The 129,523-nt window shown below is 50.8% G+C and overlaps 41 protein-coding genes across 41 annotated transcripts; 21 read left to right on the top strand and 20 right to left on the bottom strand.

Moving 5' to 3' along the window:
* Window positions 1–3,793: 3,793 nt before the first annotated feature.
* Window positions 3,794–6,440, top strand: NECHADRAFT_54501 (uncharacterized protein; the record flags this gene model as incomplete). Its single annotated transcript, XM_003040939.1, has 9 exons — window positions 3,794–3,830; window positions 3,894–4,014; window positions 4,071–4,207; window positions 4,290–4,580; window positions 4,806–5,159; window positions 5,214–5,328; window positions 5,390–6,104; window positions 6,155–6,198; window positions 6,248–6,440. 9 exons carry the CDS (start codon window positions 3,794–3,796, stop codon window positions 6,438–6,440), a joined length of 2,007 nt encoding a protein of 668 aa, XP_003040985.1.
* A 4,165-nt stretch (window positions 6,441–10,605) lies between these two features.
* On the top strand, window positions 10,606–11,743 carry NECHADRAFT_54518 (uncharacterized protein; the record flags this gene model as incomplete). Its single annotated transcript, XM_003040938.1, has 5 exons — window positions 10,606–10,779; window positions 10,835–10,911; window positions 10,959–11,134; window positions 11,193–11,517; window positions 11,566–11,743. The coding sequence occupies 5 exons, from the start codon at window positions 10,606–10,608 to the stop codon at window positions 11,741–11,743; spliced, it is 930 nt and encodes a 309-aa protein (XP_003040984.1).
* Window positions 11,744–11,893: 150 nt separating this feature from the next.
* Window positions 11,894–14,677, bottom strand: NECHADRAFT_54513 (uncharacterized protein; the record flags this gene model as incomplete). The annotated part of the gene is made up of 4 exons (XM_003040913.1): window positions 11,894–11,972; window positions 12,024–13,164; window positions 13,217–13,563; window positions 13,959–14,677. The coding sequence occupies 4 exons, from the start codon at window positions 14,675–14,677 to the stop codon at window positions 11,894–11,896; spliced, it is 2,286 nt and encodes a 761-aa protein (XP_003040959.1).
* A 2,871-nt stretch (window positions 14,678–17,548) lies between these two features.
* On the bottom strand, window positions 17,549–19,214 carry NECHADRAFT_88095 (uncharacterized protein; the record flags this gene model as incomplete). The annotated part of the gene is made up of 4 exons (XM_003040912.1): window positions 17,549–18,350; window positions 18,426–18,738; window positions 18,827–19,019; window positions 19,101–19,214. 4 exons carry the CDS (start codon window positions 19,212–19,214, stop codon window positions 17,549–17,551), a joined length of 1,422 nt encoding a protein of 473 aa, XP_003040958.1.
* A 1,403-nt stretch (window positions 19,215–20,617) lies between these two features.
* NECHADRAFT_88094 (uncharacterized protein) lies at window positions 20,618–22,042 on the top strand (the record flags this gene model as incomplete). Its single annotated transcript, XM_003040937.1, has 2 exons — window positions 20,618–20,782; window positions 20,846–22,042. The coding sequence occupies 2 exons, from the start codon at window positions 20,618–20,620 to the stop codon at window positions 22,040–22,042; spliced, it is 1,362 nt and encodes a 453-aa protein (XP_003040983.1).
* A 743-nt stretch (window positions 22,043–22,785) lies between these two features.
* Window positions 22,786–23,142, top strand: NECHADRAFT_88093 (uncharacterized protein; the record flags this gene model as incomplete). The annotated part of the gene is made up of 1 exon (XM_003040936.1): window positions 22,786–23,142. The coding sequence occupies one exon, from the start codon at window positions 22,786–22,788 to the stop codon at window positions 23,140–23,142; it is 357 nt and encodes a 118-aa protein (XP_003040982.1).
* A 616-nt stretch (window positions 23,143–23,758) lies between these two features.
* NECHADRAFT_102196 (uncharacterized protein) lies at window positions 23,759–24,603 on the top strand (the record flags this gene model as incomplete). Its single annotated transcript, XM_003040935.1, has 2 exons — window positions 23,759–24,141; window positions 24,201–24,603. 2 exons carry the CDS (start codon window positions 23,759–23,761, stop codon window positions 24,562–24,564), a joined length of 747 nt encoding a protein of 248 aa, XP_003040981.1. The 3' UTR covers window positions 24,565–24,603.
* Window positions 24,604–25,851: 1,248 nt separating this feature from the next.
* NECHADRAFT_73949 (uncharacterized protein) lies at window positions 25,852–26,677 on the bottom strand. Its single transcript, XM_003040911.1, has one exon. The coding sequence runs from the start codon at window positions 26,611–26,613 to the stop codon at window positions 26,359–26,361; it is 255 nt and encodes an 84-aa protein (XP_003040957.1). The 5' UTR covers window positions 26,614–26,677; the 3' UTR covers window positions 25,852–26,358.
* Window positions 26,678–27,346: 669 nt separating this feature from the next.
* Window positions 27,347–29,167, bottom strand: NECHADRAFT_54587 (uncharacterized protein; the record flags this gene model as incomplete). Its single annotated transcript, XM_003040910.1, has 1 exon — window positions 27,347–29,167. The coding sequence occupies one exon, from the start codon at window positions 29,165–29,167 to the stop codon at window positions 27,347–27,349; it is 1,821 nt and encodes a 606-aa protein (XP_003040956.1).
* Window positions 29,168–29,938: 771 nt separating this feature from the next.
* Window positions 29,939–32,177, top strand: NECHADRAFT_88090 (uncharacterized protein; the record flags this gene model as incomplete). Its single annotated transcript, XM_003040934.1, has 3 exons — window positions 29,939–29,986; window positions 30,025–30,045; window positions 30,090–32,177. 3 exons carry the CDS (start codon window positions 29,939–29,941, stop codon window positions 32,175–32,177), a joined length of 2,157 nt encoding a protein of 718 aa, XP_003040980.1.
* A 148-nt stretch (window positions 32,178–32,325) lies between these two features.
* NECHADRAFT_88089 (uncharacterized protein) lies at window positions 32,326–33,648 on the bottom strand (the record flags this gene model as incomplete). The annotated part of the gene is made up of 1 exon (XM_003040909.1): window positions 32,326–33,648. The coding sequence occupies one exon, from the start codon at window positions 33,646–33,648 to the stop codon at window positions 32,326–32,328; it is 1,323 nt and encodes a 440-aa protein (XP_003040955.1).
* Window positions 33,649–34,585: 937 nt separating this feature from the next.
* NECHADRAFT_54589 (uncharacterized protein) lies at window positions 34,586–36,889 on the top strand (the record flags this gene model as incomplete). The annotated part of the gene is made up of 2 exons (XM_003040933.1): window positions 34,586–35,173; window positions 35,225–36,889. 2 exons carry the CDS (start codon window positions 34,586–34,588, stop codon window positions 36,887–36,889), a joined length of 2,253 nt encoding a protein of 750 aa, XP_003040979.1.
* Window positions 36,890–37,755: 866 nt separating this feature from the next.
* On the bottom strand, window positions 37,756–39,242 carry NECHADRAFT_88087 (uncharacterized protein; the record flags this gene model as incomplete). The annotated part of the gene is made up of 2 exons (XM_003040908.1): window positions 37,756–37,809; window positions 37,869–39,242. The coding sequence occupies 2 exons, from the start codon at window positions 39,240–39,242 to the stop codon at window positions 37,756–37,758; spliced, it is 1,428 nt and encodes a 475-aa protein (XP_003040954.1).
* Window positions 39,243–42,234: 2,992 nt separating this feature from the next.
* Window positions 42,235–43,161, bottom strand: NECHADRAFT_88086 (uncharacterized protein; the record flags this gene model as incomplete). The annotated part of the gene is made up of 2 exons (XM_003040907.1): window positions 42,235–42,531; window positions 42,619–43,161. The coding sequence occupies 2 exons, from the start codon at window positions 43,159–43,161 to the stop codon at window positions 42,235–42,237; spliced, it is 840 nt and encodes a 279-aa protein (XP_003040953.1).
* A 608-nt stretch (window positions 43,162–43,769) lies between these two features.
* NECHADRAFT_16360 (uncharacterized protein) lies at window positions 43,770–44,711 on the bottom strand (the record flags this gene model as incomplete). The annotated part of the gene is made up of 1 exon (XM_003040906.1): window positions 43,770–44,711. A coding segment is annotated over one exon (942 nt), but the record flags the coding sequence as incomplete, so codon positions are not given.
* Window positions 44,712–46,815: 2,104 nt separating this feature from the next.
* Window positions 46,816–50,151, top strand: NECHADRAFT_88084 (uncharacterized protein; the record flags this gene model as incomplete). Its single annotated transcript, XM_003040932.1, has 4 exons — window positions 46,816–47,716; window positions 47,820–48,979; window positions 49,042–49,767; window positions 49,885–50,151. 4 exons carry the CDS (start codon window positions 46,816–46,818, stop codon window positions 50,149–50,151), a joined length of 3,054 nt encoding a protein of 1,017 aa, XP_003040978.1.
* A 332-nt stretch (window positions 50,152–50,483) lies between these two features.
* On the bottom strand, window positions 50,484–52,972 carry NECHADRAFT_54511 (uncharacterized protein; the record flags this gene model as incomplete). Its single annotated transcript, XM_003040905.1, has 3 exons — window positions 50,484–51,663; window positions 51,714–52,429; window positions 52,484–52,972. 3 exons carry the CDS (start codon window positions 52,970–52,972, stop codon window positions 50,484–50,486), a joined length of 2,385 nt encoding a protein of 794 aa, XP_003040951.1.
* A 638-nt stretch (window positions 52,973–53,610) lies between these two features.
* On the bottom strand, window positions 53,611–55,363 carry NECHADRAFT_122999 (uncharacterized protein; the record flags this gene model as incomplete). The annotated part of the gene is made up of 7 exons (XM_003040904.1): window positions 53,611–54,053; window positions 54,105–54,138; window positions 54,202–54,293; window positions 54,357–54,737; window positions 54,770–55,017; window positions 55,071–55,196; window positions 55,242–55,363. 7 exons carry the CDS (start codon window positions 55,361–55,363, stop codon window positions 53,611–53,613), a joined length of 1,446 nt encoding a protein of 481 aa, XP_003040950.1.
* A 950-nt stretch (window positions 55,364–56,313) lies between these two features.
* Window positions 56,314–58,372, top strand: NECHADRAFT_54550 (uncharacterized protein; the record flags this gene model as incomplete). The annotated part of the gene is made up of 10 exons (XM_003040931.1): window positions 56,314–56,422; window positions 56,477–56,616; window positions 56,670–56,741; window positions 56,801–56,961; window positions 57,012–57,303; window positions 57,358–57,535; window positions 57,591–57,802; window positions 57,854–58,065; window positions 58,117–58,206; window positions 58,273–58,372. The coding sequence occupies 10 exons, from the start codon at window positions 56,314–56,316 to the stop codon at window positions 58,370–58,372; spliced, it is 1,566 nt and encodes a 521-aa protein (XP_003040977.1).
* A 734-nt stretch (window positions 58,373–59,106) lies between these two features.
* Window positions 59,107–61,095, bottom strand: NECHADRAFT_54509 (uncharacterized protein; the record flags this gene model as incomplete). The annotated part of the gene is made up of 3 exons (XM_003040903.1): window positions 59,107–59,253; window positions 59,323–60,795; window positions 60,856–61,095. 3 exons carry the CDS (start codon window positions 61,093–61,095, stop codon window positions 59,107–59,109), a joined length of 1,860 nt encoding a protein of 619 aa, XP_003040949.1.
* A 1,220-nt stretch (window positions 61,096–62,315) lies between these two features.
* NECHADRAFT_19025 (uncharacterized protein) lies at window positions 62,316–63,020 on the top strand (the record flags this gene model as incomplete). The annotated part of the gene is made up of 1 exon (XM_003040930.1): window positions 62,316–63,020. A coding segment is annotated over one exon (705 nt), but the record flags the coding sequence as incomplete, so codon positions are not given.
* A 115-nt stretch (window positions 63,021–63,135) lies between these two features.
* Window positions 63,136–64,939, bottom strand: NECHADRAFT_88078 (uncharacterized protein; the record flags this gene model as incomplete). The annotated part of the gene is made up of 4 exons (XM_003040902.1): window positions 63,136–63,559; window positions 63,613–64,182; window positions 64,234–64,867; window positions 64,918–64,939. 4 exons carry the CDS (start codon window positions 64,937–64,939, stop codon window positions 63,136–63,138), a joined length of 1,650 nt encoding a protein of 549 aa, XP_003040948.1.
* Window positions 64,940–66,172: 1,233 nt separating this feature from the next.
* On the top strand, window positions 66,173–67,452 carry NECHADRAFT_88077 (uncharacterized protein; the record flags this gene model as incomplete). The annotated part of the gene is made up of 3 exons (XM_003040929.1): window positions 66,173–66,193; window positions 66,241–66,471; window positions 66,526–67,452. 3 exons carry the CDS (start codon window positions 66,173–66,175, stop codon window positions 67,450–67,452), a joined length of 1,179 nt encoding a protein of 392 aa, XP_003040975.1.
* A 206-nt stretch (window positions 67,453–67,658) lies between these two features.
* Window positions 67,659–69,340, bottom strand: NECHADRAFT_54522 (uncharacterized protein; the record flags this gene model as incomplete). The annotated part of the gene is made up of 5 exons (XM_003040901.1): window positions 67,659–67,915; window positions 67,973–68,429; window positions 68,488–68,649; window positions 68,724–69,146; window positions 69,197–69,340. The coding sequence occupies 5 exons, from the start codon at window positions 69,338–69,340 to the stop codon at window positions 67,659–67,661; spliced, it is 1,443 nt and encodes a 480-aa protein (XP_003040947.1).
* Window positions 69,341–70,193: 853 nt separating this feature from the next.
* NECHADRAFT_97945 (uncharacterized protein) lies at window positions 70,194–71,331 on the top strand (the record flags this gene model as incomplete). Its single annotated transcript, XM_003040928.1, has 3 exons — window positions 70,194–70,274; window positions 70,327–70,431; window positions 70,483–71,331. 3 exons carry the CDS (start codon window positions 70,194–70,196, stop codon window positions 71,329–71,331), a joined length of 1,035 nt encoding a protein of 344 aa, XP_003040974.1.
* A 1,131-nt stretch (window positions 71,332–72,462) lies between these two features.
* On the top strand, window positions 72,463–74,089 carry NECHADRAFT_54505 (uncharacterized protein; the record flags this gene model as incomplete). Its single annotated transcript, XM_003040927.1, has 4 exons — window positions 72,463–72,762; window positions 72,807–73,498; window positions 73,559–73,770; window positions 73,818–74,089. The coding sequence occupies 4 exons, from the start codon at window positions 72,463–72,465 to the stop codon at window positions 74,087–74,089; spliced, it is 1,476 nt and encodes a 491-aa protein (XP_003040973.1).
* Window positions 74,090–74,356: 267 nt separating this feature from the next.
* Window positions 74,357–75,415, bottom strand: NECHADRAFT_97943 (uncharacterized protein; the record flags this gene model as incomplete). Its single annotated transcript, XM_003040900.1, has 1 exon — window positions 74,357–75,415. One exon carries the CDS (start codon window positions 75,413–75,415, stop codon window positions 74,357–74,359), a length of 1,059 nt encoding a protein of 352 aa, XP_003040946.1.
* A 1,868-nt stretch (window positions 75,416–77,283) lies between these two features.
* NECHADRAFT_54574 (uncharacterized protein) lies at window positions 77,284–77,739 on the bottom strand (the record flags this gene model as incomplete). The annotated part of the gene is made up of 1 exon (XM_003040899.1): window positions 77,284–77,739. A coding segment is annotated over one exon (456 nt), but the record flags the coding sequence as incomplete, so codon positions are not given.
* Window positions 77,740–78,889: 1,150 nt separating this feature from the next.
* Window positions 78,890–81,256, top strand: NECHADRAFT_102195 (uncharacterized protein; the record flags this gene model as incomplete). Its single annotated transcript, XM_003040926.1, has 3 exons — window positions 78,890–78,961; window positions 79,050–79,497; window positions 79,593–81,256. 3 exons carry the CDS (start codon window positions 78,890–78,892, stop codon window positions 81,110–81,112), a joined length of 2,040 nt encoding a protein of 679 aa, XP_003040972.1. The 3' UTR covers window positions 81,113–81,256.
* A 2,382-nt stretch (window positions 81,257–83,638) lies between these two features.
* NECHADRAFT_19162 (uncharacterized protein) lies at window positions 83,639–84,250 on the bottom strand (the record flags this gene model as incomplete). Its single annotated transcript, XM_003040898.1, has 2 exons — window positions 83,639–83,761; window positions 83,813–84,250. Coding segments are annotated over 2 exons (561 nt in total), but the record flags the coding sequence as incomplete, so codon positions are not given.
* A 4,085-nt stretch (window positions 84,251–88,335) lies between these two features.
* Window positions 88,336–92,536, top strand: NECHADRAFT_88069 (uncharacterized protein; the record flags this gene model as incomplete). The annotated part of the gene is made up of 9 exons (XM_003040925.1): window positions 88,336–89,127; window positions 89,184–89,984; window positions 90,033–90,239; window positions 90,293–90,295; window positions 90,452–90,472; window positions 90,522–90,870; window positions 90,930–91,707; window positions 91,757–92,416; window positions 92,518–92,536. 9 exons carry the CDS (start codon window positions 88,336–88,338, stop codon window positions 92,534–92,536), a joined length of 3,630 nt encoding a protein of 1,209 aa, XP_003040971.1.
* A 657-nt stretch (window positions 92,537–93,193) lies between these two features.
* NECHADRAFT_88068 (uncharacterized protein) lies at window positions 93,194–94,592 on the top strand (the record flags this gene model as incomplete). Its single annotated transcript, XM_003040924.1, has 3 exons — window positions 93,194–93,642; window positions 93,690–94,197; window positions 94,248–94,592. 3 exons carry the CDS (start codon window positions 93,194–93,196, stop codon window positions 94,590–94,592), a joined length of 1,302 nt encoding a protein of 433 aa, XP_003040970.1.
* Window positions 94,593–95,521: 929 nt separating this feature from the next.
* Window positions 95,522–97,475, top strand: NECHADRAFT_97942 (uncharacterized protein; the record flags this gene model as incomplete). Its single annotated transcript, XM_003040923.1, has 5 exons — window positions 95,522–96,368; window positions 96,409–96,577; window positions 96,616–97,045; window positions 97,115–97,374; window positions 97,424–97,475. 5 exons carry the CDS (start codon window positions 95,522–95,524, stop codon window positions 97,473–97,475), a joined length of 1,758 nt encoding a protein of 585 aa, XP_003040969.1.
* Window positions 97,476–100,646: 3,171 nt separating this feature from the next.
* NECHADRAFT_88066 (uncharacterized protein) lies at window positions 100,647–102,728 on the bottom strand (the record flags this gene model as incomplete). Its single annotated transcript, XM_003040897.1, has 2 exons — window positions 100,647–102,249; window positions 102,301–102,728. The coding sequence occupies 2 exons, from the start codon at window positions 102,726–102,728 to the stop codon at window positions 100,647–100,649; spliced, it is 2,031 nt and encodes a 676-aa protein (XP_003040943.1).
* Window positions 102,729–103,613: 885 nt separating this feature from the next.
* NECHADRAFT_54538 (uncharacterized protein) lies at window positions 103,614–106,510 on the top strand (the record flags this gene model as incomplete). Its single annotated transcript, XM_003040922.1, has 11 exons — window positions 103,614–104,110; window positions 104,282–104,493; window positions 104,562–104,655; window positions 104,708–104,768; window positions 104,814–105,035; window positions 105,091–105,122; window positions 105,210–105,382; window positions 105,438–105,461; window positions 105,512–105,605; window positions 105,653–105,743; window positions 106,049–106,510. 11 exons carry the CDS (start codon window positions 103,614–103,616, stop codon window positions 106,508–106,510), a joined length of 1,962 nt encoding a protein of 653 aa, XP_003040968.1.
* Window positions 106,511–107,208: 698 nt separating this feature from the next.
* NECHADRAFT_88064 (uncharacterized protein) lies at window positions 107,209–107,924 on the top strand (the record flags this gene model as incomplete). Its single annotated transcript, XM_003040921.1, has 3 exons — window positions 107,209–107,505; window positions 107,556–107,782; window positions 107,831–107,924. 3 exons carry the CDS (start codon window positions 107,209–107,211, stop codon window positions 107,922–107,924), a joined length of 618 nt encoding a protein of 205 aa, XP_003040967.1.
* Window positions 107,925–108,157: 233 nt separating this feature from the next.
* On the bottom strand, window positions 108,158–110,427 carry NECHADRAFT_97941 (uncharacterized protein; the record flags this gene model as incomplete). Its single annotated transcript, XM_003040896.1, has 2 exons — window positions 108,158–109,175; window positions 109,229–110,427. The coding sequence occupies 2 exons, from the start codon at window positions 110,425–110,427 to the stop codon at window positions 108,158–108,160; spliced, it is 2,217 nt and encodes a 738-aa protein (XP_003040942.1).
* A 2,180-nt stretch (window positions 110,428–112,607) lies between these two features.
* NECHADRAFT_105709 (uncharacterized protein) lies at window positions 112,608–113,868 on the top strand. The gene is made up of 3 exons (XM_003040920.1): window positions 112,608–112,750; window positions 112,849–113,119; window positions 113,195–113,868. Exons 1-3 carry the CDS (start codon window positions 112,645–112,647, stop codon window positions 113,619–113,621), a joined length of 804 nt encoding a protein of 267 aa, XP_003040966.1. The 5' UTR covers window positions 112,608–112,644; the 3' UTR covers window positions 113,622–113,868.
* A 3,721-nt stretch (window positions 113,869–117,589) lies between these two features.
* On the top strand, window positions 117,590–120,765 carry NECHADRAFT_73084 (glycosyltransferase family 20; the record flags this gene model as incomplete). The annotated part of the gene is made up of 3 exons (XM_003040919.1): window positions 117,590–117,751; window positions 117,957–119,904; window positions 119,954–120,765. 3 exons carry the CDS (start codon window positions 117,590–117,592, stop codon window positions 120,502–120,504), a joined length of 2,661 nt encoding a protein of 886 aa, XP_003040965.1. The 3' UTR covers window positions 120,505–120,765.
* Window positions 120,766–121,083: 318 nt separating this feature from the next.
* NECHADRAFT_54515 (uncharacterized protein) lies at window positions 121,084–121,740 on the bottom strand (the record flags this gene model as incomplete). Its single annotated transcript, XM_003040895.1, has 1 exon — window positions 121,084–121,740. One exon carries the CDS (start codon window positions 121,738–121,740, stop codon window positions 121,084–121,086), a length of 657 nt encoding a protein of 218 aa, XP_003040941.1.
* Window positions 121,741–122,851: 1,111 nt separating this feature from the next.
* NECHADRAFT_97937 (uncharacterized protein) lies at window positions 122,852–124,477 on the bottom strand (the record flags this gene model as incomplete). Its single annotated transcript, XM_003040894.1, has 3 exons — window positions 122,852–123,710; window positions 123,765–124,321; window positions 124,397–124,477. The coding sequence occupies 3 exons, from the start codon at window positions 124,475–124,477 to the stop codon at window positions 122,852–122,854; spliced, it is 1,497 nt and encodes a 498-aa protein (XP_003040940.1).
* Window positions 124,478–129,523: the final 5,046 nt, after the last annotated feature.

Here is a 129,523-nt window from a genome sequence, read left to right as displayed (position 1 = left end):
TACCTTATAGAGAATTAATAATAATTAAAGAATTTACTTATTTTTTTGGTTTTTATATTATTAAGATATATAATATATTACTTAAGATTATTATTAATTAAGGATTATTATTTATATCTAAGTTTTAATAAAGCTTTATAAGATACCTAGGGATTAATTATAAATTCTTTATTATATATTATAAAGAAAGAAATAAATAAATAAAATATATAAATTAAATATTAAAATAATACCTTTAATATTATATTAATTATAAATAAATTAATTAAATTAAGAAATTATTAATTACCTAACTAGCCTATAATATAGCTATAAATAAAAGTATAAAAACTATATTAGCTTATATTAATTTCGGATTTATTTTAAATATTTATTAATAATTATAAGATATTATTATTAACCCTAAGATAATCTTTATTAATAATTAATTATATAATCTATATAAAGAAATATATATAGAACTTAAATTTATTAGAAATAAAATAATAAATTATATTAATAAAAAAAAAATTAAGAGATTAATTTTCTTAGAGAGAGATATAATTTATCTTATAATAAAAAATATTAAAATAAAATAATAAAATAAAAAACTTAATTATAAATATATTAAACCCTATAAAATTAAATAAAAAATCTTAAAAAATAACTATAAACTAAATTTATTATCTAAAATTAAGCTTTATTTAATCTTTTATATTTTATTATTTAAATTAATATAAGATATTATCTAAGTAAAAATAAATAATAAACCTAATATAGAAATTAATAAACTAAAAGAATATATTATAAAAGCTATCCTTAATATAAATAAAATTAATAATAAAATAATATATTTTATTAAATAAAAAGATTATTTTAATTTAGAAAATATATAAGAACCCTTAGAATACCTTATTAATATATAATACCTTTTAAAGAATTTTTATTAATAATACTAAGTATAAAATTATTAAGACTAATAATATTCTAATTAATTAAATTAATAGCCCTAAAGAAATATACCTTTATAATAATAAATAATTCTTTATAGAGCTTATTAAACTCTTTTAAAGTATATAGGCTATACTTAAAAGCCTTATTATTATATACTTTAAGTAATCTCTTTTATTTCTAAATATAAATAAATTTAATTATTATTTCTTTTAAAGTAGCCTTTATTATAGCCTTTTTATCTTCTAAGTACTTATATTTTTAAATATTTTTTATAATTATAAAAAATTAGCTAATAGCTATAAAGGAATATTAATATATATTTATAAAAAAAAGCTATATTAGCCCTATTATATATTACTTTTATATTAATATAATTAAAATAATAATTAAAATAATTAAAAATTACCTTATAAAATAAGCCTTAATAAAAATAATAAATATAAAATATAATTTTAAAATTAAAAGCCTTAATATAAATAAAAAGACCTTATACTTTAGAAAGTTTTTATAAAGAAATATACTTAAAAACTTAATTTAATATTATATTAATAAAAAAAAAAATTTATAAATTAAAGTTACTTATTAATAATATTTAATCGCTAAAATTAATCTTAAGGGTAAAACTAATAAAGAGAGAGCCTTATATTATAGCTATAATATAAGCTAGGCGGGGAATTATAATAGAAATACTTTAATTAAGTAAGGGACTAAAGGGACTAAATATTACTTATATTAATCTAAGGACTAAATATTAAGAATATTAATCTTACCTTAGACTAAACCTAGAGAATATTAATCTAGAAGGTTAATTATAAATATATAAAATATATTTTTTATACTTTCTTATATATTAATTACCTTAGCTATTAATATAACTTAGTTATATTTAATACCCTTAAGTATATTACTAAATATAATTTATATTACCCTTTAAGGCTATATAATATTCTCTTTTATTAATATAAATTAATATAACTAGTTTATCCCTTAGGAATCCCATAATTATTATAACTTCCTAGGCGGCCTTAAGATTTATATTACTTAGTATAATAAAGATAGATATAAGAGAGGTATTTTTTATTCATTAATATTATAAAATATAGCTAAAATAGGTAGTAATTATATATAAATAAGGATATTACTAAGTGCGGGGTCTATATTATAATTTTATAGCTAACTTAGCTTACTAGGTTAGCTCGCCTGGGTCGCTAGACCCATATGAGCCAACGGGTAGGGTTTCTGGCAAAGTGGCTCCTTTTCCTTCAGACGTGCTGATGAGGCATAGGGCTGGTTTCGCGTTGGGGTACTTTGCAGATAATTACGGAACGTGCTACCTGGATTGGTCCTCAGAAGTCAGAACCGTTCAGCAACCGGGGAGGATGAGGTTGCTGCTGGTCTTGAGCTGCTGCGCTGCCACAAGCCCTTGGGATCCGTTGATATGGTACGCGAACCCGAAAGAGAACCACAAGGAGTTGCACAGCGCTTTTGTTGAGCGCAACCCCCTGTGTCGCACTATTTGGAAAGACTACGTCGACAGCGAAGACTGGAAGTGTTGCAAGGATGAAAGCCTGCCGAGGAATGCATGGGGGATTGTCATCCATCCTGCGGAGGAGCCTGACTCTTTCTATCGAGTTGGAGTTTTCACATTGCTTGCCTACAGTGGAGGAATGTATCACTTTAAGAATGTTGCCAACCAAACAATTAAGCTTGTTTGAGGACGGGAGATGGAGAACGTGTTCATGTCAGATCTGGACCTAGCAGCGTGTTTCGGTGGCCATTCGACAGACCGGATGACGACGCTGTGGGTTCACTGATAAACTCTGTTTTCTTTGTTCTTGTAATTAGTGTACACGAGGGAAGCGGAGGGGAAAGAAGCTTATTATTTGAGTTAGCGCAGTATGCGAGGTGGTGGGTGTCTTGCTTTCGAATAGCGTCTTTGCTCTAGCGGAAACCGTTTCAACACTTTGCCACAATCATGGAGGCAAGGAAATCGCTGGTTGATTAAACGAGCGAGATTGCTGATACGGGAAATGATGAGCGGGCTGAGACGTTATATCACAGCCACACCCAGGGTAATACGCCCGCTGAAACCAGCCGGTGACAGAATACTATTGTCGAATTCTCTGTCCTCATCTGTTTTCTCTAGTGTATTCCACGCCAAACGGGATACCGAGTAAGGCTACCGTCTCTCCCGGGTACCTTGTTTATCATGTCTCAGCGCCATCATGTCGCTGATGCCACAACAGGTCTGATCGTCCTGCTCCTCCCACCACCGTGGCCATTCACTCAGGGCGAACCTAGATGTGGATCATGCCGTGTAACGCAGGAGATTCGTTAGAGGTCGCGCTATCAAGCCCGTGAGGGGTTCCAGGTTGGTACCGACGCGTGGAGGCTCACAGCCCTGCTCGACGTCATCTCCGGACCGGAGGATTTCCTTGAGAGACCGGCATCGAACCGGGATGTGTGATGCCAATGACGAGCTTAATCAACACCTGATCTCACCCCTCGCGTCGTGGTTGGTAGACAGAGGCCTCCAGCTGGAGGGCTGTGCCCCCCCTGAACGTCCATCGCTAGCCAAGAAGTGGCTAGCCTTGTTTCCCCCGTTGGTGAATCGAGCAAGGGTCAAATCAAGCTTTGCTTGGCATTTTTTAGCATGCATCTGACAAGCCCTCTCCTCATTAACCACATCAGGATCGACACCGAGGAGCCCGAAGGTCTGGGAAATAAATTGCTCACCCAAAATTGAAGAGCATCACGTAAAAAGTTCCTCTCCCTTGTTTTATTTCTCTCAGTACCTTTGGAACCTCTGTATTGCTTCTCCAACTGAAGTCTCTGTACCAGCTGCCTCCTCTCGCCCAACATGTGGTTGCCGCCTATTAACTTTTTGACGCTGCATTGTGATGCTACCCACTTCTCACACGAGGTATCTTGCATTCATGGCTGATGACGGATTTGCCTAGATGCGTACATCATCTTGATGTGTTTGCTTGCCATTCCCATTCTGTACCCCTACGGGAATCTCAAAGCCATTGATTGCTTCTTTTTCGGGGCCAGCTCGTCGACAGAATCTGGCCTGAATACGTGCGTCGCTTATCCGCCTCTGTTTCTTTGGCTGACCGCTTCTCTGCTCTTTGCAGGGTCGATGTGAAGGAGCTCAAGACTTACCAGCAACTCTACATCTACTTTGTTCCTATGCTTACGAATCTCGGCTTCGTCAACATTATTGTCGTCGTCGTACGCCTACACTGGTTCAGGAGCCACCTTAAGCGTCTTGGTGAGCGATCTTTCAAGCATGGCTGCGGCGCTTCGTATCAAGTTGCATGTGCACGAGGGGGCTAACGTGGTGATGTGACTAGCGCCCCAACTGCACCCTCGCCGACAGCCGGGTAGTTCTGAAGCGGACCCCGAAGACATTCCCGATACGTCGACGATAAAAGCCCCTGACACAGCTGGAAAGCTTCCCGTCGCGGTAGCAAGTGGTAACGATGCCGGGACAACCGGCGAAAGCCCTAGTCAAGCTCCGGTGATGAGCCCGGATAGTGAAAGACCACTCGCGCGCACCACCACCATCACCTTTGACACTTCTACCGAGAAGCATAAAGACGATACCACTCTCTACATTCCGTCGCCGCAGGACCGCGAGCGCGGTAAGACTTTCAGGCCTCATGCGCAGCATAACTATTAACGCTTCCAGGACACCCCATTGTTGAAGAAACTAGAAGAGCCAGAATTGATGTTGATAGCGATGATGGTAAGGCTCTGTAGCTTGCTTGTTCCGCATTATGGCTAATGTTCTCATTTGTAGAAGGTATCAATGGCAATAATGGTATGGTCCTTGCCCAAGAGCAACAGCACAAGCTAACAGACCCAAGATGACCGCATCAAGCCAGTGTCCAGCGCAACCTCTAATAACGAGGGCCCAGCTCTACGCCTTCGCCGCCGATTCAGTGACCGTGACGGCATCCAGATGACTGCAGCTCGTTCCATGGATCGTGTCGCTGATGTCGCTGCATCCATCTTGCTTCTTGGATCCGAGACCAAGCCTAGACCCCGTCCTCCGACTCCTACCCCTCAGAAGCCTCCAGCCTTGAACGACACACCGTTCCTCTCGCGTCAGGCTACTATTGGCCGTAATTCACAGTTCCGTAACCTGACGTCTGATGACTTGGAGGTACTAGGTGGTATTGAGTATCGCAGCTTGAAGCTCTTGCTCAAGATCGTGATTGGTGAGCAAAAGATGAACCTCCAGCCGGGTTGCACTGTAAACTTACCAATTGTAGCTTATTTCTTCGGTATGCACCTGTTTGGCGTCATCTGCCTCATCGGCTGGATTCAGACGGCAAACCCCAAGTACACGGACTATCTTGAGTCAATTGGACAGGACAAGAACTGGTGGTAAGCCCTTCTATCTGGGTCTAACGTTGGGAGCAAAGGCTAAGATCGACGCATTGTGCAGGGCCATTTATTCCGCCCAGACAATGGTGGATAACCTTGGCTTCTCACTCACGCCCGACTCGATGATATCATTCCGCGATGCCAAATTCCCCATGATCCTGATGAGCTTCCTCGCCTTTGCTGGCAATACGCTGTACCCAGTCTTCCTCCGTCTGGTCATTTGGATCATGGCCAAGGTCACGCCTAAGCATTCTTCTACACAGGAGCCCCTTGCATTCCTGCTTGACCACCCTCGTAGGTGCTACACTCTGCTCTTCCCCAGCCAACCAACTTGGATCCTCTTCGCTATAATCTTTGCCCTCAACTTTGTCGACGTCCTCCTCATCATCCTTCTTGACCTCCACAACCCCGAAGTCGCGTCCTTATCCCTTGACGCGCGTATCCCGGCGGCCATCTTCCAGGCTGCTTCAGCGCGTCATACCGGCACTGCCACCTTCAACTTGGCCAACGTCGACCCAGCTGTGCAGCTCAGTCTGCTAGTTATGATGTATATCGCCGTCTTTCCCATCGCTCTCAGCATTCGCTCTTCCAACACTTATGAGGAGAAGTCACTTGGACTGTGGAAAGATGAAGAATCACCGGATGAGGAAAATAGCAAGACGTATTTGGTAACACATATGAAGAACCAGCTTGGCTTCGATTTGTGGTACATCTTCTTGGGCACCTTTTGCATAATCATTGCCGAATCAGACAGGGTTGCCAATGTTGATGAGCCGGTAAGAAGGCAGAGTGCTCTTGACAAATGGACGCGTCTAATGGTGGCTAGGCCTTCTCTGTCTTTTCGATTCTCTTCGAGGTGACCTCGGCATAGTAAGTGACCCCATTACCAACTCGGCGGACTCTGACTCATAAATCTCAGTGGCAACGTTGGCCTGAGTCTTGGCTACCCAACTGTTAGCACTTCTTTGAGTGGCATGTTTAATACCTTTAGCAAGGTCGTAATGTGCCTGATGATGATCCGAGGTCGCCACCGAGGTCTTCCATATGCTCTTGACCGAGCCATCATGTTACCCGATGGGCAAATTTTGGAGGACCCTCCCAAGTCATCTTGATTCCACCATCTATTAGTCTTTCAGCTAGATTGGTTAGAGAGGTTTCTACACAAGGTCTTTTCGACGGGCGCGAACATTTGCTACACAGGGACCTCGAATTGGGGCTCTATTCACTTTTAGCTGACATGAGCTCGGGTTATACACTGGGCCGCTAGGTACGCAGATAGTAAAAGCATTGCTCACGTTGTCAACTGCAATGCATTTGTTGGTTTCCACAAATGACTTCACTTCAATATTTCTATGTAATTGGGAATATGGCCAAAATCAGTGGGCGGTCTCGAAGTATTGGCATCAATCTGGAATTACCTGTGTTGTCGCGGCCACCCATAACTCCGGAGGCTCCTGGCATCGAAGGTTCTAAATTCGTCAAAGAGAAAGCAGAAACGAAAAGAAGGCGAAAAAGAAAAAAGAAAACCAATCAGTGAGTCACACAACAATCAAACAGTCAGTAATACGGGAGCTATGACTCGGTGGCGATGGGGAAATGACTGCGGTATACCTGATCCGGCCTTTGAGGGATTTCTTGGCGTGTCCCGCCTCGTGTAACCAACAGCCATTGTAAATCAGGCAAGGCTAGCTTCAACGGTCAGGGATCCTGTCTCAAACTGTGGGAATGCCAAGGCCAGCCGGGAAGCCAGATGCGCAATAGTGCCAAGCAAAGGACATGACAAGCATGCACATTGCCATTCATCGATCAGATTTCACATGCAACACTTTCCGGGGGAGCCTGTGTAGCGACAGGCCCGGGATTGTCCCTCGTCGGATCATCCAATTAGACATTGGAACGAAAATCTCTCATACTGGGTGTCATCTGACTTGGTTGTGTTGGACACACCACACCGCATGTTCCCGGTGCTTTTAAGATCGGGGTTCTAACTTTACCATTTTCTCTCTCTCCATGTCACTCCCTGCTCGCTGGTTCCTTTCCGGGCATGATACTAGTCCCAAATTTGGTTGCAAGAGCCGTTGATGATCAGCGCCGCAAGCCGCCCAAGGTCGCCATCGTACTGGCTATCCTTGTGTCTGTCCTGATATTGTTAGCCCCCATCATCATTGGCGCCAGATGCGCCCGGCATATCTTTTCACATCGAGCTATGCACGACTCCCCTGAACGGAATCTGTGTCTCACACCGGAGGCACTGAATTTGATGCCAGTGAAGAAGTATAGTGGCACCAAGACCGATGCTCCGAGGACTGGTGGGAACCTCTCCCCAGGGCGGACGGATAGTCTGCAGAGCTGCTCTATCTGCACCGAGGACTTTGGGAGGGGCGTAGAGTTCCGCCCACTGCCTTGTGGCCATAGATTCCATCCTGACTGTATCGATCCGTGGCTATTACAGCGCTCCTTGACTTGCCCTCTCTGGTGCATTCCCTAGCCATCCATCATCGGGCAATAACTTAACTCTTTATAGTCGCCTCAACGTCGCAACCGGCCTCATCGCCGCCACCCGTCCCGAACAACCCGCTGAGCCTCGCCGAGTTCTCTTCCTCACTGACCTCTGGGCGCATCGACGCCCGAGACTAAGAGTTAAGTTCCCACTTCCAACCGCGTCAATATGCAGCCTAATGGATCGATAGGTTACCCAAGAGCTGCCTCCTCTGCAGACTATCCCGAGTACCCAATCCATGGGGCCAGGCACCGCGATCCAACCACGACCCTTCCGCCCGGGGTTACCGTCGATTTCCGAGGTTTTGAATCAGATGGGGCCTGCAAGATAGTACTCGATAGAACAAAACACTTGGTGGACTGGAATATTATGAGAGGGTTGTCCATGGGGAATTTAAGGGCAAAAATGGCAGATGGTATAGTGCTTCATGAGCCGGGCAAGATGAAGGGACTGCCAATGCTAGCACCCACAGGGTGGGAAGAAAGTCATGTCACGTTCTCTGAAGACAGCAGTATCTCCAGAGCTAATGGAAAAGTCATTTTGAGCCACCTCCTGAACCCTGGCCTCATATGCTCACGTCAGTGCTGTTAAGGTGGTGTCATCAGCTCAGATGAGCCAGATGCCAGTGCTTAGGGGGGTATCACTCGATTCACGCAGATAACTGCCTTCTCGCAAGGTTACGATGTTGGTGGAATCTCAAATTTTGTGGGAGTCAACTTGACGATCTTCTGGCTCAGTTCCCATCAAGGGCCGGGCTATAACTATAATAAAGAACAGATTGTCAATACATCATAACATCATGACCCGATGTTAACCCAGTGGCCTTCGGGAGTCAACTTGACGTATGCAGTGTTTGTCAATCTCAAACTTTCAACCTTGGGTCGTCATGGTGACCGGCTAGCCATCCCACGACAAAACAGAACAATGGCTGTGAGTGGCCCCTCGTGACAAGGTAGCGGGCGAAGGGGACTGAGCTTCAATAAGATTGGCATCGAGGTAGAGGTACTTGTATAACTTTGGCGGCCATGCATCATCTAGCACTGGGTGTTTACCGCGCCATGCTCTCTTCGACGGCAGTGGGGGATTTTCCTGAGGTGCTTACCTACAGAAGGGAGACCACTCCCAAGTTGAATGCTAAGTTGTCCATAGTTTGTTACATTTTGCCTCATATACCTTTGATCTAGACAAGCTTTTGTCGAAGCCAAGGTCATGGTCTCTTGCACCGACCCATTCTTCTCTCAGGGGTTGCGTTCAACATTATGCCTGAAAATGTCGTCTTTATTTCTCTACACGCCGTCACGACAGACTTGACACTAGTCACTTCATTGGCCTCCTGGTGCTTTGCCGGTTTCCTGTTGGCCCTGCAATGGCTCACGACCACGGATCAACTCGAAGACGAGAAAACGCCTAGATGGTTAACCGTGACGAAATGGCCCCTTTAGATCTAGTTCGGTCTCGATGGCGCAGGTATCGGATAGTCTGCCAACTTTTGCGTCATTCTTTGCACTATACTCATGGCGGCCTTTGCCTTCCTTGGAAACACGCTCTTCTTGACAATCCTAGTTGCCATGTCAACAAACACCTTTGGTCGAATCGTGGCCAGCGAGAGCGCCAAGATCAGATTCCACAGAACTGTCCTGGTCTTCGAGAGCGTTAAAAGCAATTCCATATTTTCATGCCCTCCTCTGCTGAATATTCTAGCATTGATCTCGCTTCTGCCGCTCGAGTTCGTTGTTTCTAGGCGATGCTTTCACACCATCAACGTTTTCCTAATACGATAATCAATGCTCCGAAATCTCCTTGTAATTAGCACGCTTGAACGAAGAGTCCAGGCTTCGAGGTCGCGAAACAAAATTTGTTGTTTGGATGGCACTTAATGGGTTTTCGCCTCATGGAGATGTCCAAGCGCTGTTCAAGGCGAATCCGACTTCATACATGTCCGACAAAATAAATCAGCTAGATCCATTGGATATCATTCCTGTTTCGTAGGCCGATGTTGTTACCACATCCCAGGCCGAGGTATCAAAGGCGAGGTTGCGGAGGGCGACGATGAGAGATGGGTGATTATCAAATACGCCCGCCAGCGTATATCCATAAAGAAGCGCCCCATTGAGGAAACATAATAACGTCATCACTTATCACTAGGGGCACTGGGGACTACGTGTATCCAATGGTCAGCGAAGCAGTACGTATATATACGACGCGTATCTAGCATGCATCTCTTTAAACAAACTAACAAGTGGGTAAGCTGAGACTATGACTATTAATAGTTATTATGACACGTCTTAAGTAGGGCATAAGCTGAGATTATTACGTCTGTTATTTGCGGATTTACCCACGAAAGCTCCGATTCGCGCTTAGGTGTAAGCCGAACTCCGTGTTTCAACGTCGTCACACTCGGTGTTGACCCGCCGCTCGGTAGTCCGAGTTAACCAGTTCCACCGCTGATGCTGAGTGAGTCGATCAGCAAAGTAGGAATGCCTACGGATCATACAGCTTATCAACTAGACCAGAAAGAGAAAGTGATTCGAATTGTTTATGCGCTGCGGACTTGGCAGCTTACGCGGAGTTATCGGCACATATCCGATCCGACACGAGCACGGAACATCGCTTGTCAATTTGTTGTTGTGAGAGTTGAGATTTAAGTGTGACGCTCTTGTAAGACTAACACCTAATGAGAGAGTATAAATACCGTAAAGGCCCCGTTCCACATACTGACTATTTGGTAACCAGCTTGCTTACCGCGTCGACTTCATCCATCTCGCACTTCATCCAAAATGTCTAACCAAGCATATCTCGATCAGCCTGACCTTCACGCTCGAGCACCATGGCGTTCAGCACTCTTGACCTTCCCCGGAAACCTGAAGGCAGCTCTGAAGGAAGCTCACGAGGATCCCTCAAAGACTTTGTTCGGTGTCGGACAAGGCATCCCAAGCCCATTTGTCACAAAGGTGCCATTCCGTAACCCATCACAAGATATGTTCCAGTTGCTGACAACTTGACAAGGTTATGGCATCCGCCAGACCCGACTTTATCTGGCTTGATGTCGAGCATGGCATGTATGACCGACTTGCCCTTCACGAGTATGAAATCCTTGCTGTACACAAAAGCTTCCTCTCACCCATGTTAGTTGTATCCATGCCGCCCAACATCACTCCGAGGGAAAGACCATGGCCATTGTTCGAGTGCCCAAGCACGACGAGGTCAGTTTGACGACGGCTCTCGATGCAGGTGCATCGGGCATCGTGATACCTTGCTGTGAGAGTGCAGAAGAGGTTGAAAAGATTATCAAGACTATCTACTACCGTCAGTTAATATCTTTGGGAAGAACTGGAAGAATGTTCACGTGGCTTACATCTAACAGCACCCGTTGGCCGACGCTCTTTCAGCCCTTGGGTCTTTACCCCCGGCATCTCCGATACCTCGCTATACGAGGAAGATTCATTCAACATGAAGACTGCGAACAGCCATATTGCCGTAGTTGCACAGATCGAAAGCGTGAAAGGAGTCAAGAACGTCCGTGAGATCGCCGCTGTCGAGGGTGTATCAGCCATGTTGTTTGGTCCAGGTGATTTCTCAGCAGACGCAGGAATCCCATTGAAGCTAGGCGGCGAGCCTCATCCTACGCTAGGTGCTGCCATCGGGGAGTGGGTGGCTGCTGGACGGGAGAATGGCATACCTCTTCTTGGGTAAGTTTGGGTGTATGATGCTTGATATTGTTGTTAATCTGTTTCTAGTGCTGCTATGGGCCCTGGTATGATTCCGGGCATGATAGAGCAAGGGTATCGAGGTATTGTTGTATCAATGGATGTTTGGGGTCTCGCCGGTATGGTTCACGGCCAGGTTGAACAGGGGAGAAAGGAAGCTCAAGAGGTAGGTAAGTCGTCTGAGATGAAGGAAAGCAACGGTGTTTGATTGTTAGAGCACAACCCGTGGTCTGCCTTCAAGAACGGGACTCGCGTGCATCTTGGAGTATAGACTGATATCATCGCTCGATTCGAGTTTCAAGACGTATCAAACAAACAACAAAAACCATTCATCTACCAGTCTCAAGTAAATACTTATCTAGAGAATACCACAATCGCGTTTAAAATCATCCAGCCACTGCGGACTATCCGCCGCAGTTTGATTCCAAGGATCGTCACTAAACAACGTAAGCATTACTGGTTTGTGCAAGAAAGGAATTAGGACTCACTCATTAAACAACAAGCAACGAGATTGATGCCTCAGTTCCTCGTCAGACGGAACGTGACAGTTGGGGTTGTTGGGTGACATTGTTGCCGTCACCCATCTCGCGAGCTCGCGCTTCAGCCATCGGTGGTGATTCGAGTCGTTCAGGATAAAGATTCCCGTCTTTAACCAGGCAGGTCGGAGACTAGAGTCGCCCTCACTCGGGCCTGTACCTGGTGTACCTGGGCTTTCCCCAGACCCGGTAGAAACGGGCCACTCACTAGTTGGAGCTGCTGGAAGAGGTGATTTGGCACTTCTTAGCGATGTTTGCGGTGCAGTTGAATGACCTAGCCAGGGCCCAACAAGGTCTGTTGAGCTGGTATGGCCGGTTAGAAGTCCGCCATGGTCCATGCCAGTGTCCGCATTATTCAAGCCCAATAAGCCGGTATTTGTCCAGTTTCTCGACCCCAGGTCATTCGAAAGAAGATCAAGTACCTGACGATCATTCGTCATCCAGGAGGGTAAAGAACTTGATCCGCTCTGGGGAACGCTGCTCCACAAGTCATCTCTCAAAAGCAGGTTTGCCCTTCGACGAAAGTCATGAAGCCAGTCAGTTGACTTGCTGATCAGCGTAACCAGCCAGTTTGCCACAAAGTCTGGAGTTGATCCCATGTCATCCTCCATGAGTGTGATGATCCTGCAAGCTTCTTTCTGTAGTTCATGATCTTGTACAACCAGGACTCCAGCGGCGCGTTTTGCATGGACAAATGCATGCAAGTGGGATTCGAGCGGACATGTCTCGAACAGTGCATTTTTACCCTTGATCTTCATGACGGACAACCTACTCTCGGCTCGTGAGCGTATAGGTCCGAAACGGGCTTGTTGAGTGATATCAGGCGAGGACAGAATGAGATCTCTCAACCATGAAAATCCACCACTTGAATCAGGATTCTCCTCAGGAAACATGACCTCAGATGCAAAGATAATGCGACATGCCTCTAGTTGCATCCTTTTGTTATTGGGCATGTCTCCTGTCGAGTCATAATGGCTCTGTATAAAGTACGCCAGCTCAATAGTGAGTAGCTCGTATGCACTCCGGGGAGAGTCTGGTGGTTTGCCACTGGCTTCAAAAGGAAACGGTGTCCCCCTTTCAAAATCGATCAAGTCTAGCGTCATCTGTCAGTCCTGCTCTTTGATCACTCCCAAGGCGATACTCACAGGGTGGCATGGCGTTTTCCAGTGTTTCTAGGATCAGCTCATCGAAGCCCCAGTTCCCAGACCAGTCTGCCATGGTGCAACCCAGTTTGAAATGGTTGGAAAGATGATCAACTCGGTCTAGCCAAGTCTCCAGCTCTGCCTTGCAGAACCCGCATCGGGATTTAATCTCCGGCTTCTGGGCCTTCCACAGCTTCAGGGAGAGGTCGATCAGTCCAGCGTTGTGGACTAACCTTAGGTGCTGTTTTAGATGATCTTTTCTACTGAACGACCGTTCCTGACAGGCGGCGGGATTGTGAGTGGCCAGGTGAGTTTCGCTAGGATCAACTTCACCGCAGAACACGCAGTACCTCTCGTCGTTTTCTGGGTTTACCGCAGTTGGTCCATGAGGAGAGCAAACCCATCGTTCAAGTGGCAAGTGCAGTGAGTTTTCGTGCCGCTGCCAGTCATACTTTGTTCGAAACGTCTCAGTACAAAAGGTGCATTGGAAGGCGTGTCGAGGAATAGCCAGAGATGTCTTTTGTGTTCGTCTCTTGCGATATGAACGGCCTCTGCTGAGAGACGAGGATGCACTTATTGAGCCCTTAGAGGATCTCGAGTCGGTTGAGGCGCTGGAGGTGGCAAAGCTGCTCGCTGAGGATGCATGACGTCGTCTATGAGTCGACCCTTCATCACTGGAGCCTGTGTGCCTCCGTGTCACTGACAGCGAGAGTTAGCATGATCATAACGGCATGATACTTTATACTCACAAGATGGCAATGCGTCTCTGGAAGCCATCGCCCGGGCAATAGCAGAGGCGGCAGCTGGTTCATTCTCAGGGGGTGAATCAACCCATCGCTGTAGAGGATCCATATTCCGATAGGAATTATTGCTTCGAGGAATTGGAGTTCCAGCTCTCCTCGATGTTTGAGCCGACCCAGACCGACCCCTCGAGGATGCACGAGTACTTCCATCCACGGCTCGACGCCTCCGGGCGTTGGCCAACCAGTTGGTCACTTGGGTCCGACTCAAGCCGGTCTGGCACTGTAGCATAGTCTTTTCCTCCTCACTTGGGTAAGGGTGTTCGCTGTGCTCAGAGAACCATCGTTTCAGGACACGGGCTGACTCTCGTGTGAAGCGATGGCCAATCTTGGGTGGGAGGGAAGGGTTCCTTGGGGATGCAATTGCGTTGGCGACAGCAGCGCTGCTTCCGGAGTTTGCGGAGTCGACAGAGCGACTATGAAGATGTCCTGTTTTCGATGGACCAGAACTAGCTTGGCCTGGGTCGCCATTGGATACAGTATCATTGTGTAGGTGTTGGTCTAAGACATCATTGATGTTTTCTTCAGAGGCAGAGGCAAGAGACGCAGACCACAGCTCGTCTATCGAGGTGTTAAAGAAGTCCGGGTGCGCCGGCTGAAAAGACGAATCATGGCCATCAAAACCTCCTTCGTCAAGTGGAAAGGTCAAAGCATCAAGATCCATCAAAGCACCAGGATCAAGATGCAGGTCTGAGGCCAAGGATTCGTCGCCGGGATCGGCGGCAAGGGTTCGGTGATGCGCATTAGCCATGCCGAAGCCGGAGGAGGAGTCTAGGGTCGTGCAAAAGCTAGCAAGGGTAATTCAGAAGGGAGATAAAGTATTAAAGATGGTCTAGAAGCTGTATAGAAGGACTTGGAAGCCGTGAATGTCGTATCAGCTGGTGAGCTGTCGAGTTCAAGATGGCTCGCTCACCACGAGGCACCCCCCCACTTGAGATTGGATGCGCTCCATTTTTGTCAATGTCATTCACGCCTTGTGACGCTAACCGAGGACGGATTGGAGATGGCATCACCTGGACTAGCGCTGAGGCTAGGATGGATTGAGTCAGTCGCGATAAGAGCTTGGATGATTGTTCAAGAGAATGAAGCAATAGCATTGCGAGTACAGAAATGGGTCAATGACCGCAAGAGTTTCCCATGATGCCACTCTTTCTCGAGCTTTCTAGCTCAACCCAAACTGGCTAAGAGGTGAGCTGCAAAACCTCATCGCGATAACATCTTGAGCAACACCCTCAAGTTCTCTCATTACGGCATCAATGACCTGCACCGTTTTGGCGGTTTGTGAGGCGACCTAGCATTAGATATGTCAGTCAAAACCAAGTTGGAGTTTTAGCAAGAGGCTCCCTGTTCGCTTTAGATCACCCAAGTCATAGTTTCCAAGGCACTGCCGCTCTCCGCTCCTTGTGTCCGCCATCTCCAGGAAAGGGCTGATCATGTACGTAGTCATGGCGTCGATGGCGGCGACAGCTGCCTTGAAGAAGCGGCACAGCGTCATGACTTGACCCTTGATATGGGCAATCAACTCGGCAGACCGAACGAGAATAGTATTAATATCCTCCTATTTCAATCTCTGATTAGTTTCTGGGTCCCGTTAGACGAGATGTAAATGTGCCTACCAGACTCATCTTGTTATTATGGGCAAGCTTGCCTACTTTCGCAATGACCTTTGTGATTCTGGGTGGAGAATACGTTCGTGAATGCTCTTCATTTCCTGAGCTTGCTTGAAAAAGCCCAATAACCCTTGCCCACGAATATCGATCTTCGGGCTCAGTTAACCCATCGAGGGCCGGGCTGTAACTATAATAAAGAACAGATCTTCAACACATTATAACATCATGACCCGATGTTAACACAGTGGCCTATTTAAACTTCTACAACAGCAGAAGAGTCACACCTAGCCATATCATCATGAAAGGTCTGGCCTCTCACGGGTATTGCCCACGAACATCTTTATCCCTATATTCCTAGCTACTCTAGTCCAATATAGTAGGACGGGCTTCCATCGCAGACCACCACTCTTCACCGGTCCATGTCGAGAGTATTCCAAGATTAAAAACTAACATAAGCCCAACAGGCATGATGCGGGCAAAGGACAACGCCGACCTTGCGGATGACTAGTATCATACATCGGCAAGCGCAAGGGACCGGAGGATCTCGTTCGATGGCGCTTTAGCACCGGGGCCGAAGTCAACAGTTAAAAAACCCCGCCGTGGCACCAAAGGATCATGCATATGGGCCTCGAGGTTGCGAGATCCAAATACATACACGTCAGGATACAGATGCCACGCTGCAAACATTCGCAGTATTTCTCCATCATGTACCTCTTGAGGCTGTCCGGATGCGAGATTCTCCATGATGGTTAAGGCGGAGAGCCATGCAGTGATTAAGGAAGCAACCCTCTGTGTTGCAGTATAGCTGTCGCCGAAGATGGGGGATATCTTCCAGGGGCCGAATTCCGCGTGCTGGAGTAGGGATTCAAGCTGCCTTTTCTCCTTTGACATGCATATATTGCCCATTTCAATCCATGCTCGCGCGCCCGAATCCCATATGGCGAGCCGGGAAGGAGTAATGTCTCGCCGTAATTCGATCTGCTCCAACCTCCGGGTAGCTACGAGGGTCTCCCAAGTGATCGTGGCGTCTTCGGCATCCGAGCCGGATGCTATGATGCAAGCGAGGAGATGCAAATGAACAACAGCTCTGTTGTGACTCCGGTCGTATCTGACGTCCGTCGCATCGGTGAGAGCACTACGTATCGAGAGGTCATATCCGTAGGAGAGCCCAGACGTAGCCAATCCAGAGATTTCCTTAACACGTTGTTCATAGGCAGAGAGGAAATTCGGAGTTTCCGGGCATATGCCCTCAAACAGATCCGCGAGGTCCCTCGCAGTCGAGAAGATTTCCAACTCCAGATCCTCGTCCACCTGCATTGGAGTATCTTGTTTAGTGAGGGCGGTGTCAAAGCCGAGGTTTTCTTACAGTCGCCTTTTTCAAACCAGCCCCCTCCATGGCCGCCCTCAACCGATCCATGACTCCACCAGACTCCGCCACGAGGTCCGAAGGCGTTGCTGAGGTCAGCGACTGGGCGCAGAGTTTGGGGCAAGTTCGTGGAAAGGGAGATGTTGAAACGCACAAGGCATGAGACGAACGGGACTCTTGAGTTGAGTCATTCTTCACTCAACCCCGCATCAATCACGCTTCTGCGCGTGTGGCTGAGCGCTCTTGTCTTCTCGGCTCTCACACTCGCCCAAAGTGTAGAAGCTAGCCACTCAGCAGCGAGACAAAGATATTCAGCCATCAGAGGTACCATCCAACGCCACAAGTCATGCAAAGCTGTTTTCCAGCCAAGTCCAGGGCAGAAAACCCACACACTCGAGGGTAGCCACGCCTCTGGCGCCTCGGCACTGCTCATGGGCGGACCAACATCACAGTTTCACTACACGATGTACCCATGACTGATTTCTGGCCAATGTCCATCAAATAATCGTGTTAGGACTCACACAGCTATCCATGTCTTTTTCAGATTTCCACACTCCACTTAGGAGTCCTCCTCATCCCTCACTCCAGATACACCCAAAATCGGGTCATCCTGGCTGAAGAGATTCTCATCGTAGATGCCCTCGACTCTCTCGCCCAGGTAAAGGTGAGAATCGCCAATGTAGAGCCAATCAGCCGAAGGTCCGTTGCTGAAGGAAGTGTGGGAGGGAGTCGGTGGTATCAGATTGTCAGTGGTGCCCGATGTCGATGAGTATGCCATGGAGCCGGGGCCAGTCGAAGTCTCGAGCCATGAGACACTGCTCTCTGTTTCCGGGCACTGCTGCTGGCCAACCCGCAAGTCTGCGGAGAGGGGACTCACGAACCAGACCGGGTCATTGTTCCGTAGAAATGCCGGACCTGTTGGTGGTTTGGAAGGGACTCCAGTGTTAGTGACGGGAGTTTGTTGCACCTCCTCCCTCGATCGAGTGTCCACGCTCGTCTCCTTGGCCTTCGAAGTTGTCTGGTTAGTATCTCCCAGCTGCTCACCACCTAAACACGCAGCCGGAAAATCGGCTGTGTTTGGATAGAGGCTCTCGTAGATCTTCCTCCAGCTCCAATAGGCCTTCTTTTCTCGTTGCCCATTCCCAGGTTGGCGGCGTTCGTTAATGGTGGTCGTCCAGGCCTTCCATCGATCATGTTGCTCCTTGCTCATCAAAGTCCATTTGGCATATTCTCTCCTCTTCTCGGGCCAAGGCTCCTCCTCGCATGTCTCGTGCTTTTCCTGCAGGCTTTCCAGGTCACCCTTTTTGGCCAGAGGAAGCTTCTGCTTGCATCGCAGGCATACATATTTGAGCGAGTGTACCCTAGACAAATGCTCGCTAAGATTTTTTTGCATGTTAACAAATGCCGTAGGAAGGTTCGCGAAAGACAACACTTACTTGAGTTTGTCTATTGCTTTAAATGTCTGATCTTTCCTGCAGCAGGGTTCTCCAACCTCATGGCCATCCTCGATGCATTTATCAGCATGAGCACGAATTGGACAGCGAAGCTTGAGATTAGGTTGATTGTTCATTGTACTGGGTTGTTTTGGGCTGTTCGGGGAGTATTCCGGTGGGAATGAAGGCGCATCCGTCACTTCCTGGCGTCGAGGAGTCCCTTGGGATGACATGCGGTCGCTTGGAGGTGTGCCTCCAAACAGAACTGTGGATATATCCCAGGACAGACAGAGGCAACGGTTAACCGCCCAAACTCCTACCGAAACGTGCGTTGATATTCACGATGCGGTTATCAGATCGCTGCTGATGATAACCAACTGCCTCGGAGGCTAAAGAGGTATAACCCCCACTAGGTTGTGGGAAATGAACCAAGTTCTCTGAAGGAACACCAGGGTCTACCTCATTTGCCAGCGAACGCTGAAACACAAAACCCAAGACGGTCGTATCGTTCTCAGGGTCGTTGTTGAGCAGACGCTGGATTTGGTATGGTTGCCTCTTATTCCCTGAGCCTTCAGTCCGAGGGTTTTCTGTTTGGACCTAGTCACGTCAGAAATACCATCTATAGAGGCGACGATGAAAGCCCAGTGGAAAGTTGAGTGCGCATGGATAGGCACTTACCTCTCTAGTGGACATGGGATTCTCAAGCCTTGGCGGAGTGGGAGTGGATTGTTGACCTTTGCGCTGTAGGAAAGAAGATGACGGCAATGAGGGGGGATGAGAGCGCTGGGTCATGGAGGATTTTGAGGAGAAACTTTCGCGCTTAAATAAATCAAATGAAATCATCGCAGCGATGTAAACTGATTTCACCTATATACGCCGTTGCGATAACATCTCTGCGATCTTTTCGAAGTGACAGGGGGGGTGAGATGCAGCTGTGGCGCCCAACTGTGTGCTGTCGTGGACCAACAATTGTCCAATAAGAACAGGTCTTTCTTGGGTGATTTTATGGTGATCTTGACCGCTTCTAGACAACCTCCAGAGAATGGGAACGTATGTGAGCGAGGATACAAAGGTATTCAAGCGGTGCGGTCAATGAACCCATTGTCAGCGAAGACTATAAGAATGGCGTTTGGTTCATGACAGTGTTCTTTGAAAACTAGAAAAAAGTCCAAAAGAAAAACAAGGTCGAGTCCCTTTAGACTTTTTATCTCTTTGTCTCTCCTCCTAAGTCAGGTATGTGGATGAATACCCCCGGTCTCATCCCAGTTATCAGACTGTTTGAGTATTGAGCATGGACAAGTCTGGTTCTGATATGTGTATACATGCATACTTAGCGCTTCTTCTTCTTCTAGCTTCATAGGTAAATGACACTAGAATTGCCTTTCTTTCTTCGAGGTGGTCGTTGCTAGTGCTGGGGATGACTTCGCCAAACATCATCCTCAGTTCCACACCCAAATAGCCAGGCTTAGATATAAGATAATGGCAATTATTACTTTGACAGTCATTCGAGGATGGTTTCTATTGCGCTTCGTCGTAGAGCCTTGTGAACTTGGGAGTGCTCGAATTATTAGCAAGGCAAGCTGAGCTAAGTGCCTAGATGTTCTTCGTTGCCTTGATGCTTTTGATGGCCGCTGAGCAACATTTACTGAAAAGAATTATCCCATTCAAAGGCCCTTGTGCCCAATCATGGTCAAGCTTAAGCGTAATGGTAGGTAGAGCTTATCGATACCGTTTTGAGTCAGTTGGGAGGCTCTGCGGGACAAATCAACACCAGTGACAAGATATCCTCCTTCATGCACCCTTCAGTTCTACTCAACCGTCTCAGACCCATCCATTTTTCTCCATCTGGATCACAGCAGTGATCACCAATGAGAGTACAGTGATTGAAATTCTCTGCGAGTCACTTTCGGGAGCTCAGAAGCAGTGGCGCGTTCCCGCCGCGACGAGAGGCCAGTTGCCCAGCACCCCTCATCCTAAGCCTTAGGATACCTACACGAAATGCTCGCGCCTCGTGATCGTGACGCGTTTTTCTCCTCCTCTTCTCTCTCATCTCTCTTCATTGATTGCCTCCGTCTCTCGTTCAACTCTCCTCAGTTTCTCCTCTCTCGGAGTGCGGCCGCATCGTGGTATGATACTCAGCTCGTGTGCGACCCTTGATCTCTATTGTTGCACTTCGCACTTCACCTCTTGTCAAAATGCCACCTCCGGCCGTCAATAACGGCATGCTCTCTGAGCTTCTCCAGACGGGAAAGTTCAGCGACTGCACCATCATCTGCCAGGGAAAGGAGTTCAAGCTTCACAAAGTCGTCGTCTGTGCCCAGTCTCCCATCATCGCAGCGGCTTTAGAGAAGGCCTCAAAGGTATGTCACCACTGGCATTGTTTACTTCGAGGAAACAGCGCAGTTTGCTAACCTTTTGCTCAGGAGTCACGGAGCAGCTCGCTGCACATCACGGGCTTCGACCTTGCCACAGTCGAATGCATGGTTGATTTCCTCTACCACGAGGACTACATCATCAACGGAGATGTCCTCGGGATGACCAACACGTCCGAGTGGACGCCTCCTCCCAACAACCAAGGTAACAGCCTTTCTCCTATGTGTCTTCTGTCTAGTGAATTCCGATTCTCATTATTTACAGTCAACGGATCTGGAAATACCGTGCTCGAAACTATGCCCCCAGGCCCCTCTCCTCCGACGACTCCTCCCCCGGCTGTAGTGCGCGATAGCCTCCTCTGCCATGTCGAAGTCAACGCGATTGGCCATTGCTACAAGCTGCCTAAGCTCTGCGATCGCGCAACCAAGTACATCCAGGACATCATCTCAAGCGACGAGTTCCCCGCCGATATCTTTCCCTACCTGGCCATTGCCGCCCACAAATCGAGTGAGGACGCCAAGCTCCATGACCTGGTCTTTTCCTTCGCCGCGGAGCATGTCCAGATCCTGCTGAACACCACCGGTTTCGAAAAGCTCGCAACCCTACCTGACTTCGGTTTGAAGCTGCTCCAAAAGACTGTTACCAAGCTACAGGTGAATGAGAATCAGCTTGCGAACATCCAGGATCAAAGCGTGCTGGATCAAGAGAGCATCGACAGACTCCAGCAAGACCTCTCTGGCCTGAGAGAGCGTTTTTCGGCCGCATCTGCAGAGTGTGAACTTGCCATCAAGAAGAACTCGGACTTGGCTATGGAACGCGACAATGCTCAACGTGCTCTTGACGAGGAGAGCAAGCAGAAGCTCGCAGCTGTGTCTGGGCGCGACCGCATCAGGCAGGATTACGAGTCAGAGAGAACCAGGGCAGCCACTCTGCTGTCCTCGCGCGACAGCTTTCAAAAGGCCCTCGACACTGAAAAGCAGAATTACGCAAAGTTGTGGTCTGAACGTGCCGCACTGCAGCAGCAAATGGCGACTTTGACCACCCAGCACAACAGTGTCACTGAGCAGAGAAACACAGCCAGAAATGAAGTGGCGGCATTGCAAAAGAAGATTGGTGACCTCCTCGCCATTTTGGAAAAGCGCGACTATTGCCGCAACTGTGGAAATGATTTCGGCTGCTGGATTGAGGATGTCGTCACAAGCTTCATCCTCCGTTGTGACAACTGCAGGTGCCGGCATTACAATTGAGGTTTCTTGACTGGCAAGCCAATGAATCATTTATGAGAGGTCTAAGCCATCGAGGGGGTGCTGGGTCACAAGTGTTCTGGAATATGTGGTGATGTCGCCGTGTGGCACGGGAATCTGTGGGAAATCATATGGCGGTTTCACAAGAGGCATCAAGGACGATCGTCCAATTTGACTTGTCGATTAGAGGCTGTGCTAGAAAAGATCTAACTGACATTGGCAGATCGGCCGCGGCTGTGAATGCCTAACTTGATTTCGTGAGGTTATGATGCATGAGGCTTGCTCCAACTCGGCAGGGGTGTCGTTCAGCTGGAGAAGATCCCAGCAGACGGCGCAATGAGGCGCCGATCAGATGTTCGCTTAACGGGAGAACTGGTGCTCCACAAGGCTTTCCAGCCAAGCCGTCGCAAAAATGTTAGCGTGCTATCTGAGCCAAGTGTCAGCCACTATGTGCACTGCAACATGCCAAGAATCACGGCGTGCCCCTTGAATGAGGTCAATGAGCCTAATTGAAACGATGGATCCTGAATATCTATCAGCCCTGCGAGGATATGGGTGCGGTGAGATGCAGTCTATTTAAGCTCACTTTTCCCAGTCTCTTAGTCGGCCTTTCGATCTAATTTTGTCCTCATTTTGGTCTTTATTTGGTGGAATCATTAATGTGAGCTACCCCATCACCACCAACTCATCTTCATCACACTCTCCACCGCCCTTAACTCGAAACGCCATCGCGCCTCAATAGATTGATGGCTGAAAAGTTCTCGACCCCAGACGCCAACCCAACGCTTACGCAGCCTCCCGCGCCCGTCATGGCCCCTCCCGAGAAGTCATCCGGTTTCCTCAAGGTCATCGCCTTCTTCGATCTGCTCGTCAAGCTCGCCGCGACGGGCGCCCTGTTCGGCATTCTCGTCATCCTCCTACGAATCAACTCTCACATCGGGGACGTCACCAGTGGCGACAAAACCATGGTAGTCAGGATCTCGCAACGATTCGACTCGACACCCATTCGCGTGTCGGCATCGCAGGAGGTGTCGGGAGGAAATTTCCAGGTCGAATTGACGAACAGCATCGACGACCCGGTTTATTTCAAGGTGGATCAATAAAGGACGATATGCATCATTATGGTTGTTGGTTGAAGTGCTCGGTGGTAGAAGGAAGAACACGGTCCCAACAACGCCGAACGCCGGACGGGGAGGTTTATATTAGCGATACACGCAGATACACGAATACCCATGCTTTACAGTCAGCAATTATCCATCATACATGTCTTTTGTCCCATGTGTTGGCTCATTGGAACGCGCAATCCTCTTAGACAGCAGCCACAAACGTTTTTCAACGGCTCCCCTCGACCCTGCTTCGGAGGCACCCGTTACAACGAGATCAACAAGCGAGGCGCCCGTCACTTTTCGGCAAGATGAATGATTCGCTAGGTGCCTGGAAACCATTTGATCTAGAGTCGATAGTCTGGTGAAATATTGGCTTCAGCTGCGCGCTAACAAGCAAATACGGGTCTGCAACGGCAGCGGCTTGCCCGGAAGTGATTAGCCTTGCATCGAGAGATTGCGAACAACCAACAACACTGACATTTTTATCTTGTCGGGGTATTCATAAGGATCAGAGATCGCCCCTTCTTGTGTTTCTCAAGCAGTCGCTCGTTGTCTCTCGCTTGATCATTTGTAGCTTTTGCTATCCGTCACTCGTTAATTTATTCCATTCGCAATGGCTCGTCACTTTGTCGCCCTCCTCGCGGCCTTTGGTGCCCTCGGCGCTAATGCTGCCGTCTGCCGGCCCTCTAGCTTGACGACCGTAGCCACCACTACCACAGAGGCATCTTCAACCGTCAGCGTGGGATCCTCCACGGTTACCGAGTCCTCCACCGTCAGCATCGAGTCCTCCACAACCATCACCGAGGCTTCTACCTCCACCCAGGAGTCTTCAACCATCGCCAGCACCACCGCCACAACCTCTTCCGCTGAAGTCTGTGTCGAAACACAGATCCTTGTCAACCCCAGCTTCGACGACAATGACAACGGCACCCCTTGGATCTTTGGCGATGGAACCCAATTCTCCAGCGACCTGTCCCGTTCCCAGCCCTACGGCGTGTATGTCATCTCACCCTAGCATCCGTTGACAAACAGAGAGAGACTAACAACCCGACCAGCCTTGCATCTTTGACCCAGGCCGCCAGCACAAGGCAGTTCCGCCAGACCATCCCCAGGGTCAGCCCTCACAACTACCGGCTCCAGTACTACTTGATCAACTACAGCGCCGTCAGCGCGCCCTCTTTTGCCTGCTATGTTACCCCAAGCATCAACGGTCAGGAGCTCGCCCAGGGCACACAGGTCGGCACCTCGGGCCAAATCGGCTGGAACCAGGGAGAAGCCTTCTGGAGCACGCCCAGCGAAACCGAAGATGCTATCGACGTCGATGTAGTGTTCAATGTCAGCTGCGAGGGCTCCTTCTCTGTTGTCCTTGTTGTCTTGGATGACACCAGCCTCACACGCGTGTGCAGCGCCCAGGACTGAACAAGACCTGCTCCTGATAGGTAACCAGGGTGGAGGGGTGGTAAAGATGGCAGCTGATTTAATTTCTAATGAAGAATCGGTTCATCACAGTTGCGACTTGACTGCATGGGACATGTGCAATACAATAAGCTCTAACCTTGCCAAGGTTTACTCACACTATTCAATTGGGTGATGGTGGGTGTATCTGTTCTAGGATGAGCGTCCTCTGAAAGTAACCACGCGCAAAGACAGAGATGAACGATAATTGAACATACTTTCATAAGCATCAAATGAGTCTAACATATCAGGAATCAAGATGTCCAGTTAAAAGTAGTGTATAACGTTATCTTTTGCTGTCATGAATGACAGTCTCTCGCAGACGCGTCATTGTTGACAATCATGAAAGTGGTGTCCGCTTCGAAATTACGCTACAAAGAAATGTCATAACTGTAATCTGGCCTGCCCAATCATAACCCCATAGATGTCCATTCTACTGTGTTCCAAATGCTCTGCCTGTCTCAATCTTGACAAAGTGGAAATGACAAAGTTGTTGATTCCTCGTGTAGTCGATTGAAAGCCACGAGTACTCTCGCGTGTCCCATCTTGTGACTACCCTCTCGACTGGACTAATGTAGAACGAGAGGGCTGCGAAGGTAACAAGAATCGTCTTCTAGAAACGAACCCGCGTCAAGGCTAAGCTGGGTTCACTCTAACCCTGGAAGCTTCCTAACTGGTAGAATGCTCTCAAGGCGTGCAACCACTACACGCGAATTCCGTCAAGTAAGGGCTCTATTACTACAATTATCTAGATAAACCAAAGTATTTCTTATTGTGAAACCATCATATCTTATAATAACGTAATTGCAAATCTGAGTGTTTATGTTTATGTTTATAGTATTGTCGGTAATCATCAAACGCTTGCCCTTGGTGTGCAACGCCACGAGAGGGGATCGACAGTGCATGCTGTGCTCAACCCCACCAGCGCGACAACTCAACGTGAAAAAGCATTATCAGGTACACATATCATGTATTTTTAAGGTTATCTCACATGTGTCTGCCCTTTCGGGGTTGGCAACCAAGTTGCTTCTCCGATGGCCTGCAGGGCTACCCTATTCCCGACTGCAAGGATGCTGTTCCCGGTCACGATTACGTAGCATTTGGCGCTGCAGCACGGCCCAACGGATCCATTTGTCCTGGAATGAAACCCAAGCGAGAACACGGGGGCGGCAAATAGGTAGCTCACGCACTCCAGACATTGACGACGTCACGCGGAGAGGGAGAGAGAGTAATGGTCTTAGGCAAATCTCATTCTAACTGTTATATGACTTGATGTCTAGGCTGTCTAAACAGGAACAAAAATGTCAAGATGCAACTATTCCTTTCTGTATAGTTGTGTTGTTGTGTTGTGTGTGTATCATGAGCCAAAAAAAAGTGAAATGTGTACCCCCCTGATTTGATCCCGTGCCGAGGCCCCCCGGTGATGATGGTCCGGCGGTCGGGAGAAACCGTGGTGGCGCTCGGGGGGTGCACGTGATCACCCGGGTCGAGACCGTGGACCGGCCCCACTCGGGCCGAAGCAAAACGCCGAGAAACTCCGGATGCGCAAGAATGTTGATTGAGTGTCGTGAGAGAGTGGCAAAAGATGCCAGAGCGATGTCAGGTGATTGATTGATGTTTCCATCGCTATTGTATTGTCATCGATCGCCAAGGTGTAGTTTGGGAGGGAGAAGGAGGAGGATGTTGATGTGTTGTTTTGTTGTTTTAAGGGGTGCTGACGCCCAATCCCCGAAGTCGGCGGCCTCTCCATTTTTTCGCTCAGGCCTTCCAGGCAGCCAGGTTACCCAGCATGCCACGGATGCTGCGGCGGCTCTCATCGACAAAGGCAGGAGAGTCCTGGCCTTGCTCGACCTTGGACTCGACGGCTGTGAGGACGCGCATGTGCTCCCTCTTGAGGGCCTCGAAGTCGTCGTCCAGTTGCTTGTGCCACGGGTACAGCACACCCACCTGGAAGCTGAGCGCCGAGCTGGCGACGACAAAGTTGGTGACGGAGAGAGCGCGGGTGATGATCATGTTGACGGTTGGAGGATTGGTCTTTGTTGTTGTATTTGTTGTTGAAGTGAAAGGTGTTGACAGCCTAGACACGCAAGAAGAAACAGTAGAGAGATGTGAGTAAGAATAAATGAAAGGAAAGAATACCGAGGAGAGAGAGAAAGAAGGAGAGCTCAAGAAGAAGGAAAAAAACCCAAACGCCATTAATAAAAAAACCCCGCAAGCGGTGCGACGTTTCCCGATCCAGCCAAAGAGGTAATCCTCCCGGGGAGACGGGGGGGAATAAACAGGAATCTTCTGGTTCTGGGCCTCGAGCCTTTGCATGGATGGCTGAGGTTTGACAAGTCAGTTGACCGGGGGTGTGGGGGGTATTGTTGGAGGCCGAACCGAACTACGGATTCACATGTCCGTATTGCAATGCAACTTCATGACTCCCCACAGGGGCAAGGATGATGACTCTTGTGTTGAAGTTTTTTTTAGTTGCGGTTTTCCTTGGGCAAGTTGGAGTGTTTGTCTGTCTCTTGTCATTGCACTCTGGGACTACGTCTTAAACCCTCTCACACGATCAATGCCAAGGGGCCGTTGAGCTAGACAAGTGGAGGCCCGGCAGCTGACAGGATCCGCACGTGTCTAGGCTGCAGGGTCTGGACATTACTTGGTCGCTATTCCCGACCCTAGTCCACGTCCAACCCCAGAGTCACGGCCCATAGCCGGCCTACATGCCGACCGCATACCCACTTGGGAACCTCCTCGGTCACGTCACAGGCCGCTCTTCGATATCCATATCCCCGGGATCATGTATCCCTGACCCGCCGACCCAGTGCTCCATCGTCAACCCCGACCGGAAGTGCGACGCCAGGTGATCCGCCCGTTCCTCCCAGCTGTCCATCATCACCTGGCAGAAGCCGCACTTGCTCCTGATCGCATCTTGGCGGTGCTGGAGAAGGCTCAGGTCCGGCTTCCACCCGTCCCATTTGCGGCAGCCGTGGAACTTGTGTAGATGCTGCCAGAGGTGATCTTTGCGCGTAAACTTGCGCTCCGAGACTGGTCTCTCAGCGCAGGTATCGAACTCGTGTGCCTGGATGTGTTCGTCGCTTGGTGAGTCGTCGCCACAGAAGAGGCATTGCGGGCCGCTCTCGTTGACCCGCCAAACGAGGAACGACTGATCGGGAGAGACGGGAAGCGAACAGATCCACGCGTCGAGACCGGGGAGGTGAATGGATCTCTCGTGTCGCACCCAGTCGTACTTTTTCTTGAAGCTCTGTCGACAAAACGTGCATTGGAAGCCCACAAACTTCTTGCTTTTTGACCTCGATGATGTAGGTCGTGACATGGAAGGGCCTTCGCCCGCTGAGCTGTTGGCAGAGTGAGACAGAAAAGTGTTTTCCCTTGAGCGAAACGAATAACATGAAGACGCCGAGTTTGATGAAGCCTCTTGAAAGGCAGACTGCCAGAGCGATTCGTTGCTTACAGACGAACCGGGAACATCAAATATCCCCAAGTCGTAGCCCTCGAATGAGCTGTGAGCGCTGGATTGAGCAGAGAGAGCGTCCTGGATGGCGGATGCGGAGGCCCCTTCCTCTTCAGGAGGTGAGTTGCGCCAGCGATCCATAGGCGACATGTTCTTGCGGAGGTAGTGAGGCATGGGTGATCCCGGTGCAAATCCTTGGCGACCGCGACCTGGAGATTTAGAGTAGGCTGACGATAGTCGGTGTCGACGCCTCGTGTTGGCGAACCAGTTGACTACTTGGCTCCGACTGAGTCCGGATTGCTGGGCGAGACTGACCTTTTCTTCCTCGGATGGATAGGGATGGTCAATATGGGAGATGAACCAGTTTCTGAGCACTCGCGTCTTTCGCACAGATCGCGTATTCGCCCTTTTGCCGGACAATGCAGAAAGTGAAAGCTCTTGAGGTTGTGACTGGCCACCTTGGCCTTCCTGGATCGTTGTCGGCACACCCAGAATGTTGTCCTCACTCACGCCGTGAAGATGACCGATGACTGGTTCAGACGTCTCAAAGGCTGAAGGTTCCCGCTTCTGACGCCCAGAGAGACTGCACTCGCGGAACAGGGCGACACAGCTGGAGCATGACTTGGTAGGGTTGGGATTGTCGACGGTGGTGTGAAGGATGAGGCATTGGAGTCGTCGTCGGCGACAGTTTGTGCAAGGCGCGGGAGGCCGAGATGCACCATTCTTGATGAAGAACTCATCAATTGTAGTCATTGGCGTTTTGATCGGGTCATTATTGGTTGGTAGAGGTGGTGGATTACCCCAGTCGAGGGCGGGCTGATTAAGAAATGAGAAGTCATCCGCGGGAGGACCGGTCACGGCCCTGGCCTGCTGAAAGTCGGAATGCCAGTCGATCTGAGCATTCGGGAAGCCCGGACTGGGAAGATCGAGCCCGCTGCTGGGGTTTGAGGTGTGCGAGAGCGCGTCGATATGGCTGTTGGCGCCTGCGAGTGAGTTTGAGGAGCTGCGTGATTGAGGGGCAAGATCATCAACGTCGTCGTACGGAATGGCCAGTTCGGTGTTGTCACCGCCCGAGTACAAGATGTCGTCGAGTGAAAGCTCCATCCTCGCATTGAGTCGCTCAGTCACAGAGTGAGTCTGTGGTGAGTGTCGAGAAATGAGTCGACGATGTGAGAGCGGAGTTTCGCGATAACGTCACGCGGCGAGGATGGTTGGAGTTTTGGGCTTAGTCACTTTGTTCGAGTCAAGATGGTCTAGACGGAAAGGAGAGTCTCACAGAACCAGCCAATGGGCACAGACTGTTGCCGCCTTGATGTCCATTGTTCGCATTCGAGTCAATCATTTTGTAAATTGTTTATTCTCATTTTATCCATCTTTCGTTGTTTGAGTCTGGAGGTGCAATTTTCACGCACTCTATGGCGTTAGCGGGAGGTACTTGGAGGGCGCGCTGTGGCTTGGAGAAGTGCCCACTGAAGTGATTCCTTACGTTAGGTGGTTGGAATAGCTGGAAAAGAAGGAGAATTTACTCGCAAATGGAAAAAGAAAGCCTTGTTATTGTAGCCCTTGATTCTTTTAGTAAATAGCGAAAATTGTTGTTACTTTGGTTAGCATTTGCCCGCCTCCAACCCCGCTGTAGGTCGCGTTAGCAGTGTTGACGGCCTCTAGACAGCGCTATTGGTCGGTGATGCTCGACTCATGCTTTACCTGGCCAAGGCTACCTACTCAATGGACCATCTTATAAAGGAAGGTCTCTTTGAGTTTCCAAGTGGAGCCCAAGCTGATAAAGTGGCTCGCCTTCTCACTCGGTTGCATTTCTTCGGCATGTTGCCAAGTAGACGTGTTGGCCAACTTGACCAAGGCCATTGGAGCCTCACAATGGCCTGCCCAACAGCTTCACCCTCACAGAATGAGGCTGATTCCCATGTAAGAAACTGTCGGACTTTTTATCTTCCGCAATTCAGCCCTCCCTCCCAATCTGCCTTGTAAGCCAGGCTCCAGCACTTATCTTCAACCCCTTCCATTTTAGAGGCTTCCATGTTCTGGCTCTTCACCTCGATCAGCGACTGGTATTCCCGCGGCCAAACGGTGTAGTTTTGCAACGTTTCTGACCGATATGAACCCTCAACTAGAGACCGTGATCACCATCTCAGGCCAGCGAGCACCCAATCGCGACCCCGTGAGCGCCTCAGAGATATTTCCCAGCATAGACCCTCAAGCCCTTCAAGTACCACGGGACACGCCGAAATTGGAGTATGATCCTCTCCCAAACTCCACCAGTTTTCGTCTACTTCAGATCTTGTCGGATGGCGGTCAAGATATTCTGCGATGCAGGATGTTTGATGCAGACCTTGCTGCCCAAGACACTCCGGAATATATCGCCTTGTCGTATACCTGGCATGAAAAGAGTCTGCCCAACCTATTCCGGCCCGTGTTGATCAATGAAAAATACCTGGCCGTTAGCCTGAATCTCTGGAACTTCCTCCAGAACTACCGCCAGACAGCCGGCGAGCGCATCATTTGGATTGATCAGATATGCATCAACCAAGACGACCAGGATGAGCGTGTCCAGCAGATCGGGCAAATGTGTGCAATATACGAGCGCGCCTCTATGGACGTTTTCTGGATCGGCGAACCGGATGAACACACGGAGGATGTCATGGACATGCTAGAGTCGCTGAATCGTCTGGAGATGTCCCACTTGGCCTCAGGCCATCGGCATCCTGGCATTGACGCTCTGCTTAACCCTATCTACATGCATGCTGTTGGATTGCCAGTCTATCCCTCCTCAAAATGGGGTGCTCTTATGCATTTCATTTCCCGGTCAGCATTCGAACGCGCCTGGATCATCCAGGAAGTCGCCGTCTCTCAGAACACGGCGATATTCTGCGGGTTATTGGTGCTACCCTTCGACATTCTTGGAAGAGCCGCCACATTCCTCGTCGAAAGTTTTTGGATCACTCATCTTCACGGCCAGTACAAAGTGTCCCGTGCCACGGGATTTCTGACGGTCATGATGAACTGTCGCTTGCGGCATCAGCAAGGAGAACGTCAAAGCCTGGATCTGTTGCTGGCCTCGACCCGGCGTTTCAAGGCTACGATGCCAGTCGACAAGATATTCGCCTTGATGAACTTGTCCGAGAGTCGGAGGTCTGAGCCTCTGCCACCTCTACTTCAGCCAGATTATCGAAAGTCAGTTGTCGAGGTCTTTCGGGATGTCACTCTTCACCTTATCAGCCGAGGCTCCCTCGATGTGCTTTCCGGTATTGAGGATGCGAAATTCCGGCATTTTCATCAACTTCCAAGTTGGGTACCCGACTATAGTGTGCATCAGGTTGTTTCTATCCTTTCTATGCCACCCAGGAGCGGACAATTGACCCTGTACGCTGCTGCTACAGCACGACACGTCGACGTTCGACATTCACCCGCCGCCCCAAACACCCTGGTTCTGTCCGCCTACATATTTGACACCATAGAAAGGATTGCCCCCTTGACAGACCACGCAAGCCAGCTCAGATTGGAGAATTGGGGGAGACTTCTTGACTTTGGGGCACGATATCCGTCTGTTAATGGAGAATTTGGCACCATGATTGACGCATTCTGGCGCACGTTGATAGGAAACATCGGCCTAGGGATGCACGAGTATCCAGTTCCACAAGAGTGGATTGGACATTTTGCTGCATTTGCATCACAATCTCGGGAGGAACTCTTGGAGTACCTTGCGAGCTCGCATGCAACTCTAAGGGAAGAAGGCGATATTTCCAGCTTGACCCCTGGCATTGACTCAATACTTGACGGGCTACGAAATGTTCTTGCTCCTGATGGATTCCTAGGAAAAGATAGCAAGAGGTTTGAGAGTACTGTGCACCATGTGTCATGGTCCAGAAAGCTCTTCATTACCAAGACTGGGTATATAGGCCTGGCACCTCCTTCTGCCCAGCCCGGTGATGCAGTAGTCCTTTTTTCCGGCGGGCGTGTGCCGTTCATTGTCCGGGAAGAGATTTCGGACAGCTCCAAGTATTACCGTGTCGTGGGAGAGACCTATGTTCATGGGATTATGGATGGTGAACTGTTGAGCGTTATCGAGGGTGATTGGGAAGACTTGAGCTTCCAGTAAGCAAATGTATCCATTAAACTAGCGATGCAGAGGGAATGCAGCTCTTCAACAATCTTTTTTGACAATCGAACACCTAACATTACAAATAAACTCTATTAAAGTCCTACTCATGCGCCATGTGCTTCCTCCTAGAGTCCAGTTCAAAGCCTCAGTTGGCTGGAGCGACAAGGAACCGTAACTCGGCAATGAAAGGCCCGTTTTCCATCACGACATCGCCCCGGTGCTCGATGAACTCGCTTGCCAGGTCGACCATGCCACAGACCTTCATCTTGTTGGGAACCTGGAATGATTCTTCTTCCACCGCTTCTCCTCTAATCTCGTCGCCGCCAGTGCCAAAGGGTCCAAGGGTCCTTTTCGTGGTGGTGATGGTCAAGTCGAAGATGAGTTTCTTCCTTGTATCCTCAGCCAATAACCCCTTCTTCCATGTCGCCCCTGTTATCAGCTCATCGTTCTCTAGGAAGATCTTGTCCTCGGTACCCTCGTAGCTGAACTTTCCATATGACGCACCATCGTAAGCCCCCGTCTCGGCCCAAAGCGAGTTCACAGCGAAACCGTGGGATATGTCGAGCCGAATGATGTTTGTGGGAGCCGCTTTCTTCAGCTCAAGAATAAGGTCGCTGAGGTCAGGATCTTGGCCCAGATACTTTTTTTGGTAGATCCGATCATAATCTCCCACCCTTTCCAGAGCTTCAGCAGGAGCTTTGTCGTATGCTGCGATCAATGACTGGGCGACGGCGTCGAACTCCTTGCGAATGTCAAACGATGAGGCGGTCTCGGGGTCATCTGCTTGCTTTGAAGCCTTGACTGCAAGTTTGGAGATGCTGTTCGAAATGGTCTTCATGATGGTTGAATGCGCGCACGCGTTCAGTCGCAAGGGTGCCACGTCGTGAATGGGTTTCGTAGAGTCTTCGTAGGCGAGGTCGCCATCGAACAGCTCCATCCCAATCATGACAACAGTACAGTTTCCTTTTCCCTGGAAGAAATGGCCTAGGCGAGCCCACGGAAGAAGGCGGCTGTACAGAAAAGGAGATTCAGGTGTTCTCGCAAGGCGGAAGCAAGAACCGAGGCGCATCCGAGCATATATAGGATAGTTACGGGGATCCAGACACAGCGTGGCACTGATGTAGTAAAAGAGTGACGACGCTCCAGCAGACGCGTTGCCAAGTCCCACGAGGGAGCACAGGAAAAACCATTGTGCATGGGAGAGGAACTCGCCGACACTTTCGGGGCCATGATACTCGAAGCCTCCATCAAACACCATGTTGGTGAAGGTGTCAGGCAAACCGAAAACTTGGTCCAAGGTTGTGCCTTGAGCAGTGGCGATGGCTGTCACCGCCTCAAAAAGCGTCTTTGCACTCTCTTCGCATGACTGGGAATCCTTTCTGTGTTGTTCATAGAACTGCTGAGCTTGTTTTGTTAAGCCTGTGTATCTTTGGCCGCGCTCGAATGGGCCCATTTTTGGGAGAGCCATCTCGAGAGCAGGAGTTCGATGTTAGGCGGCGTTCGATTGGCGTTGGCAGCCAGAATGGTGATCAGAGGCCAGTGTGTGAGTAATTAGATTCCCTTTTTGAAATGAGAGTCCTCGAATAAAAGCAGTGAAGAGAAAGTGGTCGAGTTAAACAGCAAAGGATGGACAGGCCTCTTGTATTAAGCTTATTTTTGGGGAAATCTGCCTTGACCAGCCGCCATTTGCGACCCGCTGCACGCTGTGATCCAGGCCCCTCGGGCTGAGGAGTTGGCGTATTACAGCGTGTGTGATTGGTATGGCTATCGCCTAAAGCAGTTTTAGCGGTCAGATTCCCCCAGTGGCTGCGGCCTCGTGAGGGTCTTCAGTTCAGCTCCCGGCACTATTGGGGTGCATTGCATTAGCATGAGGATAAGGATAGCAATAGAACTTGTTCCAGATTACATTCCCTTGCATCAGAATTTTCTTGACAGTACGGGAGGGAGCCAACTTCGACATCGAGTATCTACACGACTGCGATGGGGTAGAAGAGTGTCTCGAGGGCTTGGCGAATATCGGAATATGCGAGTAGTGATGATGCCGAGGCCGGTTCCTCATCTGCGGGGCATCGTTTGCTGTGGATCTTGGTCGTCGCCTTCAACTTGACGAAGGTAGACTCCCAATGTACGCAGAAGGCGCATCGCCCAATGTTGACATTCATCAATGATTGCCCCCTCTGAAGATATTTCAAGTATAAATATCTCTCAAATCTCCTTGGATAGTGAGGAAAACATCTCAACTTGGATCTTTGGGTCGAGAGCTGAGCCAACCTTCATCGCTGCCTCACATCCACCGTCTGAAAGAGCCCTTTGCTCTTGGTCAACCCAATCACCGTGAATCCCTTCGTTCCCTTCGTTCCTTATTCACCCCTTTTACTTCTCAGAAACTGCATTTCCCTGTCATAATGGCCACAGCTCGTCGCCCTGTTCACTTCAACCCCAAGGCCAAATCATGGACCTCCCCCGCCCCCTCCTCGACGGACGTCATTGATCGCTTCCACCAGAGCCTCCCCGACTATCAACCAACACCACTGGTCAGTCTGGAGGGTGTCGCCAAGGAGATTGGTGTCGCTGCTGTTCATGTCAAGGATGAGACCAACCGCATCGGCCTTCCTGCTTTTAAGATTCTCGGCGCTTCTTGGGGCGCGTTCCGCTCCATCACGCAGAAGCTGGGGCTGCCTCTTGACTCTAACATTGAGACTGTGAAGAAGGCTGCTGCATCGCATAACTTGGTGCTGTACGCTGCTACCGAGGGTAACCATGGTCGTGCAGTGGCAAGGATGGGTGCCATCTTTGAGATTGGTGCCGAGATCCATGTTCCCTCGACTATGCATCCATCTACCGTCAAGCTCATTCAATCGGAGGGTGCTACTGTTGTCATCAGCAAGGGAAGCTATGATGATGCCGTCTTGGAAGTTGAGACGGCCTCAAAGCACGAGAAGGGTATCTTGGTCCAAGACCATGCCTTTGGTGACTACGAAGATGTCCCTCAGGTCAGTTTTCCTCTTTCAATCAAGGCATAAAAGGTTCTGACGAAAATAAAGTGGATCGTTGATGGCTATCTCACCATGATGCGCGAGGTAGACCAGCAGCTCGGCTCCTCTGCTGCCGACTTTGTCTTTGCCCCTGTCGGCGTTGGTTCCTTCGCTCAAGCCGTCACCTCCCACTTCAAGAGACAAGGCACTTCGACCTCTGTCGTTACTGTCGAGCCAGACACAGCGGCTTGTCTGTGGAAGAGCCTTGAGAGGGGAGAGTTCACCACGATCCCAACATCTGGCACCATCATGGCTGGCCTCAACTGCGGCGTCCCATCGACCATTGCCTGGGATTTGTTGAAAGATGGCGTCGATGCCAGTCTCACGGTTTCGGACTTTGAGTCGCATCAAGCCGCTCTCTATCTTCAATCGCAAGGGGTCGAGGCTGGACCATGTGGCGCTGCGTCTCTTGCTGCACTCCGCAGACTGACGCCCTCCGATAAGGAAACCCTTGGTCTAGATGGAAAGTCGGTCGTCGTTCTCTTCTGTACAGAGCGTAACAGAGACTATGACATTCCCCGCGACGTCTCTAGCGATGACCCCGTCGCCCTCACTCAGACCCTTGTCCAGATCAACTCGGCAAGCCCAACGCTTGGCTCCGTACCTGGTCCTGGCGAAGTAGCTATCGCTCGCTATGTCACAGCTTGGCTGGAACACCGAGATCTGGAATCCCACTGGATCGAGTACACCAAGGGTCGTCCGTCGGTTGTTGGAGTCGCGCGTGGTTCTGGCGGCGGCAAGAGTCTGATGTTGAACGGACACATCGACACTGTTACTCTGATGGGGTACGAGGATGACCCTCTCAGCGGCAAGATCGTTGATGGGAAACTTTACGGCCGTGGAGCGGCTGACATGAAGTCTGGAGTCGCAGCCGCAATGGTGGCTCTCGCCAATGCCAAGAAGCTCCGTCTTCGAGGCGATGTCATCTTCACTGGTGTTGCCGACGAAGAAGATGCCAGTATCGGAACTGAAGATGTTCTGCGTGCAGGCTGGAGGGCTGATGCTGCCATAGTGTCAGAGCCAACAGACCTTGCTATCCTCCATGCCCACAAGGGCTTTGTTGTGCTGGAGCTTACAGTCCACGGTCTTGCGGCACACGGTTCTAGGGCTGATCTTGGTATCGACGCTATTGTGAACGCTGGGTATTTCTTAGCCGAGTTTGGAAGATACGCTAAACAGCTTCAAGAGGGTCCTGCTGATCCAACTTTGGGAACTGGCACTGTTCATGCTTCTATCATCAGCGGAGGCGAGGAGTCGTCTTCTTACCCTGCACTCTGCACCATCACTATGGAACGTCGAACAGTCGATGGAGAAACGCCGGAGACAGTGGAGCAAGAGATCCGAGAGGTCATGGCAAAGGTAGCCAGCGAGGTCCCCAGCTTCAAGGCCGACTTGAAGATCACGTTCAGTCGTCCCGCTCATTCGACTCCGCTGGACCACCCTTTCACCAAGCTCGTGGCCGATATCGCAGGCAAGGCTATAGGAAAGGACGCCACTTTGGCTGGGGGTACATTTTGGACCGACTGTGCCCTTCTGTCTCAAGAAGGTATTGTGCCCTTGCTTTGGGGTCCGAAGGGCGAGGGCCTTCATGCGAAGGAGGAATGGGCGGATGTGAATTCTATAAAGGTCGTTACTGAGGGCTTGACAAATCTTGCTACTGAATTCTGCAAATAGTATGGGAAATATGCATTAGTAGAGGATATCAATACAAGGGTTCACACTGGCAACTTGGTGCTTCTCCGAGTTGTCGTTACAAAACGACCAGGCGCCACTTTGACCCTCTATCTCTGGTAATGTGACATGTAGTATCCGAGATGAATCAGCGGTGAGGACAAATGTACATGTTCTTTTCTTTTTCCGTCTATCTACATCTCATCTCGCTCTTGGTGGAGTGACATGATTTCTAAGATCTCAGCATCTGCATGTCACGACGCAGGATCGTGCATGAACTGTTAGAGGTTCTCCCGAGACATGAACTTCATTTTCATCCCAACTTGAATGAAGAGAGTACCTCCGCAAAAAGCAGACATGGGGAACGGAAATCCACGGGGAAAGCATAGCAACCCCATTCTCTCCGCCCATACAAGAATCTCCCCCAGTTTCAGGTGGACCTCTCTCGGATCGAGGAGAAGGAGGAGAAATGCCCACCTGTGGCGATTCAGCTGTCATCTTTCACATTGCTTTGCCGGCGGCTCACCACATGGCCGCCGGGACGTTACCCACTCCCCAGACATGGGGGTTTCGATCAGTCATTCAAATCTAACTTGTTTCGCTACTGACATCCATGGCTATAGTCTCATTTCTTGGCATCGCCGGCTATCAGCGGGTGTTGTTGCAGCAGGGGTCCTCGTCTCCCTGTCGGTGCCCACATCTGTCCCATGCATTCTACAATAAAAGGAAAGGATGCGCTTGGGCTGAGAATAACGCTTCAAATCTTGTACGCTGGCGATCTAATCATATATACACTGCCACATCTTACAAATCCATCAAACAGCTCCGGAACCAGCAGATGAGGGGACTCAAACGAGGTGTCCCTTGGCTCACTCTGTGCAAGAGAACGGAGTCCGGAAAGCACCAATCTTGTAATGGTGTTGCTGTTCCAAGGGTTAGTTTTGAAATTAGGCAAGGTAAAATCCGGTTTTGAGACACTTACGATATCCTTGATGGTGGCGTACGTTCCTCCGACGAGGACGAGAAGACCGAAGAGGAATGCCAAGATGCAGCAGATGGCATGGAGGATATTCTCTCGGTCGTACCACTTGCCCTTGAGGAGAAGCTTGTACCACATGATAGGCGGGAAGTACAGAATGAAGCCAGACACGAACAGGGCGGAAATGAGCGAGAGGAGATCCGAGAAGAAGGGGATGGCCTCGCCGAGAACCCAGGAGAGAGCCGTGATGGCGGCCAGGACGGCAATCCAGGTGATCCAGCCCTTAGGGGTGTTGATGAATCGGACGATCGAGTTCTTGTAAAGCCGGATATGAACATAACGAGCAGTAACCGTGTTGCCGATGGCGCCGGACACGAAAATGACGGGAAGAGCAACGCCAAAGGCCACCTTGGGCATGACGCCGTCGAGCGAGAGAAGGGCCGGGCTCTGGACGTCAACTCCGATAAAGGTGTAGATGAGAACGCCTGTAACGGTGTAGATGACCATCTCGACGATTCCCAGAACCCAGACTGACTTCATGTAGTCTGACGGGGTGTGCATCTCAGACTGGAATGGAGTCATGAACATGGAGAAACTGTAGGCGAAAATCATGTTGCAGATTGCCACCATGGCGTCCTTGAAGGTGCAACCAGGAGCTGGCCATGCTGACCAGTTGACGGCACCAAGACCACCGGGAGCACCGGAGGCTTGAACGCCTGAAGCGATGACGGCGATGAGGATAGCCGACATGACGGACACGATGTCGATGTAGCCCAGAATAGCAGCTTCAGTAAATGAGGGTGGGATGGCCAGAACAAATAGGAGAATCGCAGTGACGATTCCAAAGACGACGCCACATGTTCCCTTGTCGCTCAGAACGTTGAGAGCGATTGTGCCGGTGAGAACGTAGGATGAAGTCATGAGAATCAGCTGCAGCACGTACATGCCGCCAAACAGCTCCTCTCCAAAGCGGCCCATCAAGAGGCCACCAATGTCGCCATAGTGGCCAATCTGAGGAAAAACCACCTTGACCTTGCCAATGATGTAACCAGTGTAGATGGCAATGAGTCCCAGCGTAACGCAGCAGAAAGTTCCTGCTACGACACCGAGAGTCGCAAAGGCACCGGGGAGACTGAAAAGACCAAGGCCAATGGCCTCGACCATGAGGATGACGGTCAGACGCTTCCATCCTAGACGGTGGAAGTGCGCCTCTCCCTCGGCGATCTTTTGCTTTTCAAAGTCGGTAATGGTGCCGGGGGCTTGGTCGTAGGAGTCGTTGATCTGGGCAATTTTGTCATCGTCAAGCCCGTGGTTCTTTTCCGTGGCTGAGGGCGCCGGCGGCTGGTGAGATATCATCATGTTGTTTGCGGTGTCCATGTTGAGGGAGTGAAGAATGTGATTCTGGGGAAAGTCTGGAGAGAAACGAAGCGAGCTGCTTGAACTCCACGATTTTCAAAAGAAGACACCGGGGAAGCGACTAGACGCGACCCTTTTTAACAAAATGATTTTGGCCCAAGCTCTCATCGGTCATAATGGAGACGATCCCCACGTTGGTGAGAAGGGGAGGCACCCCATAAGGAGCCCCGTGTTGTTGTACGTAAAAATCTGGTGATGGGCATTGAAACCTCCGCAAGGCCCATCCGCCGCTGGAGTCGTCGGCCCGTAAGCCTCGAATCACCGACGGGCGTCCGAGAAGCTATTAGCAAACGATTGACGAAGTTTGTGGAGTGCCCTGGACTCGCCCGTTGCGATGGCACTCCGGGGACTCCGGGGGCGGGCGCGATTTGAATCGTCCTCCATATCCGACCCCGTCAGCTGCTGATTGCGTGGTATTTACGTACTTTCCGATGCACGCCATTTAGTAGCTTTTCCCCAGGTGAAAGATGAGGAGTTGAATGCGCCCGAAAACATAGGGGAGGCTGAAATTTATGTGGTGCCCTGTGTCTAGCAGGCCTACTGCATGCCGCCCCTTTCGGAGAGCCTCAAAAAGCCGCACATCAGGAAGCTTTCCGACGCTAACGACGGCTCTTGGTAACGACGATGTCTGATAGGGCATAGCGCTCCCGGCCTTGGAATTGCTGATCGCCACAGCGACTGGCCGGCGGTGGCCGGCGGCGTATCCACTTGTCGGGGTCAAGGTCGTGTCAACTAGACAACTATCCCGTTGCCGGCGGTCCCAAGTGGGTTTTGCGAGTCGAGTCGCGCCTCAGGGATGGTGAGCCGCCACACGGTTGGTACCTGCGCGACGCCGACCTTGCTAATGTCATGGAGTAATGGGAGACGCGACGAGATAGGTAAGCCGGCCACCTCTTGGCTCAGCCACGTCTGCTGTTTCATCAAGGCTTGTATTGGTTTGAACCAACCGGCCCACGTCATCTATCCCTTTTGAACAGTTAGAAGCTGTTTGATAGGCCAGGCAATACATGTTGCGATCCGGTTGGTGACGGCTCAAGAGCTAAATCATGCGCTTGGTCAGGGATCTTGAAGCAAGCCCGGACCTTGAAAGGCTCAGGCATTTGATGTCTTGGAAGACATTCATAAACTTGAGTACAATGAACTACAATGAACCAACAACAAGTTACTTCAGTAGTTCGGTATGCGCGAAAACATCGACAATGCTTAACAATTTGTTGTGCTCCATCTGTGAAGGAATTCGGCCCTTTCGCTTCCATTAACCTTTCAGCGATAAAGCATTGACTTGACAAATGTCATAACTAAACTATTACTCCACCAAAATAAACGTGATTGGAGTATGGGGCAGTCAGCACGGCTACAACCAAGCGAGCGTTGGCCAAAAGCCAAGACAAATCTTGTTTGTAAAGGCATTCAAGAGTCGAAAATACCTGAGTTTGTCAGAAGTAGTACATTTTGGTTCTTGCATTTCTCGTCCCGGGTTATTGCCCTCGGGTTGTTGGTGGCCTTCATGAGCTCAAGCATTTGGACCTCGGTATTTATTCTCGTAAAGAAAGACCATGTGAGACGATCTACAACTCAGAGACCTGAGAGTACAACCTACGGTCAGCTGCAAAGAATACCCGGTACTCGGCATGTTGTTCTGGAATTTCGATGCAGTAACCCTATAACAAATCTGGCAGGGCCCAATCTCTCTTTACTCTACTCCATTTGTTAACAACCTGGATCCCTGCGCCCAACTATCCTATCGGATCGAACCATTTGTACAAAAGTCATTCGACCTGAACTTGGAGGAAGTCGTCTGAGAGACTTTTAGGGCTGGTCGGGTGGCGGGAGTGGCGGCTTCTAGAACCGCTCGGCTCGGTAGTGACAGAAGGTCTTCCCTGATGTAGAAGGTCTCTTTGGGGGCGACCATCCCACTCTTTGAAAGATCTTGTTTTTAACAATTCTGTTGGGGGCACCAAAGCCGTGGTTGTTTCATGATTCTGTGGCTGCCCAAGCCGGGTGATATGACCGTGACGGAGCCTGATGGTAAGATGCCCAAAATAACCCATTGAGCTCCTCATCTTGAATTACATAGGCATATTGCCAGCCATCTAAAAACTTATATTTCGGGTAGAAAAGTGTTTGCGATTGGTTGCCAAGCGAAATACTATCGCCTATCGGATTTCGGTGCAAACTGTCCCAAACATGCTTCGTTGAACTTGGCTTAAAACTTGATGGCGTGATTTGATGCTTGACAAGCACCAACATGAATTACAACTCTGAAGACTGTGTAAAAAAACAAAAACAAATGGTGAGTATCAAAACTGTAAGGAATGGTTGATGAGGTGAAGTTGGTGGTTGTATATGACAAGAACCTTCACGTAAGGTTTTGGTGACTAACCACCTGGGTCTATCCACGACATGCTGATGCGTCACCTCCAATCAAAGGCTTGCAGCGAAATGAGGAACTTGAATATTTAGTAAAAAAGAAAGTCTAGGCCCACACGTCAACTCATGTCGACCCAAAGGGGGCCCTTGACGCTTTCTCAAGGACCGGACGAGGGTGGCCTGTCCAACGGGAACTCTGGTCTCACTTGCTGCTAATTGACGAGCACACGACAAAAGCCTTACGCCTGCTCGAGGTTTCATGTAATGAAATGAACCCTATTGAGAATATTCGCTCAAGATTGGCTCGGATTCTTTTAAGAGAGCGTCTGCGTTCATCACAGCCTTCAAGCTGTCTAGGATCAAATGCCCCAGACAAATACGTAGTAGAAGCACAGAAGAAAAAGAAAAACTAGGCAATTCATGGGCACTTTAGGCATTACAATCCCTCGTATGCTATGCTATATCTTGAATGACGTATCTGTTCCAGCACCGTGTATCAATGTTGTTGGCCAGCCCTCTCGTTAGCCCCCCCTCCCCTACTTTCACACAAACCCCGCCCCTTACCGCCCTTCATTCGCACCTCTCAATTCTTACTATCCTTGCTCGGATGCAGGATTTTCTGTGCAGCATAAAAATTGGCTTGTATAATGTTGACAGGCGAATCGCCCTTGAAGATTGCTGGAAGCTGCTTCCTCTCTGTTGTCCTAGAGAGGAGATTTTTTGGGATATCGTCCTTATCGGGGTGAAGCCCATAGTAGGGATCATTATCCAAAAAGTCCAGTAGCTTGCCAAAGGACTTCCTGGCAATGTATCCCACGATACGACCCACGCCCTCTTCGTCGTCTGCCTCAAAAGACAACACCTTGCCCTTCTTGGTGGACTTGGAACGTGTTTCCTTCTACTACTCCTCAATGTTTTTGTTGTCCCTTGCTGCTCTCTTGGACTGTGGAACACTTAGGAGGGCTACTTTTAATGCTTTGGAAAGGGGCTTTTGGCCTGGGTTCTCTTGGGCTAGTATTCTCCCAAACCTTTTCGTAGCCGCCGATCCCGCTTCGGAAGGGAGGTTGATAATAGCCAGTAAAGCTTCAGGGTCTTGCTTTAGGCGTGATTCCAAGACTATAGGGAATATTTTATTGTCCAATGCAAGCTTGTTGAAGTCGTTCAGTGATCTTCGGTACTGTTCTGGCATGAAGATGATGTCGGCCTTCTCGATGTGTACGGATGGGGTCGGGTCGCTCATGTCGCACCTGTCTACGCCCCCCTCGACCGTGGAGGCCCCTGCCATGATTCCCAAACATTGAATGGTAGCAAAGCCTTTTGAGTACAAGCCATAAGTCTCCAAGCCAGCTTCGAACCGGTTGGCCCATTGGGACTCTCTAGGGCTCAAGCGCGGCTTCATGTTTGGGGCTTTGATCTGTATGTATTGGATATGCTTGGTAAGGAGGCTTGTCACGGAGCTGAGCAACGACAAGAAGGCGAGAAGCTGTAAGCCATATTGGAGTTTCTTCATGGTTTTTGAGCGTTTAAAAGCAGGAGTAAAGGCGAGATGAATGGAGACTGGGGAGAAGAATGTGTTTTCGGGACTGAGACTGGGCCTGATTCGAGGCCGGGTTCGCTCTCACATATTGAGACACCAAGTATCGTAGCTTCTGGTAAATCTGAGGGCTATTATGGCTCCTTTTTGCGTCAAGAGAGGAATTGACATTTCTGAGACTAAGGGGCGGAACTGGCATGTCAATTTATCTACTTCTCAAACCTCAACTCTCGGCCCCTAGAACACTCCTATTTTACGGCCGTGGGGAACCGGCCGGAGTTACAGGAAGATTGTACTCATTTTTCTGGTTTCTTAAGCTAGACAGCCTCATTTGTTCGGCAATAGTCGGGCTGTGTTAGCGATGCCTATCTGCCTGATCGTGGAATCTCAAGTCAGCTACTGCTCGGATTTCCCGGAAACAGGACATGCTATGAGCACATGGTAGGCTGCTTTCTATGTCAAATGTTTGCTTCCGGGGGGGTCTAGTAGTAACGTTGAGTCCGATTCTAGGTACTGTGTAATTGTAATGATGAGCTCTCCTGTACTGATCGCCGTCATCCGTAGTCACCCCTCTACGAAGACTCCCAACTATCCAAAAACGCCCTTGTACATGCTGCCGCCGTTGCTGCGGCGTACCGCTGAAACTCCTTTGTCTTGTGGCTGTCTGCGTAGTCACACGCTCCTTTGATCACCAGGGTGGGGAAGGCCTCCCATACTGCCGCACCCTCCATCTCGAAGGCAATAATCTTTTCGCGTCTCGCGATCTCGTCCCTCAATTGCTCCGACTTCATCACTGTGTCCCCTGATGCGATTAGACCAAAGTGTATTGCAGGCTTCGGTGCATGGACTGAGTTCTGGCCTGGACGACGACGAGATGCTAGCTCGCCTTGGCCTCTTCCCCCCTGGTTTGCTACTTTCTCGACATAGTGCTGGGATCGCCCAGGAAGCTTGCTGTTTCCAGTGGCCGGGTACTTGGCACAAAGTCTGGATTCCTGGCCAAGGCGTTCAAGATAGCCAGTCATCTTGCTTTGCAATACTTTTCTGCCACGGAGGCTTTGCACCTTGTTGAGGGTCGACCGGATGTCAAGACTAGCTCTTCCCAAGGAGTCAAGAAGTGTGTCTTTTCGCTCAAATCCGTCTGGATACTGCCGGCCAAAGTCATACTGAATGACACCGTTGCTGATGATGACATCGCCCAGGTTTATCGGTTCCCCTGTGTTGTGAATGACAGGGACTACGCCGCATACCCCAACTAGAATGGCAATTTTGATTTTCGGAAAACTCATGCGACAAGCGATGGCAGCGCTAGCAGCAGCAGACTTGCCCATGCTTGACATGTGAACAAGGACAACATTGTGTCGCCCGATAACACCGGTCGAATAGCCGTTTGGGTCACCTGGAACTTTGCCATAGCGCACTTCGTCATCTGCCCAGTGGTGGTCGAACAAAGCTTCAACAGCATCGGCCTCGAGAGTGAGGGCGCAGATTATGGCCGTTTCGAACCCCTCTCGGTCAATCGGGCGTATCCCTGAGACTTTTATCGTCTTGCCATCCTTAGCCTCATTATTAGTTGGTAAGGCACGCTGAGCAGTGTTTGTACAGCGGCTTTCATCAGGTTCAGGTACCAGGGCATGTCGCTTGGCGGTCAGGTAGTCAATCCGAGAAGTCGCTCCTTGGAATGAGCCATTGAGGCATTCGAGAGGTGACACAACCTTTTCGTAGATCTTGCTTCTGCGGAATATATGGCGTTCACTTTTGTCCAGGTTTCCATCCTTGCCCGTCAAAGCATCGAATTGAAGACACTCTTCAACAGCGTCGGTGAGGATAAACTTGTGGTCAAAGCTTTCCCATGTGGTCGACTTGAGTTCGTCAAGGTACTTTAACGCTATCGAGTTGTAGTAGTTGAGCTGTAAAACTGGCCTATCAAAGGAGCGGCCTCGAAATGCCCTGCCGAGTCCAATTTCCAGCAGCAAGAGGGCTAGATATTGGATCCTAGGGCATCTGTGGATAAGGGAATGGGTCATGATGAACTCAGAGGCATCATAGGCGCACTCAGTGGCCTCCGGGTGGAATGCAATGTACATCCTCAGAGGCAGACGTTCCGAGTTGTCTTCCAGATCGGGCTCGGGCATGAACCAGATGGTGTGGCTTGTCCATGCGCGGTGCATGAGCTGTGAATCGTAGTATTGCCAGAATGCCAGGGCTACAGAGTGCGCGAGGGAGAGCTTTTGCTCAACACTTAACTCATACCCATCCAAAACATCTGCTAAAGACATGCCCGTGCCCGGGGATGCTCTGTGTTTTATGACAGCAACACCCGCTCGGAAAAGGGCCCCATCCTGCAACTCGAGAGAAATGCGGCAGCCATCGTCACTCTCAAAGATGTCGCAGAAGCCTTTGAGATTTGCGGAAGAGGGCTGAATTGCGGAGTCCTTGCCACTCACGATGACTGACTTTCGTTCTTGCGTTCTGCCCAGGCGATTAGTCCAGACGCCAGACATGAAGTAAAGCATGGTTGTGACCTACAATGGTACCTTGATGCAAATATCTTGCCACCGTCCGTTCTGGGCGGAAGATGCGATGGCATCAGAAGACGCGATGACGTCGAAATGGGCTATGCCATCCCTGTCAACTATTCGGTCAACTAAGACGAGCCTTGTTGGGTGCCACGAGCTTTCAGTCTCGCTACTAGTGGCCAAATGGCACGAGTTGCAGGATGTGTGTTCGCAGAGCGCCGAGAATAACGCCTTATGAGAGCATGAATGATCGCGCGGCTTCTTCATATTCGTGATGTGTTCCTTTTCTTCAGACTGCAGAGCCTTCAACAGCTTGTTGCATCTATCGAGTAGTTTCTCGCGAATGGCGAGTGGCCCTCCTAGATACTCAGAGATGTTTCTACCGAGAGCTACTTTGTGAGTCTCATCGTCGAAAAGTTCTGTGAGCGCCGCCAAGTCATAAAACTTATTCTGCATCGTAAGTAGTGCGGAACGTTTCCACTTGTTAGGTAGGCCGGGTTAGGTTGCGGATTCTATGAAGTGGTGGAACATACGAGTAGAAAGGAGAACATACAAAGCATACTCCTCGGAGATGTATGAAAAGTCCATTTGCCTGGTTTTTGACGTCTTGGGCCCAATCAATTTCCAGGGCTCCTTTCAGCTGTATGGCAATGAGGGAAAGATAGCTCGTAATGTTCAAGCAGTCTGCACATAGTTGGGCTTGTTCGTTGTTGGGAGCTTGCCGAAAAGCGTGTGGACATCCCTTCATGTTACGCAGCACCTCGCTGATGCCCTGGCAACAGACCTCAAGCGATTCGAAAAGGCGCTCATCCTCCATGATAAGAGTGAAAAGTTTGTTGTTTCTGGAGAGATTCCCCGCTCGAAAGCCTGGTTGCTGGATCGGGCTGTGGCACTTCAGCTCTCCCAGCCTGCAGGAGACTTGGCACTAACATCCAACATGATTGGCCATAGAGAAAGGTTTGATGTAATCATACGTTCATCTCGTAAGCAAGTCGCGTTATTTATCATGTTGCTGTCGCCGGCTGTCCTGGCCGCCTCCGTCCCCCTCACTTCATCGCACATGTTGTTGTCATCAGCCCATCAGTTAGCGTTTTTCGCACGCCAGGTCCTTGACATGACCTCCCCGTTGCAAGCGTCTTCTTCGCTTGCAAATCAGTGCCTTCGTCTATTTGAGGAGTGTCTTACCAGAGATGTTGTTGCAAAAGGGCAGTGGGCACAGAACCGTGGAGCTGATTTCATCCTTTGGGTTGACAGAGTGGGTGTATTGTCTGGACAAGGAGCTCCTTACTGCTCTAGATTCAAAGATCAAGGTCCTGAGCTAACGTTGATTCAATGGTTACTGACTCAATTACGCAACTGTCTCGAAGAATGTCTGGGGGACGAGGAGGACCACTTGGGCGAAGTAAAACGAAGCATTGACACCATCATCAGGAATCTTATCTCGGTTGCCGTTGCAGTTCGTCAGACTGGACGAAAGTTTCAACTCATCAAAGCTGACAAGAGTTTTGATGCCTCTACGTTCGGGGAGTTAAGGACGCATCTGAAACGCATCATCCTCATCGGGCAAAGCGGACTGGATCAGAACTTGGTCGACCATAGGGATCACCCAACATGGTGGCAAAGCACAATCGATGGAAAGCTTACAAATGTCCAAAACCGGCTTTTAGAGGCCAATCTCCGACGAAGACACCGATTTCAGCACGCTCAGATGCATTCGATGGACCTTGCAAGTCGATCCAAAGATTCCCCACCAACGACCCCTAATATCGAGCCTATTGGAAATCCTCCAACCCTCTCCCTAACATCAGCCTCCACTCCACAGGACACCTTCAAGAGCCGGGAAACCCGAGACCTGGCACCAGCTACCAATTCCCGGAACTCATCCATGGCCGACGCAACGGACTACCCCAAGCTCGCACTTCCCAAAAATCCCGAATTCGGGGGAGCGGCTGGGGCGGACATGGGGTATCAGCAGACCATGAAATGCCCTTGTTGCTGCGAAGCTATTCCAAACAGTACGCTGGAGATTCCGGGTTCGTGGGAGTAAGTCAAAATATTCTCTACTTCAAGAGGATGCCTCTTGCTAACCAGAGAACTGCAGAGAACATCTCTCGTTAGATGTTTATCCGTACATTTGTTTTGCTGAGCACTGCCCGGTCCCCCATGCTCTATACCGCACACGGGTAGAATGGGAGAAACATCTCCAAGTGCACCATTCAAAGAAGTGGAAGTGCCAGATTTGTGACACTTCGACAGGCATCGTATTTTCAAGTATCGATCACCTGCGGTTTCATGTGGCCGAAGAGCACCTAGAATCGTTTCCGGAGGATCTTCTCGACACCGTGAGCTTTTGGCCCTCGGTCCCTTCAATGGGTCTCCAGACGTGCCCATTATGCCGTTCAACAGGTCCGGTAGATGACCTAGAGTTGATAGAGCATGTTTTGAAACACACTCACGACTTTTCACTTCGTTCGCTACCCTGGGCAGATCTTAGCCAACCATCAGGTTATTTCACCACCAACGTCTACTTCGACCTAGGGGCAAACGACGGGTCTCTCGCTACAGATGGTCAGAGTGATCCTGAAGTATCGAAGATCACGGGTCATCCGACCGATGAGGGATACAGTTGGACTTACAGAGGCGACGGCCTACCACCGCTTCTTGATGAGGACGGCGAGTCTGACCTTTACATCTTGCTACATCGCTACTGTATTGAAGGGTGCGATGGGAAGTTTTGGACAGAAAGGCTGCTACGCCAAATCCTCACCGAGGAACGCGTTGGGGCTGAGCTCAGGGCGAGCCATGGATTCAGTCGCTCCGATGTGTCGTACTATCTTGATCTTATTTTTGCCCAACCGACAGAAGAACGACCAGAAACGTACTTGAGGATATTTGCTTTGTTGGTCTTGGCGTCTAGGGTCTCTGACATTGGCAAGTTCATCACGGAGAATGTCTGTGATAAAACACTGCCGCTCTTTCTCGACCTGAACTCGTCAGGCGGGCCACTTTCTCTCCGGGGAGAAAGCAAGGAGACACTGAAATGTTTTCAAGGATGGAACTGGGATCAGAAACAAAATTTCGCACAAAGTCAATGGCGGCTCATCTTCCCATTCCTCGGCGTTTCCGCAGGCGAGGCTCCCCGACCAATCGTGCTGGAACATGATATCATTAGGCCATGGCGCGACACCGGCACCGAAAGCGACATGGGCATGTTTGAAACGGTTTCTTGTGTTGAAATTCACCCCACGGCTCACTCTTTTGAGAAGATTCTATCTGATGTGAGTTGATGGGAGCTACATTGTTTTCCGTTGGCAGCTCGGCTAACACTTAGCTACTCAAGAAAAACTTCACGTGTGGTGGCTTTGCCATCAAAACGCTGCGCAAAAAACCATTGAACAAATGGCTACTGAAACAGGATTTAGATCAGCTGGCGGTGGAGATTACCACACACTCTCAACATTTGATACCGATACTGGGCTCTTTCTGTCATCAAGGCCAATGGAGTCTGATCCTTCCTCGTGCGTGCTGTACCCTGCGCCACCTGCTGGAACAGGGAGACACCAGCTGGACACCGAAGCGGATGAGATGGGGTTATCAGCAATTATACAGCATCATGGACGGCGTGAGAGCGATCCATTCTTACCCCAGGGCCGTTCGGCCGGACTTTGCGATACACGGACACATCGACCTGGATACTATCATTTGCTACGGAGAGCCGGAAATATTAGAGCACTGTGTCCTAGTTATCTCTCATTTTCCACTCTCTATCTCCCAGCCTAGTTTGGGCACTCAAACCTCACCAGTCTTCAGATCTCCAACTTATCGCCCACCTGAGTGGGACCTTGAAGGAGGTTGTGTATCCGAATCATCGGATATCTGGAGCTTGGGATGTGCCTATCTGGAATTCATTACCTGGCTGTTGGGGGGCAGAGACCTATTGTCCGAGTTCCAAGACGCTCGACAATCCCCTTATCTCGACGGAACCCTAGCTGACAGGTTCTACACCTTCATGTCCTCCAAGGAGGACGACCGTCACGTCTTACGCCTCAAGACTGAAATCACGGAGGTAAGTCAGACTTGCCCTCGTGGGATGTCCCATGCTGATCAGAACTAGTGGATGCAAAGATTGCGACGTCACCACGCTTGTTCAGACGCCATCCATCAAATCATAAACATGATACAGGGTAACATGCTGTTAGCACTACCGTCGCATCGATCGTCATCTCTCCATCTCCGGCAATGGTTTAATTTCGATCTTGACGAGATGTTCTATTTCGATGGGAAACCCGAGGACCTGCCATCATTGCCTACGCTTGATTTTGGGGTAAGACTGAGCCCTTTCTGGAAAGAGAAGATGGCCACTGGGAGCCAAGTTGAGTTGCCAATGCATAACGGTGGACCACTGATATACCTGACCCCAGACCAGCTGAGGAACCCGAGGGGAAGTTAAATGGAGCTGGCACACCAAGCTTGGTGGATAAGGGACTGACAGTGGGTTGCGGGTTTTCTCTGTCTTGAGTTTCGATGCCGTTATGCATTGGTAATTGTGTCTTTTGCTGTTGTGGTTGATGGCCTCTTTTGGAGACATCATTGATGACTAGACGAATGAGGGATTGGCACATCACGTTTCTATCAGACGAGGAAAGAGAATTACAACTGTTATCAGCGGTAAAATAGTTTGGCTTTCCACGGGACTGCCTTCTCTTGCCAAAATCTGCTTTGTGACCTTCGACCGTCCAATTCTCCCGTCAATCAAGAGGAAACACCTTTCGGTGGCAGATCTCAACTCGGAGGGCCATCCCATGTGAGTTCAACCGAGTCAACGCACCCATGCTCCCTTGCCTCACCGCTCGGGAGCTTACTGACCACCTCAATGGCCTTCTCAAGAGTGAGGCTTACGACCACGGTCTGTCCCTCGCCCCTCTTCCAAGATACTGTGGCGACATTGTCCGCTCCTAGGGCAACCTTTGCATCAAGTGACTCGCTCAGTAGGAGACGAGGTTTGAACAAGATGCCCTTTGAACCTGACAGACGAGGTTGAATGCCAGCTAATTCTGTGCAAAACTCGTACACGGGCACACTTCCCCAAGCGTGACAGTCAGAGCGCTGGCGCACATCATCCTCTTCCCAGGTCGACAGGTTGTTGGCCAGCATCTTCTTCCAAGGATTCCATACTTGCGCCCAGTAAGTCTCGTAGGTGTCATCTCCGGCAAGGGCAAAGGCGCGGAGGGTGTAGAACTGCATCACGTAGGAGCATTTGGAGAAGCGCGGATCGGAGAAGGCTTCGGTTAGGAGTCGGGAACGATCCTCGGGCTTGGCCGCACCAGACAGGATTGCAAAGACTTGACAATGTTGTGAATAAGCATCTTCACCTGCGATTTCGGCTGTCGAGTCGGTAAAGAAACGGCCGTCGAAGCAGTGAGTCTGGATCGCCTCTATGATAGAGGCAGCACGGGACTCGTATTCATCCGCGTAGCCGGGTCGGCCGACATGGCGCACAAGCTGTGCCGCCTGTTTCAGCACATAGGCGTAAAGCATGCTGAAGTATGTGTGACGATTCGACTTGCGGCCCGAGGTAGGAACTCCTTTATCCGGATACTCATCAGTCGCCCCCCAGGCAGTCACCCAGTCAACGTATTGCCACACATCCTTGGGCAACCCACTAACAAGCCCAAGATCATCAATGTGTGAGTCGAAAAACTCAAACACTCCATCGATGCGCGGTAAGAAAGAGCGGCTGTACGCCGTGTCGCCAAAGAATAGGTGATGGTCGCAGACTTGCAGGACCCAGTACAAGGAGAATCCTGCAATAATCTGGGGAACATGCGATGGGAACCGTGACTGGGTAAGTCCCTCAGAGGTGATGGAGGCTGCAAAGTTGGTGATGGCCTGGCGCATCAAACGGTCGTCGCCGGAAAGCAGGTAGTGGAAGAGTCCCACGGATCGCGAGTCGCCAGAATATCTGAGAGATGAGTTAGCACTTGTTTGAAAGAAGACTCGGGGGGTACTGACTGAAGCTGCTCGTAGAATGGACAGTCCGAGTACCCATCAAACATGCAGTTCCTCATCGTCCTGATTGAGACATCCCACATTTGTCCACTATGGGCGTCTCCAGGCTGTGACCAGGATGCCTTGACGGCCAGCGGATAGTTGACTTGGTCTGCTTGGAAAGAAAGAAGCTGGACAGGCTCGGGACCTACTGTCACTTCAAGCTGCAAAACGCGAAACGTGCGGAACCAGAATGGTTCATAAGTCACAGTCTGCGATGCAGGAATATCGATTGTAACATCATCGTAGGGACCGATAAGGTAAGAATCCTTGGTATCCAGGCGATCAGCTTTGGTTCGGAAGAAGGGATACGAGCGAGGCTTGAGTTCGTATCCTTCAGAGTAGGTTATCTTGAACTGGATCTGCGAGGCTTTGGCGGCTTGGAAAGACCAGCGTAGAAATGCCGTTGAATGAACATCCGCTTGGAGCTGGAGAGTATGGTGTGTGCCAGGGGCGAGATCCAATGTCTTGTTATTGGATAGAAATGAAGCCCAGCTGTCAAATGGGACATCGGAATCGCAACTTCGGATGGTTGTTACCCCAACGGGAGTTTGCTCGGGCATGGGAATCTCGCGTGGACGTAGGCGCCAAGGAAGGAGTTCGCCGTTGAGTGTTTTCATGTTGTATGCCTTGGGTGTTAGGGGTGCGGCTTGACTTGAGGGGGTGATGCGCTCGTTGATCTGTTTGGAGACGTACATCAGGTCATGTTCGAAAGCGTGAATTGGGGGACTCACATGAAGAAAAACATCGTCTATCAGGCCCATGGGGAACAAGATACTCTCATCCACCTTGGCCTGCCAGTCCTCTTTAGAATCGAGACAGATCTCGTTTGCGCCCGAGCTGACGCTGCCAATGACAGTCAAGCCAGGCAGTGAGGTTCTTTCGAACGGCATGCCACCCCGCGAGGAGGCGAAATACCTGATGACCACGAAGCAAATCTCATTTTCGCCAGTAGTGAGATACGGAGCAATGTCGAGAGTGTCATAGTACCATATTAATAGGCTGCTCCTGGCTGGACCTACAGCGACGCGGGTGCCATTGACCAGCAGCTTGTATCGGGTGTCGGCGGAGAAATGCAGCAGAGCCTGCGAAGGAGGCGCTGTGAGTGTGAAGCTGCGAAAGAACCTGACAATCCTTCCCGCTGTGTTCTGCGTTGACGAGTCAATCCAGTCGGGCACCCATATCCAGTTGGACTTGAGATTATTAATGATCTGTGAATGCATTTTGTCAATGATGCCACTGCCTGAGTCGCGAAGAGTACGTACAGCTTGCTCGGTTGGTGATGGCATGGCTGCAGGGATGTGATTGGCACGGTTCTGGTTGATGGCAGGCGTCTAGTGTGTCTGTGCAAAGATCAGCATTTGTGAATGGATAAGTTCGAGGGGATGGCACGTTTTTAACTCTAGGCCTGACGCGGTGGCTTCGGTACTCGGTTTATCTGTCACCGAAGCCGGGTTCTTCGTATCCTGTACCGACGAGGATTTTGTAAATGTCTCATTCGTATGGCGAGTTTGGAAATGAGGACTCGGCCACTTGTGCGAGATTTGAGATGAGAGACTAAGCCAGGTGTCAACTACGTTTCCACTCGGTCGGACGGAGGCGAAATGGTTACCAAGTCACTCATGATGAAGGGCAAAAAAAACAACAAGAAGTCAAATTTCACGCAAGGATGTGTTTGAAACAGATTGAGATGATTAACAGAACTATAGGCAAAAAGTAGGGTTGCATGGGAGGCTTGATTTTCTGTATCTACAAGCTAGCATTTAGGTCGAGGTTGATGGTTTACCACCACCACTCTCCTTATCTCATGTCCATCTCGGAATATTTATCATGCTTCAGGACAAGTGGATGCCCAAATCCTCTACAGTGTGATGAGCAAAGCCTCAGAGGCGCCTACAGTAAATGTTGCCTTTCCAGCGCTAACAGTGGCTGTCTCAGTCACGGCCGTACCCTGAATCTTGCAAGTTCCATCTTCAAAGCTTTGTCCTCCAACAGTCGCCTTCTGGCCCTGATCAATTCGGGAGGTTGAAAAGGGTGCAGTCAGACGCTTCGCGGTCACCTTGGACCCGGAAAGTCCAGTCAGCGTGTACACCTGGGTTGGGCGCGTGCCACTGATGAAGTAGTCCGAGTTGTACAAGAGGACTCGAATAGGGGCGCCATTCTTGTAGATGGCGTAAGCAGCGTATGTGGTGGTCTGGTCATCCAAGGGAGCAAGCTGATCGGCTCCAGCGAGGGCCATGGTGGCAAAGTACGCACCGAAGTAGGGAGCGCCCATGCTGTATCGCCCCCACCAACAGTACTGGCCTGTGATGCGTTAGGATGGTTGTCAAGTCACAACGATGGGAAATTGCTTACAGTTACCGATAGTGCCTTGGTGGAAGTAAAGAGCCTGTGGGACAAAACTCCGTTAGTCCAGACAGATCTCGCTACTATTCGATTATGGAGATCATACCTTGGTACCCTGGAGAATGGACTGGAGAACATAATCAAGAATCCAGAGGCCAGCACCAAAGGTTGGGCTGATGCCGCCACCTCCTTGAGTCGCTAGGCAAGATTGTCAGTATTCTGAGCCCTAGAGAGAACTTGAGCTGGAAAGAAAAGACTTACCGGAATTCGTCTCGCCAAAGATATGGGGTCTACCCTTGGCCGCGGCTGCGGCAGCTTCCGCTGCAAATGGCTTGATCTGTGAAGCAATGGCACTGTGGCTCATCAACTTGGCCAGGTCAGCATTGCCGCCGGACTGAGGATAGTTGTGCGAGCAGTAGTATTTGACGTTGTCGTTTCCACTCCCTTCAACGGCTGTAAGGCCCTTGATGCTCATGGGCGAGGTGCCGAAGAAAACGCCGGCCGAGATCAGGCCCGAGGTGGACAAGTTGCCACAGACTTGATCTTGCCACGCCACTTCAGAGGCATAATCGGCAGCGGCAGTCCAGGAAGCACCATTGGCGATGGGGTCACTGCTAGAGAAGACTTGAAAACAATGAGCACCTAACCGAGAGAGGTTTCTCGGGATTACTCACAGTTTGGTTCATTGCCGAGTTCGATTGCGTCGAGGTTCCCCATATTCTGCTTGGCAACCTTTGCAGCAGCAATAGAGTTGCCAATGTTGTTGAGTCGACGGTTAAGTCCCAGAATCACCTTGCCGCTGTATTGAGCTGCCAGCGACATGAACGAAGGGCCAAATGTGAGCGATGCTGGGGCATTCTTCGGGTCGGACACAGTGTAAGTCACGGCATTGGTGGAAGACGAATCGTACGTGGCTCGGTCCCTGAGAAAATGTTTGTGTTAGAAGAGTTGGCTGCAAAAGGGAGGTTTGCATACTGAGTGGTTCCTCCAATTCTCATAGGAGGCCAAGTCCCGGTCAGGTCCTTGAGGTTTTCCAGGCAGGGCAAGGTAGCAGCAACATTGTTGATGTACCCTGGAAAGGCAAAGAACTCGAGGCTTGAACTGGTCAATGTCTGTTCGTACTTCGCAAGGTGGGAAAAGTCTTACGAAACTCCAACTGGAGCTGCAGAGAGCTGGCTGCTGGCATTTGATGGAGGTGTGGCCGGGACATTGAAGGTCAAGCTGGAAGCCTGCCCCACAAGCCACATGGAGATAAGGAGACGCGTCATTGATGCTGAATAATTGGTCGAAAAAATATTGCAAGATGAGATGTCACGATAACTTTGATAACACAGATTAGAACAATTCACAGGTCACACCACGCCTTTTAAACTTCTTGTAAGCTCAGCCATCATCGATCTCTTTTCTTGTAACTCGTATACCCCGTGGGGAGATCTTTGCCCTCCGGGGCATGCTACAAGGGTAGCTAGCTTTGGAGAAGGACTTGTCGTGTCACGATGGCTCGGACCTCGTCACGAACAGCCTCGGCCAACCTGTCACCGGGTTGCTAAATTGACGTCGGATAATTATCCGTTCACTAGTTCGAAATGCTGGCATGTCTTTCGGTGAGATGCCTACCGAAAATAAGACCATTTCGGTCTCAATACTCGCGATTCTAATACCTGTTTGGTGTAGATTCGGCTGCTGTTGATGCGAAGATATAACAGGGACACGCACCACCTCAATGGACTTCTCTCCGATGCTCAATATCCTGGTATTGATGGTCAATCATGGATGTGGTGAATCATGGCTACGAGGTGTCTTACTTGTCAGTTAAGTTGCGCGCCCTCGGTTTGAAGTGCCCCGAACGCTCGGCTAAGCGGCACGCTTGGGTCGAACTACTGCAACTCGACTGAGAAACAAGTTAGTCGTTCGAGCAAAGGGGAAGCTCGTATGGGGCCCCGCGTTTGCGGACTTCCCCAGGTTTAGGTTTAGTTGATGCGGATGTTTTGTTTCTTTGGGCGGCCACAACAGCTCCGGTTGACCTTGACCGCGGCCAGACATGTATAAAGGAGCTTGTCTGTCTGTTGCTTAATACCCCAACACAGACCAGCCAACGCCTCCGAAGCTTCATCAAGATTTCACGTTAGCTCTCGGCTCTACCAACATGCAGCACGACAAGCAAGACACCGAGATGGTGGAGCGTCGCGACTCCGGGAACGCGGCCACCATGCCCGTGATGCGGTCCAGGTTTGATGACCTTAGCGTCTGGCAGAGTGTGCGTCGCTATAAGCACGTCGGCCTCATCGCTATGACTGCGGCCTTTTGTGCCTCTTTAGATGGATATCGTAAGTATCCAGCCGCCTCAGCTACCAATCTCCACTAACCAGTATGACTCGCAGAGATCAACCTCAACGGTGGCATCGTCTCCAACAAGGGCTTCATCCGCCAGTTCGCTAGCCCTGGGACAACCATCATTGCTGGCAAATACATCTCGGCTTGGGGAGGCATTCAGTCTGCCGGCCAAACTGTCGGCCAAGTTGTACGTTGTCCTATTCCTTAGGATTTGGAACTCCTCTTAACAATGCTCGCAAGCTTCTTCAATACGCCACTGAAGGTCTGGGCCGCAAGCCTGCGCTTCTGATTATCTGGGTTACCCTTGCCGCTGTAAGTATTGAAGTCCAGGGGTTCTCTAACCAGGTATGGCATGGTTGACTTCTTGGCAGAGCATCTTCACTGAGACATTCGCTACCTCCTGGGATCACTGGCTGGTCGCGAAACTTCTCTCCGGTATGGGTGTTGGTATGCTGCAATCCACCATGCCTCTGTATCTCTCCGAGATCTCGCCCACCCAGCTAAGGGGTTTCTTCATCAACGCGTATACATTGTAAGTCTCGAATTACGTCAGCCACCTTACGGAAAGCTCATTCCTTCTAGCTGGTTTGTCCTGGGTCAACTCTTTGCTTCTGTCGCTCTGAACAGGCTCAACGCCAGTAACCCATACGACTTCCGGGATGCCATCTACACACAGGCAAGTCCAACATCAAGCCGCTTTCGATCATCACTAACTCTTCAGCAGTGGGGAATGATTGGCGTCATTCTGATCATATTCCTCTTTCTCCCCGAGAGCCCTTGGTGGCTGGCCAGCAAAGGCAAGACTGAGCAGGCCGCCAAGGTTCTGCGCCTGTGCTACGGACGCGTTGAGGGCTACGATGTCCAGGAACAAATTGTGCGTCCCTAGAATAGCGAGCATCTATCACTGCTAATCCCCGGCTTCCTGTAGGATATCATGACCGCCACGGTCGCAATGGAGCGCGCACAAGCTGAGCGGGACCAGGAGGTCGGTCCATGGGCAGTCTTCCGTGGCCGCAACCTCATCCGTTTCATCATTGCTGGATGGCCCAAGGTTACCCAGCAATTCGTCGGCCTGGCCGTCTTCAACACTTACGCGACATATTTCTGTATGTGACCTCCTTTCACTTTGTTACTGTCTGCACCGAGCTAACCGCAAAATAGTTCAATACGCCGGCAACAAGGATCCTTTCCTCGTGACCCTGATTCTTTCCAGTGTCCAGCTCATTTCCATGATCGCCACAGCCACTCTTACCGATCAAGTCGGTCGCCGGCCATTGACGGTATATCCCTACGCCGTTACTGTCGTGTCGGTTCTGTGCCTTGGCATCATCGGTTGCTTCGACTATACTGCCAAGGCCACTAGCTCACTTCTTGTAAGTAATATAGCGTTTCTCGGCAAGCTTCGACTAATTGTGAATTACTAGATCTTCTTTGCCTGCCTCGCAACCTTCTCGACTACCGGTGCCTCAGCCATCGGCTACGCCTACGCCACTGAGATTCCGCAACAGCGCCTCCGTGCTCGTACCGCTGGATGGTCTCTTGCCGTGTCGAACATGATCGCCATCATGTTCAGTTTCTGCACGCCTCTGATGATCAATGGTTCTGTGACTCATTGGGGTGTTAAGACCGGATTTTTGTGAGCGCATGCGCCTTCGATGCCGAGTCTTCATCGTGCTAACAAGCACAGCTTTGCGGGAACCGGTACTGTCGCCGTCGTGATCGCCTGGTTCATTCTTCCCGAGGTTGCCCGCCGAACGCCCGGTGAAATCGACGAAATGTCAGTCAAAGATCAACTTTATCTCCCTTATGTTATGTTCGCTTGGCTAACCATTTGCTCCACTAGGTTCGAGAAGAAGGTCAGTCTTCGCGGCTTTAAGAACTACGTTACCGAGGTCCAGCTCAACGCAGAGCACCACCAAGATAAGACACAGGGCGAGGCTTGATAGGTCGTCTGAGGAGAGATTTTCCGTAGTCACTTGGAAGCGTTTTGTCCTGCAAGAGGAGTGTTATGTTGAGGGTGCTTTCACATCTTGCCTTTCGTATCCATGTTTGATAGGAGACTCTTCTGTCAGCGGTGGGAATAGCTCATATAATAAACGACGAGCGAATCACTATATTTTACCTATGGGCCTTGTAAAATCCATCTTATCAGGGTTTCCAATTCCCCTAAGCTCCCAAAAACTTACCTACCTGGTCAACACAATCCACTAATTACACCCAAGACGACGACGGGGCCATTTCCCCACTTAGCACCGCCGAAGAAAAGAAATTCACAGTGAGTAATAAAGCAAAGTTCAAGGTTAGAGGAAAAAACGAGTATACTTTAGGACGAGTGACGAGGCTTAGGCACAGAACCTAAACTCTTAGATTGTTCTCAGGCTAAAAAGGACCCGCCCCAGGGGGACAGAATTCTGTCTCCACGTGACTGAACAATCCGCTGCCGAGATCGGCCTACCTGACCAAGCGCCCGACCAACTCATGTGAACCTTTGATCCTAAACTAGAGGGATTTCTGCGAGTTCAACTCTGTCAATACTGGTCATCTCTACTGAATGATTTACGTATTGCCTACCTAGGGGTGATGCTGCTCACTTCTTGTCTAATAGTTCGATATAACTACACCAATGCTAGGGCAAGTAAGTCATTCAAAAGCAAATTCATTAAAGCCAGAGTTCATCTTAGAGCCAGGCACCATCGCTACTAAAGTCCACAGTAAAATCCTGCAAATCAAGCGGAAATCCAAGTAATTTCATCCCATTCTCAAGCACCTGTCGCGCATTCTGATAGAGAACCAGACGGGCCTTCTTCTCCCCTCGACTGCTTTCCTGCTGCACAGTCCGTACGCTCCCTCGTTCATCTTCATCCTCATCGTCGTCTTCGTCAGGATGCGGCACAACCAGTGACAGTGAGTCCATCAGCCTGTACAAGTAGCCAAGCAGTGAGTGTGGCTCTGCAGACTTGTACGCCGCGGCAACGACTTCAGGGAACTGGGCCATGACGCGCAGCAAGTTTGCGCAATCGGGGTCCTTCAGTGCCGCATAGTCTATCTCAGAGCTTGCGACACCTTCGGCCCTCGATTCGTTGATTAGAGCTGTGAGCCTTGTGTAGCACCCTTGAAGCATGGGACCGGAATGAGAACTGAACGACGTCAACTTCTTGAGCTCAAAGGTGTAGCCGTGGCTCTTCTTCTTGGACATCTCCTGAGCGAGCAAAGCTCCGACCATGGCGTTGTTTGTAATCCTCTCGGCTGCGCTGCCGTCGACATCATCATCATCGTGCTCCATGTTCATGGCGTCTCGCATTCTGGCCTCACAGTTGTCGAGAAACTCTCGCAGCGAATTTGCCTCAAGGCCCTGCATGGCACCAAAGCTGATATGTTGCAGCTTTTCACTGAGATCCGATCGTCCCATGAGCTCGAGAGCCGTCAGGACCTGTTGGAAGTGGCTGTCTTGGGCGGAGGAGGTCACGTATATCATCTTGTCAAAGGCGAACTTCTCTTCCCGCTCGAGCGCCGCGGCCACATCACGGAGGGGATATCGTGTAGCACCGTCGCGTCCACGAATAACTTGTGTGCTGAAACTTTTCCTGCCGGTGTGCTTGACCCAATCTATGACCCACAACTTGTTAATTTCTGTCAGAATTCCCTTCTCTTTCAGCATGTTCTCGACTTTGGTGATTGTTGCAGGTTGGACTTGTGATTCACCCGAGTATTCATCAAAGGTGATACCAAGACGTTGGTACTCGGCCCTGAGGTCCTCGATAGTGATGCCCCTGAAATGGCTGGATTGCCTCAGAGCCTCATCATCGCCATCCTCCATCTTCTTGAAGATCTCGTCTCTTTCCAAAGCAATCGTCTTGTCCTCCACAGGGGAAGCGCATCCTTCGCCTTGCTTGGCTTTGCCCTTTGGGTCTTGCACGGGCTTGAATAATTCATTCATCTGCGCGTAGACGTCGAGAAGATGGATCGACCTCTCTTGTTGCAACTTTTTCTCGGAACCAAATCTCTTGTAGCCCGCGGCAAGCAAACCGACGTGCTTGCCCCAGTCGGCGAGGTAGTTGAGGCGCACAACCTCCCATCCCATAGCCTCGTACAAATTGGCGATGAATTCACCTAAAAGAGTGCTTCTGAGATTGTTGCCGTTGAAGCCGGTGGCCACGTTTGGAGAGGAAAACTCGATGACGATCTTCTTTTTGCCTTTCTTGGGTTCCTTTGCGTCCCGAAGCCCCTGCGAAAGGTCGAATCCATACGCTGATTTGCGATCGGCAATGTATGGCAAGAGAAGTCGCGGCAGCGTGTCAGGTGAAAATGTCATTCGAAGCTGAATGTCGTCTACCCTTGGTGCCAAGAACAAGGATGAGAAAGGCAACTACAAAGGCACGAGTTAGAGCAGAATCAAGCATGATCCTACAAGATGGGGTTGTCAAACCTGCGCTGCTACAGAAAAGGCCAACCTATTCAAAGCCTTGTTGTCGGCATCCTTGAGCTTTAGTCGTGGGAGTATAAGCGTCAAGTCCCCAAGCGAGGTTTCGGTCGTTGAGGCAATGGCCTCTTGGATGGTGGTGGCATCACGATTGAGAATGCTCAGCTTCGAGAGGAATTCAGCAAGATAAGAACGCCAAATCTCGACGGGTCTCGTTAGTGCAATAGCTGAGGCACTTTTTGGCATGGGCTCCAAAGACAGCCCGTGAAGGAGGGCGTTGAGCCCAGCCACGGTGTTGGTAGGCGATGCCATCGTGAGTTGAGCTGCAGCAACCAAGCTGTCTCTCCTTTGCAGCAGAGATGAGAGAAATTGGAAATGATGTGTCCAACTTATCTTCTCCTTTGGGCTTCAAACACCTCTTCTGCATTGCTGACTTGGGCGTGGGTGGTTGGGCCGTGATTGGGTACAACAGTGAGGCGTATTCCCTGCACCACGGGCCTCAGCTCCCACCATCTCATCATGCCCCAAGTGACGTGGCCGGCAACTCATGAAGGCTGCCAGAGGGGAGATTCAATGCCATAGTGTGATTTGCCGGACACCTTTACAGCGCTGGCTTGCTATGCAGTGCATTGTGATTTGTCAATGTGCAACCACTCGCCTTATCCTTTCAATTTGCACTGGCTGATGATGGAGCTTTTCAACCGCCTGATTCCGATCAGTTTGCCCAATAAGAGCCAACCACGCAGCTTACCATCCTCCTCGCGAAGTAATAAGCAAAAATCGCGGTATCTCGACGGCCTCACTCCTTGGCCTAAGGCCCACGTTGGCCAGCCTTACAATCGCGAGAGTCTGGACCTAATGTTCTAAAGATCCCGCATAATCAGCTCCATTCTACACTTTACCTTTTCAATGTTGGGCTGTACACGGGATGAGCTTGAGCGTCTATCTTTCTTAGTGTATTGCCTTCCAAGGCACTTCTCACCAGTGCCCAGTTCGTCCTGAAATGGAAGCAGATGAGCCTTGGGCTTTCGGATAGCACCTATGTTGGACGAACCTAGAGATAATTAACTATCTTGAGACATGTGATGCGTTATCTCATCAACTCACTTCCACGCAACGGGGCACACTCGAGTACCAATTACATCCAAGTCGTCACGTGTCGAACACAACATCGAGATGTACGACTCGCATGGAGTGCGGGGAAGCGAGAACACCTTCAACTGATCGTTAGCTACCGATTGTACTTCAATTATCTCATATTGTAAGATCAAAACAATACCACTCCCATCATGAGTGACCCAGCCAGCCGAGCCGATCTCACAAAGCGCCAAATTCCCTCAATGACACTCGCAACTGGCCTCACCTCCTTACCCGGTGCTGGCACGCGCATAGCCTCGCGTTCCGATGACGCCTCATCTCGGTTCACTGTTCCGGGGACTGCAGTGGTCACCGGAGGTACAGGGAACATCGCGTTGACCGTTGTCCGGGCTTTGTTGCAGCACGGACTTAGCGGGCTCATGCTGCTCGATCTGGATGTTGCCTCGGAAGCTGCTCGAAGAAACATTCATCAGCTTCAAGAAGAGTTTCCTGGAACCAAGATTGAGTGTTTTTCGGTCGACGTTACGGATGAAGGCGCCGTTGCTGATGCTGTAGCCGTGACGGTTGATCTCTTGGGATCGGTTGACTACCTCGTCTGTTTCGCCGGAATTGTCAATTGCGGTCATGCTCTCGACATGCCGGTCAGCGACTTTAGAAAACTACTGGACGTCAACACGACAGGGAGCTTCATCTGTGCGCAAGCAGCGGCAAGACAAATGGTCAAGCAGGGGAACGGTGGTCGAATCGTCTTTATTGCAAGCATCTCAGCCCATCGAGTCAACTTTCCCCAGCCACAGGTTGCATACAATACCTCCAAGGGGGCTATCCTAATGCTCAAGAGTAGCCTCGCTGCCGAATGGGCACATTACGGGATCACGGTCAACAGCATCAGCCCTGGGTACATGGATACTATCTTGAATGAGGGAGAGGGCTTGGCTCATGCAAGGCAAACGTGGGCAGAGAGAAATCCGAGCGGTAGAATGGGATTGCCCGAGGAGTTGAGTGGCATGGTTCTTTTGTTGTGTTCCAAAGCTGGCAGCTATATCAATGGCGGGGATATGGTAGTAGATGGTGGCGGCATTGTGTTCTAGAGGTCAAATAAGTACTTCATTATAATAATCGGTGGTATTAGAACTGCTCATGCTTCAAAAAAATACACAACAGCATATTCCGTACAAACCATCGGATTTAGTTGCCCTGCATTTCTTCCATAAGAGCGTCATACCAAGCATTAAGAGCCTCGTCCACATCGAAACCTCCACCATCCAAGAACTCGTTGACTTGATTCATATAGGCCTCCACACCATCTCCCATCGAGTACACCATTTCATCATTAACATCAAAAGTGAGACCCTCAGACGTAGCATACGGTTCCGGAGGTACCGTCGAGTCAACGTGGATGGACTCCATTGGCGATGTCTCGGTGACCGAGGTCCTTGAATAGACTTTGTTGCTCACAGCCTGGAAGAGATCTCGGTATCGTCTAAAATAAGATGCTTTCATATGGGATATGCCACGTTCAATGATATCAAGGCAAGCACTCGTGTCACCCATATGGCGGTATACCCTTTGCGCATCTTCAGTCCTCGTTTGAGGCAGCGCCATGCTTTGCCTGCGAGTCTTATTTCAGCAAGCAAAATTGATCAGGAGGGTGACATTGCTTACCAGTCGCAGTATAGAGCAGCCAAACCGACTAAGAGAATGTCATGGAGTTGTCTAAAACAACGACACACTGCCGAGATGCCATAGTCTGCATCAATCTTTGACCAATGGTGAATTGCAGTCGATGCAGCTCTAGAACAGTATGAGGCCATCTGACGGGAGGGAACCATAAAAGTCGGCGACGGTCTATGCAATAAAAGTTGCAAGAGACAGTATTCGATCTTCATCTCAGAATACTCGCGAGAAGGTTTCAGTGCCATCCCTTCCAATTGCTGCTCCCATGTCTCAAGATCGCGACGGATTTGGTCAGATGTTGCGCAAATTTGCTGAAATGTGGTGTCCATGGCTGTGCCATCTGGTCCTCTGGCGATGTAGATGGACTCGAGAATACGGCCACCAATCCGACGAAGGGCTATAATGTGGCGCAAAGGCTGAACGTTGTGTCTGTGGAAGATGGGTGCTGCTAAGCTCTCGAGTGTATTCAAACTGTCAAAACTTGAAGGTTCAGGCAACAAAGCGTGTATGGCATGGTCACGTATGGACAACACGCGACCTGTGATTGTAGCAACTTGTCTGTCACACCCGTTAGCTTAAGTCCTCAACCTCTAACAAGGTCCTACTAACCGCTCGAGATTATAGGCACACCACCACGTCCGATTCCTAACTTCCAACTCCTCAGCTGTAAATCCCCAGTCGGTATTGTGTCTATGTAGTCCAGCCTCAATGGCACAGGACATGATGTATCTGCTGAGTTGCCACATATCATTGTTGTGGCTGCTGCAAGACGAGTCAAGCATCCACACAGCTAATAACAAGACTGCCTGTATGCCAAAAAGATCTCGAGGATGATCATGGAAGCTGTTGAAAAATCGTAGAGCTGTTTGGAAATACGAGGTAGAATCGTTAAGATCCAGTGTCGCGGGGGAATCGTTGTCCTTCAAGGTGACCTGGCAGCTCCCCAGCGCAAGCACAATGAACACGATGAACTTCTCGTGGTCGGCGCATTGCCTTGGTTCTTGATATATGTGCTGAAAGACTCTCCTTAAGTAGGGTAGTTGAAGGAATGGCCACCAAATGTGAACGCGAGCGATATAAATGGCGAGTAGAGATCGAGCAACTGGTTGGGGTGGAAGAGCAGCGGACCTCTCCGATGGACACATGTCGAGGCTTCCCCCTTGTTGGCCAGTGGCCCATGAAGGGACCAAATTGAGTTGCTTGAAGAATATTCTCGCGAATGTTGATCCAGCAGCGCTGCCCACTAGAGGGTATAAATCAGTGAGCCTAATAGTGAGCGTCAACGTTACTCACCATATTTACTTCCAGAGTACATATTTGATCCTCCAGTTGTGAGAAACCCCACCTCTTCAGCTTCCTTTTGAAGATTGGCTGGCACTGGCTGTACGCTTTGGGATGTGGTGCTGATGACTAGGTTTGGTTGGTCCGGCACGTCGCGTAACCTCGCCTGTAGATCATTGATCTGATCCTGAAGACTCTGTAGTACAGAGTATGGATATGAGACGCATTCAGTGATATTACACACATCGTTTTGTCTTATACATGCAGAACACCGGGGTACTTTGAGATCACACTAAGCCGTCGGAGTCAGCCGAGGTTGAAAGTTACTCATCGTGAGGGGTCAACCTTGACTTTTCGAGCATGGCAGCGACTACACGCCTTGGAGACAGATGGCTGGAGATTGGAGAGCATATGGTAATTGGTGTATTGGAGGGCCTAGATGTGTTTGACAGTTGGAGGAATGAAAGATAGTAAAGTCCAAATCTTCGGACGGGTCCGGGACTGTGGAGATGGACTGATTGACGCCATGGCACGTGAGGATAGTCCGATGCCGGCCTAGTGCTCGGATGGGAACTCAATTCTATCAGTTCCGAGAGTTTACCCTGTATCAATTATTTATCGACATGCTTCTCAGCAATAGTGGCCTCTTCTCGAGTTTTCATCCTCATTCTGCTTACCTTTGTCATCCTGGAGATCTCGGCTCCAGAACACAGTAATCGCCGCTTACCGTAGATGTCACCCATGACCATTGAAACAAATGTCCTAGCTGTCATTACCATCCATACCTAGCCAAAGAGACATTCATGTCGCTTGTGTTCATTCGGGAACAAGGTTTATCAAATGTCCTAGTATGTAGATAGTAAACACTGGGTTACCACCGGACATATTCTCTCTCTCTGCAGCTACTGGTTCTACATTCTCTGAACAGATCGCCTTTCCAGTAGTAGTTCTTGAATTTTGAAGTGACGTTTGAGTGTTACAACGTGCTGAATGCTACCCTTCATCTTCAATCACTTGTGCAAGTGATCAGCAGTCACATGTAAGCCCCAACCGAGACATGGATGTTTGCATAAACCGGGCATAGACATTATTTCCCCGAAGAAACGCGTTAGAAATTAAGGTTCATCCTGCGCGCATCAACAAGCTTATGACGGTCGGACCTTTGTAAATCCGAGTGGTGACACAACACAGGGTGGTATCCCTTCTTCTCCTTCCCGACTAATTTCTTACTCTTCATCTCTCTTTTGACTTGGCTAATTTAAAAGTCATGGCTTTGAAGGGATTTTTCGTGAGTTTTCTCATTCTCGAAACAAGAATGATACTGACCGACTTCAGGGCGTTGTAGCGCTGGGTCTCCTCATACCCTTTTTGTATGAGCGCTCTGCCGTTCTCTCATTCTTCTATAAAAACACGCCTGCTCGGCTCCCCCGGATCAACTCTCTCGGCAAATATGAGATCAAGTTTGAGGACCATATGAGGAGCTGCGAAGATGTTTTCCTTCTTGAGGAACATCACCTGGCCATCATTGCCTGTGATGCCGGCAGGGAGCGATGGAACACGGTCATGGTATGGATGCCGAGAGCTCTCTTCTCTTTGCAGATCTCACTAACTTAAGAGTAGGGTGTGTTCCTTGACGGAGAAGTCGCCAACGCTGACCTCTGGGCTTACGATTACGAAAGTGCATCCAAACCAGATGCCGAATCTCTCATCCGTATCAAGCTCACAGACTTTGCCTCTGCTCAAGACTTCCACACGTTAGGGCTTGCCTATCACAAGGAGACATCCACGCTCTATGTGACGAACCATGCCAAGGCAGGACCTCGAATTGAACTGTTCAAACTGGACGTCGCGTCATTGACAGCAAAGCACATCCGCACAATCGAACACCCTCTTATCCACGCTCCCAATGCCATTGCTTTGATTAGCGACAAGGAGTTCTATGTCACAAACGCCCACTACTTCACCAGGGCGCAGTCGAAATTCCTAAGTCTCATGGAAACCTACCTCGCCCTGCCTCTTGGTCCTGTTGTCCACGTGAGCCTTGAGCACCCTGAGGTTGAGGCAACTGTTGTCGCTCGAGTCCCTTTCGCGAACGGTATTGAAGTGCTCAACAGCTCGACAGTGGCGGTTTCTTCCACTTCTTCAGGGACTGTTTTCCTATTCAACACTCCAGACAAGCTGACATTTGAGAACCCTACCAAAATTCGTGTCTCATTCCTCCCCGACAATCTCTCTTGGGCTAATGGCAAACTCCTTATCACCGGTCACCCGTTTGTGCCGGCATGCAACAAATTTGCCGAGACACGACATATCTGCAATGACCCGAGCGAACTTGAGGCTGCATCGCCAGAGATGAAGGAGTACTGTGCCAAGGGCGAGGCGACTTCTGCTGTTGCGGAGTGGAGTGAGGAGGGTGGATTGAAGTATCTTTACTCCAGCACAGAGTTCCCTACAAGCACGACAGCTGTGAGGGACGCAAAGAGAGGCGTTGGTATCATTACGGGACTGTACGCCAACGGAATCCTGGTCTGGCGGGAGAATCAGTAATGCGAGTGAGGCCTTTGCTGTAATCCTCCCCTCATTTCGACCATTGGAATTCCACTGAGACAGTTTCATCGCATGAGACAAGTCTAATTAGTCAGTACTCTAAATCTGCAAATCATTGTGCAGTATTGTAGAACATTACTATTCATATCTACAATGCGCTGAACAGCTGCACTCCTCTATACATACTCATGACCAGAACCAACTATCTAGTATGTGTATCGGAAGTTGGGGTTCTGTCCATCAGTCTGGTCGTTCCTCTCTGCCTCCAACCCAGCATCGATGGTTTCATGGGCCTTTCCATGCTGCGCATCTCGCTTCTTGTTCTCGACTGCACAGAGGACATAATACGCCATGCCAGTCGCTGCCATGAGGGCGAACGCGCAGAGCATGGAGCCAATTCCCAGCGCATACGTGGGCGCCTGTCTATCAAGGAAGAACTGGGGTCCAACGATATTTCCAACAGCTAAAATCAACATCTGTTAGCAAAATGTCGTTCTTAGCGCAATGGGTATATGCTTACCATAAACAATCGCGATAGAGATACCCATGAAGCTCTTTTTGGTCGCACCGGCGGTGTTGGAAGAGGACAAGCTAATGAGAAAGACCCATGGGACGTTGTAGAATCCCATGAGATACACACCGGCAAGGGAAGCATCTCTTTGAGTCGCAACATCAAGAGAATGAACCATCACAGCACCAACCAGGCCAAAGATTGCGCCCATGATCCAGAAGATGCAACGCAAGTTGGGGATAAAGTAGGCAATGGTGGTTAGAATGGCCTGACTGACCATAGCCACGGCGGCTTGGGGAGTAGCCATAAGAACAGTCTTTGTCCTACTAAAGCCGTAACCCGCAATGATGAGTGGGTTGAAATTAGTGATGCCCGCATTGGCGATGGCGTATCCAAAGACTCCAAGCCAGATGCAGTAGCATTTGGGGTCACGGAGGGCTTCCAAGATCTGGGGTGTGTGGAATGCCTATGGCAGCCTGTTAGCATTTTGAGCTGTCAGTCCGTAATGGCTTATAATAGCTCACCCTCTTTGATTCAACGCCAGTTTGGTTTGGTGCAAGTCGAATGAGAGCCAGCTTCTTCTCTTCGGCAGTAAAGAACCAAGCTTGAGACGGAGTGTCAGGAAGGCCAAAGAACACAAGGGTTCCGGCAAGGACAGTGACTGATCCGTAGATGAGGAAGATGTACTAAGGAAGAGACTCATCAGTATGGAACTACTTCCAAGCCCACATGTCGTGAGAGGAAAACACCGCAAACTCACCTTCCAAGTGGACAAAGACCCGTTGATTTGTCCGATAGCGTAGGACAAGATACCACCAAAGACACCAGCAAAGGTGTTGTACCAGAATGCTGTGCGAAGAGGTTGCTCGTGCCTCAAGTACCACATCGAGTTGATAATCATCATGCATGGCAGGACAGCAGCCTCAAAGATTCCAAGAAGGAATCGAATCGTCGCCAGACCAGCAAAGTTGTGACAGAGTGCCATGAAGCATAGAGAGCCTCCCCACAAGACCAAACACGTGCCGACATATTTGCCAATGGGGATCTTGGTCATGAGCCAAAGGTTGGGAAATTCCATAGCCAGATAACCAAAGTAAAAGATGCTACTGAGCCAGCTGTACTCTTGCGGCTTGAGGTGGGCATCCTCTTTGATACCAAAGATGGCAGCGTAACCAAGAGCGTTCTAAACTTCAAGTCAGTACATTGTTCCTCGCGGCTGACGATAATCAATACCTTGTCCAAGAATGCAAGTGTCATACTCAAGACAGCAAGTGGCATGACAACCAAGTCGGTCTTCAAGAGGAGACGCTTGGCCTGGGCCTTTGTCAACACTGCATCAGAACCATCTCCACCATCCGAAGACACTGTATGATGCATGTCCTTGCCGGGATCTTTATCAGGGGTCTCGTGAAGTGACATGGTCTCAGAATGTGTACAGAAAATGAGATATAATCGTGATGTACAGGAAATCGATGGAAGATTGACGGCGATCCATGGGCTTCGTTTTATAGAGTCGACACAAGATATGGAGTCGCAAAGTTAGCTTCCCAACTCCCCGGATCTCGTGGGGCAAACCCAGATAACATGGAAGCGTTGATAGTGCGCTCGGTGTACATCGAAGCTCTCGGTGGAGACCGAGCTCACCTCTCGGACGCTACCGAGATGACTATGCTCCTTTAGGCGTGCTCGAGTCAATCAAGTCGTCGCATCGAGAGTGAAATACGGGGCCGAGACACGATAACAGACGAACCACAGGGCGTGCTGATGACGATAGAGCAGCGCTGCTATCACGCAAAGAAGACGGTGGGTTTTAGCAGGAGAAATCCCGTCAGGCACGAGTATTTCCGCAAAACTTGTAGCAGAATCATATGACACCATAAATTCTGACCCTCCCGGACCCAATTAACAGGTGGTTTGTTCCCTGTAACGTGAGGCATTATGAAGCTGTTAACGATTTCGGCTCATTTCAAAGAGTTGTACCTGGTGACAGCACCCAGACCTAGCCAATAAGGCTTATCTCTCAGCCGACGATAAGTCGGACCCGTCCGAATTGACTTTCGGCGTTCTTGCTCGGCTACGACCGAGTCAACCGCCGGTCGACACCGAAGCACGCCATATATATGCACCTCAGGCAGTATAACTCATTTCTTGCAATCTACATAGTCGTGATTGAGAGCGTTTGGTCATTGAGCTTCTCTTCAAACCGCATTATCGATATCAGAGCCTCACAATGACAGGCCAAAACACTGCAGACAAGGGCTCCGGCTCAACACACTCATCTGTGCCCAACGCCAAGAATGAGACTATTCGAGTAAGATAACCTCTATGGCGGCACTATAGATGCAATTGACTGACCAATCAAGGTTGGAATTCGCGATGGCGTCACAGGAGAGTTCAAGTTGGTTCCAAGAGCCGAGGCCGTAGTCTCAGTTTTTGACTCCAACTTCCTCATTGGAGATGGCATATGGGTAAGTTGTTTATCGAATCACCGCATCTTTTGTTTGCTAAGTCATCTATAGGAAGGGATTCGCGCAAACAAGGGCCGCGTCCAATTTGCTCGAGAACACATCAACCGTCTATTCCAATCCGCCAAGGCTATGTACATGGACCTTGGCCTCTCAAAGGGAGATCTTCTCAGATTGATCCATGATACTCTCGATGCAAACGACATGGGTCGAGATGAACATGTTCACATCCGCCTCGTCGTGAGTCGTGGCCTCAAGTCCACGCCATACCAAAACCCCCGCGTGAACATCGGCCTGCCCTTGATCGTCATCATTCCGGAATCAAAGGCCGTTGATCCCAACTCCAAGAGCCGAGGGTTGAGACTTGCTACGACGTGGGTTCGACGCGGTCCTCCTGATGTCAAGGATGAGCAGTGGAATCACATCTCCAAGGCCACTGACGTCCAAGCTTGCATCAGCGCCAACGTTATGAATGTTGACGAGGCACTTATGCTTGATCTGCGCGGGTTCGTCAAGACGTGTAATTCGGTCAACTTCTTCATCATCAGAGACAATGAGGTCTGGGCTCCTACCAAGGATAACCAGATGCAGGGTATCACACGTCAAAAGACGATTGATGTGTGTCGAGCCAACGGCATCACTGTTTGTGAGCTCGATTTTACCCTCACCGAAGTTTATGGTGCGGATGAAGCTTTCTGCACCGGAACGTTCCCGTCACAAATACATGTTACTGAAGTCGATGGAAGAACAATCGGTGATGGGAAGAGAGGCCCGGTCACTGAGAGGATCCAGAAGCTCTATTTGGAGCTTGTGGGCAAGGATGTGGGCAGGCCAAGAGATGAAATTATGGCCGAGGTAACTGCTCCGCGGGATTTGAGCTTTTTGAAGGCAAGTCGATTATAAGGGATTGGCTCGCCGCAATTTCTAGTCATGTCAGTGTTTGTGAGAAATTGGCAAGGACAAATCAGACGAACTAGGTTTTGGGCAAGACAAGCTAGATGTTTTTCGCCATGAAATGGACGATGCAAAAGCTGAATGAAGGATAGATATAGCATTCAAGCTAGCAAAAAAAGTATTCACAATCGTTTTTACTGGGAAGTAATATTATTATTCTCTCTGTGCGACAACACCCTGATGGTTACAGTCCAGAATATGTAGTGCGTTCCAGGGTAGTCTTATCCTTGTGGTACCTATTAAGATGTGATGCTGGGAATGCCAAAATCGACCGAGATACTCCCAAATCCTAGTACTTCGTTGTATTGGCTCATATGATAGGTTTTCTGTAGTAGTGGTAAGTAGACCGACCATAATGGCCGTTCTCATTATTCTAGGGCCTCGGAAATGCTTCGATTTTAGCAGTGACAGAGTTTTCGGTATCACTGCTGTTCGAGACAACTTCACAATCACAGAAAATATCGGAAGCTCGGCAAGGCACTCGGAAATTATGGGGCCGGTCTCGTGGAGTTGTATGAGGCCGCGTAAAGAGAGTCGTCACGATGAACCAGTATATCAAGGTTCACAGGTCCTATATAGATATTTTTGGCCCCTACGCGGTCTTTGGGGTCTCACAAGGACCGGAACCGAAACCGAGACCGAGGCCGCGAAACACTGACCACCACACTAACTAATAAAGTTAAATGATTTGACATAGGGGTTCAATGCACTAGGGCTGAGTAGAGCAAGATCGAGCAATGATCCTCACATTGATGAACATCCAGCCAATGACGGTCAGTGCTGCTAGCAAATGCAAAACATACGCCGGTAGTTGTGCTAGGGGTGGCGGGATCTCCCTAACACTACCAAGCCTCTCTGGGGTCGGTTAGATTACGATGTGACAGCAGGAGTCGCCCTCGGAGTCGGCTTTGTTTGTGGATCTTGCATAGTGTTGATGAGGCTGCTGTCGTATAATGGTAACGTTGGCTATGTGACGCGTCCTGCGGCGATGCCGATCTCGAAATATATAAGGCAACCGTCTTGACCCGGTCTGGGATGATGTTACTACCAACCTACCATCTCCTATCAGCGACCCTCACCATGAAGCTCACAACCCATGCCCTACTGGCCATTTCTGCCAGTTCAGGCACTCTCGCATTGACCGTCAGTAGCACCGTTCAGAATGCCTGCGCTCAGCTGCAATCGGCATACCCCAAGGAGCTGCTGATGCCCAACTCCTCAGACTATGAGTCTGAGCGAATTAACTTCTGGGACATTAGGTCGAACAAGGAGCCGGCCTGCATCTTCCTCCCCACCACAGCTGACGCAGTCGCTGAAGCCGTTACCATTTTCCATAAGGAAAAGGCTCAGTTTGCCATCCGTGGTGGTGGGCACATGAATGTAAGTCTCCTCCACGTTCTCAATAGACCTAACTGACCACCTAGTACCCCGGCTCGAATAATATTGATAACGGCGTTCTCGTCGCCCTCAATGGTCTAAAACAGCTTGACGTCAACCTGAATAAGTCCACCATCGATGTTGGTGCCGGCGCAAAATGGGTTGACGTGTACACGGCTCTCGCTCCCCATGGACTCTACACCATCGGCGGGCGTCTTAAGACTATTGGCGTCCCGGGTCTGACCCTCATTGGCGGCGTTGGATATTTCCTCAACAAGTATGGCTTTACTATGGACAACGTAGTAAGCTACGACGTGGTGCTTGGAAACGGCACACAGGTCGTCGCTAGCAAAACTTCTAACCCGGATCTGTTCTGGGCACTCAAGGGCGGCGGCAGCAGTTTCGGCCTCGTCACCAATTTTGAGCTCAAGGCGTATGACGTCCCGCTCGTGAGCAGCACGTTTCAGATCTTCGACCAGGAGCACGCCCACGACTTCATCCGCGCGGCATGCAAGATGATCCTGTCCGAAGATGGAAGCAGGGGTGCCGGGGCTGTTGTCAACATCAACTACAATGCCACGACTAAACGGGCGACACCCCAGGTGTTTGGGCTCGAAGAGACGACAGAATCCCCGCCACCAAAGTTTTCCGTTTTCAGTGCCATTCCCGCCGTGAGCCGCACTAATGCTGTGATGCCGCCAGTCGAGTGGCACTCGAAGTTGGAGTCACCGAACCAAATGTTCCGGTGCGTTGCTCGACCACGTATTGCGGAACTCCTTGACTAATTCGTTTTTGCCAGTATTCAATTCGGCCATCACACCATCAAGCCTGACGCCGAGCAACTCATCTACATCTATGATCAATGGATGGAGACTATTGACGAGATCGCCGATGTCCCTGGAATCTTCCCCACCTTTATCTTGAACTTTGCCCCCAAGTCGGCAGTGACAGTTAGCAAGCGCAACGGCATTGGCAACACATTTGGTCTGAACGATGATCAGTCTTATATCTGTAAGTAAACTCAAGTCCTAAAAGGGTGCTGTTCTGACCATACGCAGGGTGGCAGTTTACTACGTCTTGGGCAAATGAGGAGGATGATTTGCGCGTCACGGCTTGGCAACAGCACCATCTCGCGCGGCTGCATGAGGATAACCGCGCCAAGGGCCTTGCGACGGATTTCTTATACATGGGAGATGCCGCAGAATGGCAAGATCCGATCCAGACCTATGGGAAGAAGAATATTCAGAGAATGCGCAAGGTCAGGGACGCCTATGACCCGGATTTGACCTTTACAAAGTTGAACTGGGGTGGCTTCAAGCTGGGATACTAGGAGAGCCAGTTGACCATGTCAATTGGTTTGGCTCCTGACAAGACTTTTCTTTCTTGATATGTATTTGTATTAAATATCGAACTTGGTTTTAAGCATATAGACATTTATAGACGTCGGTATAGTTGGGCTTGAGCACTTCTCTTATACTTTCTAAAGAGCTTTCATAACTTTACGCCGCACATATGTACAAAGTAACTCGCGGTTCGTCATAGCTACAGTCATAACCTCATATATTGCTCTTATCATGACCTACAACTGACCCCCGGTCTAAGAAATCAGCTTGGTGACCGACTTGCCCTTGTTAGCGCCCTTATACATATTTATCCACACATTGGGCACCTCCTCGATGCTGGCCTCAACCACGTCCTCGATATCAACCTTGATACGTCCCTCGGCCGCAGCGCCAATAATTTCCTCCATGGCCTTGGGCACCTTATCCATGTAGTCGAACATGAAGAAGCCCTTGATGGTCAATCGTTGAGATACAATCTCGAACCAGTTGCGTATTGTTGTAGGCTCCTCCGAGTTGTATATGCTGACCGCTCCGCAGATAGCGATGAGGCCGTGCCTCTTCATTCGGGTGAGGACGTCATCGAAGACGGCGCCGCCGACGTTATCAAAGAAGACATCTACTTCGTCTGGTGTCGCAGCCTTCAAGTCCTCAACAAAGGTAGGACTCTTGTAATTGACGCAGGCGTGAGCACCGAGATGGTTTCGCACCCATGCGCACTTCTCATCACTCCCAGCAATTCCTACCACCCGCTTAGCTCCTAGGAGCTTGACTGCAACCTGAACGACCATTGATCCTGTTGCTCCCGCAGCGGCCGAAACAACGACTGTATGTTCAGGCTTTGCTTCAGCCACGTGGAGGAGACCGACATAGCCGGCCAATCCAGAACCTCCAAAGGCACCGAGATAGTGGGTGATGGGTAGGCCGGCTGGCAACGGGGCCATGGGCTGGACGAGGGCGTCGTTCAGGATGGCCTTTTCACTCCACGAGGCAAGATGAAAATCCATAATCAAGTCACCAACGGTGAATTTCTTAGACTTGGATTCTAGCACCTCGCCGATAATGCCAGAGCGCATCGGGGCCCCGATCGGCACAGGGGGGAGATACATGCGGTCCTCGTCCACAGTACAGCCGATGAAGGTGCGAATTCCCGCATCGTTAGAAAAGTAAAGCACCTTGACCAAGATCTCGTCCTCTTCCAGGGGCGGCAGCTCTAATGTCCTGATAGTAAAAGTAGGGTTCGGACCAGTGATGGTGGGAGTGCCAACCGGCTTAGCAGCGAGGATCCATTGCTTTGTGCTGCGGGTTTCAGCCATTTTGGGTTGATGGAAGGAATTTTGTTGTAGGAAGCGATGCAATTGGTGTCTAGAATGTGGATTCTTTTTAATCTCGTCTGGACGTAGTATTTATACAATTTTCTTGATCTTGATCGACGTACGAAATGTTCCCTTGCCAGTGGGTCGGTGATTAATCGTCGCACGATAGAACCAACCTCGTCGAACCTGCATCAACTCAGACCATCCGCTTGCAGATATACCCGGGCTAGCGTACTCTCAACGTTTTGAAGTTGTGGGACGTGGGTTGACATGTGCGGCGTTGGTTCGCATAGGACCGGGATCATGGTTTGAAACGTCCACGGAGATTTGTTCCGAAAAGGAAATGGTCCCAAAAGAGGCGAGACTCCCGAGAGACTGGTTGCATGCGTTGTAGCAAGGTTATCGATGTCGGGAAGCTTAGCCGATGGCCCCCTTTCATAGTCGCGCCGGTAGGCTGGTAAGTCTGAGGTGTTGGCATTCGAGAGTATCTTTTTGACCAAGTATGGTCATCTCTACGTATATACGAGAGATCATTTACGATTTATTCAAAGGCAATTGCCAGCCAGGTCGCCAGTAGAACACGTAACATCCATCTAGAAAGGTGATATTCATGCCAAAACAATGTCCAAGTGCCTTCGTCTCGATCCGCAGCGAGACGAGCAAGTGGGTATACCGTTGAGGACATGTGGAGCATATTGATTCAGTTCTCCCCTCCATTACAGCGTCCCCTGATTCATGATAACGCTTCTCGGAGCAACGCCCGAGGAGAAGTTGACGGACGGTATTCACTACAAGCCAGTTGAAACGATTTGAAGAACGGACGTAATCAAGCCAACATTGGCCAGAGTAGAAAAATGGTTCAACCCACCAAAATCTACATAGATGTGTGCGCAAAATAACAACATGGGGCGCTATACTTCTCCCATGTTAACTACTGTCGTCCATAGAAAACCAAGGGTGGCTCAGAATCTCTTTTGCGCATAACCTCTCGGCAGTCTCGTAAACCAGAATCTTGGAGATCAAGTCAAACAGCAAACCTGCTTCTTCATCTGGAATTTTGGGCAACTCTTCCACCAGTGCATGCCACTCATTGTTGTAGCCCCGAAAATACTTGCCTCCAAAGTTGATGGCGGAAGGCTCCCAGAACTTCCACGCATAGAAGGGAGCGTGGGAGACCTCATGTGGATTGTAAAATGGATGCTCCTCTGTGTTGGCGACTTGGTCTTTTGGTCGATACGGCCCAGTACCCGGCTGGTCAAAGATGTCCCTGATCCATTTTTCAATCGACCGTCGGTCTGTGACTTCATCTGTGAGCCTTGAAAGTCGAACTCCTTTGGACAAATTCTTTCTCGGTCGCCCGTTAGAGTCAAATACTGGATCTCCCCAGGCTGCTGGCATCTTTCCCAGTACCCGGTGGATGGCGACCAGGAGGTCGATTGGGGAATCAATATCATAGGCGGAGAACAAGCCCTCCCCTGACCTCAGTCGTAATATGGAGCACCCAAGCGCCCAAATATCGCTTGCTGTGCCTCCAGATAAGCCGACGGCGACCTCTGGGGCGAGGTACTCAACCGGTGTGGGGAGCAGCTTTTCTGGGGGCGAAGAGGCGAGGAACGCATTGTCGAAATCTATAAGACAAATGTCTTCACTAATGATGGGTCGTCTCGCCATTAGGAAGTCAAGAGTTTTGACAATATACTTGGGTGATTCTGGTCCCGCGGGCTCTCCAGACTCAGTCTCTAAGGGCCCTGTCTCTGGTCTGCCAAGCACGTCGTAGATTTCATCCTCGGAGACGCCGTCCAAATCCTTGATTCGGAACATGATATTGGCAGGAGTCAAATCTGTGGCGATCCACGTCAGCCTCACAACTAGAAAAAGGAAATTGCGTATTGCTCACCTCCGTGGCAAAGTCCTTGCGAGTGCAATTCAGCCAGTGCCTGTGCCACCTGGAGGGCTACACTACGCGCTAGACGCGGCTGCATCCTACTCTCGAGATAGTGGGAGACCCTGTAAGCAGAGGGGCCCAGCACAGGGAGTACCAGGCACAAGTGAATGCCGTTTGGGCCATCTATGTAGAAGTACCGCTCGTAGGTGACAAATCTGTGGTCATGAAACGATTTCGACACGATGCTGTGAGCGAGGGTTACGCTGAATTCAATAGCCTGCGACTCTTCAGCAAGGACTATCTTGAGAGCCACCCAGGACAATTCAAGAAGGTCACGGGCCAGCCATATCGTTGCGTGGCCTCCAGCGCCAAGCTTGTGAAGGACCCGATACCGGCCCTCGTCAAACAAATCGCCAAGGTGGACGGGGTGAAACCCCCCAGTTCATACCGTTCCACCTCCTCTGTCTCACCGACATTAGGAAGAAGAAAGCGAAAAGAGCGACAAGACTCGTCATCATCTTCAATTGAAGACATCTTGGAGTTGAGGGTTGCAGAGAGGATAAAGGAGGTTGGGATAAAGTGGACAAGGTCACCTTGGAGGGGTTGGTGTTGGCTCTTCACTATCAGCGGATCTCAGTACAACGTTGCCTCGGCCAATGACATGCTCTCTGACAGGACGGTTTCCTCGAGGGGTTTTTTTGTATACAGTAAATCTCAATTGACCTACTGAAACTCATCGCATTTGGGTTGAAAGATCAAGCCGTCAAGACGATGAACGGTCTCGATTCCGAGGCATCAAAGCGAATTGCCGTCACCATTGGGCAAACGACGCCAAACTCTCCACATACAGCAGCTCAAGCACCAGATGACATGCCAAAGTCTCCGGTGAGGAGCTCTAGAGCTCAGCTCTAGCTTTACCGAGGTGCAGGTGCTACCAATACCATGCTCGCCCAGTCACACAACTTCGAGGCACGGCCAGGCTACAGCTTCACATTTTACTCGCCCGCGACACAGCCCAGCGGCTATCACACGATTATTGGCTTGGAAGAGCTCCAGGAAGGATTTTCATGGCTCAGCCCCCTGGCTGAGTAGACTCCGCCCCTCAGAGCCTGGTTGCTTCCACGGCGAATGAAGAGCAGCACAGGACGCTCAGCCACCTGCTTTTGTGGAGGTGCTGCGGGGAGCTATTGTGAAGATATAACAAGCTCCATCTCGTCTCTGTATGTTCTGAACGGATGGGCCCCTGATTAACCTGCCAGGAGCTCTCTACGTTCAAAGTGTTGAATACGCATCGATACGGCCGACCTTCATCGCAGCTGACTCGAATGACCTGACGCACATTGCGCCATCTCCCCCTCACGATGTCGCTGCCAGGGATGGCCGCCTCGCCAAGCTCTACCCTTCCTCAAAGACAACGCGGAAGCCATCGCCAACGCAATAACCGTTCACTATGACTCCCACCCGAATCCCTCTGGGTCGGCACGCACCTGATTCAGCTCTCCATGATTCCCGAAAGCGGACACATGCTCGCCAGACGGTGTCCCAAGGGATAGGGCCGTTGCCTTGCTCGCCGGGCCCAATCGGATTCTATGGGTCGGCCTGGTGAGGCGACTGCATCTCTAGCTGGAGCAATGAGAGGCCGTCGCGAGGTTGAGGTCTACGTAAGTGTCCATGTGCTCCCTGGAACTATTCCGGGCTAATTGTCCTGCTCTAGTTCACTCCCTGGCGCTCCCTGATCAATTCCCTTAGTCCTGCGGTCATGCAGGTATTCGACAAGACATCCTCGCCGACTCGCTTGATCCGACGGTTCGCCAGCGCGGGGAGGCCCGATTGAGTCCCTCCGCGTCGCCGGAGACCTCAAGCAGTGACTTCGAGCAGGAAAATGGGCGCCGACTGAGCGGGGGAGGACGCGCATCTCTCGTCTCGGACGATCTCTTAGATGAGGCTCACGATCCTCTGAAAAGGGAGGCCCCCGCATGTTTTCCGAATGACTCCCACGATTCTATCACGGCCGTGTATCGCTTTCTTTCCACAAACTTTGCGATCGAACAACTACAAGCAAGATGGCAGTTTCATTCCTTTTTCACCCAGGACCCGAGTGTTCTGGGGAAGCAATCATCAATACGACAGAAGACGGTGGTCGATGGAGAATACAAACTCCCATTGACGAACCTCGTGCTCCCGCGAAGGGATGCTCGTGAGTCTTGTCCAACGGCCGATTAGGGACAGCTGCTAACAGATGCAGAATCGACATGATCGCATCCAAGATTGATACCTGTGCCAAGGCCACAGTCTTTGCAAACATGGCCTTCAATCTCCTCGTTTTCGACAGCGAACTGTCCCCTGATCGATCCAACTGGGCCTGCCCATTCGGGCACTGCAAGTTGAACTTCGCCGACCCAAAGGCCTTGATGCATCATATCCTCGATTGTCCTCATTTTTCGAGCGACCGTGTATTTTGCAACTGCTGCACAAAGGACGACCGCTTTGAGCAACACTGCCAACACGAACGTGCTGAAAATATCGCCTCCCATGGAACCGAGAAGAGCTCCTCAAAGAAGCGCAACCCAATTCGCAAGCTCAGCAACATTTTTTCTCGAAACCGTATAGAGTCAAGGGGCTCATCCCCGAGCTCCGAGTGCCCCGTTAGTCCAGTTTCGACACATCGCCGACCAAGCATTCTTTCGTTGATGACGCCAACGCCGAGCCCACCCAGTGCGTCTCGCAAGGGGTCCTCGCCGAGTCCTCAAGAACCAGACAGGGGGGCATCTATCCCAGCATCGCCCAGGTACCAAGAGGCCTTCAGTGAGCTTATTGGGTCTGAGCCTCTTATTATCCGCGGGATTCAAGAGCTCCATTCCCGTGAAGTCCCCAGTGAGCTTTCTAATGCCACAAGAGCTCAGGAGCTCCCGGGTCAAATGTTTAGCGACATAGACATGTGCGAGTCTCCTACTACGGAGGACTTACACATGGATTCCACGGCTTCTGACCAGGACCCGTTCCAGGCATATAATGCCTCCTTCGCACGCCAAATGGAGGCCTCCCACATCGAGCTCCCCCCCACCAATAGTCTCGACTCTGCATTTCAGCCTCAGCATCAGCTCCAGCCATGTTCGTTGATGCAACCACTGCAGCAACTGCAGCAGCAACTGCAGGAGGATCCTTGGCTCCATTCTGACTCGCAAGCCTCTGCTGCGACCGTCCAAGAGGGGATGTATTCGACTGGGTGTTCCATGAGCAGCCGCGATGGCTTCTCAATCCTTCCCGGGCAGTCTCGCCACCAACAGATGAATCCATCTCCCAGCTCAAATCACATCAGTGGTCAAACACGGAAGTATTCTGGGGATTCCGCATATTCCAGGACCTCAAGCGGCACCATGGCAATTGAACATACTCCGCAGAATGGCGCTGTGCATCAACCAACTTTCGATGCAGGACGACTGACTAGCTCACCATTCCCGACAGCCCAAATATCCGCAGCTGCTGGTCCGGTCACTGCCGAGCCTGCTGGGGATCAAGATCTCCGATGCCCATATTCAGACTGCGACTACCGTCCTAAGGGAAGCAGAAGAGAAAATTACCCTCACTATCGCAGGAAGCACATTGAAAATACGCACCTGCATCGCTACCGAGTTCGCTGTCCAGACTGTGGTAGTTTGTTAAGCCGCAGCGACAACCTCAGGGTGCACCAGGAGACGGCGGCGTGTCCCCGGACCCGGTCCTTTGGGGCGCCTTATCCGCCTCATCGCGCGGCCAGGCGATATGGGCCGGCACATAGAAGGGAATGGGGGGGCGGTTGGCAGGGAGAGTAAGGATTTGAGCGCCCAAGAGGCTGCGACGAGGCTTAGTATTAGTTAACTCGACCGTCTTTGACAGGGACCACAGGGACGACGGTGCGGGAGAGGCTGGAACTCGAAATTGTAATTCGTGGATAGAAGAGCTGCGGGATCAGACTATGAAGCAATGAAATAATGAGAATGTTTGTTTTTGCTAGTCAGAAGATTGTTCATTGTTGATCAATTCGTGTCATTGCTGCATGTGAAGGAATGACGTGCCATCTCTGCCTGAACTCTTGGCGTTGAGCGTTGATAGCCCCAGCTGAGGGGAGGATGTTGCTGCAAACTGAAGTCGGATGCGGGGAGTACAGGAAACCCCGAACAATGCGGCTCTTGCTACCCCAAGCTCCAGTCTTAACCGAGGTCTCCGTCTTACAGCTTGACCGGGCGAAAACAAGCTTGGTTAAAAATAGATTCATACGGACAAGGGGGGCGTGTGTGTCAAACTGTACGAAACGCCAAGAAATGTTGGTCAGGACTCGATCTCACTCGGTACTTGTGCCCTCTTTGTCTCTTTGTCCCTTGACACCTCACAAGGCTCTTATCTCGTGTCCCTTGTTAAGGCTGCACACACCCTGGACCCCGCCCGGATGGCCCTTGAAGACCGGTGGAGGATTTGCTGTGAAATAGGGCTGACAAGGTTTCTCCAACGCTTACTGCCTACGTACCCTACAGCTCTCACATGAGAGCTTCAAGGGAATGTTCAACTCAGGGAAACTGTGTCATTGTAGGGGGAAGGGGTTCCATCCGGAGCCTCAAAGGCCCCCATGTCAGGGTATCTTGCCTGAAGGCATGGGTTGGCCAATTTGAGAATAAATGAGGACGGTTTCTGAAAGAGAAATTAGTGGTTCATCAAGTTCAATCTCATCGTCAACTGTTTTATCTCTCTTCGTACAGATATCACAAAGTGCTGTCGAATCTCAGAGAACACAGCTGGCCGTCATTTTAACTCACTGTCAACATGACTCTCGTGTAGTAAGCTCACCCAATGCCGCACTAAATGAGACTCTCTAACAGTTACGGTAAGCGAGACAAGCTCTCCTCCTCCGACTTGTTCTCCACCTTCTACGACCAGAACACCCCTGACAAAAAAGAACACTGATGGCCTCCCTGTCACACTCAACATCCACAACTATCTTCGACACCAACAAAACTTTGAAGCAATCCCCCTGGGTATCCCAACAGTACCCAAGCACATGGCTGACTACTGTGAGGAGTGGCAGACCAAGTTTAATGCTGCCGGGGAAAAGGCGTGAACGATTTGGGCGCTGCATTTCGCATCTTGGGGCGGAGGAGAAACGGGGAGCATGGGGACGCATTGATTTGCACTTGGAAGATGACGGGGGAACAATTAATACTTAATGATCTGGCATAGAAAATGTACCGGGATGTCAACACTAAGAGCCAGATGTTAATATTAGTAGCTCAAGGGAGAAATTATCAGTCATATCTCATCAGCCTCGTTTAGGTTCATGACCTCCACCACCTTATGTGTTAGATACAGGCCCAGGAAGCAACCCTCGTTTCTCATTTTCCCATTACGTATTAGATTTATGTTCTTTTCTGCCGAAGAAGACTGACAGAGTTCTATGTATTCGTTTCCCAGGCGCTCTATCAATGTGCTCTCTAGCAGCGCGTCGCCAGTCCCAGAGCTTCTGTCTAGCCCTGTGCTTAGTGTTGTGCCACCTCGAAGACCGGTGGGTGACCGTTGGTGTAGCATCAGTAGCTAAGTGTCGACCAGCATCTGAAGGGTCTGTGGGTGCCGAGGGTTCTGGAACAACATCAACCCTTGACATATGGCTTGATGGTCTGTTCTTGCTCGTATTGGGCTCAGGTAGCTCAGCATTCATGTTTTGAGTCTGAGTCCCTGCATCGTTAGTCATGGGCTCGTTCAATGCATTGTCGTCGCTCAAATCGCCGAAAGCCTCCTGTGGGGTACCGTATCGGCTGGGTATGTCAAGAATGCCGGCAAACTGAGATCCGGACCCATCTAGTTGGTGCTCCATGCTCTCTGGTACTGGTTCAAGCCCGCTGGGTGGGGTTTCAGTGCCTCGAAGTCTGTGAGCATTTCTGTCGCTGATACTGAACGGCACTCTCGAATTTTGGGACCCAACATGCTCATCTTGAGGGCCATCCACGTGGTCGGGTTGTATCTCTTTGTCGGGTTCTTCTTCGATGGAATTTCTGGCCCTCTTTGATGGAGACATTCGAACTGTTGTCTTTTTCTTGCCGGGGCTTGAAGGCGGAGTTTGTGGCGCAGATACTTCTGTCACGTTCTGAGTGGTATCAATGTCTGCGGGTTTCTGTGATTTGACTTTTGATGAACCCTCGTCCTGCTAGTCTTGGAGTCAGTTTGGTAAATTATGAGCGTGGATGGGGAGTACGAACTTCTTGAGGTTTTTCTGGTTGATGCGGATATCTATCAGGATTGGGGCTGCCAGGACATCCCCTACTGTCAAAACCACTCTCTTTGCATTTTGACGTAAGCTTTTGGAATTCAATGTAGAGCAAATCTGTCTTCCATCGATCTTTGGAGCTCGGGACCAGCATCGTGAACTGGATCAAGTCCAAGAGTGCGTGAAGAAGGCCGGAGCAGTGAGGGTTCTTGTGCAGCTTGTAAATCCACTGCAATATCAAGTTAGTCCCGAGTCCAATGGCATGGCTTGTCAACGTTACCTTCACTACCGATTTCTTCAGTTTAGCATCTTTTGGCGTGCTTTCCTGACCATTTTCAAAGATGAAAAACGTATCTTCCTCAATGGTCCCCTTTGGCTCGTCGCGCAAACGTTCGTCGGCAAAGGTAAAAACTGCCTCATCGTGACCGAGGAGGAACCAAGATACAAACTCGAGGAACACGCATCCTAGAGACCAAACATCGTAGTTTTGAGAAATCGGTTGGTCTTCAATGTGCAAGTCTGGTGGCCGATAGGTGCCCGAAAACCCTTGTATCTGGCCTTGCTGGACCTTGGAACGAGAGTGGGCGCTGTTGAACTGGGTCAGGCCGAAGTCGGAGATGACAAGATGGTTTTGCTTGTTGTTGTAGTTTTCGAACCAAAGAATGTTCTCTGGCTTGATGTCACCGTGTCTGCCCCAATCTTTGGCACCGAGAAGTTTCTCCTTCACGTGATTTAAGTCGTCCAGAGTAACAGTTTTTAGCGATTTCCGGGTTGTAGTGATATGATGAACCCTCCTCAGGCCGCTGACAATACCACTGCATTGGGATATGAACCAACAAACTTGTTTTGCGTTCTCGGGGTTGCCCGTCCGTGTGCTCCAGAGTTGTTTCAAGTTCCCGTCGGCCCATGGAAACATAAAGAAGTAGTCTTTTCCGTGCTTGAACGTCAACTGCAGTGGTATCAAGTGCTCTGAGAGGGGGTCTTTGATCTTTGCGCCCAGTTTGTCAAAGAGGTCGACCTCCTGGAGATAATCATGCAAATTCGGAGTATGGAGCCTCTTGACGGCCAGACAAACGCGTTTTTGGTCCTGCCATCAAGTCAGCTATGGAATGAAGACGAGACTTGCAGTAAAGAGAACTAATAGTTGACGAAAGGTAAGGAGAGGATGAATAGTCACCTTTGAGTTCCCATGGCAGTTGTAATGAGAGGGGTGGATGGTAACTTTGCGAACACTTCCATAACCACCAGTTGATTGCAGGTCATAACGATCAAATGGTAGGGTTGAATCCTGATAAAGGTCGTAGAAGTAGATCTTGTCACCAGGGAACTGAAGAAATGGCACGTGTATGATTGACTGCCAGAGCGTGAACTCCTTCGCTATGCGGCAAGGCCATGTATCAAACTTCTTGAGAATAGGCTCGTCGCGTCGGCGAGTGTTCTGACCTGTGCGGCCCTTCTCCTGACGAGGTTCGTCTTGTGGGTGAGGCATGTACGACACGGTTACTCGTCGCTTTGACTTCATGTGGTTGAAGTGAAAAGGAAGTGCTGTGTCGTCTACTCCATGTTTGATGAACTTGGGCAATCTCTTGACTTGACCAATCAAGACCAAGATGGCAAGTATTCTTCGCCGACGCGGAGGCAAAGCAGGAGTCTCGTCTTGGGTGCCGAGGATCTCGCGTTCATACTCTGAGGCATTGTCGGTGTCGAAATGCTGAAGCAGGAGATTGTGGACCACAGAAGGTGACAGAATCTTGCAGAGCTGGTCAAGAGGAAGGTATTCTCTTGCGTCAAACGCTGACCGTACAAGAGAAGAGCAGATCCTGTTTTGGATGGAGTCGTCCTCAGAATCATCCGCAGTCTCCATGGTCACTCCGTTGTCATCTTCATCGTCATTGACAGGCTCGTCGACATCTTCATCGTCACCAACAGGCTCCGTCGTGGCCCCGTTGGCGTGGTTTGATGAGTCTAGAGGCTCCATATGACTGCTATCCAAACTGCTGATTTCAATGTCTGAAAATCCCTGGGAAGGGTGGTCGGATGTTGAATGGCCGGGGTTTTCTGGCTGTGACTGCTCCCAGGTCATGTGAACAGCGCTCCCTCTGTCAATGACTGGTTGAATGCTGTAGAAACTCAATTGGCTCAACTCGGATAAACCTGAGTCAGATGGTGGCGGTGCGTGGCCGGCCAAGAGAGAATCATTCTGGCGATGGGCCTTAGTGTCAGCGCTCTTATCTGGTTCGCTTGCAGGATTGATCTTGAGTTCGAATTGATTGTCTAGATGCGAGGGGCCGTGCAAGGAACGGCGTCTAGATTGAACCTCGCTAATCGTATCGTCGAACTGGGATGCGCTATTGTCGTTTTGAGGAGCGTTTCGAGACTCGGCCTCAACACGGCCCTTGTTCAACAAGGAGTTGGCAGACTCATCTTCCACCCCTTGCGCCATCACCGCTTGTTTCTACCTAATAAAAGGCGCCACGCGGGTGAGCTGACGCATGCAGCGGCGGCAGGCACCCGTATTCGGAGCCAAGGCGAAATGCCAGCAAACGCAACTGAACAACGGAATTGAGGGCGTTGAAAAGACACTTGGCGCAATAAGACACGATTTGACACGTAGAAATCAGACACCATGATAGAACAATGAAATTAACGGTCGACACTATGACTTGAACACCGCAGCCTTATACGTCTTTGGTTCTCGAGCGAGAGCCTCGTCGAGACAATTCAATCGATGGCGTTCTAACCATCCACCCAATGTCTCAGGCCGGCGACCATCGGTTAGATATTGGCCCCCAAGCCACAGCCATGGCGGTTCCATCAGCCGCTCTCATAGCCAATGACTCGTCGGCTATTGCGGCGTATGCAACTTGGCTGCTCCCAGCTGAGCTGGATCATCCGGCACCGGCTTCCAAATCAGTCGGGCGATGGTGTATTGCCCTGGCACGCCTGGCTGTGAGTGCGTACGCCACTTGGGCAGATTTCCGGCGTTAACTCAGACCGAGGCCTTCCGTGCGCCGTCTTGTTTTGGTATTTGTTTTTCTAGTTCCCTTCAGCCCCAAACCACACACACCAGGTTACCCAGGGTGGCAACGCATTCAGCTTAATAAACTGTTCAGTTTCCCTCTGCAGTCCGGTCTCCGTCACAAGTTACCATTCATCGCACAAACCAGAGCTCAACAAATACCAACTCCACCTTAACACGAAATCGGCATCAAGTGTCAAACAAGGATATACATCGCACGGACCAGATTCCATCCAAGCATTTCCAACGACTGTCGATTACCATGAGCCAGGATTCCAAGCCGATCACCTTTGAGATCCACTCCAAGCTCATCACCACACAACAGCTGGAACGACGGCTCCGGGGTTTGCTGCCCCTCGGTACATTCAGTGTCGAGATGAAGCACAACGTCTATCATATCAGCATCAACCCAGGAGCATGCTCGGGCTGAAGAGCCGGGAATGGTGACAGAGAGAGGCCTAGACTGTACCATGCCAACTTGAGATCCCGTTGTCGGGCAGCAGATTTTCAAATTCATCTTCAAGTACTCTCTCCAGCCAAGTTTTCAACTACCCTCTCGAGCCGAGTTATTCTTCCGAGCCAGTCAGCGCCATTTCCTCATCGCCCACTCAGTCGCCACAACATCCATTCAGCGTCGGTCATAGAGAGAAACAGCCTTCAATTCTCCCAGCAGTATGTTTGACGGATCTCCTTGGCTTGGATAGGAGTTTTATATGAGGGATTGGGAGAGTCCGGGTTAGGTCGAGATATTCCTTCATCTTTCGTCAATCTTTGAGCGAACCCCCACAACTGCACGACAACCAAATTGCTTCTTCTTGGATCCTTATCTACATACCTACATACATCCAATATTTGCATTCCTTTTGGAATTAGCCAAATCTGTTAGCATCCCGCTCAGCCGCAGCTGCAGCTCTTCACCGGGTTCAGCTTTGCGAAATAGAATTACAATCAATGCATGTCGCACTCCACGTTCTATTATCGCCCTGACCTCAACGTGATACGACCGGGCGCTAAGTGACCAGGCTCTGAAGCTGTTGGATGTGAGTGAAAGTTGCCTCTTTGGCCCCCGTTCCTCGCCAAGGCTTCAACTGACAGCCTGCTGATGCCGTCCCAAAATGCACGAATCACACTGAAACATAGCCGTTGTGGCTGTTGCCCAGGGGCACTTTCAGCTTGCTCATATGACCAGTTCCCCCTGAAGAATCACACCGTACTCCGCACATGCAGATGTTCTTGACGCAATGCATGCGTAGTTTCCTGAGGCAAGCTGCAATTGGAGAGAGTGTGTGAGTTCCCATCACCCTCGGTGCATGACTCCATCGAGGGTGGGTGAGACTCTGAGAGCCTGATTTTCAAGAGAGGGGCAGAAGCATTCTTAAAGAGACAAGGGTCGCAAGGCAGATTTGATCAAGACAAGACACCCAATCCATTTTTACCAGTCGCAAGGCACACTTTGACTCGTCCTTACAATTTGACTTGCCCTTCTGGTCCCTTACGGACTGGCCTGGCTATTTTTGTTGTTTTAACCAAGACCAAGATCCGGTAAGGCTCTTCGGTGTTACGTTACCCTACCTACGTCACAATCTCGAGTCAAGCGTTTGCTCGACAGCCACCAACACGGGTAGCCGCCGGGATCGTGCACACAATCGAACCAACCAGGTATGCTTCCTGTTAGACAGCTGAGGGGAATGGGCCCAGCATAGTTGTCTAACCCCTTCTGAATAGATATTGCGGTTTTCATACCATCTTTTGAGCAACCAAGAGCGCTTGGCACAACTACCATGATGGGTTCCTCTGAGAGTTGGCTATCGGGCGAACCCACCCGTCTCACCATAGAGCCCATGGACGTTGTGGATGATTCCATGGGCAATGCCATGGACATTACCATGCAGAATTCCGAGAATTACTCCAAGAATTATTCCATGGATGCTTCCATGGATGATGTCCCAGATGATGCTACGGATGATACCTCGGATGATACGGATGGAGACTTTGATCTCTGTGACGAGATCTTCCACGCGATGCAAGTGAACAACCAAGGCAAGCAGTTCATTCCAGCCGATAAAATAGCCCGCCTTGCCTCTCCTGATGCTATCGAGGGCGAACTCATGAAAGAGAACCTACATATTGAGTTGGCCAGCCTCGTCAACTACGTGCTCAACAAGCCGGCCATCAAGATATTCCTCATTCTGGTCTCGTGCGGAAAAGCTGTTGCTACGGCTAAGATATATGCTAGCGGCTTGAGCGATGAACACTTACCTCTGTGTGAACCAGACGGCTCAAAAAGTGGCAAGCGCCTGAAGTCACTCGGCCCAGCCCCTGATACTGGTTCAGTCCTGGACCCGCTTCGTTCATGGCGTCATGCTCAACGATGCGAATTTCTTGAGAAGCAATGGATTTTCATGGCTCCTGTATTTACTGGGGAAAATTTCGTATACAAGCTTCACAAGCGCTGTCCTCTGCCATTTGTACCGTTCAGCAGCAAAGACCAGCCACAGAGTGGACCTCATGGGGGGCTGTCTGGCTCGGTTCGAGAAATTAAAGTACACGAGGCACATCAGCAAGTTCTTCCCCAGGTATGTTGCAAGCTAGTATCCTTCTATGAGCATGCAATGTCATTAACAAAATTCAGAAGGATGGAAGGCCCATTCGCGTCGCCCTCAAGACCATCTGGCCCCAGATGGGTCACTACTTTCACCAAGAGGAAGACACGTTAAGCGTCATCCAGAAAATCGACCACCCCCACCTCATCAAGCCAATTGCCTCATACCAATATCACACTGAGGAGAATGGCTGCTTCTTGTTTCCATGGGCCGAACGTGGAAACCTGAAGGAGTTCTGGAAAACAGAAAAAACCATCCCCCTGAAGAATCGTGAGATGATGGGCTGGATGCTTAAACAGATGTGTGGTCTCTGTGATGCCCTTAGCATTTTGCATGCCAAGAATCGCCGCCATGGGGACATAAAACCCGAAAACATACTTCTCTTTGAAGAGGGTGACTACAACGGCACCCTGCGCATTGCTGATGTGGGATTGGCAAAGTTTCATGCCGAAGCAACAGAGAGGCGTATTCTTCTCGAAGAGAGAACCAAGACCATGACGGGAACCACACGATACCTTTCCCCCGAGTTCGTCCACGAGCCACAGATCCCGCGAGTCTTTGACGTCTGGTCTTTAGGCTGTGTTTTTATCGAATTTCTCATCTGGACGCTCCATGGATACGATCAACTGTTTAACTTCCGAAAAGCCAGCTGTGCACACTTCTGGAATGAGGTAAACGATGAGTTCGTCATTCACACCGAGGTGCAGGCGTGGCTTTCCAACCTATCAAAAATCCTCGAAGGCTCTAACACAGCCTTGCAGGACCTGCTCGAGGTAGTGAAGTCGCACATGCTAGTTCCTAACTGGAAGATACGCAGTGCGAGCAGCAAGGTGCGTGAGAAGCTAACTGAGATCTGCCACAAAGCAACAAATGACCAGGGGTATCTCATCAACCCTATTATCGAGGCACGAGCCAGAACAAACCCTCCGCGATCGAAAGAGTCTCCCCAGAGCCTTGCTCCCGGCGAGAAGCCCAGAAGTAGATTAGCCCCTCAGAAGCAGGGCTCGTTTGACGTCCATGTCGTGGGACCGGACGACGAGGTTAATAATAGCCACCTAATGGTTAACACAACAACCAGTCAGCAAGTAAGTCCGGCCTTGCTTCCCACTTTGAGGTGTCTACTAATAAGTGTTCTTAGTATGTAGGTTGACATACTGGATCGCTCATCCGTGAGGACTCATGTACTAACATTAGCGACAGAATGTGAGATGAGGAGGCAACTTACTTGAACTGACTTGTCGCTAACCAGTCACCTTCCAGATGGTCAGCAACAGTATACATGCCCGAGAACTTGTAGTTGCTGACCGTTGATCAGGAGGTAGGTTCCTGTTTCACCGCAACGCTACACTCAATACTAAGAAACTCAGCAAGTACACAGGCTCAACAAAGACACCTGGCGGTCAAAAGCCGATAATGAATTTGCACAAGGCTTGTTCTCCAATTCTGACTGGTCCCATCGGCATCCTACTCAAGCTCCTTCAAAGCTCTGCCGCAAGTGCACGTCATTGGACGTTTGGCAGCCAGGCTTCGAGTTTGGTAGCTTGGTTGGTGATATCAAGGCGAGATCCAAGGAATGTGATCTTTGCGATCTCTTTTCCCAAGTTGCTGAAAAGCTAAAATTGGAGGACAACGTGAGGCTCTTGAGTCGGCGTTTCGACTCTGTCATGCGGATCATGCCAGATGGCCCAACGATTTTGTCACTCTATTCAGACCCTGGTATTTGAACAAGCACCTTCCCGAGACTTCATCAAACCCGCTAACTAGAGCCGGTGCAGAGCAAGCTCCGGCCAGCCCAGATGCCCAGGTTGGATACCCTCACCTGCCCAAACCTGGAAGCCCCTCCCAGTTTGCCTTTATCCGGGAATGGCTACGGGTTTGTCGAGAGACACATCACCATGGACACCTACGCGACGCGAGCCTCAACCCGGCAGAGCTTCCAACCCGTGTCATTGACCTCGGGGTCTTAGACAAGCCTAAGCTTCAGCTGATATCCGGTGAGGTCATGCAGTCACACGAGTATTTCGCCTTGAGCCATTGCTGGGGCAAGGGCGCTATGATGTTCCGGGCCCTCAAGGAGAACATCGAGACTCTCACTAAGGCAATTGACTTCCGTCGCCTCCCTCGTACATTCCAAGAGGCTATCAGGACCGCACGTGGCTTGAACGTAAGGTACTTATGGATTGATTCCTTGTGTATTATCCAAGATGATGATGAAGACTGGAAGCGTGAAGCCGCTCGAATGCAGCAGGTCTTCAGCAATGCCACTTGCGTCATTGCGGCCAGCTCTGCCGGCTCATCAGCTGAAGGTTTCTTGGAGACGAGACGAGACGACCGATCTTTTGTCATGCTGCGTTCCCCTTCTGGAGTTATCAGCTATGTCTGTAAGTTTATCGACAACTTTGCCCAAGATATGGAAGAGGCGCCCCTGAATAAGCGTGGATGGGTGCTGCAGGAGAGAGCACTGGCACGCCGATCCATCCACTTTACCGCGACTCAGGTTTACCTAGAATGTGGCAATGGTGTACATTGCGAGAGCTTGATGAAGTTGACCAAGTACGTCCATCCACATCGCTATGCTCTGCATCTAGCTAACCGGCCCCAGTGACCAAGCAGCTTTCTTGGGCGATTCTGACTTTCCCAACTCTGTCCTTGAGTACTACAAGGGTGGCAGGATTGTTCTTTCACAGAACCTGTTCAAAATGTACTCGACACTCAAGTTTACCAAATCATCAGATCGACCGATTGCCATATCTGGTCTGGAGAAGAGACTGATGTCAGCCTTCGAGACAAGGGGAGGGTATGGTGTCTTCCAGGCCTTCTTCGAGCGCAGTCTCCTGTGGCAGCGACCAGAGGCGAGCTCCTTGGCTCGCATTACCTACCCAGCGGATCGAAATGTGCCATCTTGGTCTTGGATGTCCTACGATGGTAGCATCACTTATGTCGATGCGCCGTTCGAGAAAGTCGACTGGACCAAAGACTACGAGTCTCCGTTTCAAGCCAAGACCGGGAGGCAATACTGGGGGACCAACGAGAACAATTCATCCCCTATTATCAGGTCAAAGTCGGCAAGAAGGTTCTCCTCGTCAGCCGACCCGGAGAGGGTCTTGGAGGGAATCAGGTTTGATCTGGGGGCTTCTACATACTACCAGCTCGGGGCTCTTCGATGCATTGTCATTGGAAAGGCCAAGTCATCCGGTTCCGATGACTCTGCCCTGCACTATGTCTTGGTCATCACTGCTTCGTCCTTGGGAAAACCTGAGGCGTACGTGCGGGTTGGGGTTGGGATTTTGTTGAAGAGTCTTATCTCTTGGGACTCAAAGGAATATGTCGAGGTGCATTAGAGCTACTTGACTTTCTTTGTAGGGGTGGCTCTCTGGACTGATTTGATGCACCTGCTTTCGTTTGGAGATACTGCAGTGCTTTTTAAGAGTTCTGTTTTCTGTAGTCCACGCACTTATTTGCCTTAATGCGACATCCTAGGATCCCTATCAAATAGTCAATTGTGTTATCTTGGAGTGCTAAAGCGTCGATGAAATCTAAGACCGAATGCTGGAGGCTCAAAGCGGACGCATGCTGCGTAGGAAGGGAGTCCATGTGCGATTTCAACCCTGTTTATCTTACTCACTTGGGCAGAGTCGCTTCCATTGGTGCCCGCCTCATGAGCCGTCCTTGAGATGCTTCGAGGATGGATTGTTGAATTCAGACGATACCTGTAGTAGTAACTTCCCAACAACTAGAACATGTCGTTCTGAAACCTTGGTATTCTCGTATTCTAGATGCAAGCGCATCAACTTATTCATCTTGATATCATTTGTCTGCACCAGATTGATGACGGATGCAAGTATGCTAGGATTCCATGTCAGCTGCGCCACTGGGTGGCTTTCAAAGCACCAATCAGGCATCATTATGCGACCTGACGTCTGCCTTGACCATATGCTGACATGGGCCAGGCACATAAGCAGCCAACTCCCATATCAGACAATCACCGCATCAAGAGCTAACTTCATTCTGTAACCAGGTCGCAGTTGCGAATTTCAATATGGCCTCCCCCATATCTGACCTCTCGGGTTCCTCAGACCATGACAAGAAGCAGGTCCCAAGTCCGGACAGCTTTGAGCCACGTGAAAACTCTCCCGACATCACTCACGTGAAGGACAAGTTTCCAAAGGTTAAGGATGAAGTTTGGTTAGCACAGCGTCTAGGAAACGCCATTACCAAACGACGCATGATCATCCGGTATAGACAGGCCAAAAATGCTCAACCTGCAACAGCCAAGGATCTTGTCTCTGACGACATGACCGAGCAAGCGTCAACCTCTTCGCCCGCGACTTCTTTCATCAGTTCGTCTGACGAAGCTACGAGCCAGGACATTCCGGACCTGGACCACTTGACGTTCAACGGAAAGAAGCTGGAATTTGGAGAACCCATCGAGTGCCCATACTGCAGAACAACCCAGGTTCTGAGTACCCAAGCGGAATGGAGGCAAGCGTTTGACCAGAGACAAACCATTGCCGTTAAAACTAACAACTGAGCAGAAAGCACGTCTTAGCTGACCTTCAGGCGTATGTGTGCACCTTCAAAGACTGCACTTCTGGTCTCTTTACGACTCAAAAGGAATGGCTCACTCACGAAATGACTGAACACGTGCAGCAATGGATCTGCAGTCGTTGCCACGACGCTGAGAAGCCAACATTTGAAACTATGTCCAAAATTAAAGAGCACATCGAGGCCACGCACACGGCTGAGGAGAATCCTACCGAAATCTTGAAAGCGAGCCAAGTACCTCTCAAGCCTTTGGGAACCTCTTCATGCCTTCTATGTGATGAATGGGAACCACCTACTAAGGAGTCTCAAAACGTCAAGGAATTCTATCAACACCTGGGAAAGCACCAGAAAGTTCTCGCTCTTGAAGCCCTGCCAATGTCGTTGGACGGGCTGAGCTGCGATGATGGGCGCCTACTTCATTGTTCCCCCTGTGGCCATGTTTGGACCCCAAGCGAGAGAGGAGAATCCTGTCCGGCGTGCCATGATGGCAAAGGAAAAGTGAGATCAGTCCTGGTCAGCCCATGTATAACCATGCTAACTTGACACAGCGTCTCCCCCGGCAAGTAAAGATGTCAACACCCTTCCCTCCACGCTGGGAAGTCAAGATAGCCCCGGGCCGTAACAGGGTATACTTTGTCGACCACAATGAGGGTCAAACAACCTGGATCGACCCTCGCAGCACGGAAGCCAGGCTTGTCTCCAACACACTCAAGATTGGGCCACTTCCCGCAGGCTGGGAGCTCAGGTTGGAGGAGAAATCAGGCCGTATCTATTTCGTGGACCACAATTCAAGCACGACGACCTGGGATGACCCGCGCGAAAAGGCGGATGATGAGAAATCGAAGCCGCTGCCTGAGGAGCGGAAGAGAAGGGCTCTTAGCAGTCGCCTGTAATTGTTGGTCACGGTTCAAGGCTCTTAAGAGTGCAGCTCAAGAGACGAAATGACTGCGCTGGAATGGGCGACGAATTAGGGATGGGTGCAGGAAAGAGAGAGACATGCACATATAACTTCGTACTCAAAGGTTGTGATGGACCCAATTCTAAGTCATGTTGATACCTATCGTCAGTATGCGTTCGCATTACTCTCTGCGATTAACGATGATTGAACCTATGGGGTCTCATTAAGCATTTGCGAAATGGTCGGGATGTCACCCTCTCAAGCGATTATCGCGCACCAAATGCGACGGAACAGGGATGACCCGTCCAAAGCCCTGCTGACAATATTCAATAATGGCGCGTGATATTGGTTCCCTAGAGAAGAAGGCTGTTGAGTCGACGTTAAACGAGTGACATGCTTGTCAGGCACCGAGAGCAAATAGAAAGGATCCGCCAAGGCTAAATTCCAACTTTGATAACCTTAGCGAAGTGCTTGGCGATGCCTAGAAGCCGCACCAGTGACAACCTCCCGGGATGATGCTTGGTCGGTGCCTGTCAAGCCCTGGCGGCGCCCTCGGGCGTTAAGCACGGCACTTGGGAGCACATAAGCGGAGATGGCGCTCGTTTATTTAATTTTCTGAAACTCAGCTCGCGTATCTGCCTTGCCGTTAGTGGAGGAATGGATCCTTTGTGCCTCGCGTGGCTTGTCCTTGCATGGGAGAGTGGACTAGTTTCTTCAGTCTAGACTCATTCCAGCGTCCTTCGAGTTCAGCCGTAACCAGAAATAAATGACATGTGCCTCATCCCGCCGAGTTACCCGGTCTCGACCGCTGATAAAGACAAGTTATGTAAAGGTAATGCTGTCCCCGCGTTTTCGCTCGGTCTTGTCTGGTTGACATCTATCATCATCGTTGTTAGTGCTGCTCTACCAGCACAACTCGCCAAGATGCCCTTCGATTTCAAGGCCTACGATGAGAAGTGCAGGGGACTCAATCTCGAGGAGCTCCAGCGGGAGTGGGAGCATTACACCCGCCTCATCTCCGGTGCCGCAACCTCTACGGCCGTCTCAGGCATGGCCATCCCCCTCACTCTCGGAGTGTCGACCATCGGCGTGGCCATGGCCGCACCCGCTATTCACAACGCCCGCAAGAAGCGCGAGATCATCGAGCGACACCTCAATAGACTCCAGGCGACGCATCACACACGAAAGCGAGATGTCTTAGGGAGCATGGCTGTTAGCGGCACTATCGGCGTTGTCACACTGGGAGTTGGCTCTATGGGCGCCGACGCTGTCGCTACTGCTGGAGCAGAGCATGGGATTCAGTCAATCGTTGCCAACGAAACCGCCATCAAGATTGCGACGCATGCTGCCCTCGATGGAGCGGGAATGGCCATTGAACACAAGCACACGGATCGTCTCAAGAAGAAGGATGCCCTCAAGGCATTCAAGAAGGCCGGTGTCTTCAAGGCCGTCCAAGATGCCAAGGCCGCCGAAGCTGGATATTCGATCCAGCCCTACAACCAGCAGGGGTACCCTTATGCCGCCGCTGGTAGCTCCTCTCAAGCACCTCTCATTCCTCCTCCCCCGCCATACACTCCAGCCGATGGGCAGACGCCGGCTCCTCCCTCTTATGCATTGAATGCGAACGGTTATCCTCAGGACTTCAAGGCGCCTATGGCTTATACACCGGCCCCTCAGGGTCAACAGTATATGATCCCGGACGCCACTGGCCAGCAGCCTGCATCGCAATATTATGGCTATCCTCCACAGCCGGGTGTCCCTCAGCAGCAAGGTGTTCCTCAACAGCAGGCTTCTTATCAGCAGCAACCAAGCCAACAGCCCTACCAGCAACCAATCTCCTACCAGCAGCAAATTCCTGGTCAACAGGCGCCGCAGCAACGAGTCTTTTCTCCCCAGCAAGTCCCCGTCCAGCATCAAACCATCCCTCAACAGCAGGTTCAACAGGTTGCCTCTCTACAACAGGCTCTCCCTCAGCAACAAGTTCCACCACCTGGTCATTATTCTACACCTTCATTCAGCTCTCAAGTCCTCTCGCCGCCTCAGACCCCAGCCGTGGGATATCCTCCCCAGGTCGTGCAGGCGCAACAAAATATCCAGTCCCCGGCCATCTCTCAGCCACAGCCTCATGAGCAACCAGGTTACTTTACGCAGACGACGGCGAACCCACCAAACAACCCTGCCCCCTCAACTCAAATGTACGACATGTCGGGCATCAAGGGCGCTCTTCCGGCTCAAACGCCTGCACCAACGGGTTCATCATATCAGCCACCACCACCCCAGCAGTACTCTGTTGCTCCTTTGCCAACGCCCGCTCAGGAACAGCCCCAGAATTACACATATCTCCCAGCGCAAACGCCTCAGCCAGCTGTAGCGGGATACCCTCCTCCCATCTCTCTCCCCCCTCAGCCAACTCCTCAGCCGGCAACTGCTCAAGCAGCTTCAGTCTCGGTTCATCCGCCACCAACACCACAGCCCGTGTCTACAGTCCAGGTGCCACCAGTCTCGGTGCCTCCTCAGGCGACACCACAAGCGGTGCCTACACTTCAAACACCGTCAGTCGAGTACCAGCAACCAGCTGCCCCTGCTCCCCAAGCCCAGTACTATCCACAAGCCACGTACCAACACACCGGAACATATCAACAAGCCCAGGTCCCACCACCTCCTCCCCAGGAGGACCCCAACAGGAGGGCTTCGATGATCAGCACGCCACAGCATCCTCTCGCTCCACACCCTACCTACAATCCTCAACACTACCAACCAGCATCTCATCAGCAAGCGTATACCCATTCTGCGTATCCAACTGCCCATACACCTGCACCGCCCCAGCAAACACCAGCACCATATCAAGCAGCGCAATATCAGGCTCCTCCTCCTGTAGCAAGCAACACTGCCCCTCAGTATCAACCCAATGCGCACTACTCTGTTCCTGGTCAACCTCAAGAGCAGTATAAGCCAGCTACTCAATGGCAGAACGGACAGCCTACCCATCAACCTCAACACAGCCAACAGTATTACTACCCTCCAACTCCAGTCTCGTTGCCTAATTCTCCACCAGTAGCGCAGTAAGCTGGTGCCCTGATTTTGAATGAACTGGCATTACCAACAAGTTGGAAGCTGGCACGAAGTTAATGAAGGAACGTACATGTTATTCAGTTACCCATCTCAGTCTACCTAATTGCACATCGCTCTGCTAGTCCTGTGTTAATTGTATTTCCATTACACCCTGCCTCCACATGCTTCTGTCTCGGCACATTCTTCCGTTGATCAGGCACAGTCTTCTGAGTGGCCAATCCTCGAAGAAAGGGAACAAAAGCAAACTCTCGACCTGTTGGCGCTGGCGCGGCCCGCTCTGAATTGGCCAACCAATGATGTCTGTAGTCAAGACGGACGGCCCTGAAAGCCAACAAGGATGGTGTTGTTGACTAGCGTAATAGGCCCACAGAAAGGATTCAAGTGCCTGAAGCATTGTTACTGAGCTGAGAGCATGGGTGATTCTCTCTATCACCGCTGTAAAGAGTCGTTCAGCATCAGCAAGCTCTCACTATCGTTGGAGACAAGCATGCCAAGATACGGAAACCAAGATGTTACTCGCCATCCACGATATCAAGTCTGGAAAGGCGTCGCCATCCGTCCTCCATGTCAAGAGCAACTACGCTATCTAGCGCCACAAATCAATAGTCCCAGCGAGCCAGGCTTCTTTGGACGCTTCTACGAAGTAAACGGGCACCTCATTTCACCCGCGTGAGATCGATTGGCAAAGTCACCTCCCGATGGTGGCTGTCTTTTTTAAACAGGTTGCATCCCAAACTTTCTCTCCTGGATTTCGGTCTTCAGCGATTGTCACTCTTTACCAGTCACTCGTTTCCAGTCGTTCGTTATTACATCATCGCCAAGATGAGAACCGTTATTCCCCTTCTTCAGCTTTTGGCTCTTGGTCATCAGGCCGCCGCGTCAGTGTGCAGGCCGCGAGTGACATCGTCTTCTCTCTCTATTGAGTCCGTCACCACTTCTGCTTCGACTGCCGCTTCCAGCACTGTCGAGTCCACCACCTGGAGCGGCACCGAGACAGCGTCTTCAAGTACCGAGACTGTTTCCCTGAGCACTACCGAGACCGCCTCCTCATCTACCGAGTCGGCTTCTTTGAGCACCACTGAAAGTGCCACCATCAGCACCACTGAGACAGCGTCATTGAGCACCACCGACTCCTCCACCGTCGTCTCGACCACCAGCAGCGCGTCCGAGAGCATCTCGACCGACTCCTCCACCATCACCTCCAGCACGCTATTCACCACGACAACCTCGACCGCCGAGGCTTCGTCCACCACATCGTCCGTCCCCGAAGGTCCACCGGAGCTCCTCGTCAATAGAGGCTTCGAGGACAAGGACTCCCTAAGCCCCTGGCAGCAGTACCAGACTTCGGGAACCGTCGCCATCGCCACTGATGAGTCCCATTCAGGCGGCCAGTCTGCCCACATAACTTGGTCATCCCCCCTCACCCCCCGAGGCCAGTACGACTACAACACCGGCGTGATCCAACACGTGCCGGCCTCCAATGTTGCAGTCGACACGCAGTACGAATTCTCCGTCTGGGTCAAATTGGACCCCAGCATGAGATGCCAAAGCTTCTACATCGCTTGCTCCATCGGGGATGGCTTCGTCCCTGGTTCCTTCAAGAACACAGCCGTTCCTGGTGTTGGTGGTTGGTTACAGCTCACGACGACCTGCCAGTACACCCAGACCTGGCTGAACGCGGGACCAGGAGTGGCAGTCATTGGTCAGTGCACTGAGGCCGATTACTATGTCGACGACGCTAGTTTCAAGCTGGTTGTTTAGGGGGTTATCTAACATTCTGTCCGGTTGGAGTCTTGGGAGTGAGGGTGTTTTCAGGGAAGGGGGTTTCTCGATGCACAAACTTGTACATACATCTTCTTCAAGTACACGCACACGCATTGGACATATACATCTCTTTGAGGCATCACAGATTACGACTATCCTACCCATGACCTACCAAGCATTTGTCCAATCACCGAAGCAGGCTCCGTCTCCCGTGTGTGCAGAGCTAGCCTCAGCCCAATGCCAATCACAAGGCTCAAATTGGGAAAGCTGAGCCTCTGTTTTGTTCCAGTACTAAATCCCAAATCTGTGGCGCAGTCTCTTCCCCCTGCCATACTCCAAGCCATTACTTGACTACTCGTTTAGATGTCGACTCGAGTTCTGAACTACAAGCTCTCATCACATGCTTTTCAGGGGATTTACAACCAGCCATTGTTTCAGGAAGCATTAGCAGTGGTCTTCCAACTCACAAATAATGGTACACGTGGTTCCAATGTTTCATACTCCCCCCTTCAGCATCCCCGCTACGCCATTCCTTCAGTCTGGGCATGAATCCTCGGGCACCTCGCTTACCACCCCAAGGCACACATCTCTCTCTGATTGTAAATTCAATATGTGTTGTGCGCAGATCATTGAGCCTAGCATCGGCATACCCGCATTAGCTCACCTGTCAGCCCGTGTGATGTTGGCGGTCAAGACAGTCTATGACCAGGCTCTCTCGGCCTTATTAACACATCCCTGGTTTAGGCAGCAGAATTTCGACAGCCATAATAGGAAAGCAGGTCTTTTGTTTCTCTGAGTTGTTTCTGCTCTGATCAGACTGCGCATATCTTTCAATTCCTTACTTGACACTTTTCAAAAGACGCGCAAGCTCGCCAACCTCTACGGATATCAAACCCCAACCCGTCAAAGGCATGCCATTGTGTATACCGCAGGTGAGACACTGCAGCCCTCAATGCAACATTGACAGCATCATCAAAGCACAGACCGGGTGATCAAATACATCACTTGTCAAGAATGGCTCATCCTGGCAGGACACACGCTCCATGCCTCAAAGTACCAGTTGAATGTCTCGTGGCATTAACTCTATGTACGTCTTATCATATACATTAAACCTCGTGTCTCTCTCCACATTTCCCAGCGACTCTGTATCATCGCGAGTCAAAATAGGGTTCCCCCCTCATCAATCTTTGTGCCAACACCAAACCTCAAGTCTCTAACCGCGCCGCGTATTCGATAGACATAACCACGCCGGCCAGTGCCCCCTCTTTGTCGACGCCCGTCTAAAGCTCTTTGCACTCATTGTACTCGAGCCAGAATCCCCAGTCTTCAGCTTAGAGATCTTCCTCTGATCATACCCCTTTCTCAAAAGGGCCTTTTGCACGTCATTCTGACCATACCTATCCTTGCCTATTGTATGCGCGCCCCTGCAAACCAGAACTCTAATAATTCGATGTAGTTCCGCCTCGCTCTGTCCTTGCCGGAGTGCAAGCATCAGCGGTGTCCTATCTCCTGAGCAAAGGGCGTTCACGTTAGCTCCTTTCTCAACCAGGATCTTGACAAGCCCGGCTTGAAGCTGATAGCAAAACAGGTGCAAAGCCGTCTGTCCGTAGCCATCCTTTGTGTCGATATCAATATTTTCCAACTCAGGACGGCTCGGCAGACTCCTGACAGTCTCTACCGCTTGGAGCACTATCCGAAGTGTCTCCTTGTCTCGACACCTATGAATTGGTGTCTGTCTGTTTGCGTCTCTAACGAGGACCAGGTACGGCCTTGTTAGAAGCTTCTTCAAGACCTCGATGTTTGAGTTGCTAACAGCGACAAGAAGAGGTGTGTCTCCATTCCTATCCTCCATCTCATAGAACTCTTCTAAGGTCATGAGCTCCTCCAGGACTGAGATATTCATTCCCCGATCTCGGGCAGCCACATGCAGCGGTGTATCTCCGTCCTTGTTTGTGGTTTGGGTGAAGGTGAGCTCATCCTCACCAGTCACAATGAATCCCTCAGAAGTGCACCAAGCAACAGCTCGAGCAAGGCCATCCCGTCTCGGTACAAAGTCGTCTCCGAGCTCATCACGCATCTCGGCTCGAAACGCGTCCACGTCAATGTGTCTCCTGCTTCTCTGGTATTGACCTACAGTCAGGTTGTAGGTCTCGCAAATCTCCCGATGATAGTCGTCCTTCCCCAGCCGTACGTAATCATCGATAGCGTGTCGAAAGAAATCGATGGCTTTGTTAGTTTCGTTGAGATCGGCAAACATCTCGGCGATTCGGCGCTGCTCGTCACACAGCTTGGGGGTCGTGTGAGGGCGTGACTCGGCTAGCACCGTGGAACCGAGCATATCAAGCCTCTCGACGGCACTTGATACGGCGGTTTGATCATGCTTCTGGCATGAAATAGCGATGTCGACGTACTTCTCCGCCAGATTGACCCGCTCTGCCATGTCCAACGTATAGTCAGGCTGTTGTTCCCTCAACTCCTTTCCGAGCTCGATCGCTTGCCGTTGGAACGGCAGGGCAAGAATGGGCATGTCGGCCTCGAAGAAGCGAGTAGCCCAGTTCTGTGCTGCCTCAAACTTGTACTGGAGCTCTCTGACGCTACCCTTTCTGCGTCCTGATGAAGGCAGCAGGAGGTTGTCAGTTTGTGCGTTCGATGGGTCCGGGTTCTCGCGGAAGCGCTGCGTCGCCGTGTCCGTCAGCAAGGCCTGAGTGGTCTGCCTCCATATCTGCAGCTTCTGATCGTCGGTCGATAATCGTGGAAATACCGTCCCGAGCTCGTTGAGGACCTCTCTGACTCTCTCGACGGGGCCTGAGTCTAATCTATCTCGAGATGTCAGAAGAAATCAAGGACAAGGGCAAGTGTTTACTTACTGACTCAGGACCGAAGCACTAATCTGAAAGATCTGGATACTTCGGTCGACTCGCTTGATTAGGTGGTCATCCTGATCCAGCTTCGATCGAAACGCCATCATTACTTTATCCCTAAAACTTGGGTTTCCTCCATAGAAGGCATCTGCATCTGGTATCCCTAGACCAGAGAGGTCCTCCTGGAAGTGCTCGAGGTGTGCGCCAATGGATGCAAGATACTTCTCTTGTGTAGGTGTCAAATCGGTTGCTCGCCATCTCTCCAACCTCTCCTTCATGAGCGAGCATGAATTCTTCAACACATCGCTCACCACGGCCCAGTGCTGGGCGTCAGCTGGGGAGTTGCTGACGGCCTTGATCAGGGCGTCAAAGACACTCCAAGTCTTGAGGCCCGTCACGATGAGGGCAATAACCGCTGAAGCTGGTTCAGCCATGCTTGAGTGAGGGTCTCACGCCCCCTCAGGCTTTGCTCTTGTCCTTCTCGCGGTCTGTATGGCTTCGAAGGATGATGCTAAACGCAAGTCCAGGCGGAACAAATGCGGAGTCTACAGATCTCCCCCACCCCCGGATTTGCGTAGTGACATATACCAAGTAAGCATATTGCACTGCCTCATAAGCCCTGCAAGGCGAAGGACCACTGCCTTGTACTGAGCGAGCCAACCGTTTGCCGTTGGGACCGACAAGTGACGTTCTTGGCAGTCAAGGATCCCTGTAGAGCTGGAAAGTCCTTCATCCCCCCCCCCTTGCCGCCCGTGGCTGAGTCGATCCAACACGCCTTGCTTTCAAATCGTCTCCCGTGTTGGTTGTCTCTCGATATTTTGCTCAAATTGTGGCTTAGCCGTTTTCCATGACCTAAAATGAAACCACTGATCTGCAGCCAATATGACCTTTAATTGAAAATCATCTGGATTTTTGTCGAATCAGGGGCCTTGGACTCACAGCCTGCAGGATACATACACAAACTACACCACAACCGGGCGAGAATGCCTTGCAGTGACTGTTCGTGTTCGCGCGTTGTGTTACATGCATGCTGACTCGATGCCACATATGTGGTTGCCTGTTCTCCCGCTGCAGGCTGATTTCATTTGTGATGGAATCATGAGGTTTGGGAGTTACTTGTTATTTGTCTGCCTTGGAACGGGGTTGTACAAGATCAGCAAAGGCATATTTCTCCAACTTTTACTCCGATCTTTTTGAGGCCTAAATATTCACTCTCTAAGCCAGTTGAACTTCGGCAGCTTGGATCAACAGCCTCAAACTCATCATGGCTCGCCAACCAGCCGAAGCCGACGGTCGCTCTCAGCCTCGAGGCCTGATCGATGGATGGATCGGAGAGCAGATCGAAGATAGAGAGGAGCTGGGAAACCCACTCAGTATGCCAAAGTTCTCATCCTCAAATAGTTTTCTTTGTACTGACCCTTTTCAAAGCCAATGTCGAGGACAGCACTCTTCGAGAAGCCTGTAGACAACTGTCTCAACAGTCCAAGGTCGACTACAAACAACTCGTTAATGCTGCGGAAGTCGCCAAACGCCGATATGACTATTACTGCTTCTCAAAGGATACCATTGCCGGCACCAATCCTCCAGACGGTCCTGCCCAGGCTCTCAAGGTGACCCTCAGCCTCGACGATAAAAAGGCTCTCATTGCAGAGCGAGAACGGCTATTCTCCGGCAGGGGGATGCTCATCATCATCTGTACCGTCTCTCTTGCCGCATTCCTCCAAGGTCATGTCCAGTCGTCTATCAACGCGGGGAGTCTGTTTGCCGAGACAGTTGGCATCACTGAGCCCCGTCTAATCAACCTCACTGCATCCATGTCCAACTACACCTTGGACTTTATTCAAGATTCCATCAACGATATCAACAACGGTATACAACAGGACACATACCTGGACAAATTCATCCCCCAGAATGGCACATACAATGAGATCGACCCAACTGAACCCAACTCACCGGGCCTCAATATGACTGGGCTTGGGGTCACCAGCAATGCAAAGTGGCAGCTGGGCGGCATGAATGCCATTCCCTTTCTGACGGCAGCCTTCCCGGGCGCACCGCTCTCTCTACCTGTCAACTATTGCTTTGGTCGTCGCGGGGCCCTCGGTATCTCTGCCCTTCTCATTATTGCCAGTTCTTTGGGCTCAGCCTTTGCTTCCACGTGGCAGCAGGTCCTTGGCGCAAGGATCGTCGGCGGAATAGGTGAGTCATCTCCAAGATCCGATAGCAACTACGCACCTCTTGAGTCTAGATTAACACATCCCCAACAGCCATGGGAATCAAGGCCGTCAGCGCCCCTATCCTTGCTTCTGAGACAGCCGTGGGCTACTGGAGAGGCTCTACCATCCTAGCATGGCAGCTATGGTGAGACACGCCCCCCCTTTTCTGTATCTCAATCACTAACATCGACATCCAGGGTCGCGTGTGGCATAATGATCGGGTTCGTCGTCAACCTCGTAATCGCCAGCGCCACAAACGTCCTCGACACGGTGCCCTCTCACATCTACCGCATCATCAGGGAGAACAATACTGACGTCGTCATTAACCCATTCTCTTCTTCTGGGTACCAATCACGATATCTCGCCTTTCAACTGATCCTCGGCGCCCCTCTTGTTCCTTCAATCCTACTCCTGATCGCCTTGTGCTTTTGCTACGAGAGCCCACGGTTCTACATGAGGCCGGGGACACCCAACTACAACCTCGAACGAGCCTTTGAGATTCTCCGCAAGGTCCGAAAGAACGAGGTTTGTATTCCCTTTATCCACTCTCGGCATTGTCTTGGTCTAACAGATTCATCAGCTACAAGCTACTCGTGACTTCTTTCTCATCTGGTGGTCGATCAAGAGTAGCGCCGCCAAACAGGAAGCGAAGCAACATTCCCTCAAGGCCGGCCAAGTCAAGGGGGAGAACACACAGAGTACCCAGAAGGCCAAGGACGATGATGTCGACTCGGGCTTGACATACATGTCTCGCATCTGGGTAGTCCTCAAGCTCTCTGCAAGACAGTTCAGGCCTCTGTTCAATCAGCAACATCTGAGAAACGCCCTGCTGAGCAGCTGTACCGTCGCTCTAGCCCAGCAGCTATGTGGCAGTATGTTCCCATTGTTACAGGTCCTCTTTAAATGCCTCGCTAATCTTGTCGACAGTCAACGTGTTCGCCTTTTACTCAAGTAAGCATACTTCAGGAGAAGACGATATTGGATACTGACAACCCTTGTAGACGAGCTCTTTAGTAACTACGGAGTCGAAAAGAGTATGGGTTACAGTTTTGGTTTCGGTGGTGTCAACTTCTTCTTTGCCTTGCTAGCAATGAGGTTTGTGTACTTCAAGGGTGCCTTATTACATATCTAACCTCTCCCAGGTCCATTGATATCATCGGACGAAGACGGTGGCTCTTGTCCACCCTCCCGGTGATGAGTGTCTGTTTAATGGCTGCGGCTATTGCATACGCAGTCGACGGCACAAGAGTCACATCTCGAGGAGCCCAGGGTTCTGAGTCCATAGCTGGCATCGTCTTCATCTACTGTGAGTAGCCCAGGAAATCTCGTGTGTAGGAGACATACTAATTCACGTCTTAGTATTTGCTGCTGCGTACTCTCCAGGTCTTGGTAGGTCTAGATCCAAGTTTTTACGTGTGTTCGTCTAACACAAGCAGGTCCAATCCCCTTCACTCTCGCCTCTGAAAGGTTCGTGTCTTGAACTATTGCGTGAACTTAGAAGCTAACCAGTCTCAGTTTCCCTCTGTCAAACCGAGAAGCCGTATGTTCATGATCCAGACTATAATATATCATCATCTCGTGCAATACTAACACATTTTCTGCAGGGTGCTTCAGTAGCCATATCCATCAACCTACTTTTCGCGGGCATCCTAACAATCCTGATCCCCAGTATCAACAGAGAGTTCAAGATCGAGGGTACTCTCGGTTTCTTTGCTGGACTGAACGTGGTCGCGTTCATTCTCGTCTGGCTGTTTGTCGAGGAGACAAAGCGGCTACCGCTGGAGGAGCTGGAAAAGGTGTACGACAACCCCAAGTTCGATTTCGCCAAGTATCAGCTTTTTACGCGTCTTCCTTACCATATGAAGCGTCTGGCATCTTGCTTTGGAGAGGTTGAGGAGCCTGAAAGCTTTGATGAGATCGTGCTCAAGAAGACGAGGAGGGCGGGAGATCCGGCCGACACGTCAGATGATGATGTTCCACCGCGACCAGGGACTAATTAGTCGCTCACTTTATTGCGGTTTAGATATAGGACAGTTAGGAGCTGTTTACAGTAGGTATTGTGGCATTGTATCATAGGTATAGATTGGTTGGAAAAGGTTAATAAAAGCCTTGCATGAACGAGATTTCGGTCCGCCCTCCTTCTCTACACTTGTATCAGAGGCTTATCGAGACCACAAAAGTGTATCATTGCGAATAGAATAGCAATCATGAAGCTATCTCAGACCCCGAATCGGGAAATTTGGATGATGGTCGCACGATCAGAGCTGACAGAGCATCATCAAGGTGGGGGTCACGATGCTGGCCAAAGTCAAAAAGCCAACCACAACAACCATCTACAGATGGATACACACGTGACATGGAACAGCTTTAAACCTTGGATCTATGGGCAGTGATATCATATTTCTTACTGGGTTATTGGCATTCTATTCACCAGTTATTGTTTTAACCTTAAGCACATCCAATCCTCTGAAACTCTTGGCGCAAAGTCCAAACCCCCCTGATGATCTTCCCCCAGAGTCCCGTCCCCTAACTTTTAGCGCCCGCTGCTTAAAGTGCGCCCACACAACCTTAATACGTAACCCCGCGACGTCATCAGCCATCAAAAGATCACAAGACCCAACCCAATCCAAACCTCAACATCAACATCTCCCTTCCTAGGATCCTTCTTCTCCTACAGCATCATCGCGATACCTCGAAAATGGCTCCTCCGCGTCCATACATGTACAATTACGGCGATGGCCCGCAGCCACCTCCTCCTCCGCCCTATGGATACTACCCACCATACCAAACCCACGTCGTCGTCACCCCTCCTCGTCAGGACCGTCGACGCTCCTGCGCGAGGTTCGTCGTTTCCACGGCGCGTCAATTCTCGCTCATCATTCCATTCGTCATCGTCATCCTGAGCATATGGTGGTCCTTCCGGTATCAGGTCTGCCCCAGCGATGCGGCCGTGGGACACCCGTGCTCATGGCTGCTGTGGTTGAGTCTACCTATCGTATGCTATCCTATCATGCTTTCCACTGTCAGAACGCCATACTGATATAGACTCAGGCCATCGCCTCGGCTATCTGGAGTATCGCCATGATCATTTCGGCCCGTCGCGCCCTCCATCACATGTCACATGTGCCCACGCCCGTCAATGCTGCGGTCCAACTCGTCCTCGCCATCGGCGCGACCGTCTGCTTCGCCCTACTCGTCTATCACATGGAGACCTACGACTATTGGACTAGATACACAGAGGGCGGAATGGCTGCGCTCCTTGCGATGCTCTTGTGAGTCGCCTTGAAAGTCAGCTTGCTCACTGCTAACCACTGCTTCAGCATCGTCAATTGGATCCTATTTATCTGGACACTGAAGGAGATCAAAGAAGACCGACAACAGCGGCAGCATGCAAACAGTCACATTCCCATATAAGGTAAACAAATCTGACGAAATGACAATTTCTAAACTTTTACATGAAGCAGTCATTGGGACTGCACAGTACCTGTCGACGATTGTAACCCTTGAAAGCTGGGCAAAAAAGATAACCACCCACGCTCCATTTCCCTATTATCATACAGTAATACCGCTCTTGTGACATAGACCGATCCCGGGTATTATTGGCACCATGAGTCTAACTCAAGTGCCGGTACATGTTCAGCTCGTCTTCACATGCTGCCACCAAATCCCCCATGAGCCGCGAAGCGCAGCTGGTAGTCGCGGAGGTCAGCCCAGTTACGTAGCTCCTCCTCCTCGTCTTGCGACGTCATTTGGTTCGGGTCTGTCGCCTCGAGGCCTGTGCCGTTGGTGGCGCCCGTCTTTTCAAGCTTGACGAGAATGTTGATCAGTTGTGAAAGCGCTTCCTCCGATTTGATCGCGAATGGTCCCTTGCGCTCCGGTGCATCATTGAGGAGCGTCGATGCTACCTGACGGATCTTGTTGATGAGGGAGCCCCCGTTTGGCTCCATGTTGCGCTGGGAAATTGATCCTAGAACCGTAAGGAGGCCCTGGACAATGAGCTCCCGCTCAGACGACATGAAATCGTGGATTTCCTTCTCATCAGCATCCTGTGCCGCCTTTTCCTCCTCCGACTGACCGTCGAGGGGATTGGTATTCTGTTGCTGCTCGGAAAGATGAACATCACGGAGGTCAAAGTAGAGTTCGACGAAATATGACCGAGTTGCCAGTTGCGAAACATAGATATTACCCTTCTGAATCTCGTACTGGAGGTGACGACGCCGCGCTGGGTGATTCTTGATCACATTGCGAAGGTCGTGCGCGGGTTGACTGTTTGGCCAGGTTGGGGGCACGTAATGCATCCCAGCTTCGTCCAAGCTGGTGGCCTCATCCCCGTGGTTTCCAAGCTGAAGCTCTGGTGGAAGGTTATCTGTGATACTCTTCGCAGCCAGAAGGCCATCACGGAGCAGGATGCGCTGGTCGGCCCAAGGAAGAGTGCTCATGCCATAAGCCAGCTCGAGACTGACGATGCCGTTCATGGTGGTGTAAATGTCAATGGCGAACCGGAAGCCTGTTAAAAGGGTAACACTGCCATCCTGCTGGTGGATGACTTCGTTGGCAAGTACACAAATGTCATCCACATTTTCAGGGTATGCGGGATATGGGAGACTAGGGGTCGAGGGCGCAATCACCATATCCGCAGAAGAGGTACCGAGTTGTGAGAAGGAACTAGACTATAGTCAGCACAGAACTACAAGGATCTCGCATAGATAAGCACATACCGCACGCCAAGAAGAAGGCAATAGAAAATGCGCTTCCCAATCTGGTCCTTGACGTGGTTAAACGGCAGGGGGTCCGGTGAACAGTTGTCGTTACCAAAAGTAGGCAAATCCCCGGCGTGCTTGGGTCGATGGAAGCCGAGCTCGCGGAGAAGAGTCAAGGTCTCGGCAAAGAATTGACCCGAGGGATTCCACTGATGGGTATATCCCGAAGCCAGGCCCAGGAAATAGCTAGTCGCAGCGTCGTCAAGCGTCTTGGGCTGCTTGAGCACCCACCGACTCCCTCGTGTGAGCAGCGAAATCTCACGGCATTTTTCAACCATGACGATTGCCCGAGGGAAGAGATGAGTGCTGTGCTGTGCTTTGAGGTGCTCTCTCGCGCTTCGTGGGAAGGATGCCACAAGGGCGCAGATCATGCTCGCCAGGAGACCAAGGAACTCGGGCTTGGTGCGATCTTCGCGATTGGCAAAAGACTGGCGGAATGTAGGCTCATGAGGAAACGGCGCCAGGGGGTGGATGTATGTGAAGAAGTCATCAACCAGGAGTTCGAGAACAGGCATTGGTGCGATAGATTCGGCATCCAGAGCGCCCTCAGTCGAAATATTCATCAACGTCTTGGCCGCAGTCTGAGGCGAAGGTGACATGGCTCCAAACACAGCAGCAGCTGTCGCCACAGCTTGAGTGTCCGCGCGGGCACGCTTAGCAGCTTTTGCGGCTTCGGCGTGCTTGTTCGGGGGGCCTCGCCGCTTCGTCTCACGGTTAAAGGTACAGTCGACGCCCAGTTCTCGGCATGGTCTGCAAGGGATGTTGGAGTCGTCACACTTGACTTTGCGCATACTACACATATCACAGGCGCGTCGGAGACGGGTTAATTTGGGGTTAATGGTCGGATCGCGCATGACCCCGCCAGGACCAGGGACGAGGTGAGTCGCCATATCCGTCGCATGGGGAATCCCTCCAGTAACGACATGGTGAGGTTGGAGGCCATCTGGGGATGTCGCGTCGAGCGTCTGGTGTTGGTGGTGGCCAACGGCCTCAGCGGCAGCCACGGCAGCATGCTGGAGGGCCTGAGGGCTGTTAATCTGGTGGTTTATAGCATGAGCAGCATCGCTGGCTGCCTGGAGCATTTCGAGGCCATTGCTGGCGTAGGCGTGGACCGAGGCATGCGACGTGGGTGAGGGTGGAGGAGGTGAGCCCGACATGGTGACGGTTCGTATCGATTCGTCACGCTGCGCCGGGCCTGCGACGGCGGGCGTCGACGGTGGCTTGCGGAGCACCGGGCTCGGCGGGCGGAGCTGGGCTGGGTGTAAGCGGGACCCTGAGGACGGGCCTGGATGGATCGTCGGGGTGTTCGAGGGTAGAATGTCGGAGGAAATACGGGTGTTGAGGGGTGTTGAAGCGAGGTGAGGCCGATGAGCCGGCCAGGAGCTGGAGTAGCATGTATCACATGACCCATCTCAGATGCTTATTAAGCGAATTGAGGCTCTGTTGGCGTCATTTGATGAGGAGCTAGGTTACCCTGGAGCAGCAACCCAAAATCCCGACATTTCAGTCAATCCTCGCTAAACTTCCAGCATGAAGACGTGATGCTCGATTATCAATCTATCTAATCTGTCTCGTATCCAGGGTATCCCTTCGGTGTGGCTTCTTGCATGACGCACTCATATGTCACATGGAAATGGGTGTGTTGGATCTTGTCGTGATATCGACCATCAACATCAACATTGTGATTACGTCGAGGTACACTTCCATACAGTGACATCCCTAATCATCGTGCAATTAACAATATGGATAATCTCGTGAGATCTGTGTACAAGATGGTAAACTTCAAAGACCAAATTGGGAGCTCAAGAGACACCCCCAGGTTACATGATGCCACATGGGGGTATCGCATCATGGGGAACCAGAATCGGGGAAATAACCCACGACTATGGGGCCTATGCGTTCATCTGATGACTGACCGAGTCCCATCGGGAATTTTGGGGGGAGGGGGGGTCCTCGCGGATCTGGCATCATCTGGTCCTTGCTTGCGGCTGAGGTGTACACGGACGAGACCGATAAGACCGAACTGCCGGCGCAGCACAGTTAAATGAAGCGTTCGGTTGCTGTGGCATTCTGGAAGACGGCGGCTTGGCTGGCTGAATACACGAGGAGTCATGGGATTTGATGAAAAGTCCATGCTTTGTGCTAACATAGCTGTCATAGAGCTAAGCTGTGGTGGAGTTTAAGAGTCCCCTCCCAGCGAGAGAGCTCAGGGTGAAGCTTGGCAACTCGCTCTCAGCTCCCTGCAAAGCATAAGCTGTCGCGTGCACTGACTATTACTCCTCAAAACACACCACTCCTCAAACCCAAGCTGTCATGCAGATCTCGGATGCTCTCGCAGTCTAGAAACATGGGATTTCGCTTAGCTCTCCTTCTCCCGCTTGCCGCCGCCGCCGCCTTTCAACGGTCGTCCCGGAAGTGAAACACGACCCAATCACATGGGTTGGAATTTTTCTTTTCTAACATGATCGGGGTCTCGTAGCCAATCAAAGGACGCGTCCCCCGCAAGTCGCCGTTGTTTCTTTGGGAGGGTTTCTATTTGTGACAGGCGGCATGATGACGACGAGCGAATCAGGAGCGTGATTATCTTTTCCACCTCAAACGATTCAACCTCTGTTTTCTGGCCATTTTCACAATATGACCTTATAGTAACCTCACTCAACAACACTCGATCCTCTCTGTCATCCTCCAGGCTCAATTCCTCCTTTCCTCGGGTGCATCCGGGCTGGCCACGCCGGGCACCGACCTCCCAACGGAGTCACGGACCCCTGGGACGACGGCCCCACTCATCAGCCCACCGTCACCATCGTCTGATGTTGGCGACCTGGCGTGATGGGCTCAGCCTGGAGCCCAGACAGAGCCAAACAGCACCAGCCAAGGACGGACGGAGCAAGGCGAGACTCGGGAACAGGCAAAGAGATTTGCTTCAGCATGAGCGCCTATGATGGATGGCCCAGGTCATGGACAAGGCGAGGGGCAAGGGCCGGCGCGTGGAGGGGTGGGAGATGAGGCCATGGGATTGCAATAAATACTGCTGCGCTGGGCGATTCGCACCTCTTGGATTGATCTGCCTGTTAGTTGTTACTTGTTTTTTCCTGTGAAAATCGCATCCTTCTTGGTCCAGCTGCGTCACTTGAGAGCTCTACTCCTCATCAGCTGAGCAATCCCTCTTCTCCTCTTCCGACTTTTTCACCATCGCCCGTCTCATCCGCGAAACTCGATCCTCTCGCAAGCAGCGCATTAAAAGTCATCGCAAGCGAAAGTTCAATATCGCCCGTATTCCGATCTGGGAGGATTAAAAGAGCGAGAATCTCGAAAATCCGTATTCTTTCACATAAACCCATTCTTCATCCAAAAACCGCAACACCACAGCCAAAATGTCGGCCACATCACGACCCATGAAGCACATTGATCGCGAGGATCTCTACACCAACCTCGAGGCCCGCGTCATGTACCTTCACTCATTCCTTGACTTTTCTAGCCGTATGTTCCTGCCGTCTGCCAGAAATCATCTCCTGATTCCGAAAACCCGTGGAGTTGTAGAGAATAGGCCGAAATGGAGACTAACATATCTTTTACAGGAGACATTGAAGCCCTCATCACCGGCGCCAAATACGTCAAGGCTCTCATCCCCGCCGTCGTCAACATCGTCTACAAGAAGCTCCTCCAGTACGATATTACCGCCCGTGCCTTTACCACCCGCAGCACCTCGTTCGAGGGCCCTCTCGATGAGGTGCCCGACGAGAACAGCCCTCAGATTCTGCACCGAAAGATGTTTCTGCGTGCGTACCTGACCAAGCTGTGCTCGGATCCCAGCAAGATGGAGTTTTGGGAGTACCTGGACAAGGTTGGGTAAGTTGCTGACTACCTCTTCAATTCTTAGAATTGAGCAACACCAACAAGATCATGATGGCTAACTATCAACAGCATGATGCACGTCGGACTCGGTCGCAAGCACCCCCTCCACATCGAATACGTCCATCTCGGCGTCTGCCTAGGCTTTATCCAGGACATCATGACGGAAGCCATCCTCTCACACCCCCGCCTACACATTCAGCGCAAGACGGCGCTCGTCAAGGCCCTCAACAAGGTCATCTGGATCCAGAACGATCTCATGGCTAAGTGGCACGTCAAGGATGGCGCCGAGTTCGAGACTGGCGATTCAGATATTGAGATTGAGCGCGAGGGTTACCTGCACGGCAAGCGCATCCTTGGCGATGGCACCGGCTCCGAGGATGACGCTTCGGAGCACCACCAGCCCGCCACGCCGTCGCGGATCCCCCACCCGGGCATGGCGGCCGGCGGGGTGTGTCCATTCTCGGGGATGGGAGCCCCGGCCGACGAGGCCAACTGAGCGTGATGAAGCTTGGCGTTTTGACTCGAGACGGGGTCTCGAGAGAGCAAGGATAAAGGGTTCAAATGTTTATATCTGGCGTTAATGATGATAACCTACTTTGGGAGGCGGGTACTCGGGCATTTGGGGTTTCAAGGCAGTTATTGTTTGTCTTTTTGGATGTTCTATGTCTGGTGTCTAGATGGAGAAGAGTTATGAGAATGATTAGGTAACAAGAATACCACAACTCAATTCCCACGGGACACCTATAATCATGATTCATACTGCTGAAAGTCTATCCGAAACGTGATATCTGGTTGCGAGAGGTTGGTGGTGAGACTTGATATGTGAGGCTGTAAGGGGATAGGTATTGGCGTTGAGAAGGATGAAGTGAAGTCAAGTCAGCACCTCACTAGGCAAATCTTAATAGAACGACATATTCCCAACTTGTAATACGTCCCCTATACTTGGTCAACTGAAACTTCAACCGCTGTTAGCCTGATTCACTTGACATTTGCGATACCACCTCGGGTCGACATCTCCACGTGGACCGGCTCTTCAGAGGGGCAACGGACCCGCGATTGACGCATCATGATTGCTCGGTTGGCCCGCCGTCAAGGTACCTGGACGATCCCGGCTGAGGGCTCCATCTGATATTAATGTGAACCAGGTGATTGGGTCTTTTCAGGGTCCTCTTCGCGGGATGACGGAACGTTGTGTTTCCTGCCATTGGCCGTCCATCATCTTGTCACATAAACCCAATCAACTGCCCCGCGGTGGGGTTGAAGTTGAGAGTTGAGAGCAAATGATGATATGATGGACTCGGCTGGGTAGAGGAGGATAGAGGAGAGTGATATGTTGTACATAGCGGTATCTAGATTGGACCGCGAATTGTTGGGCTTTGCTGCATTCCATGTCGGGCAGATAGGAATCGGCTGTCGTGTGTAAACATCAGGAATTCTCTTGTCATTTCTGACGGGGTTGCCGGGCCGGGACTCTCAGGATCTGGTTAACCAGGTCCCAGGCAGTCTCGAACCTCTTGGAGGAGCTGTTGCGCAACATGCCAACCTCCAATGGCAACCCGTCGATAAAGCACACTCCTCTCGAGGCGAACGAACATGATGCACACATCAGCCGGATGAGGCAAAGGCTGCAAGACGCAGGACGCAACGGCAAGGCAAGGCATTTGTTCTGTACAGTACATACGCGCATACAATAGGATCGCATAGCCTCGCGCGCGTCGGGATGTTCGTGGTCGTGGAGCGCACGAATAGCGGCACGTCCTCGAGGCCAGCAAGCGGGCGGGTGCGAATGCAGCTCGTGGTTGCGGCTCGGCAACACAACGGACAAAGCAGGCGAAGCAAAACTCGAGCAGGGACGAAAAAGACGATGGGAAATTCTGGTAAAAATGGCTCATGGAGCGTGGTCTATGCAAGCCACCATCGAAGATTGTATGCAAGTAGGGAAACCAACCTGTCAGAGATATGTACGCTGTCAACCGGCTCCGAACTGTGAGTGCCAGATCGTCTTCAAGGTCAAGTCCCGGGGGGTTCTCGCTAGGGAGACGAGAAGCTCGGTACGAACGACTAGAGCCAAGGCAAGTGCCGGAAAGGGGCGGCCACGTTTGGCGGATCGAGGCGGTGGATGGTTGGAGAATCTATTGGTGATGGGTAGTTGGGTTGGGTTGGGTTGGATCATGGAGGATGGGAATGGCGCCCCGGCCCGTGGCGGCGCGCAGTTTAGCAGAAGAGAGCCGAAAGAGAAGAAAACCCTGTGTCAATCTGTACTACTAATAGCCGGCCGGAGAGGTACACGCTCGATGCCTGCTGGACATCAACCGGAGGTGGGGGCATGGATCGTTTCCCTGGTGGGGGAGGGGAGGATTGGCACCGGGCGGCTCCGGGGGATAAGTCCCGGGTGCGGTTTTCAGTGGATTCCAGGTGCAGCGAAGCACAGCACAGTGGGCTTGAAGGCCTCGGACTGTCACCCGAAGCTGACCGATGCAGAAATAGTGCCAGCGAGAATGCACACCATTACTTGGGGGAATGCGGTAAATGCAGCGTCATGCTGAGGTCTCGATGGATTCTGATGACAAGAGGATGAGAAAGCAAAGAAACTGAAATGCCCGGTGAGGCCTAGGCGGTAACTTACCTTGATCATGACTTTTACGTGATGCTTGCGAATGCCCTGGCCGGTCGGTGTTGCATCTCCGGTTGACGGCGCTCACCGTCTTTTGGTGTACACCTCAGTATGGATAGTACGTCTCTCTCGGTGGTGGAAGAACAAGTCGTGCTCCGCGTGTCAGTTTTATGTCTGAGGCGTGCACCGTCGCCTCTGAAGCGTGCTTGTGCCTTTTTCCTTGGTTATTGTTGGTGGTTGAAGTCGGGTGCATTAACCTGTGGGGGGCTTTATGACTGACGGGGGCCTGGTCCCGTCTTGGGGGTGCTGCGTTGCGTTGCAGTCGAGGGTTGCGCAACTGTCCATGATGATGAGGATTTTTTTTTATTCAGAATTGACAAGCTATGACTTGCGGAATGAGACATTTACCATGTCAACGGGAACTCGGTTGTCTCGTTGCTAGGATAAGTTGAAGGCATTGTCAACTCATGGCTTGGACCAAGCAACAAACAAGGGGCAGGATAAACTACTTGCCCCTCCCCCTCCCCCGCCATTCCCATGATCGATGGCACGGATCACATGGAAGCATTCAACATACGAGTTGACAACGAACCAGTTCCTTGGAGTTTGACGGTGTAGATAAGAGACGGAGTTCATTACCGTGAAGAGCTGGACAAGGAATGCCTAAACTTACAGTGGCGAGATCTATCAAGAACAGCTCGTGTTATCTAGACCTCGTGATGCCGAAAATTCGGCCGTGTTGGAAAAAAAAGTTGGAGTTGACGGGGAGGTTAAACACAGACCACCTCCACTATCCGTACAGTACGTGCGGTGATAGACATGGCAAGGCAAGGCAGCTGAAGCTACTGTACATTAGCCTGGCCATTGAGTGTCGTCCTGTACCTGATCGGCATCTGTATCCTGGTTTTTACTCGGTCTTGAGTCAAACGTCGAGGCATCTTGGCAGGTATTGAATTGTTTTGTCGTCGCGTGAGGTCTGGCATGAGCTGGAACATGGCGGGGCGACAGCAATGGGAGAAGTTGAAGAGAGTGCCACCACCAGAACAACCACTGAAAGAATAGGCAAAACTCTTGATGATACAAACTCAGTCAGCATAGATCTGTTCAATTGACTCCCATATTCCCAAAACACTCGTATGCCTCGCCAAATGCTCCCTCCCAAAATATGCTGCTTACCCACACCGTCCACCCTGGGCCTGACGCCGGGTGCCAGTTTGACGCATCCATGATCATAAAAAACGTGCACCCGCAAAAAAGCAATGGAACCAAGGTACCTTGGAATGCCCCACCTCCACCAGCGCCTGGTAGGTACCGTACTGGATCACTCACTCAACCAGAAGCAGCATCACCTACCCTCCCTCCCTCCCTACCCACGGGGCACGACCATGAATCGCCGAAACCGCCCGGCCCGACTTGCAAGACTAGACCCTAGGAAGCAGTAGTAGGACCGCGACCGACGGGCCTGGGACGCCGCCGTCGTCGATTGACAACCAACGTCACCGATCTCTTGTTTTCTACTAGAGCTATCTCATCTCTCTTTCTCCCCTCGTCCCTCTCCAGCTCCGTCTGCCTCGTCAGTCTGCTCTCAGTCTCGGAGAACACCGCCAATTCCTCTTCTTCACCACTTGTTTCTTTCCGCGCAGCTTCATTCTTGCATCCATTCTTGCATCATCACCTCTGTCCCTCACTCGCTCGACCACGGGGATCGATCACAGGCAGAGACAGCGAGAGACGGCGATCCCCTTCCACCGACAAGACGACCCAAGGAGACGCCTACTAACCCGCTCTTCGTCTACCGAAACCTCTCTCTTGAGCCTGATTCTCACATCATCACATAACCTACCGTCGAAATGGCTGCCGACAGCACCAGCGCCAGCGCGCCCCCCTTGCGACGCCGCGAGTCCTTGTCCGAGATTCGAGCTGCCAACCCCGAGCTGGCTCTTAGCGGCAATATCATCTCGGCCACCTTCAACACACCGCATTCTTTCGTCTATCGAAAAGGCGGCGATTGGGTAAGTTTCTCTTCTCTCACTCACCCCGTATCTCTTATCGGCCACCAGGCGCGGGCTCGTTCATTAGCTCGATGCATTTCCCCTCTTCTCCAAAGCAAAGCTCCAGCCAGCTCCAGCTCTAGCTCCCCTCCCCCCTCGCTCGCCCTTGTCACCGTGATGGATCACATGAAAATTGAGCCTCGACTAAAACCCGCTCTCTCTACAGGACTTGAAAGCTCGCCGCGGTCAATCTGCGCTCCTCGACTCTTTCGCTTACCTTTCGTCCGACGCTACTCCATGGAATCATACCGTTGTCGCCTGGACGGGAGAGATCGACGCTCCCACCGATGACGTCGTTTCTTCACCTGGTACGCCCGCGCCAAACACACTAGGCGCCGCTTCTCTCAATGCCCTCTCCGCGCCGGTTCCCGTCGATGCCACCACTCGTCTGCCGACTCCGCCTCCAATTGACGGTCTCTGGATTCCCCACGAGGATCAGGAGCGTCTCGAGTACCGTCTGTCCCACAACAAGACAATCCGCACTTATCCCGTCTGGTTGTGTGACGAGTCCGAGTCTTCGTCTGATGGCATCCTCCTCAAGGACCAGGCTCGCTGGCGCCGTTATGCCGAGCAAGATCTCTACACACTCCTCCACTACAAGCAGCATGAGCCTACCGACGGCCGACGAGAGCGCATTCAGTGGGCCGACTACTATCGTATGAACCAGAAGTTTGCCCACAAGATTATCGAGATCTACAAGCCCGGCGACATTGTCATCGTCCACGACTACTTCCTCATGCTTCTCCCTAGCATGTTGCGACAGCGTGTTCCCAACATGTACATCTCTTTCTTCCTCCACTCGCCTTTCCCTAGTAGCGAGTTCCTCCGCTGCCTGCCTCGTCGCAAGGAGGTGCTGGAGGGTGTCTTGGGCTCCAACCTTATTGGGTTCCAGTCCTACAGCTACTCTCGCCACTTCCTCAGCTGCTGCACCCGAATTCTCGGCTTCCCGTCTGACACGCTCGGAATCGATGCCTATGGAACTCGCGTCCAGGTTGGCGTCTTCCCCATTGGCATTGATGCTGCCAAGGTTGAGAGCTTTGCCTGGACTTCAGCAGTCAAGGAAAAGTATGACGCTCTCCGCAAGCTCTACCACGGCAAGAAGATCATTGTCGGACGAGACCGCCTTGACAGTGTTAGAGGCGTTGCCCAGAAGCTGCAGGCGTTTGAGCGCTTCCTCGAGATGTACCCTGAGTGGCGCGAAAAGGTTGTGCTCATCCAGGTCACCTCGCCCACCAGCGTCGAGGCTGAGAAGGAGGAGCTCGAGGATGACAGCAAGGTCGCCTCTCGCGTCAACGAGCTCGTTATGCGCATCAATGGCATGTACGGCAGTCTTGGATTCTCGCCCGTCCAGCACTACCCCCAGTACCTCAACCAGGATGAGTACTTTGCTCTGCTGCGGGCTGGCGACATTGGCCTCATCACATCTGTCCGTGACGGCATGAACACAACCAGTCTGGAGTACATTGTGTGTCAGAAGGAGAACCACGCCCCTCTTATTCTCTCCGAGTTCAGTGGCACAGCCGGCAGTCTCCGTGACGCCATCCACATCAACCCCTGGGACCTCAGCGGCGTGGCAGAGAAGATTAATGCCGCCCTGACAATGTCGGATGAGAAGCGTCAGGCTATGCAGTCCAGCCTGTACCGCCACGTCACCGAGCACAACGTCCAGTCGTGGATCACCAAGTTTATCCGCAAGGTGTACAACGTCTTGGGCGACACGGGCTCGGCCAATGCCACCCCCCTGCTTGACCGTGCTCTCCTCCTCTCCCAGTACCGGACAGCTAACAAGCGTCTCTTCATGTTTGACTATGACGGTACCCTGACGCCTATTGTGCGCGAGCCCAGTGCTGCCGTGCCCTCTGAGCGCCTCATCCACACGCTGCAGCTGTTGGCTGCTGACCCTCAGAACGCCGTTTGGATCATCTCGGGACGAGACCAGGTGTTCCTGAAGCAGCACCTTGGTCACATTGCTGAGTTGGGCTTCTCTGCCGAGCACGGCAGTTTCATGAAGCACCCCGGTACAGATGAATGGGAGAACCTGGCTGAGAAGTTTGACATGGGGTGGCAGAGTGAGGTGATGGAGGTGTTCCAGAAGTACACAGACAAGGTTCAAGGTATGTAGCTCTCGTCACCGACTGGCTCGCAAACTGACTAACTTGGCAGGATCCTTCATCGAACGAAAGCGATGCGCCCTCACTTGGCACTACCGTCTTGCCGACCCTGAGCAGGGTGTACACATGTCACGAGAATGCCACAAGGAGCTTGAGGCCACCGTCGCGACCAAGTGGGACGTCGAGGTCATGCCTGGCAAGGCCAACATCGAGGTGCGCCCTACGTTTATCAACAAGGGCGAGATTGCCAAGCGTCTCATCACCATGTACCACAACCCTGGTGCTGATGAGATCCCCAACACCCCCAAGCCCGGACACCTCGAGTTTGCGCTCTGCATGGGTGACGACTTTACCGACGAAGACATGTTCCGCAGCCTGAACGCTGCTTCAGGCACCGTTCTCGACGCCAACCACGTCTTCACAGTGACCGTTGGTGCGAGCACAAAGGTGACACTGGCCAAGTCGCACCTTCTAGAGCCAGAGGATGTGATTGAGTGCGTCGCCCTCCTGGCGGGTGTCCAGGATGCCGGTGAGAGGCTCGGCGAGGTGAACCTCGGCGCGCTGAGCACAGTCGAGGGACGTATCCCCGACGAGAAGCTGTGATGGTGAAGAGTGTATAGGCGAATCAGATGGCAACAGAGGAGATATGCATGAGACCTAATGCTTTGGGCGTTTCTGGACAAAGACGGAGATAGGATGGAAAAGATAGACGGGGGAAGATGGGCGCATGAACTGGCATGGACAGCATAGCGAGAGACGGGAAAGGATATCGAAGAACAAAATACGAGGCATGCGGAGGAAGACGTAGTTTTACAGCGTACCTGACATTTGTATAGCGTTTGTCAATACAAGGACATTAAAGTTCGTAGTTTGCCAATCTCGCAGTGAACAGTCTGCTCTGACAAGTGAGCTAGTAATAAGTGATGTTAATTGCAGTCTTTCTATAACTGGACAGCTACCTAGAGAAGAGTATGATTGGTTGGAAATGAGGTTGTTCCTGATCTGGACACAGTTGGCTGCTCATGTGGTGAGGTTGATGCATGGGTTCTTAGTCTTTGTCTCAAAGAACAACTCTCGGTCTTCTGGCTTAGTTATCCATCCCATCAAAGGCCGGGCTTCAACTATAACAAAGAACATTAGAACAACCCCCTATACTTGACGGAACGGCAATATTTCTTCAAGTTAATTGACACCCTCCATTGCCGCAATAGCACGCTCCTGATCCGCCACAATCTTTTGCGCCGCCGGCCTCTCCTCCATTCTCCTGAACCACGCCCCAACATGCGGGAACTTATCGTAGAGGTCTTCTCCCGCAATCTCTGGCACCCATCTCTGCCAGGCAAAGAACGATAGATCAGCGTAGGAGCATTTGTCTCCGACCAACCAGTCCTGTGTGCTCTGAACCTTATCCATGACACCGTTGACGCGGAGGATCTCATTGACGTAGCGATCAATTGCGCTTTGGACCTTTTCCGGGTGGTGTCTCTTGAACCAGCCAGCCTGGCCGTAATAGGGAGCTTGACCCGAGACTTGGAAAAAGAGCCATTGCTTGGCTAGGTATTTTTCCGGGACAGAGTCAAAGCTGATCTTGTGCTCCTTGTCGTATGTCTCGACGAGGTACTCGATGATGGCACCTGACTCCCAAAGCGTGATGCCAACATTAGGGTCCTGGATGACTGGAAGACGGCCATTGGGGTTGAGAAGTGTATAGGGCTCTTGCTTGACGGCTGTAAAGTCGATGAAGCGGGTTTCGTAGGGAAGGGAGAGCTCCTCGAGGACGAGGGCAACCTTCCAGGGGTTGGGACCGATTTCGTGAGAGTAGAGAATGATGGGCTTCATTGTGCTTGTTGTAGTCTTGAATGCATTGGAACTGAAAACTCAAGTTGCAATGATACTTGTGGCTGTTTATATAGAGTCCTCCCTAAGTGGAGTTTGTCGCTCTGTAACTGGGCATTATTCATCACGACAATGCGGTGAGATTAGATCAAGCAGCATTAGTAAGGGAATTTGTCTTGAAGGGCCGCTCGATAAGTAAGACATGCCCCGTGGATATTTTCCAATGTCAGCCCCGATGCTTGTCTCGTTTACATGTTTCGGCCGAAGGACGGTCGAAGCCCACTTCTTTGATGCCAAGGGCATGACTATTGAGTCAAAGGCTCGTAGTATTAATATTTCAGATAGGGCTTAGAGTCATATTGTGCTCTATTTCAAGTGCTCTGATGTTCAAACTGTCGAAAGAGAACTGTCTACTAGTTGGAACATGACCAACCCTCACATCAGCCAGTATCCGAACGAGGCAGTTTGCCTCTTGCATACACTTGATGTTTTTATCACTGTAATCCCCCTTAGGCTTATCTGATAGAACGGGGGGATAAGTATCCGATTCGCTTGTTGTTCTCGAGAGACCCTGCAACGTAATGGGCGGCGGTGCCGCTTTGGCCTGGCCTCCCACCGATAAAGGGAGGTAATCATCTTCTCTCTCTAAAACCTGGAGACTAAATTTTTAACAGATAAAGCGAATGTGAATGTTCGTAGAGATTCATGAGCAGGTTTTTCTTGTTATTCCAAGCCTGTCTGGCCATAAAGGTCAACAGCGAGGACGATTCCTTTGACCCTCCCTATGTCAAGTCGGACGTTCCCCCTAAAGCTTAAAGAGAAACTGAACACATTCTTATTCAACTTCCCACACGAAATCCTTTACTTTAAATGGTTTAATTCCCTTATCTCTGAATTGTCACGAATTACCTACTCTGACATCCTCAATCACCTCCGATCAAGAGAGATATTTTCATTTTTTTTTATTAGTCTGATCTAGTCTAGGTAAGGACCAACTACTCTGTTGTGGCCTGCGTCAACGCAAGGCATCCATGTAAACCTGAAAACCAATATGTACCAGACTGAGAATCCAACCAAGGACAAAAACACACGCAAATCCTAGAAGAAAGGATGCTTATCGCTTGGACAGCACAACCTTGACGTCGTCAGCGTACCGCTCAAAGCCGACATTGAAGCCCTGGCGAACCCCGGGGACAGTGAACTCCTTGCCGTCAACACTCTTGATCTCAAAGGTACCGAGTGTGCCAGCGACCATGGCCATGGCTGTCTCGAAGCCAAAGACTCGACCGGGGCAGAGGTTGCCCGCGACACCAAAGGCCTTGACCTTGCGGGTGAGGCTGTTGGACAGTTCTCCATTGTTGGTGATGAAGCGAGAAGGTCGGAAAGTTGCGGCATCGGGTCCCCAGGCGTTTGTGTCGAGGTTGGAAGCACACATGGGGAGAAGGAAGAGATCACCCTGAGACACCGCCAGTGGTTCAGATCCTGGGAGGGTGAGGCCGAACTCGTGTCGAGCAAGACGGGGCACGCCCGTCATGTGCAGACGAAGATTCTCGTACCAGGAGGCAACGAGCCAGGGGCAGAGGGTGCGGATGTTGGTGAGGTCCAGCTTGAGACCGTCCTGCGTCTGAGCCTGAACAACCTGGAGCTGCTGGATCTCATCGACAACAACCTTGAGCAACTCAGGAATAGCCAGAAGATGTCTGACGAGCCAGACTGAGAGCGTGCTCGCCGTCGCGAGGAGGCCAATAGCCGAGACCATTTCAATGTTGTAGTAGTCAGGGTTGGTCTCCCAGTCAGGGTCCGAATGAGCGACGACGTTGATTGCGTGAGCAACAGTCTTGACGCGAGACTCGCGGTGCTGCATGTGGAACTCTCGAAGTCTCTTCATGAGAAAGTCGCGGGACTTGTAAGCGGATCGGGCCGTGAGCCAGGGGACAGGTCGGGAGAGGGAATCGAAGGTCTCGGTCAGGTTCCTTTGGCATTTGTCAGTATATGGTATCAATCGTCTTGTTGGTAGCGAGACTCACATGAATTCTTCGGCGAACTCGCGATCCATACGCCAGGGGTTCTTGACACCCCAGACTGCGCTGGCAGTGGCAGACACTGTAAGCCCGAACATCCAGTGAGCGAGGTCGACCTCGGTGGAAGGGGCCATCTTGTTCATCTCATCCCAAATGAAGACACCTGAACATTCGGACAAAGCCTTGAGGTTCTCGGGTCTGCCGAACTCGACTTGGTGAAGACGTCGTGGGTCAGTGTCAAGAATGACCCGGATGGTGGCCGGTCCGAGGCCAAAGACGCGGGAGCCAACGTAGGCCAGAATCTGGGCAAGACCAGTGTCGGAAACATGACGAGCGAGCTGCTTATCCAAAGATGGATTGACAACGATGATCTGCTTGAAGGGAATGTTGATGGTGAAGACCTGGGCGGCAGTGGACGCTATGACAGTGTTGACATAGCGGGCAGTGTCACGCTGCAGGCCAAGAAGATGACCGAACCAGGGGATGGGGGAAGAGAGCTGAGGCAGCTGCGAGATGCGAAGATAACCATCGTGGGAAGACTTCTTGGAGAAAGAGAAAGAAGACTGAAGGCGCGGAAGAAGGTAGTGGACGATAGAGGAGAGGATGGAAAGGAACCAAAAGATGAGGGCGAGGTCGACGACGGCAGAAAGGAGAAGTCGCCCGTTAAGGAATTCAGTCTTGTAGCCCAGGAAGGCAAAGACGTCGACAGCGACAGCCATGTCGATCAGTCCGTGATTGGTGATCTCTTGAAAAGAGGGTGTGCTGATCGTGCGATGAAGCAGCGTGGTGATGAAAAACAAACAGGTTGTTGATATACTGGCACTGGCACTGGCAGGCACTGGCAGTGTGGAGTATGATTCACTGACACTAATGTTCAGAACAATGAAGCTGCTTCTCTATTGTTCTCTACTCTCAGAAACTTGAAAGAAATATCCCCTTTTATAACATCCATCTCTAATCTCTTTCCTCTTGTCTGGACTGTTCTCCTTTGCTCGGTCCTCGTCAACAAAGAGCGCCCCAGACGCCTCCCATGTTCTAGGACTCAACTCATCACAGGTCTCGAAGCATCTACAGACTCTCAAGTCGTATGATAGAGCAAGGGGAGTGTGGTCTTCAGCTGTCCCACGAGGGCGGGCTGTCGCCAAGAGTGGTGGCCTTTGACAACCGATTTGCTGGGACATGTCTGCGTGGACTGGGGCACGGATGTCTCAAAACATGGAGGGATGGGAGGGGATCATGGACTCCACGTTCTCGATGATTCTTGCACGCCGGTCTCTCCTTTTGGGAGGGAGAGGGTGTAGGACACGGGCTTTCACTTACACCAGCTGGGCGGTTAGCACCCATCACAACCCACCCTCAGCGTACCGGGACCGCAGAGCCGGGATCTAGACATATCAATGTGCCAAGAGCACCATTAGAAGAGTGTGGGAGCTGCTGTGTCTCACTATAGCCTTGTCGAACATGCAGAAACACTCGTGGGAGAAAGTCCTCCCGTTCGAGGCCGGACACCCCCTGATCACAGCTCCCACCCATCCATCCGGGGCACATATTGTATCTCATCAACTCCGCATAACTATTGAAATCAGCCAGCCAAACGTTAGGTTATCCCTGCTATACCCGCCTTCTTTGCACAACGGCTCCCGACAACGTGCTCACGGGGGGGGTTCGTGGCGCGCCTGTCTCGCCGAGCTAAGGAACGGGCCGTCAGCCTTCAACTGTCGCTCTTTTCAACGCCCCGGTCAGGGGGCTCGGGCGTTGGCGGGAACATTTCCTGTACTCTATTCGATGGAACATGCATCCATGTTGAGACATCACTTAGCTGTGGAAGGGATCAGGAGGTCCGAGTGACATAGCCGCCCCCCGTCAAGGCTGATTGTGACAGGCTGGGACCAAGGAACCCGCTAACGCCCACGAGTGAAACATATTTAACCCAACGCGGAGAACTCGGACGATTCTGATCAGGATCTTTTCTCTATTTGGCCTTATAGACGCAGGATGCATGGTTGTGACGAAGCGTTGGGCCTACCCTGCTCCGTCACCCCGGTCACGTCAGTATCCCTGAACCAGACTGCCGGAGAGGCGGCGATGATGGGCCCTCGGTTAATCATCTTTGAGATACATTGTGTAGTAGGCCTCCTATCTAAGAATAAACATTTCAGGCATGGTCCCTTGCCATTATACCAGCTGAGGAAATGGCACGAGGACTCAGCCTCGTAGGCTAAGAGTCAATAGATTGTGCAGCTACACCGGAGAATAGTCCTAGAGCCTTCTGGGACGTCCAATCATTATACTAGACTAGCAGAGCGATAAGGCTGACAGCCTCCACGTCAGTTTGTGACAGATCATTGTGGCTTTTCTGCAGTGAGAGGGGTATTTCCCCTCGAGTTCATTCACCTTAAACCTCTCATACCAAATATCTACACATCGAGAGTCATAATGGCCTTCGTAAAATTTTCTAACATAGAATTTCCTAAAGGAGATCCTGAGACATGAGCTACAAGGAGGCGCGGTACGCAGGTACAGAATGCAAGGATGCCTGCCAAGAACCAGGTTCTCGACGCAGTTGCTCTGCAAGTAGGCCATACTTGATGTTATTGGCTAGTCCTCGACGTTACGACCAGGGGCCCTGGCAGAAGAACAGGGGTGTTTGGGCTGGCTTGAAGTTGCGAGGCACAACTTCAGCTGGAACCGTTGCTGCTAGACATGAACCTTTAAGGGTACAGGCTGTAATTGGTTGTGGGAAGCTTTAATGGTTTGTTAAGCTGTGCCCTATCTCCATCTTACCTGGGCGAAAGTGCAGTCCTCAACACACCACAAAGGTTCATAACGCAGCTGATTGTCTTTATTCGGAACTTCAGTATTAGCTTCACAGCCTGCTTCAAGTCGTCTAAATCGCCTCAACTCCTTGCACGAGGCATTTATCGCTCCCATGTCAACCTGAAAATCCACGGACCTGTCACTTGGAGGCGCAAGCCCAGAAGGCGGTTGTCTAGCTGAAGAGTGGATATGACGTCCCCTTTTTGCTTTTGATGTGGTTGACCCTGTATGTAATGTTGATCCTAGGGTTAGTTGCGGACAGACTGAGACATGCACGCCTTGATGGGTAGGGTGCTGAGCAATGAGTGTCCAGGAATCGAGGGGTATTGGCTCGTTAATTGACTCGTTTCTATTTCTCGAGCCAGGATCTGACACCCGGGGATCTCTCTTCATCAACAAGGAGCAAGTTGAACCGCAATACCCCGGCCTATACTGCACCTTCAACTCAGCCCGTCCCGTCCCGTCCCTGAGATACCTCCACCAAGCTGCCGCTCCTGTCACACCGAGTCCATCGCGCCAGACCTATGAGGTCCACCGGGCGTCTTTCTCCGAGACACGCACACACACACACACATGCACTGGCTTACACATCATCACCTCGCGTGCGAGACACACAGACCTCCTCTACATGTGGTCGATGATGCCGTAAGTGTGCGTCTTGCCCAGCTCTGATCGTCGACGGCGAGTGTTCCAAACGGAAAAGGCCCAGCCCATTCCAGCCAAGCCCAGCCTGCTTTTGGAAACCGCTTCACATCCTGTTTTGACAGTAAACTTGCCCAAGAAGGAACTCTTACGAGAGAGTCCTCATGCATACGCCCCCCTCCTCAGCCATCATCATCAAGTTCGTAGACTCCGAGCCCGAGTGTCCCGATAGGCGTCGGATGATGATTCACACGCAAGAGGAAGAACTCAATGGTTCATGCAAGATTTCGGTTTTAGAATGATGTTGCCCCAAATTGTTGGGGCCCTCTTCGCTCGAGCTTTTTCTTGTTTGCTAGAAATCCTATTCTCGCAGCCTCGGACTGGAATGTGGCAATTCATCGGTGAGAAAACGTGGTGTTTTTCTACAGTTTGACAAGGCAAGCAACGTCAAAGCTATCATGTGCTGGTTCCAGAAGTCGTGGTGTTCATGGCTAATCCTCAAGGTGAGACTCGGACACCCTGCGATGCCATCATGATAGCCCTATTACCCCTTTCCAGACCAGGAACATCTGACTCGAGAAGACGCATCTACATCTTGATCATGGCCACTTTCCTGCAGCTCACTCTATCGAGCAAACTCTATTTCATCACCACATCTCGCCCTTCACCAGCGTCAAGCCCATCCACCACCACCAACTGTGCCATGATCCTTTCCACACACCCTCACGGAGACTCCGCCCAACATGCAGAAAGCCCTATGGGTCCTCTTTCGTAGTGACGCTCACAGACTTGGCGACCAAACCGCACCCGCTGAGACAAACCGCAGATCGAGCTGCAGCCCCCATCACATTCGGCTGCCCGAGAACCAGGCTAGCGGGTGCTCTCGAGGTCCAGAAACACCACAAGAGACGGGGATGACACTCTCTCGCATTAGACTGGCTACGTACAGTGATGGGCACCACTTGGGGCGAAGGATCCAGCCAGCCATAGCCTCTACAAACAAGTCCCATTGTGGCCAAGGCTATTGGCCATCATGCTTGGCCACAGATGCCCAGATTGGTACTTCCCACGCTACGTCTCTTCCCAAATCTAGACTAACTAGTAAACTAATGTAGAAAACTCGCCTTCGAGTTGATCATGTTGCCGCCTCTTGTCACCCTCCCCCGCTTGCCTACGCCTCCCCGACCTAACCGCCATCATGACCACCCACACAAATATTGGTCCCAGCCTCCCGTTGTAAGCCAAGAGCCTCACATTGTCGAATTACGTCCTCGTGCTCTGCTGTTGTTCTAATATCTCCGATACCCCTGTAAGCCATCTATGTCCACAGGAACACAGACATCTTGCTATGCACCTCGATCCGCATGGCCTACACGCAAGTAGTACACACCAGGACCAAGGTGTCTCGAGCCTTAGGGCCGAGGTTATCTCCCAAAGTCAGCACATGATCGCTAGGACGCCAATCCTTAAGGCGTTTCATGTGGCGGGTACCAAGTGTGTTTGCAGGATGACGGGGCTCGGCGGTTCCCTTGATATTGAGCAAATGCGATACTGGCAGCCATAATACCGCTGTAGAAGACTTTTGTAGGCATAATTTGTGCCCTGTTTGTGTGATTGCTTCACTCGGTACGCCAAGTTCAGGTATTACTTGTCCATTCGTGGAACTTTGGATCCAGCCAGGGAGAAACAGTCACTCCTACGAGTGTCGATTACATCACGAAATTTGACAAAGATTAGCAACTAAATGAAATTTTACGATATAACCTGTACTGTACAAATTATTAGCTGACAAGTAGACCTTCACAAACGATCCTCGTCTTCGGATCGGGCAGTGTTGTTACCAGGATCTCAGTCTTCCTCCCCACCGACCAAATACGATGCATACACCTAACATCCAGATATATAGAAATGGGAAGAGATGGGATTAATTACGGCCTGGCTTTTTGGCCAGGCAAGAGACTATCATAACTGCCTAGATATCCATTCCAACGTCATATGTCATAATTGCATGAGGCTTCCTCATCATCAATCTGTAAGCAAAGCCGCAACTCCATTGCCTAACAAACTACCTTGTAACAAAGCCCATCAGAACAATCCTGAGAAAACAAGTCTAAGCTAAATAAAACATCTTGAGCATAACCCATAAACAGTCCATCCACCCAACCATCCATCCATCCATTCCGCAACCAACAGTCCATCATTGGGTATCACTTCCAAACCCACCCGCCCAAACCGTGAGTGTCATGCCGAGCAAACAAGGTACCTTCGCCTATCCCCGGTCTAGATCCAAAGGCCATGTATACTTT

The sequence above is a fragment of the Fusarium vanettenii genome (assembly GCF_000151355.1).
Source record: "Fusarium vanettenii 77-13-4 chromosome 13 genomic scaffold NECHAsca_55_chr13_4_0, whole genome shotgun sequence".
NCBI lineage: Eukaryota > Fungi > Ascomycota > Sordariomycetes > Hypocreales > Nectriaceae > Fusarium > Fusarium vanettenii.
The sequence above is the reverse complement of the archived record's forward strand: the minus strand, read 5'-3'. Positions and strand labels throughout refer to the sequence as shown.

What these genes read in the sequence shown, in the direction of transcription:
- NECHADRAFT_73949 (XM_003040911.1), bottom strand. Translation starts at nt 26,613, where the DNA reads ATGATCATCACCCGCGCTCTCTCCGTCACCAACTTTGTCGTCGCCAGC.
- NECHADRAFT_105709 (XM_003040920.1), top strand. Translation starts at nt 112,645, where the DNA reads ATGTCGGCCACATCACGACCCATGAAGCACATTGATCGCGAGGATCTC. An exon ending in ATTCCTTGACTTTTCTAGCC is followed by an intron (nt 112,751 to 112,848) that starts GTATGTTCCTGC and finishes TATCTTTTACAG; the next exon opens with GAGACATTGAAGCCCTCATC. An exon ending in GAGTACCTGGACAAGGTTGG is followed by an intron (nt 113,120 to 113,194) that starts GTAAGTTGCTGA and finishes AACTATCAACAG; the next exon opens with CATGATGCACGTCGGACTCG.